Here is a 134227-nt window from a genome sequence, read left to right on the forward strand (position 1 = left end):
TGCTCAAAGGACATGTCTCTGCCATCAAAGAACTATGCTGAGGAACATGCCACCTTTTTTTAAAGGAAATTTTTCATATTCCCAGCCAAATCAAGTCCAAATCCATGACCCAATCCAGAACCCTAAAGGGCCCTACAACTGGGAAACATCCTCCACCCCACCTAGGACTTCAGATGTTTCCAAAGTCTTTGGCAGGCATCCCATGTTCAGACAAAAAGCCCGGAGGCCAGGGGTTCGGATGCCTCCAAGTTTTCCTTGTCCTTGGCCATATGGCCGCAGGAGCAAGCTAGGGAGGAGGCTGCCATTTCCATAAAGCCCCAATACTTCGGCAGGTACTAAACCATGCCAGAAGAGCAGTTATCCCCAGGCACACTTAAGGAAAACTGCCTTCATGGACCCAGATACACGGTGTTTTCCCCTGCCAGGTAAGTATAAGGAACATGTCACACCTGCTCCTTCCACACAGCACCCTGACGTGGACGTAATGCAGCGCCCGTGCTGTCGGGCCAGGCACATGACAATAAGCTCCCACTCAGGAGAGATATGGCTGCTTCACTGTGGCAGTCCCTGGCATATACTTTTGAAAGCACAGACTAGCTTGGTGGAAAGAAACAACTGCCCAGCTCAGTCTATTACATTTCATTGCTTCTACAAAAGGTTGAATTAGTCGTAACACAAAGACACATTTGTTCCATCTAAATTAACCTACCAGAGCCTCTTCTCTCACCTCTCTCCCTACTGGGGACATGGAAAGAAGCATGGGCAGTCTGTACTGTCACAGTTCATTTACTGAACTCCCTCGGTTAGGAACAACTGAACAATCCCAATGCTTTGTGATTTTATTTCCAGGCAACATTGCAGAATTAAAACAGACATATTTCTGCATCTTAACCAACCGATTAAGAAATTATTAGAAAAAAGGAACAGTACAATTTCCTATAGCACATGTAGGTACCCAGTGGCCCTTTTTGTCTTTTGTGCTCAAGCTGATTTATTTGAAGATGAAATTCAGGAAAATATGTTGCTCTACATTGCTGAAGCAGGGAAGAAATAAGGGGGTCTGGAGCCTCTACATGTTACCATGATATAAATAGTTACAATTTTTGCTGTCTATTTTCCAAGGAAGATGGAAGCAACACTGCAGGTATTTTATACAAGTAGGCTTGGGCCAAGTCTCACTTACATCAGTGCCCAGAAAAAGCAGACATGTAGCAAAAGCTGTATCCTTGCAGCGAATACCAGAGATGAGGAAGACTCCAGCCCAAGAGACCTGGAAAAAACTGGAAGCCTTGGTGGGAAAGTGAATGTGAAATGTGCAACTTAAGGCAGGAAAAGCAATTAAAATAATAGGAGAATTGGCAAAAGACACCTAAATAATCACAGGCTGAATGGCATGGAGGGCTGATACTGAGCATAAATGTAAAACCATCAGCTAAACCTCTGGGAGGCAGTTAGAAAGGGACAGGGTCCAGCAAGCTTCTTAAGGACAAGTTTCACTTCAAGCATTAGATGAGTCTTGCTGAAGTCCATAGCATGAATGACTGGTGACTCCCGAGACTGGAGGGGCACCATGGTGGCAAGCGGGGACCACCTGCAGCCACTGACATTGGTGGCGGTGAGCTGGGACTGCCCACAGCCGCCAAGGTTGGCAGCGGCAAGCAGAGATCGCTTGCAGCCACCGGTGGTGGCGTCTGTGGCGGGGGGTGGCAAGCGGCGACCACCTGCAGATGCCACCGGCTGCATCGACAGCGAGAGGGGGCAGATGTGAGCGGCGACCACCTGCAGAAGTCGGCAGCAGCTTCGGTGGGAGCCAATCTCAAGGGGGGCATGTGCCCCCGTGCCCCTCCTACGCGTCGCCTATGGTCCATAGGATAATCTATGTACCTGAAGTTAGGCATGTGCTTAAGTATCTTGCTTTTGTCACCAACCTATTCTCTCTCTCCAAACTAGTTTCTTGCAAAGGGTGGGTGCTGTTCTCTAGAGGAAGCTCATTCTCTTGTATTTATATTATATCAATGGACAAATGCAGCAAAGAGCACGCTAGTATTGCACAAGGTACAAGTTAAGTGACTGCAGTGGACATTGCAGAGCTGGAAAAGGATATCTGGGGGAAGAGACTTCAGCTCTGGAGGAGAGTCAGGGAACTGATGCTGATAAAAGAAAAGGCATAACCAATATGGATGATTTCTAACATTTCGGGGACGGTGGATTTTGCAAAACTATCCAAGCAGGTTACAGACTGAAACCCTAGAAGGGTCAACTTGATGCTAGGAAAGGCTCTGGTATATGGAACTTCAACTTACATGGAGTGTAATTAAGATGTATTATAAACTCTGCCCAAAGCCCCAAATGACAGGGCCACTGTGAGCACATAAACAAGGAATGAGAAGGGCCCAGAATACAAGTGGTAGCATGAGCGGAGCTGATTTAGCTCCTTGCGTTCCCACGTCACCATGTCCTTTACCCACTGGATCACCACCCCTTTCATGACAACCCATAACCTAGAGGTCTGGGTTACAGATCAGCTCTCCTAAGACTGCCAACGTGTGGCAGCAGAATGACCCAAATAGCTGGAAGTAACTGTTCCCTGCATTTCAGATCTCACAACAGCAAGCACTGCAAAACAAGCAGCAGATGCTGGAGTGCTACAGCTCAGTGTCTCCTGCTGACCCAAGATATTGTACGCCCTCAAAATGTCAAAGAGACCAAGTCAAGTTATTTCAAGACCTGCAGCATGCAAGCTATTCTGCTGGTTGACAATAAAAGGCTGCCTTTTCTTTCACTCCCATTCTCTGACAGCCTGACGCCTTCACCAACACTCTTCTGTTCCCGCTGCTCAGATAAAAGCTAATTATTTCTCAATTCATTCTTCCTTTGTGGCCACCCTTCCGCTTTTTCCCCTGAGAGCTCTTTAGAGGATATATACTGACACAATAGCTCTTGAAGCTGGTTGCAGTCACTCACTATCAGCCTTGGAAAGTGCCATACCTAGATAACTGGGAAGGGTAAGCAACTCCTATCTTAAGAACCAAGTGACACTGTTGAGATGAATGAGCTGCTTTGCAATCACTCTGTCTGATGGCATCAGTCACTGGCTGTGGAAAAAATAGCCTGTCCCAAATAAGAAAAATGACAGAAAAAGGGAAGATGTGCTCCACTCCATTCACAACAAGGTGATAGGCCACATCTTGCCAGCCCTGCTCTAGGGAAGCCCTTTCTGAGCAGTCCCTAAGCATAAGGGTGAGCTTCACTTTAAGGCAGTGTTTCTCAACCCATGGGTGGGTTGCAAGAATATATGAAAGGGCGGCAAACACGTTTGAAAAATGGATTCTCTTTTAAAGGAGAAAAACATGGGAAACCGTGGGTTTTCCCTTGCACGCTTACAGAGCTCCAGCCTGCAAGGGGCTGCACAGAGCCCTCCATGCCCCACACACCAACCCACTGCCCCGTGTACTGGGGGCCTGGTGGCAGGGGGCAGTGGGTTAGGAGTGAGGGGCACTGGGTGGGGACTGACCACTGATGTTTACAAATGGGTCCTGGTCCAAGAAAGGTTGAGAACCGCTGCTTTAAGGAGTTTCCAGCTAATGGAGCTGAAGGATCCAAACCTTCAGATCCAAGGAAGCCGCAGACAATAAGGTGCAAATAGCTGCAAAGCATCTTGGTCTCTTCCTTTTCTCTAGCACCACAATGTGCTGAGGAAAGGGAAGCTAATACTTCTAATAACTTCTGGGGCTACATCAGCTTCAATAGCACAGGGTGCCCAAGCCTCACACCCTTACCCACTTCCAGACCTCCCAAAGATCCCCTACCCTGGCACTGAGAGACCTTGAAGGGTAGGGTAACACACACTGAATTGCCTCCTCTTGTTCCCCGCCAGCCAAAGTACTGGGGACTCATCCACCCACTTACTTTATGGGTACTTGCTCCCAATCACACTGCACAGCCGCCTAGGAGTCTCAGACTTCGGTCAGGTAAATCATGGACTGCGATGGGATTTTAACTTGCGTAACAACAGAAGGTCAAATCTGAAGCACTTGGACATCAAGAAGATGACCCACTTTGGATCAGGTGAGGACTAGGGGACTTGGTCCCATATTCTTATTCAGTATTTTTTATTCTCATGATGAAACCCTTCCAAAGTCAGTAGCTCTGGCTAGGGAACATGTTCCTCTCTGCTCCCTGGGCTCAAAGACCTGAGGGGTGCTACAAGCTGAGAGCACACTCAGCTCCTCAGGGATGCTCAGCACCTGAAGCCTAAGCCCTCTGTACCCAAGCTGAATGCAAATGTGCACGTAATTATTAACCAGGGCTATTGCAGACACAGGCCTTTTAAGCATGGGGAGCTTCCGCAGCAATCTAGTAATTTTGGAGTGGTCGTGGTGAACTCTTCACCTCTTGCAGTGTGAAAGCAAAAGGGACAGGCTGAAATCGTCATCTGTCTGGGCAGGCAGGGCCATTTGCCTTTCTGCATTAATTGTTGTGGGCATCTGTTGTGCACTGACTTGAAATTTCCATCAGGGCTCCTTAGGCTTCTCTGAAATGTCATGAGAAATTGTCCCCTTGTTAGGAACAGCTGAAACGAAGTCATCAGACCAAAGCATTCATCCTTTTGATATTCTATACCATTTTCCCACTAGGTATCATTAATTTGATTAGCTTCAGTGAGCAAGAGGTGCCTGGAGGAATTTAGGGTTAAATACACCAGAAAAGAGAACCAGGGTAGGTCAAGGCTTAATTAGCATCTTTTCTGTTAGGTCACTGTAGGAAGTCTTTGCATTCTCTTTATTATTCTTAAATTCACAGGCAAGAACAAAGGAGATCACCTCTTTTATTCTATGCTACTTTGTGCTATTTTTATTTCAAAAGCCATAGGAAATATTTTGCGTATGGTGATTACATTCACTTCTCAGAGAGTAAACTTCATAATCTGATCCACCGGATAACAATGGTATTTGCACTGAAGGAAAACAAAGGGAGTGTCATCAGGTCAGTCATATCAAGTCTTTGTGTTTTAAATGATGTCGGCAGCACACTGCTCCAACCACGTCACCTGAAAAGAAGGGTCATCTTTGATTAAGATTCTGGGTTTGCACTTAGATGAATGGGGGCCAATCCCTGCCTCTTTGTGGAAGTCCTTGTCAAATCATTCATTCTCTCTAGGGCTCAGATCCCCAGCTGTAAAATGAGGATGATAATCCACCTTTTGTCCATCTTATCTATTGCGATTGTAAACTCTCCAGAACAATCTTTTTTTTTATTCTAGGTATAGGTAGCATCTAGCACAGGGAGTTCCCAGCCAGGGTTGAAACTTTTTGGGGCCAGAGGGCAGATGACTGGCTGGAAAAACAAGACCTCTTGTTCAAGAACTGAGGTTTGGGCATTGGGTTGCGTTTCACATAGGAACAAAACTGAGACCTTTTGCGATTTTTCACAGCAAAACTAGAGGTAGCCACTCCAGACTTGCCAAAATCCCAGGGATGAAGGCTTTCACTTGGGACAAGCCGATTCAAATCAGCAATTCAAAATGATTCAGAGCAGGGATTCAAATCTCAGCCGCACATGCCGTAAGTACCCAATCTTTTAGTTGTTCTGGGATCTCTTTTTGATTCTCCCAACACCAAGACGTTCCAGCCTGAGAATGTTTCCTGACAAAATTTGATCTAAATTGAAGTGTTGCATTTTTGCCAGCAGCACATTTTCCAACAAAAAATAAGTCTTATTGAAAAGAGATGCCCCATCAGGTCCCATACTAACAAGAAGCCAGTGAAAAAAGCGACAAAATAACAACTGGCTGAGCCCTGGTTAAGTCCCTTTTCATGATGTCAAACTTAGGCTGGGCTATTTCTATGCCAGAAGTGAGTAATTTTGAGAAGTGTGGAGCTAGGGCAGGACTGGCGAGAGCCATCCATTCCAGGAGCATTCCTGGCACAGGATACTTCAAAGCATTCTCACAGCATCTTTTCAGCAGCAGATATTATCAGCTTGGTGCTGGAAACAGAAGACATTCTTGAGGGCAAGCATTAAGGGGCTTGGTTTCATCATGGGCTGTGAATTTATCAGTAGAAGCCTAAACTAAGTCAGCCACGAGAGAAAGATTTAGTAATTGCAAAGAGAACGGTCAGCTACAGGGAGGCTGGCGAATAGCAGAACGGGTTTTGTGGCTTTCAGACATTCAAAGGGACTCACCGCACCATGATTCACTGAAAACAGCATATCTAGCTGCTGTACATATAGTTTAATGATGCTTTAGGAGTGCAGAACCTCTACAGCTCCACTGCACTTGCTGGGTGCCCCTCAACCCTCTAGAGGCACTGAGCAGCTCACAGGATGAGGCCCCGAGAGAAAACCAAATAAGAAAAGATTACCTTTATATGGAACAATCAATAGGTTATTTCCTGGTTTGGAAAGTAATCCCAGACCTCTGCTGGGAAAAGCTGTCTGCATGTATGTTTTCACTCTTACTTGTATATGCAATGATGTTAAGATCAAGAGAAGAACAAATTTCACGGAAAAATAATGTGAATTCCTTTTTTCCCCTCTCTAATTGAATCTTTTAATCATTTTATTTAGCTCACAACTTGCCTTTGGCTACAGGAGTGCCTGTAAACATAACACCAGAGCACAGACGGCACAGACACTCACTTCCCTGTGCCTCTTCATTGCCACGTGCTCTGTGTGTATGTACCTGCGAATGGTGAATCCTGGCCCACTTAAGTCAAGGGGAGATTTATCAGCAGTTTCAGTGCGGGGACACTGTGCATAAAAAAGTAGAAAATTTAAATGTAAAATGTAAAGCTATTCAGTGTAGAGAAATCAAGTAGAAGATCTCAATCCCACAACCTTTACTACCTGCCCTGTTTGCAATGTGGCCACTCCCAGGACAGAGATATGAAGAACAGTGTCCCAAAGCTTTTAGGCTGTGAGTCAGGCACATATTTCCAACATCCAGTAACATATCAGGCATCTACTAACGCACTCTGATCTATAGTCCAGAAAGGATCTGAGGCATGCCTGCATCACATAATGGTACAGTGGAGCTTGTTAAGCAGTATCACAGCAAATGGAAAGTGCGAGTCTGCAAGGAACGGGACATGCTCCACAAGCCCCATATAACAAGTAGACATTGACAGCAGGCCTGTGTGAAGCAGCAAGTATTTGCTTCGGATGGACAGTGATTCAAATCACTATCCGGATTCGATTCAGCCGATTCAGATCTAGAGATTCAGCCAAAGACTATACAGGCAGCAGTACTCGATGATGCTAGACACTGCTGCCTCCAGCTGGTAAGTCAGTTGTGGTGGATGGAGGGGGGAGAGAAGGGGTGTGGGGGTGGGGGGCAGATCAACACCCCCCCAGCAAGGGAAGGATTGGGACTGGGACTGGGGCTGGGACAAGCTGTCCAGCCAGGGTTGGGGGGTGCGGGACTCAGGGAGGGGGGCTCCCACCACTGTGCGCCACCGGTCCGGGAGGGCATGAGAGCGAGCGTGTTCCCCTGGATCTGCACAGGGCAGGCTGAGCCGAGCTGTACTCCAGATGGGCGGCAGAAGGCACTGGGAGTGGGGGCTATGCCCTCCCGCTGTTCACCCAGCCGGGGTGGGAAGGCGCGAGATGGTGCTGTGCTGCCTTTGACAAGTGGTGCTCAGCAGCAGAAGCCGCTGAAGCCTCCCCGCGCCTCCCAAACAAGCCATGGCTTCACCTCTCCCCACCCCGGCTGGGGCAGGGCATGGTGGCAGGCGCATGCACCTGAATCACGGCTGGGCCGGCAGCAGGGGCAATGAGGAAGTTTAGGACGGCTGCAGCTCCACCCATAGCCCCTGCTCCACTGCACCCCGTAGGGCGGGTGGAGCTAGAGCTGTGCTCAGGGCTGGGGCTGGGGCTCGCCACCCAGAGCGCAGCCCTAGCTCTGCCCAGCCCATGGAGCGCAGCCTGGCAGCGGGTGACTTGGGCTAGCTGCCCAGAGCACAGCCCCGACTCCACCCGCCCCATGAAGTGCAGCCGGAGTGGGTGGCTGGGACTAGCCTCCCGGAGCGCCGCCCAGCCCACCCCATGCAGATCCAGGGGCCCACACCCACTCCCACGCCCTCCCAAACTGGCAGCGCACAGTGGCAGGAGCCCCGCTCCCCGAGTCCTGCACCCCACCGCCCTGGCTGTGCAGCTTGTCCCAGCCAGCCCCAATCCCTCCCTCGTTGTGGGGTGTTGATCTGCCTCCCCCCGTGCCCCTTCGCTCCCCCCTCCACCCACCACAACAGACTTACCAGCCGGAGGCAGCTGCGTCCAGTATCGCTAAGGACTGCTGCCTCTGCAGTCGATGGCCAAATCTCTGAATTGATTCAGAGGCTTCCAATTCGATTCCTGATTCGATTCACATTTGGAGATTCGGCTGCTGAATCGGGCTGAATCTCCTCCAAATCGAATCGGCTACTGAAGCTTTTCATAGCCCTTATTGATAGCACTTTCTGCAGAAGAAGCCTGACAAGCAGCGGTACAAAGTGCCATCCTAGAAAGGAGCAATAACGCCTCACGAGAGCAACTTTACATCCCTCCTGAAGTCACTTCACCCTACACAATCCATTTACCTGGCTTAAAGTGAACAATGTGCATTGCCAAGCAACAAGCATCACAATCTACTCTTCTGGTGAGTAGAGTCTTGCGGACTGGAGTAAGCCATTGGCTTTTGGTATCACTAACACATTTTCCGTAAATAAGAGCTGTAGGAGCAGGCCCTTCAATATGCAGACCAATGTTATACAAAGAGGCTTTGATGTATTTAGTATCTTGCAAAATACGAAAGGTGTATGGCTGAGGGGAGGGGAGTCCCTTCCCTAATGTGTCAAAAGTGTTGGCATTTAAAGGCTGCATTCAAACAAGCAGGTCCTAGCAGGATTTTCAAACTTCATTTATCCTGTGTGTTGTGCGTGTACATACGCAACACATAGGGGGGTCACAGGGAGGCATGTGCCCCCCCCACCCCGACAGCGAGTGCTCTGGCTGGTAGGGGGACACGGAGAGAGCTGATGCCCCCAAAATTGGCACCACTGTACTGCATGCAGAAGTGCCAGCACTTCCGCTGCTGCCATGCCGCTGGCGTGCTCGGCAAACGGCCGCTGGCACCCCCCGTAGTTGCTGGCTGGCTGCTGGGGCAAGGGCCCCCCCTCAGGTCGTGCCCCACTGGTGCCCTCCCTGACTCGGAAGGCACCAGTCACCCTTGTGTGCATGTGTGTGTGGGCTGTGTCTTTGAGAACAGCTCTGGTCCTTCCCTGTAGTATATGAGGGTAAAGTTGGAAGGGAGCGGTTTCTAATGCTGCGAGTGGAAATCCTATAAAAGATAGAGCAGTGGAATGAAACTTTAACAGCGTTGTAAAAATGTCACAGTCTGAGATGCACAGCATTGTAATGTAATACATCGTACCAAATAAAGCTAGTTTTACAAAATAAAATCCTATGCTATCTATATTTAAAAACACAGACACTAGTCAGTTTCTGTAGACATTCTACAATCCAGAAATACTAGACATCTCATTGCAACCAGAGAGCGGGTATCTTACATTTTTCTCTCCTTAACTACTTTCGTGGAAACTCCCATTGATTAGTTGTCTGGCACTAAAGCTAAGCTTGTAGTAATTATTTCTCATGCTAATGCACTGAACAATACCTAATGAGTCAGATTCTGCTCGCAGTCCCAAACTAATCTAATAAAGTTCAATGAAATGCAGCGTACTCCAGATTTAGTGGCATACATCAGAAAATAATCTGGCTTATCCCATCCAGGTAAAAATGTACATCCAGACTGAGTCATACAGTGAAATTAAAGCCACGCACAGTGGATTCTTAAAAGTACTTCTCTCCACCCAAAATACTATCGACAAGTTCTGAAGCTCAGGGATATGTGATATGCGCTCTGCTATTCTACAGTTTTTACATATATATTCACCTCATTTCACAAATTAGTTGGAATAAAAGAAACTGAAAACTACTTACCCTTCTGCACTGAACACAAGGGGTAACATCCAAAGCCAAAATCTTTTGAAACTTGTACTTGCTAATGTTTGTGATTATTACTGCCTGGTAATACAGATGTCTGACTAGAATCATTTTAAGGAAACTCATTCAGCTGACAAATATGCCATAAAAGTTTTCACAACTTGGAACAGGACTGCACTGTTTATAGGGGTAAACTGATCATGTCTGCAAAAAAGAGGAATAAAGCCAGCAAAGAGAATGCTTGAACATAAAGCAATGGAAAATATCAGGATTACTTTGTTGAATGTCAAGAGAGCCTTGGACTGTACAGAAAGTTTGGGCTGTACATTTCAAGATGCATTCTTGCTGAGCCATGAGTAACAAAGAAGTTTGCATTTACCTTTACGTAAACCAGAATCAATGATCTGCACTCACCTTGGCTGATTTTAATATTTGTCTGTGGGAAGGCCTGGGTGCTGAACAAAACCATGGAGAAGAGCACACAGAAATCCCCCCTGGCCACCATCACTGACTGAGGACAGTATCTCATTCCCAGGTCTGCAGGCAGCCAGTTGCACGTAGCTCTTTTCCTCAGCTTGGGATCGCCTTGCTATGCCACTGAGATTCTTGGAGCAGATGTGGATATACTTTGTGTGCTGCACCCTCCCCCGAAACTACAGACTTTCACAGTGTCATGCAAGGAAGGCTGGCCAAGCTGCCTTCAGCGTAACACCACACTCCACAGAACAACGGAGAGGTTCAGAGCCGAGATACAGCTGAGCAGAGGCTGCAGACCATTTCACTGCCAGAAGTCGCTCTTAAATCACCTTCTTAAGTTCCTGGAGGGTATGAGAACCTGCACACGGCCCAGCAGGCAGCCTTTCAAACGTTAAGCTCTTTATCCAAGCAAACCACATCCCTTGTCTGCTTTCCTGATCGCTGGATCAGAAGTTTTAAAGTAAAATAGTGTGTCTACTGACTTTCCTTCATCCTGGCCCCCGATGAGCACAGCTGTAGTACAAGGGGTCCTTGACAGCAATAGGGCACTGCACCTAAAGCAACGCTGGGGGGTGAGAATGGGGTTAAACCAAGTGCTTCGATAGTGGAAAAAATTATACCTTTCCCATGATACTACAACTTCAAGCAAGCAGTGCCTGAGTGAGAGGGATGTCTATGATCACATCAGCAAAAGATGGCAGCCAAGGAGAAGCAGGCATTAATTTAAATCCCAGTGCTGGAAGTCTCTTCATTTCCCCTAAGCTCAGATGAATCCCCATTGCAGTCCAGGGACACTGGAGTCATTGGAACAGTTGGCTGGATTGGGTCTGATTTGTCATAATTAGTTTAATTTCATTTTTAATCTGTTACTCTGAACTTTATGCAGCCAAGCTACATTTATGAAACCAGGGCTGGATTGAATAAATGAACATAGCAAAACCTTCAATATTTTATTTATTTGCCAAACAATACATAAGGGGAAACCACCAACCCTGCCTAAAGGAATAGGTTTTTTCCAACTCACTGTCTTCAGGTGTTATGCTGCTGCTCATCAATGAGTATCTGAGCACCTTCTACACGCAACCGATAACAACCCCAAAGTCTCTGGTCAACTTCTTGGAACCTCTGAGACGTCTCTCTTTTTACGTTCAAAACTTTGCTTGGGGAAAAGTTTCTTGTTTCCTCTTTTCATGGTTCTGCTGGTAGGGGTGAAGAAGGAATAGGAAGTGGTAGCAGAGCTGTGTCGTTCTTTCAGGCCTGGTCCTGTCCCCACTGGAAACCCGAGGCCAGCTCCATAGACCTCACACTGCTGTATGTCACCTTCTCACCTACAGATTAAGTTTAAGATTCTCCACAATTTTCTGGAACCTAAAGCCACTCTGGTCCCCAATTTTCACAGAAAAGAGAAGAAAGAAGTGATTTCAGACAGGGACATGCAACATCTGGCCTGTGGAGCCACTTGATCTGGCCTGTGAAGTTGGAGCACTCTGCATATGCCCGTAGCCACACCGGCGCTGGGCAGCAAAGAGCCGAGCCAGGGCTGCGCAGCTGGAAGTAGTGGGTGTAGGGACAGCTCTCCATCGCTGATGTGCTGCTGAAACCCCCAGCCCACAGCAGACCGGAGCGAGGCTTTTCCAGCCCATGGCTTGTAAAAGCTGCTGGCCACTCATTTACAGAAACACAAAGAGCAGTCAGCAATCAAACATACTAGGACTGTTCCAGCAGCAGCAATGGCCAATTCATTCACCTGTCTCAGAATTCATTTATTGAATTTCATTTGCATTTAGCAACATCTTAAGAAGGGCTTTTTCCCCCCCTTTTCACTGAAATTGCACAGAAAACAAAGCAATATGGCTCAAGGAGAAATCTACTGATGTTTCAAGCCACTTAATGAAATGGTACGCAAGTTGCAAGAACACACAACTAAAGGCTTCTTTGCACGTCCTAATAAAACTCATTAATATGCTACTCCCAAATAAACTAACACTAAGGTTGCAAGTGATTATCAATCATATGTGGAGAAAAAGTCTTGAAAGCATTCGTTTCTGAAAAAAAAAAAAAAAAAAAATCCACAAATACACAATTATGGATACCCTTAAAAATACAGGAAAGAACAGAAAGTACGGAAGGCATAGAGATTTCCCAAATAACCTACAGGGCTGGATCCCAGACATCTCGCACCACAGAAAGGATATATAGCTATATGTGACTATGTCCTGTTATAGCGATTCAAGATATTGCAGAGCATCCGTGCATTGGGCTGGGTTTGCACAAGCAACATGTTTAAATGCAGTTTAGTTATTAATTTGCATACTTGCAGCTCATAAAGTGCATGGGCATTAATTACAGATGGATGTGTCCACAATCCATCCTACCCAAGGCCACCCCTTCTGCTTTTGTCAAACTTTTGGCAGTATCATTTGGCTTGTGTTAGAAATACCCATTCTTCATAGACCACTTGATCTGGCCTGTGGGCTTTTGCCACCCAGGCCATGGCTGCTTTGTCTTACCAGTGATGTGCACAGAACTTTTCATGCTTTCTGCTCTCTGCTTTCCTCAGGCCCATTTCCATGTTGCCTACTAAGTTTTGAACTCCATATTCAGTGTGCTAAGTGCCTGCCCTCGGGTTCATATGCCATGCCTCTGGTAGTCTGGTGTGGTTTGGGTCTGATTTGTGTTCCCATTTATCTTAGAATCATAGAAAATTAGAGTTGGAAGGGACCTCAAGAGGTCATCCAGTCCAGCCCCCTGCTCAAAGCAGGACAATCTTATGCTACTCCAACACCACATTGGCCATTTGACTGCAAAGCAAGGAGAGGATGTGGCTCTAAATACGGCCTTATGACAATTCACTGCATTTGGTATGATCTTTTCTTCTGCACCTCAGCAAACCATGGTACAAGCCTCACAAGTTTTGTATTTGATAATCTAGTTGGCCTCAACAGATGTGTGCAGTTTGTATTGTAGCCTGGAAACCATATAGATGTCAAACTGTCAGAGCCAGTGATCACTAAAGCCACTTCCATTGGTACAAGGATCTTAAACACCAATGATAGAGACAGCTTGATTCTCTGCAGAGTACATTTGTATAGGACTCCTCCATATTTCCCTCTAAATGACTCTGATGAACCACAAACTCACAGCTGCTCACAGGAGGATCCAGGAGCACTGGGGATACCAGGAAGAAGTCCAGAGTTTTGCCATGGACTTCCTTGGGCCAGTGTTTCATGTGCTAACAACTACCTTTGGACAGGTATATTGACTGGAAGGTAAAAGTTAGGGGGGGGAACCACACTCCAAGGTCTCATGTCAGAGGGAAAGAAAGAAGGGGACCCCCATCCTGCCTCTGTGGCAGTCAGTGGAAGACTGCCACCGGAACACTAATGGGTGCAGACAAGACCCAAAGGGTTTACAGTTTTTGTTCCAAACTTGTTACCTTTCCCCAGATCAGCCACCAGCACTGCCAGAAAGCAGCTACCAGTTGGAAGGGCCTTAGTACAAGAAATGAGTTCACCACTGTGCTCTACCATACCTTCATCCGGAGCTACAACACAAGGTATCTTAGAGAAGGGCAACACCAGGACTGCTAGGCTACAGTCCTCTGCCAGCCACAGAGCCACTGCTTTGGAGTAGGGATGCTGTGCAGAAGACAGAATATTTCCCATTGCAGGCAGTGGATTTCTCATACACTCCTTCCCTAATAGGAATATTCTTCAGAGCTGGTCCTCTCCAAGTTGCTTCTCAGGAATCAAACCCATTGAAGTCAGCTGAAAGAGTACAGAATATGCAGCACAGATGGTGATGCCCATCAGATAGGATTTTGCCAGCCTTTGCATTATGCCCATGTGTTCAGAATTGGTAGGTACTGCTTAATTTCCTGTTCTAATAGTTTATAGCAAGGCCTCCCAATTGTGTGATTGCAGTTACTGCCCTGCAATCATTTTTGATGCTCTGTTTTGCATAGTCGCATTTGGAAGTGTCTAGCTATTACACTATTCTTTTTCCTCCAGCTCCTTCCTATGTGATCAAGTTTAATTGGCTTATGAATTAAGGAACAGCCAAATCCTGAAGCTGTGCAAGATGATCTAGGTTCACAAACTCTGTGGGGAGATTCTGGTTTGCTGTGCAATGCAATGCAAAGCAAAGGGCCCTAAACATGCCCTAAACCTGAAACCAAGGAGTCCTGCAAAGCGATCCCAGCTTCAGCACTGAAATTCCAGGCTCAGTTCACTACAGTTCACTTCATAGCCTTCTGCTCCCCAGGCACAGACACCCTGTCTCTGTGCCACCTCCGAATGTTTTTGGCTCTGGCTATCACAAGGACTCAAACTCTCAAGCCCATGAGTGCTCATGGTGGTGCATAGTGCTATGCTACCCACTGAGCCATGGCAATGCCCTGTGGGCTTCCACCTGTGACATCTGCAGACATGTTTCAGAAGAAAAGATGGAGTAAGTACCTTGGGTCCTGCTTCTGACCACTTAATTGGTTTATAACACTGTTATACAGCATAGCCCACCCATGCTTACAAGCCTAGGGCTTCTTCCCACAACCTAGGTAAATACTTCTGAAAATAAGATGGATACTTCTTCCTCTAGAAAGGAGATAAAGAAAGAAAAAGTCAAGACTCAGATTCAGCTTTGCTGATGCCAAGAGTCCATTTAGAGTCCTTTTTGAAAAAAAAAATAGACTCAGTACAAAGCAGTAAGATCTACGGATTTTACATGCTGACAAATGACAATCTGTGTGGGCCCGGTCTAGATCCTAGTAATCTCACCCAAAGCCTTTTGGAATGAGACTTGTAAAGCGTTCAGCACATCCCAGATCAGAACTATGCATAGTAAGAACACCGAGCCTGATTTTCCTCCTGTAGCATATTAGCATGAACATAGCCACAATAGATTTGACTGCAGTTACTCTGATTTATCCATGAGTAGAAAAAGGATCATTGTCAACATTTTGGCTTTACTTCTTTGGTGCAATGAACACAACTGATCAAGTCAGATGCACAACTGAGTTGTTCTAATAAGTAACACCTCAGATTACATGGCACAAATAAATAGATCTTTATTTTCAATAAATATACAATCTCCATCATACCAGACAATATGCCGTGAAAAAAATGTACAGAAGCATCCAACAGAATAAACGAACAGTTTGACTGTAGCAAAGTTCACTCAACTGACTTGAAAAACTACCTTGTTTAAGACACAGAACACAGAAAGACCTACCGCAGCCTGTTAAGAGAATTAAAATCGTGTATCATCTCTGGTGTTTACTGTGAAAGCTCCCAAAGCAAGTTCTTTTACACAACGTAAGAAAGGCTTTTAAAAGCCTCATCTGGCTTTCCCAGTATGGACTCTATTGAAAATATTTACTTTGCTGTATCATACTCTACCTACTTCATGTATACAGACTGTTATAACGCGGAAGGTCTCATTATTGACATAACATTAGATCCATTTGGTATATGGTCGCATGTGTGTAATAACACACAAACACACCCATACTCCAACACAAGGGCACACATACATATTAACAGGAATTTAATTTTATTAAACGAGTACAAAGACAAAACTGGATTGATTTCAGAATTAGTTTCACCACATGTTCTATCAATTTAAAAAAAAAGATTCTAGCCTATTTACCACATTCACCAAAGAGAGCACATGGGTACTTACATCTCCAATGAAATGAGTCATGGATTTGTACTGGAAGGGTAGTGGAAGGAACTCAAAAAGTTTCCAGTTAACTCAAAATGTAGATGTTGAATCCATGTGCAACCTACACTATGCACTACAGGAGAAAGTAAAGCACTCTACTGTGTTAACACTGACCTTCTGAATAGTCCTCCACTGTACTGAACGGGGGATTAAAAACAGAGGTGTGGATCCAGCAGCAGATGCAAGTAGTAATAGGTCCAATGGGCCACACAGGTAGTGACCCTGGGAAAACAGTCGGCGTTTGAACATGTGATATGTGGTTTAGGAAGGTTCACTGAGGCACAGAGGCTAATGCAGCCATTGTGTTACCAGCAGTGGCAACAGTTACTTTCAATTCCACGGCTGACTGCAGGTGAGTATGTGTGTGAATGAGCATGGAGGGGTTTTCTGTGTGTTTTCATTTGCTTGCTTGGCTTTGTTGTTGCCAATTGACTGCTCTCACGTCACCTCAAGAGATGCTGGAGACACTCGGTCGCACTCTGCCCTGGACCGGAGGCTGTGCCATTGCTCCACAGCTGTCCGATGGGAATTGAGCATGCGACGCCAGTGGTTCGATTCAGGGGAGCCTGTTGAGTACTGACCAATCACAATCCTCCCAATAAAATCATTGCTGCTCTTCATGTTGTGGCCGTACACTGGAGAAACACAGGAGTAAGCAGGTCAAAGTTAAAAACAAAGTTAAAAGATAAAATCCCCCAAGCCCTGAGTCCAGAAAGCCCACTTCCTTGCACTACCAACACCACCCTCCGTGAGTGCAGTAGACACCAGGCCACAAAGTTCATCAGGCAGCGGTGAGTGCGAGGCGTCTAAGAACACTTCGAATTCCAGGATCAGATCTGCACAAGGATGAATTTAGCTAATTGCAGAATTTCCATATAAACTATTAGAGCCCCACAACAGCAAAAAGCAGGGTGACGAGACAGTTGGAGTGAATGATTCATAACAGCGCTGCAAAAAGCAGCAGGATAACAGTCCTGCAGGGTGAAATTTTTGCCTGGAGAAATCAAAGGGAGTTTTGCTCTTGATTTCAATGCATAGAGACCACCAAAGGACCAGTGGAAAGAAGCACCCACTGACACTGACGGGTACTGGATCAGGTCTTAAGCCTAGCTATAAATCTGGCAGCAGGTAGACAGGAATCTTTTGCATTAGATGTCTGCAGAGATCAAATGCATTTTGACCTTAGATGCGTAAGTCACACTGAGGACATTAGGAATATATCACTGGTCACCATATTAACAGAAACAACTTTGCAGAACCTAATGCAGTCAAAATGCCTGAGGATTCTTGCATATGATGTACTGCTTAGATCAGGGGTTGGCAATCCTGGGCACGCATGCCAGAGTATGGAACATGAGGCCATTTTGCTTGGCACACCACAGCCAGCCTGGGCTACAAGAGGGGAAGGAGGAAAAGAAGAGCGGAGGGAGAGCCCCCATTCCCAAACCACCAAACCTAGCCATGAAAGGCTGCATGTGCCAGGCCTGAGTCACTGCTCCTTCCCCCATGCCCAAGAGTCAGCAGGCCAGGCACAGGTAGAGTAAACACGGGCCAACTGGGCCAGGTCTACAGGCTTACCCTGAATGCCAGGCTGAGACTGTGTTACCAGGTATACAATAGTTTGTCTTCCATTTTGACCCAGTTCTCATTCACTCACTGGACAGCCACAGTGAACAAGCAAACAAGACGACTCATTTCTGTATCCATTTTGCATATACTGGAATATAGCCACCCCCTCACTTATTCCACATTGCTCACTAACTCCCAGTGAGCGAGTGAGAACCAGGTCACATACCTCCGCAGTAGCGTCAGCACCGAAAAGGGAAGATGTTCCTTCCCCCTGCTGGAGCCCAGCTCCCTTAGGGCTCCCCCGCCCCCATTCTCTTCTTGCCTCAGGGCCCCAAAACATCTTAATCCACCTCTGGGGGTAGACCAAGCCATACTGCCAGCCCCAGCCCCTGCTAACACAGCACTGAGCTGGGCTGCTGCTGCAGGGTGTACAGACTTTAGCCATGGCCCTTGTCCCCGTCATGGCCTGGGTGATCCCAGTGTGGTCTGTGTTGCCTCTGCACATGCAGCCAGTGCCCAGCTTGGAGCAGGTAAGGGGCCACCCTGCCATCCTCATGGTCTGTGCCCCAGCCCCTTCCCTGACATGCTCCTGGAGGTGCACCTAGAGCCACCACTGGCAATGAGTGGGGCCAGGGCTCTGTTGCAGCTGCTTGCAGGCTTGCACCTGTCTGCTGTGAGCAGCCCAGGCTCCCTGGCAGGTGGCACAGGCCTGCAAGTGGCCGCAAACCACAATGTCCATGGGATGGAAGGGGTTGGGGCTGCACTGCCATGACAAGGATCAGGCCCCTCCATGGTTCCCTGCCATCTGCCCCGGGCACACCAACATTTTCAAAGTCTAGGCTGCTGGGTTTTTTGGCACTAGATCCAAAAACACTGTCAACCCCTGGCCTAGATAAAGGTTGTAGAGACTTGAACAGTAGTTTGGAAATAATCCATCATGTTATTTTATAGGTTAGAATTGTATGTATATTTTTAGGAGGCAGATACAGGGGCACCTGTGGCTGAGAAAAACAGCAGAGCCATGTCCACAGAAGCATGGATGTTTGTTTCCTTGGGGACAAGCAGCAGTGGCACACAGTGGCAACTGTGCTGGCCCCACCAGCCTTACCTGAGGTCCTGGGGGCCCCAGGGAGCTGCAGTGATCCTGCCACTCGGAGTCTGGCCAGCAGCTGGAGCATGGCTCTGGCCAGACAGGCTCCAGTTTTGGGCGGCACACACTGCCCCCACATGCATAGCCCTGGTTTTTTTTCCACATAGGTTTTTTTTTTTGACCCTGGGATTTCCCGGGGTCAAAAGAAACCCCTGTGCTGCTACCTAGCAGCATGAAGAACACCTGAATGTGTGCTGTGTAGCCCCGCAGATGGGTCTGCAGCGCCACATACTGCATGGCTGCATTCATCTGGACACAGCCCAGAAGTGCAGGCAAACCAACTACCCCAGAAGCAATGCTGGTGAAACGTCTTTATGTAAAAAGACAGTGAAATACTGGTCCAAGCACTGATAAGGATGACAAAGTTAAACATAGTGCAACTTTATAAATAAACAAGTGGCATTTCCAATTCTTCATTTTCTAATTGGAAGTATATAAATGAATCAGTGTAATGATAATTACTGGTATTCTTAACATATAGAAAATAATCAGATATGTACCAAGCTCTTCAGCTTGATGCCTAGAAAGGGCAAATTTTCTGTAATTATCACTACAGCTACTCGTTAAAGAGTCCAGATAAGAGAACAAGAAGGAGGAATAAGCCTAACATCCTGTACGTTGTATGAACCTCACCTAATCCAACCATTTGCCACAGCAGGAACAGAAAATAATTATGCCATATAAGGGCATGATCCTGGGAAGTACTGAGCACTTGAAAGAGATGGGAGGTGACGGTGCTTAGCCCCTGGCAAGATAAAGTCCTCCATCAGTAGGAAGCAGCACAGATCATTAGCAAAAGCCAAAGTAAGGGGGCTTGCGTTGGCAAAAGGATAAAAAGCCTGGTGGGATTTCTAAGGGTGAGTTAGTGTATAGCTTGCTGGGGAAGGTGACTCTTGCCTGCCAGTGCTGAGGCAAGTTACTGAGCTAGATGCTGTACTGCCATTCCCTGCACGTGTCCTTCTCAAGGCTCCATAATTTCCTCTTATGCTAATACCACGCCGTAAGACAGTGCTACCACCGACACTGTTCTCAGTAGGCAACAACAGCAGTGGCCCTTGGAGCAAACAGTTTACAGGCAGAAATGCCAGGTTCCACCTTCTACACCTCTTGGGCTGATGTGTCACACTGCCACAGGCTGTTAATTCAGAGCTGGTCTGGCACCTATCACAGTCAGTAGGAACGCTCCCCCTGACTTCAGGACAGGTAGCAGTTCCTATTCTTTTTGGGGTCACCCATCTTTGTACCACTGGCACTACTAATTTCTTGCAGCAGCAGGTGTTGCTCCAGTTGCAAGGTGGGGCCTATGAAAATACTGCAGAAGGGGAAGTTCGCCCAAGGACCTCACAGCAGAGGTCCTGACTCACCATCACCTCAGGAGCCGGGTTTGCAAAGGCAGGAATATCCATATGGATGGCCAAACTCTGGTGATGCATCAGACCTGTCCTTCTGCACTGCTCCTTGGGGCCCTTGCTGCTGACAGAACAGGTACGCAGTGAGCTACAGTCACACAGAAACAGGAGTTCCTGCTCCCTGCCAGCAGTAGCACTGGCATTTCCAGTGGAGTTCTGTCCCGTCTGGCTAAGCCTTGCCCTCCAAACTTGCACAATCTTCCCGTGCACAAGTGACTGGTAGTGGGGGCATGTGCCCCCCCCTCCAGCAGGGCCATCCCCACTGCTGGCAGCTTCTGCGGGTGCTTGCCAGCCCTGTCCCCGCTGCCGCTGCCCCCCGGCAGCTTCTGCAGGTGCTCACCATCCCTGTCCCCAACACCCATTTCTGTGGGTGCCCACCCAGACTCAGGAGGCACCAGTTCCCACGGGGAGATAATGTCTTCTGGAATAGCTCTATTTCTCCATGCTCACCAGCGAGACTTGGCCTGCCTTTGTGGGAAACACCTACTCGTCGATGCATATAAGGCTTGGCAGGATTCAACTTCTATTGGTAAACATTGATTTCACCTTGCACTCACAGACCAACAGAAAGATATTTCTATCATTAATAATCAAAATTTACAGAAAGGGGATATAAGAAAAAAAACGATGGCTGATGAAGAACCAGGCTGACTGTAGTTTGCACTGCAACCCCCAGAAACCCTTCTTCTGGGAGCAAAAGAAGAAGTGACAAAATGGATGAGGGAGCTATCCATGCACTAGCGGAGCCCGGACCTGATGGCAGCTCTGCCACTCAACTGGCGGCAGTCCTACAGTAGTCACATTGTCATTAATAAATTGTCTGCCCCCACACCTCTAATTTCATGCAATCCTGAACATGTGAATCAATAAAAAAAAATTGAATAAATGCTTAAAAATAAACATTAATTTTTTCTGTCAAAATTATTTAAAAAAAATAAAAATTGAATTCTGCCAAGCCCATGCATAATGAAGGGTAATGTAATTACTATCCATGCAACCAGGCATGCTGTAAATCACTAGGGGAAGGGTACAGTTGACCCAGGCCACTTGGGCAACCTTCAGTCTCATTAGAAGAAAGGCTTCCTTATCCCTTTAAACAGAAAAGACAGGCTCAAATCTACACACAAGACATTCAGGAAAGTCAGAGATCCAAGACTGGTGCTTATTTACGCCATTCAAACCTGGGGAAATGAATATAGTAGTAAGGGGTGTAAAGTTAGTGCAGAATTTGCCTCCATGCTGCAGTTCGAACCTTGTGCGTACACCACTCAGCTGCTGAGGCAGAACCAAGAGCTGACACGGCCCCTCATACACTTGCCTATTTTAGATGTAGGGGAAACGTTTGGAAGGAAGCAGAGGTTGCCACCCTCAAACCCCTGCTCTGTTTTAGTCTATGCCTGCCTGAGGGAGGGCGCATTTGTCATAGCTGACAGAACTGCGGGCCCATAGGAAAGAACCTGCTGCTGCAGCACTACACCTTGAAAAGTCTGTTGCGATGTTAAATTTCTATGGGAAGGTACAGTACTAAGGCCAGAGAGTGACACCACATGTCTGCTGCTGGAGGAGAGAAAGTCTGAAAATTCACGAAGGCAAAACTGTGACACAGACACTCCACGAGTTATTACTTCAAAATAGAATCAAATCTGCCACATCAAGAAAAGCTCTAACAATGCTGTGTTCAGCTAATCCAATCCTATCTGTATTAGAAGTAGCAACGTGGGTACCTGGTGGACCAGGCACTGTACAAACCAGAGTGAAAGGCATGAGGAAGCTCACACGCTAAGCTTGCTCAGATGTTTGTACATGCACCTATGTCATACAACCCTTGTAAATAATAATGTATACTGTATTGGAAAATACCTGCCATATCCATATTTATGTATTTATCAACTAATGTGGCACCTACGGTTGGGTTTTCTGACCGTTTTTCCAGCATCTTTGATGCCCAATCTAGATGCAAAGGAAATGAGTGTTCTAGCAAACATTTTTAAAACATTTTGAGTGGAAACTATTAAAACGCAATCACGTTTGTTCTATCTGGAATCCTTGATATCTCTAGTTTAGAAACATGTAAAAGGGCACATTTAGGCTTCAGGCTGCAGTGAGATGGAACAATACCAATTTAGTGTCGAAGAAGCAAGCTCAGGGGCCAGCACCAATCTAGCTGCGGCTGTGGAGAGCTCTGCATAGACCGATCCACCTTGCTTCTCATGGTTTCATAGTTTCTAGGGTCGGAAGGGACCCGACCCGGGTAGATCATCTAGTCCGACCCCCTGCCATGGCAGGAAACAGTACCGGGGTCAAATGACCCCAGCAAGGTGTTCATGTAACCTCCTCTTAAACACCCCCAGGGTAGGGGCCAGCACCACTTCTCTTGGAAGTTGCTTCCAGTTCCTAGCTGCCCTGACCGTGAAGTAGCGCCTCCTGATGTCTAGCCTAAATCTACCCTCTGCCAGCTTGTGACCGTTATTCCTGGTCACTCCTGGTAGTGCTCGGGGGAACAGTGACTCCCCCAATGCCTGCTGGTCCCCCCCGACTAGTTTGTAACAGGCCACTAGATCCCCCCTCAGCCTTCTCTTGTGGAGGCTGAACAGGTTCAGGTCCCGGAGCCTCTCCTCATAGGGCCTGCCGTGCTGCCCCCTGATCATGCGAGTGGCCTCCTCTGGACCCTCTCCATGCTGCCCACATCCCTCCTGAAGTGCGGTGCCCAGAACTGGACGCAGTACTCCAGCTGCGGCCTGACCAGTGCCACATAGAGGGGGAGGATCACCTCCCTGGACCTGCTTGAGATGCAGCTGTGCATGCATGACAAGGTGCGGTTGGCCTTCCTGACCGTCCCCACACTGCCGGCCCATGTTCATCTTGGCATCAGTGATGACTCCAAGATCCTTTTCTGCCTCTGTACTGACAAGCAGCGAGGCTGCTCCCAGCATCTGAGCTGGGTCTTTAAAGCCGGCTCATGTCTCTTCACACTGTACTGCAAGTTGCAGTATTGACATAGTTGTATAAATTCTCTCACTTCTGAGGGCTGCATTTAAATATTCAACTTTAGGTTTGCATCTTTAAAATGACAATATATATTTTAATTTGATTGAGGACCCCAAACCAGGGGGTCAGATCCTGATCTCATTTGCACCAGGCTTGATTTAGGGTAACTCCATCAGCTCTGATGAAGCAACCCCCAATGATGGCACAACGGGTATCGCGTCTGTTTGGAAGGGCCAGTCTTCAAGGTGCGACACAGGCGTTTAGACTATCCATCTCTTTAACTAGTACACAGCCTGTCAGAGTTATTAACGAGTTCTCATAGAAGGCAATATATCATAAATGTATCCAGCATGGCTATGGCAAATGCCTGAGAGATTCCCCAAGGGGATTTATTATCTGTTAGAAAACAAACGTTATGCAGACAAAAGAAAAAGCATCCTTAAATGAAACACCTCTCCAGACTCTGATTCAAGTACAATTTCTCTCACAGCATGTTTCAAGCATGAAAGAAAGTGCAGCACAGTCCTGAGAGACACCATCATGTAATTTAACCCACAAGTGGCAGAGGCAGCTTCTGTGGCACTCGGCAGACAGGAACATGAAGCAAAGCCACAGATTCAGACTCGGCAGGGGAAGGAGAGCCGAGGTGCACTTAGAGAAGACGCAGGGCTTTATTTGTGGCAGGCCTGTCAAAAAAAGGTTGGACCCCACTAATTTAAACCATCCGGGATAGGAAGTTCAACATCAATTAATAACAGCACAGGCTAGCAACAGCAAAGTTCAAGCCAGAAGAAGTTTCTTAACAATTAATGTCAAGATTGAGGCTCACCTACTCAGCTTACAATGTGGAAAATACTGTTCTACTGATCCAAGTGATTTTTAAATAGGAGGGAGACTAAAAGTGTTATCATAGTTAAGTGTATACATTTTCTTTTATTCCAAGGGAACTGTTTGAGGGCACATAACTTGTCCTTTCACCCTAACTGCCCAGTCAAGAGCCCAATACTTATCTCTGTAGTGCGAGATAATTAGCATGCCGATTCTTTTAGAGTATTAGGATGTTAATTGCTTATACCTTCTACCACCACGGTTGGTACAGTTATGATATTCGTACTACCCATGGCAGCATTGGTTTAGCACAGTGACTTGTCAAGAAATAGTTAAGACATCTTCCGGAGTAAACCTGAACAATGGATACCTGACTTGATTTAATCATGTTGCATTTTAAACTGTAGAAGACATCCCTGCCCTCTGCCACAGGTTGATAAAGAGTCTCCATGAATTTGTCCTTCAAGATAATAAAGGTTGATGCTCCATAAGATAAAGCGCCTTTGTGTGCCAAAAATCCAGGTCCACTTATCAATTCCTGAGCTCATTCCAGGGCATCTCATTGTAGGGAGCTAATTGCCTCCTTCCCACTGATAAGAGTCAGCATTTGCTGAGCCATTTGTTATAGCTCAAGTGAACTGCTGTGGACAAAACCCATCATTTTCACAGATACAGCTGTGAAAATCAGTCCCTTTCTTTGACCAGAGCCAAGAGAAGTAAGAGTTTTGTTTCTTGCAAGAAGAACTCTGGAGGGAAACCTGGAAAACTCCATCTACAGGACTGAGGAAAGCTGACAACAAAATTGGGGTCTTTGTAGACTGCACCAGAGGGAGAGGAGCTTTCATCAGTGGTATGGGTCACAGGTTTCACTTGCTGTGCATCTGATATAATATGCATCAGCTCTCAACTGCAGCACAAGAAACTGCTGTTCATTACCTGATCTGCAACATTTTCCTTTCTCAAGGAGCTAATTAAACACCACCTTGTGCACTAATTAATGTGTGCTAGGCATCCAGTGTCTGGTGGTACTAGTCACTCTCCATTCATTGTACTACTTATGACTTTTAACATATAATAGACACACAGGTGTTGCTTTAAATTGTACCACAAGTGGCATGGGCCGCCTCTTAGTATAGCACACAGCAGACTGGGGAGGACACAGCCAGTACAGTGGCAGATAAGACAGGAAACAAGGCAGAGCAACAGATCAGGCAAGGCAGGGAGATAAGAGTGGCACTTAAGGAAGGTCTAATTTGCGCCATGCTTGTCAAAATTTGTGTCATGCCTGGCAAAAAGGTTACCACCTCTCACCCCCGCACTCCTTTACATTATGACTGAAGCACTAACATGCCATTCTCTCCTTGCCAAGTCCTCCTAATATGGACACTTCACTGCACACACTCAGGAGTGCTAACACGGACACAGCTGATTCAGACCCAGCCACTGTTTTGTGTACTTCATTGCACATAAGAACTGCTATTTACTGGGTCAGTCCGTCTTGCCCAGTTTCCTGTGTCACACAGGGGCAGAGAGCAGATGCTGCAAAGGACAGTGAACTGGGTATGACCAGGGTTTCCCACCTAGCCCCTCCCCTGGCCCCCAATCCTCGCTCTCTTGCAGCCTCCAGCATTTAAGGTCCAGGAAGTTCTAATTCAGAGGCCGTCTCCCTCACATCCGTGTTCAATAGCTACTGCTGCCCCTTTCCTCCACAAATCTGGCCAGTCCCTTTTTGAATCTGGCCAAACCACCAGCTTCCACTACATCTGGTGGCAATGAGTTCCACACTTTAATTACACACTGCATGAAAAATCATTTCTTTTTGTTAGTTTTAACCCCACTACCTGCTAGTTTCATTGTGTGACTCCCTTGTTCTGGTATTGAGAGAGAGTAAATAATAAATCCCTATTTGCTTATCATGTTCCCCCTTCAGCATATCGTTTCTAAACTGAATAGGCCAAGCCTCTTTAGTCTCTTCTCATATGGAAGTCACTCCATACCGCTGATCATCCCTGTTGCCATCCCTGTTACACAAATCAGCAGAGGCCTCATCTGCTTATTCACTTCCACAAAATTCTGTTTTTGCCAAGTTATAACAAGCATCGCTAAGGGCCACATCCTGCCTGAGCTGACAAAGGGGGAGACCAGAGACACTGCCTGGCCCCTGCTACAGAGAATCTTTTAGCTAGGGCAAGTTTCCATAGGGATCAGTAAACCACGCTCTATGCTAGGGACATATTGAGCTTGACTCCTTTCAGGTATAGGGAAGAGACTCCAAGCCCATTCTTTTCACCTTCCTGTGGCACGTGTCATAAACAAATGGGCACTGATAACTGGGATTTTGCCTCTGCCCAAATGCGTCTACACACAGCTTCTGCGTTTCAGACTATGGGGTTCCAAGAGGAGGCTTCGCTCAGCAAAGCCCCTATGTCCAAGTAAAGCCCAATCTTCTGCCCAACACAATAAGCCCTGTTTGTCTGACTATCAACACAGGGCTAGGAGAAACTTAAATTCAAGTTTGGCACACTTCTCCAGTGCTGCTGGCTGCCATCCAATATGTGCACATATACACTGATGTTCAGGGTCCATCACTACACCCAAGAACCTCACAGGGATGACAAACAAAACTGGGAAGAGGAGCTTGGATCACCAGGCTACTCCCACAGCCACAAGAGCTCCTAGGTCCAAATTACAAGTGGTAAAGAGATGCTATTGAGCGGTCTTTAGGAACACAGATGGTTCCCATTAGTGCAGAGATGCTGAGGATCAGCGTTTTTGCTAATTTGAGCTATTACTGGAGGTCTTGGCACCTCCAAGACAAATCCTAAGGTAGGCGCTGGGAGGAATGTGTAATGAATAAATACCCTGGGGCTTGGTAAGAGCAAGTGACCCCTCACTATACCAGCCTGCTTCCCTGCAGCCAAAGGGCACACAGCTCAATGCTCTTCACAGTGAAGGTTAAGGGCTCAGTTTGCCATGATGATTATAGTGCCTGCAGTCAAATATGCTCCTCAGAGTCCATTACAAGTGCACTGAGCGACAGGCTCAGACAACCTATGTACCTTTTTCAATATTCAACTTAAAAGTTTGGTGAGTTCTGACCACCCCTGTCCACGCACAGCAGATTCTAGATGTTGTGTCAATTCAGCTTGTTCTGGGAATGCAAACTCTGGAGGGGTTTTGAAAAACATAAAGCAAAGTAGTTATCTCATCATCTAGATTCCCCCCAACCTGCCCTGTTTATGACAAGGTCAGCACTTACCTTCCATTCTAGTAACCTGTCTTTGTAACAGAAATTACACAGCCTTAATCTCATCCAGTATTTCTGCATTTATATAACAGCAGCATCCATTTCCAAGCCAAGACAGAGCAAAACAGCAATTAAAGATGCAGAGGTCGAGTGCCTGGACATACTGAACTGGTCAAACCAATTCCTTCTGCCCCGACATATACCACAGTCTGCCACTGAGATCCATTTTAAACTAAAAAGATATTTTTTTATCCCCTTTTAATGGAAAAATTGATATATCAAGGAAACTTCATTTCTATGCATTAAAAAGGCTGCATTTTTCGAAAATGAGCAATACAGTGCAAATAAAAATGTGGAGGTTATGTACTTATTTATGTGGTTTGCCTGAATGCTTCTTTTCCAGCTACATTAGAATTAGACTTGCTCCCAATTCAGTTATGAAGGTTGGAGACCAAAGACTCCAGACACATGGCTGCTTGCTCCCACGATCGGATATGTAGCATGCTTGAGGACACAGCACAAGGAATGGATGGCTGAACTGTACCCTTAGACCCAACTTCTGGGTCCAGTGTCCAGGCCATGTAACAATACCAGGTGCTGGCAAGACATAAGGCTGTGAGTAATGAATTGCAATGTTTGCACTCCTAAGATGATGCCCCTGCAGTATTGGGCCCAGAGAGCCAACTAGCACTACGTTCCCCATCAGGTTCCTCCTAGTCACTAGGGCTGTGCGAGGCTTTGGACAGAGTTTCGGATCCGGAGAAGCTTCGGCCGCTTCGGGGTGGGAAGCAGTACGTCCAGGTCAAAGTGCTGCCTCGTTCGGCTTCCCGAAGCGCTTCGGAGCCGCCCCGGAGATCCAGCCATATAGTATAATGGGGAAACAATAAAATATCTATAACATCGTTGTTTTTTGTCCGATTTGGATGAAACGTCCAGGAGTGGTAGACTCTGCAGAGAGGATGAAGCCTGCCAAGTTTCAAGAGGATCAGTGCAGGCATTTGGGGGGACGGCACCCCCCAGATTCTTGAAAGTAAAACTCATGTCATGTCTAGGCGTTACAACACAAGGGGGTGAAAATGCAGGAGTGGTAGCCCTTACTGAGGCCACAAAGCCTGCCAAGTTTCAAGAAGATCAGTGCAGGGGTTTGGGGGCAACTGTACCCCAAATTCTTGAAAGCACAACTCCTGTCATGTCTATGTGTTACACCACAGGGGGGGTCAAAACTGCAGGGCTGGTAGCTCTTACTGAGGCCACAAAGCCTGCCAAGTTTCAAGAAGTTCAGTGCAGGGGTTTGGGGGGAACTGCCCCAGAAGCTGCGGACAAGCAGAACCCGCGCCATGGGTGCTGGGGGACTGACTGTGTCTGGCTTGGGGCGCAGAAGGGAGACACGGCTGCAGGCCTGGCTGCTAAGCTGCTGTGTGCCCAGTTACCAATCCATCATGATTCGCTCAGGACCAGCTCAATACACCCGACCTAGCTACTACATAATGACTTAATGAGCATCAATTAGCACCTACACAACCAGGCCAAGGAGGGGAAAGGCTCAATACAGAGAATCAATTGCCCCAGGAGGACACCGTCTTGGCACCAGTTTTGTCCGTCAGCAGCTAGGGATGCAGGGCCCCAGGACCCCCTGCACCCATCTCCTCGACAGCTGGCAGGCATCACAGCAGGGGCCACTGTCCCTGCAGCTGTCACCCCGCTGCGCCTTAACACACGCAGGGTCACCCATGGCACGAGTTCTGCTTGTCCGCAGCTTCAGGGGCAGTTCCCCCCAAACCCCTGAGCCAATCTCCTTGAAACTTGGCAGGCTTTGCGACCTCAGTAAGAGCTACCAGCCCTGCGGTTTTGACCCTCCTGTGTTGTAACACACAGCCATGACATGAGTTTGGTTTTCAAGAATTTGGGGTTCGGTTCCCCCCAAACCCCTGCATCGACCTTCTTGGAGCTTGGCAGGTCTCATGCTCTCAGTAGAAGCTACCATCCCTGCAAGTTTCAGCTGAATCAGCCAAAAACAACAAAGATACAGATATTTCATTGATTCCCCATTATACCCTATGGCTGGATCTACAAGGCAGCTCCGAAGCTTCGGAGACACTTCGGCTGGATCAAGGCGGAAACCCAGCCCAGAGCTCTGGATCAGATCGTGGCCATCTGAAGCGGCCAGATCCAAAGCCAGATCAGATTGCTGCCAACTCGCACAGGCCTACTAGTCAGACCTTGCCCTGCTCCCACGCACCCTTACATGCCATGACAGTGTCTCCTGTAGAGATGTGTGCTACAGAGCACTCACTGACCTCTCCCGGTCGCCGTGCACTGGAAGCATACCAGTTTCACTGCTCACAGGACAGGGGCAGCATCTCTCAGGGAACAGGAAGCAACATCTCAAGCACCGATCAAAAGCCCTGTTGTCACTGAACATTTATAGCAGGGAACTGTACATCTGGGATTGCAAGAAAGGTCTTCTGCGGCATTTTCAGATCCTTCATGCCAGATTCTCAGATAAGTTCAGCTTATGCAGTTACTAACATAAACGGCCAGGTTCTCCAAGGAGCTTGGTTTGGCGGTGCAGCCTGGGCAATGATCTGTACTGACCAATCTGGACACACATGCCACAGAGGCAGGTATTAGATGACCTCCTGATTATATGGAACTGCTTCTAATTTGGTCCACACTGCTAGCAGCTTTAGGGAAGCTTGTTACAAGGTTACATAAGCAATGGACAACTGAGCCTATTTTTTCACTTTCACCGGTATAACTCAATTTGTGCAATACACAGGCTATGCCAGAGTAAAAGATGACTTGCAAGAGTGCTACAGATGTAGACAAGGCCAAAATGAACAATACTCCACAAAAGGAAGCAGTAAAACAGCTTTAAAGAGAAAACCCAGAAGACATTTTCATAATAAATTGTCCTGAAGCCAGCTGCATGTAATGCCTTCAGGTACAATACAATTAACACAAACAATTGTTTAAAAACACTACAGTAATTTGCTTCCCTGCATGAGAGAGAGCTCTTTTTTGGCTCACTTCTCTAGAAAAAAGATACCTCATTGATGTGGGCACAATGAAAAAAGCAAATGAACAAGGGAGAGGGTTGGAGGCAAAGGCTTAGTGAATTAACTGTCTGTACAGTTCATGCTCCCTAAAAAAAAAAAATGGAAATGGTACATAGCCCAACAGACACTTCTCCAGTATTCATTAACAGTAACACTCAAATCCCACGGGTTTAGCTTGCTTGTCACTATGTAGCATTAAGCTCACCTTATTATGCTGAATATTTCACCCATATAGCATAGAGGCAGAAGCCAGATTTAACCACTCCAGTATAATCAAAATTTCCTTTAACCTTCACGGGTTATAGCTATGTTTATACAGCAAGATTCATTTTAAGCAAATGTTGTTGAAAAGCATTAGAAATCACAGATTCAATTGCAATGATAATATTTAGTACTGAAAACATTATTTGTTCCTTGAATATATGTTGTAACCATCATGAATTAACCTGTACAAAGGTCCTAGTTTCACCAAGGTATTTGAATATATATGACTAGTTGCGCTGAAGTTGATGGGACTGCTCTCCTACTCAAAGTTAGGCATATGTTTAAGTAACTTGCTGCAATGGGTCCCTAAAGCACTTGCATTTCCTCTTAGTTACTCAGCAATTATTGCATCAATGTGTAGTATTACTGAGGACAAACAAGCAGGAACTCTGCTGCCGCCTGCAGGCTGACAAACTCAATACCCACCACAATTTAAAACCCAAAAAGAGAATTACTGGTTGTTCAAGGGCCTGATCCCAAACAGTGCTGAGACCCTACACATCTCACTGAGGACACAGGGAACCGGTAAAGGAGAGCGGAGGGCAGGTATGGGAACAGCCAGTCATAGTCTCAAACATGGGCACTACAGCAGTGAAAAGCAGGGCTATCCTATTAAGCTGTTCGACTTGAAAACGAAAAGAGAATGCAACAAAAAGAACAAGTCCACCAGGTTTTCATTCTGGTCATCATAGGCTTGCGACTCCCTAGTTTGTTTAATATGGAACACTTTCTCTTGGTGCATCTAATTCTCCATTAACTTAATCACCCACAGAACAAAACACAATCCATTTCCTAACAAACTTCCCACAAGTTTTGCTTTCATAATGCATATTTTAAAGCCTTTTTAAATAATTAACCATTGTTTTGTGTTCACCACTTGCACACACCTGCCAGTGGAAATGACACCACAACCCTGACAGTACATCCAGTGTAACAGTCCTTTGCAGTCCTGCGGCCATTACCTAGCTATCCAAACTAAAAGATGCAAGAAAAGGAGAATAAGCAAACCCTTTTTCTGAGTACAACGTAAACCTCGTTTGCCTACATCATAGCTAGCAAAATCCCAGCTTAAGTTTTATTTAATTCCCAATTCCAGATCAAGGCTCTTGCTAGTTGCACAGACCATGTAACTTTAAAGCTATATAATGCCTTATTAATTATTGCATTTGTGTAACCACTATTAAGTAGGCCCTACAGACCCCAACTTAACAGGCTCTGTGTTAGGTGCTGTACAAACATATATAAAGAGATGGTTTCTACCCCAAAAACTTTCTACACTGTTATCCAGTTTGACACTAGCTAGCTCAGGTCATGGCAACAGTGCAGCAAGGCGCAGTGTGGGCTGCAAAGGCTGAGTAAAGTTCAGCTCTGTGCTGCTACCACCACTACCCCTCTAAGCTTCAGTGCCGATATAGCCACGAACTAACAACCCCTGAGGAAGGGAACAAACAGGCTTAGACATTAGGCTAAACAGAGCTGAAAAGTACTTCCGAGCTGTTCACATCAACACAAAAAAAGCTGTTTAGTGTAAATAGCACCCAGTTAGGAACAGAAGCCATGGGATACTAGTGTTACGTGGTTACAGAACAAATTCCACTCTCAGCTGTGCAAGAGCAAGCTAATGACTTCAGTGTAACCAAAATCCAGTCCATAATATTTATGAGAGAAGAAAATCAGTGATAAGCAGCAGCAGTTCGGTGTTTATAAATCCCATCCTTGTCTATGATCTGAATGCAGAATTCATTTCTCAGAATTTCCTTCATTAAGCTGCTCTCCACAGCACCTGCCGATGCTAACTGCAGATAGTATTCTGGTCACAAAAGCTAGCTATTCAATCCTCATGGTGGGACCGATCGGATGCCCTGCCTCACACTCCAGCTGCCGCCTCCCACAGGAAAACACTAGCACCCAAGTTCAGAAAATTACTTCCCCTGCTGCAAAGGCATCCCTGTGCATTGGTCTGCACAGCACTCTGACAAAGCCTACCCAAAATATGCAACCACTCCTCTAAAAATGTAGCTGATGGCCCTGGAAATTCCCGTAGCAATCCCAGATTGCAGATGCAATGTAGACAATGGCATTACACCTCCGACAGCCAGTCTCTGCCAATGCAGACTATTACAGTGTTTCTGTCTCCATGTCACCATGGACCTCATTTACTTATGAGAATATTAGTACTACCTACCTCTGCCCCAAAAGCTTCTCCCTACACAACTTATTGCTGAAGTTGTATATTCTGGGGAGAGAGAATAAGGCAGCCTAAGGCACAGTGATGACACCCTGTAAGAAGAAAGATGCATAAGAACAGATGCATGCAAAGGAAGTCTTGATTACAGCCTCAAACGAGATATCCTAGGGCAGTGGTTCCCAACCTTTTTAGAACACTGATAGACTCAAGGCACCTCTCAGGCAGTGTCAGTTCTTAGTTTTCACTTGATCATTGACTACAGAAAATAACAGAGCAATTCTTTTGCTGCAAAGAACTCGGAAAACCTGCAGCAAGTCAGAATGCTTTTACCACTTTGAATTCCTATTTGACATTTCTGGGTTTATCTTGTGAATCATGTTTGCCCACCTAACAGTGCTGACATTGTGTGGCATTCCACAGCACCCCTGAAGCGATCGCGAGGCACCCTAGGACACCTTGTTGCAGAATCTTTGTCTTTGGTACTGTGATCACTGCAATGATCCAAGCTTAATCGGAACAAAATGCACAGCTGTATCATCATTCCAGCTTTACAACAGATTTTGGAAAAAAGAATGCAGGCAACTTCACACGTACATGGCTCTGTCCGATCCAGCTTCTCGCCAAGTTTTCCCTGCCCTGTTAGGCCCCAATCCAACAAAGGTATTCATGCACACGAATGACTGCATACCTCAATGGGACTGTTCATGCACTTCAAGTCATTCGTGCCTATCAGAGCTCTCCTGGGTCAGAACCTTATTTCATAGTGATTCCATCTGCCTCAGCCCCATGCAACCTTGGCACGTTTCCTTTTGAAAGAGTAAGTTAAGAGAATATTGTATGGTGAAGTTACCATTTGTGTGAGCCTTGACTGAATAAAAACAGAATAAATCCATGTTAAATGCTGGGGCAGGGAAGGGGAATTATATTACCACAGCAGCTAGGGGCTCCAGACATAAATGTGAGGGGCCATGTGTGTGTGGATGCTGCATAAAGCCAGAACACGAAGGTGCCCCCTGCCATAGAGACAGCTAAGCAACAGAAACACCAATGTTCATCACATGGAAAAGGACAAAATTAAAATTGAAAAAAATACTTTAATTATTGCAATTGCTTCTATGTGCATTACAAATGACAGCGGGGAGAAAACCCTATAAAATACTATTTAACATTCTCCTGTCAAGTGGCACTTCATAGTTTCTAGGGTTGGAAGGGACCTGAGTAGATCATCTAGTCCGACCCCTGCCATGGCAGGAAACAGTACTGGGGTCAAATGACCCCAGCAAGGTGTTCATCTAGCCTCCTCTTAAACACCCCCAGGGTAGGAGCCAGCACCACTTCTCTTGGAAGTTGGTTCCAGATCCTAGCCACCCTGACCGTGAAGTAGTGCTTCCTGATATCTAGCCTAAACCTCCCCTCTGCCACCTTGTGACCGTTATTCCTGGTCACTCCTGGCAGTGCTCGGGGGAACAGTGACTTCCCCAGTGCCCGCTGATCCCCCCTGACTAGTTTATAACAGGCCACTAGATCTCCCCCTCAGCCTTCTTTTGTGGAGGCTGAACAGGTTCATGTCCCGTCGCCTCTCCTCGTAGGGTCTGCCCTGCTGCCCCCTGACCATGCGAGTGGCCTCCTCTGGACCCTCTCCATGCTGTCCACATCCCTCCTGAAGTGCAGTGCCCAGAACTGGACACAGTACTCCAGCTGCGGCCTGACCAGTGCCGCATCGAGGGGGAGGATCACCTCCCTGGACCTGCTTGAGATGCATCTGTGGATGCACGACAACGTGCGGTTGGCCTTCCTGACTGCCTCTCCACACTGCCGGCCCATGTTCATCTTGGAGTCAATGATGACTCCAGGATCCTTTTCTGGACTGGACGAGAAGGGAGTTCCCCAACCTGTAGGTATGCTGCTGGGTCTTCCCCCCCAGGTGCAGCACCTTGCACTTGTCAGTACTGAAACCCATCCTGTTCTCATCCGCCCACCCCTGTAACCTGTCTAGGTCCAATTGCAGCCTATTCCTCCCTTCTAGCGTGCCCACTTCCCCCCACATCTTAATGCCATCTGTGAATTTGAACAGGGTGCTTTTTATGCCCCCATCCAAATCACTGATGAAGATGTTAATAATATTCACAACTGCAAATCAATTATACAAGAGGCATTTTTTTTCTCTGGGCTCTATTGTGTGTTTTTAATTAAACAGACGCTATAAAACTAGAATGGTCACAAGCAAGAGTCAAGATGCAAGCGAGAATTCACAGAATGACCAAAAATACCATATTTACTCGATTCCAAATGAGGTGTTTTTCCCCATTCACCACGGAGAAAATAAAACCTTATCTCAGAATCAAGGATCGGGCTGCTCCAGCCGGGAGAGGTGGGGAGCGGCTGTGTAGGCAGCCTGGCAGGGCCAGGGACAACTTCAGTGGTGCACAGGTTTACGCTGCCAGTGTCTCCTCCCTGCCCCTGTACCCCACGTCCCTTGCTGGCAGGGGGCGGGCAGGCAAGGAGGAATCCGCACACTACTGCCACGGTTCCCAGATGAGCCAGGATTCCTACAGAGCTGCTCCCTGCAGGTCCAAGCTGAAGCAGTCCAAATGCCAAAGGATGCAGACACAGGGGAGCCCCAGACCTGCCTGCACCCCACACTGCAGGGAGCAGCTATAGCAGCAGGCAGGGTCCTCCTTCCAGCTCCCAGCTGGTAGGACCATGAAGGAGGGGAGAGGATAAAGAAGAACCTGTGCACTGTCCCCAGCCCCAGGCTCTGTGGCCCTGTTCCCTTCAGCGTGAAGCAGGAGCAGGTCAAGAGTGGCTCTGGAGCTCCCCTGTGCCCAGATCAGCCAGGGAAAGCAGAGGAAGTGGGGAAGCAGGTTAGGGCGACCCAAATGAGGATAAGAGGAGGGGCAGGCACCAGGGGGCAAGGGGCTGGACTCAGGCTGCCTGCTCCCCATGCCGATTGCCTCCCCACTGCCAGGGCCAGATTAATGTACATGCAAACTAGGCAATGCCTAGGGCCCTGAGCTGCTGGGGGGCCCAATCCTCCCCTCCACAGTGGCAGCATAAATGGTCCCACCCTTCACTTTCCCTCCCCTCTGCCAGCCTCCCTGCTTCAGTGACTGCTTCGTAGCAGCAGCTCTGAGTCCTGCTTCCCACGGGTGGCAGCACTGGGTTGGAGAGGGGGGGTCTTGACTGACCCAGGGCCCATGACTTTGTTTGCTTGGGGCCCACTAAAGGGTTAATCCAGCTCTGCCCACTACCTGCCCTTCCCCTACTTCCCTCACCTCTTGCCCCCCATTCCTGCTTTCCCCATCTCTTGCCCCCCCCCCCCGCCCCCGCCACTGCTTTTCTGCTAAAGCAGTGGATGGGACAAATTTAAGACAATCCTCCAATAATTAGTTTTAGACAGAAAATTACAACAAATTTATAATTGCCCATGTCTACAGTCTAATTAGTGGGGTTGTCTTAAATTCAAATACATCTTGAATTCATGTAAATATGGTAAACTAAATACAGATTGGAAGCAGGAGATCTGTTTCACAGACATACATCTAAAGGAACTAAAAGGCTTTGTATGATTTGTCCTGTAAGTATAGATCAAGAGGATACACTGTAAACCAAAGGATGCTTCTCAGAAAAATTTGGAGACTACCCCATGGCAACTGAAAGGAATTCAGCTCCTATCTCAGCTCTCTGCATTTTCTTTCCCCTCCAATTCCAAAGACATTTAGCTGAAAACCAGATTTGTAGCAGCTGTATCACACTTGAGTACAATTCTCTACTTGCTGCACTAGCTTTCTCCTGGGGCAAATCCACTGATTTCAACAGACCTGCTCCACACTTAAACTGGTGGAACCAAAAGGAGAATCAGGGCACTCAAGTCCCAGCTGCACACAGCTCTTGCCTGTAGCTGAGCCAGCAGCGCTCAAAGCCACCTTTCTCTTTCCCATATGCTGGGGCTGGTTGGGGCCATTTACCCCCGGGTGGAACACCAGCCCCAGCAAACACCCCAGCACCGTGCCGTCTGGCTTCTGGGACACTTCTTCTCAGCCCTGCCTGCTCACTACACAGCAGAGTGGAAGCATCGTGAAGGTCCAGAAAGGGGTAAATGGTCTCAGATTTAAGCTAGCAGCTAATTCCCCATTAGACAAATCCTAGCTGCCCATTTCCCCATTTTAGACAAAACTCCCAATGAAATCCTGTAAATGATTTCAGGGCCGTACACGCCCTGGGGTCCTTTATGCACCTCTGCACTGTCTCCAATGCCACTGCAGACCTGACAGGTGGAATCCAGCTCTAAGGAGCCAACAGCAGGGTTGTCCATGGCAAACCAACCCCCTCGCCATCTCCATTCATCGCAGAAAAAGTTCAACTTAAAAACCATTTATCAAGGCAATTACAAGGCCTGAGCTGTCTGCCTGCGTGGAAGACACCATGCAGACATAAATCTCAGTAGTTATTCCACTAGCCATCAGATTTACAACCTCCCTTTGGGGTGCAGCTCAACCGGAAGTGCATAATTCTACAAGTGCAAATGATCTCATCAGGGAAGCCCACATTTCTGGATATCTAAAATCTTACCGGGCACCAGTAAACACCAGAAATGACATTTAAACTAAATCCTCAACAGAATATTTCACACTTGATGGGGAATATCTCTGCTGATTTGAAAACCATCACAGGAAAGGTAACTGCATTATCCATTTCACTTTGGACAGTTTTATTAGAAGAGCGGCAACAGTGGAAACGAATTAAGGAGATAAAAGAATCTGATGGGAAGGAGAAATATAAAAGCTGTATTTACACACAGACCGCCTTGAATGTAATCCATTATTTCATAACTTTACTTCAGAGACAAACCGGATAATAGAGTGAATCCTCCAGCACATTACTGCCAGTGCTATACAGCATCTTTATAAAATAATGTCCCTCTTGTCCGTGTTAGAGACAGACATTGCCATCACATTCAGGTATATTCTGTGACAACTATGGAAACAAGAGCAAATATCACATTGAGAGTGAAGGCTACTGACAGAGAGGAGAGCTTTTGGCTTGCACAATATGTGTAAAAGCTGCTGCCAGTGCCTAGTAACAAATTTCAACAAATCCTTTCATTCTAGCAAAAACAACCAACCAAACAGAAACTAATCCACAGATGTAGATACAGACATGATACTGTTCAAATAAATACTATAAATCAGCTTATAAATACGAGTTTTCTTAATTTCTTTAGGCCAGATTCAAGAAAGGAAAATGAGAAGTACAGGGGGAAAAAAAAGAACAGCTGACATTACAGATACAATGCTGCATATAGCCTGGCATCACAGACTTTCTTATTAGCAAACTCAATCAAATCTCAGAGTTTAATTTGGCCTTATAATAAGATAATGACAGACTGGCTAAGGAATAGCACCCAGGCTGCTCCACAAGTGCGCATTGTGTTTGCATGATATTAATATTCTTCTTCAGTCTCATCATTAAGCCATTCAGCACAATGTAAGGAGCCAAATTCATTTCTGAGCTAACTACGCTTACTTCAGTGGAGTTATACAAGACATGGATTTGGTCAAGATGCCCATGCCTTGACTGAATGCTTTATATGGCCCTATTTTCACCTCATGGGAAGTCTTTATTGAAGAGTCCTGTGTTTTGAAGACTTCCAGTGCTGCTAACTTGCAGAACAACTAGATTAAACAACCCATCATTAGAGGGCTGGTTGGCAGGTAACAAGATACAGAATCTCCCTCCCCTAGGGAACAGTTTCCAAATCAGTACAGAACAGTAAAATCATTAGCAGCTGAGAGCAGTTTGGGGGCCTGCAGTATCTGAACAGCAAAGGAGTCAGGAGAATCAGCCAGAGCGAATGCCTTGCTGCCACACACACCCTATGCATGGAGGTCTTGGCTTTCCAATGATGACAACCTGCCTTTTTTCACAGTAAGGCTTTAGTACTATAACAAAGACGACAAATGAACACCCCTAGCTACAATGCCGGTCATCTTGCCTGCTGGCCTTCACTGCATCTAAGATGTGGTTACTGATAGCAATTATGCAGTACTTTGGTCAAATCTCCAGCTCTGAACCCATGAGTGGGCAGACTATGACGACTTCTCAAAATACACTTTATAGATTGACCCATCCTAGGAATAAGCCTGCAATTATTACAGAGTTCAAGCAGAAGGCAACTGCATTTTTTTTATATGCAAAACACTTTATGCTAAAACTTGAGGTTTGATAAGAATATGCATTAGGTTCAGATTCCCCCAGTCATTTCCAAGGAGTCAGCAAGGGACATTTGTTAAAGAACACAGAAGAAAGAGCTGACGTTACATCCCAGTTCATTAACACACTTGTTTTTCACTAAAGGCTTTCATGGAGGCACCATTTACAAGCAAACTATCCACTGTTTATAAAGACTCATTACATCGTTTTTTCCTCTGTCCACAAGTGGCCATACTAGATTGAGTGCCTGAGCAAAAGGGGGGCAGAGGGAAGGGAAAAGAGATGAGATAGTGTCACATTTTGGCTGGTATTAGCGTAAAGCACCAGATGCATCTTCAAAATCAGATTCTGCTAATAGAATCATAGAAAATTGTGGTTGGAAGGGATCTCAGGAGGTCATCTAGTCGGATCCCCTGCTCAAAGCAGGGCCATCCCAACTAGGTCATCCCAGTCAAGGCTTTGTCTAGCTGGGTCTTAAAACCTCCAAGGATGGAGACTCCACCACCTCTCTGGGTAACCTGTCCCAGCATTTTACCACCCTCCTAGTGAGAAAATTCGTCCTAATATCTAACCTAAACTTCCCTTGCTGCAACTTGGAGCAAGTTCCCTTGCTACAACTTCCCTTGTTCCATCATCTGCCACCACTGAGAACAGTATACTGTCATCCTCTTTCAGACCTCCCTTCAGGTAGTTGAAGGCTGATATTAAATGCTCTCTGTCTTCTCTTCCCTAGACTAAATAATCCCAGTTCCCTCCATCTTTTCTCATAAGTCATGTCCCCCAACCCCCTCACCATTTTTGTTGCCCTCCACTGAACTGTCTCCAATTTGTCCACATCCTTTCTGTAGTGGGGGGCCCAAAACTGAACATGGTACTCCAGATGTGGCCTCACCAGTGCTGAATAGAAGGGAATAATCACTTCCTTTGACCTGCTGGTAACATGCCTACCAATGCAGCCCAGTATGCCATTAGCCTTCTTCGCAACAAGGACATATTGCTGGCTCAAATACAGTTTCTAATCCACGGTAACCCCCAGGTCCTTTTCTGCAGAGCTGCTGCCCAGCCAGTCAGCCTGTACTGGTGCATGGGATTGTTCCATTGTAAGTTCACGACTTTGCACTTGTCCTTGTTAAACCTCATGAGATTTCTTTTGGCCCAATCATCCAATTTATATAGGTCACTCTGAATCCTAGCCCTACCCTCCAGCATATCTACTACTCCCCCCAGCTTGGCGTCACCTGCAAACTTGCCAAGGGCGCACTCTGCCATCTTCCAGGTCCTTGATGAAGACATTGAACAAAACCAGCCCCAGGACCAACTCCTGGGGCACTCCACTTGATACTGGACTCGATGATCTGCTCAGGTCCCTTCCAACCCCAGAAACTATGAAACTAGACAGAGAGCCATTGATTACTACTCTCTGACCCCAATGCTCCAGCCAGTTTTCTGCATCCACAGAGCCAGGCATCTCATCAGAGAAGGCAATCGGGTACGTCAGGCATACCTTGCCCTTGGTGAATCCACGCTGACTGTTCCTAATCACCTTCTTCTCCAAGTGCTTAGAGATGGATTCCACGAGGATCTGCTCCATGATTTTCCCAGGGACTGAGGTGAGGCACACTGATCTGTAGTTTCCTTGATCCTTTTTCCCTTTCTTAAATTGGGGTACTATGTTTGCCCTTTTCCAATCATCTGGGACCTCTCCTGATCACCATGAGTTTTCAAAGATAACAGCCAGTGGCTCTGCAATCTCATCTGCCAGCTCCCTCAGCACCCTTGGGCGCATCCCATCTGGCCCCATGAACTTGTTTATGTCCAATTTTTCTTAATAGTCCCTAACCTGTTCTTTCACTACTGTTGGCTGCTCACCTCCTCCCCAAACTGTGCTGCTCAGTGCAGCAGTCTGGGAGCTGACCTTGTCTGTGAAGACTGAGGTGAAAACGGCATTGAGGACTTCAGCCTTTTCTGCATCCTCTGTCACAAGACTGCCTCCCCCATTCAGTAAGGGACCCACACTTTCCCTGACAAGAGACATGCTTGGGTGGGATGGGCTCCACCTCTCCCCCAAAGGTAAGGTTGCGTTCTCTTTCAGGTTGGCCGATCTCCTCCGGCAGGCTTTAAACTAGGCTCACTGGGGGAAGGGGAAGTTGAGGACGGAGGGAGCCATGGAAAACCGAACAAAGAGCCACCCACAAGAACAGCCCAGCCAAGACAGGCAACAAGCACAAGAAATACCCAGGTAAGAGACAGGGGCCCAGATAGCCCTGGGATTAGCGAGGCAGTGCATGCACCTTCAGGAGGCCTTAAATGCCTCTACACTAATGCTTGTAGTATGGGGAACAAGCAGGAGGAACTTGCCCTCCTGCTAGCTAACACTAACCCGGACACTTAGTGGGTTTAGTGGGGCTCACTGAAACGTAGCGGGATCCAACGCATGGCTGGGCAGTAAACATCAAGGGCTACAGGCTGTATAGGTGAGATAGAACAGGGAGGAACGGCAGGGGTGTGACACTCTACGTCAAAGAGCAATACACAGATATTAAATCAGGCAACATCCTAGCCTCCATGGGGAAAGTGCCACCAACAAATAGTGCTGCTGCCTATGCCTCTTGTGAAGTTGCAGAAATCACCGGGCTTCTGAGGCATCCAGTTTTAATTTACTGAACTATTTCTGTCCTTTAAACTACAGGATCATTCCATTCTGCCCAAAGTCTGAGTTGAATTACCATGGCATTTGTGCCATACTCATCTCAGCATCAAAAGCTTCTACCTTTTCCCCTGCTTCCCCATGCAAAATGGGTTTGGGCCAGAAAACCTCCCTCTCTACACTCGGCAGGAACAGTTCAGTTTTATTACCTGCATCTTCATGATGTGCTTATGCTAATTTATTGTTATTATTCTTCAATGGTGTTTTTCTACAAAGCTCTCAACATGCAGCTTCTGTTTTCTATGAATTCCTATTACAGTTAAAGACTGTCACTGAGCTTCAAGAACAGCAGGGCTCCCAAAATTGTTAGCAGTGCCTACCTACTCCAGAGCCTCAGAGACTGAGAGAATGACCAGCTAGAAATACGGGAGAAACTGAGAGCACAGTGTATTCTTGTTGGACTTCCTGATCAAGGACCATATGGTGTACAATGCATAAAGACATGAACGGCGAGTTAGATGTATTTCAGAAATACAGGCACAAGAGGCCACATTCTGATCTGCGGCTATAAAATCCAGGCAAGTCCACTAACATCCAAGGTGTTTTCTTTGCCTACGACGGAACTACATGGATTTAAGAGAGATAAGATGCAACCTTTGTGAATCAGACATATGGAAGGTACAGATACAGGGAAATAAGATAGCTGGGCGTGCCAACCTCTAGTAGATAACAAAATACAATTTTCTAGCAGCAAAATAGCTTTTCATCTATCCAAGAAGACCCCATCAACATAGCATCAGAGTACCCCACAATAAGTTAAACTACTAAAAAAAGAGAACTACCTCCCCTTTTTAAACTTTGTTTCCAACCTGGACATTTTCTGCCTTACAGAAGGCATTTTGTTGGTAGATATAAGCAAGAGGCTTTGCTGCAAGTAATTTCTTGAGGGAAAGCCAAGTCAAAGGAGTAAAATATACACTTTTGGGTCACATCCTCACCCCAAATAGTTTTCAGCCCCTGCAAACTGGCAGGCAAAGGGACTGCTGACATTTTTAGGCTTGGGAAGGTCAAGTTTTCATACAAAATCCAGGTATGGTGCTGGAGAGAAGCTGAGTCTGACACAGCATTTCAAATATGTTGAACTAACTGCAATATTAAAAAATTTTGCTTCTTAACACAAAACTGCCATAGAGAAGCCAAGGCACTTGAGAGCCCACTGCACTTCACTTATTTTCTTGCAGTCCCAACAGAGACCAAAATCATTGCTCTAATAAGGCACGAGACTGAACACAAGAGTACTCATCCTGTTCTCCCTGACCAAGGGGTACAAAACAGAAGGTGGTTTTAAGTTTTGAAAACCCTTTTAGGAGATGTTAGTTCCCCAAAAGTGAAAAAAAGTGATGGGGCTCAGGCAACCTAAAGCAAGAGCTGAGATTTGTTGATCCTGTTTATTGAAGAGGTAGGGAAGTGCAGGAAGATGAGCTTTGGTTTACAAAAGCTTAGTGATACAGTAGTTTTGTTCTCAAAATGAAAAGCCAGCAAAATTCAGATTCATTCTCCAAGGTGCTGGAGGACAGTTTGGATAGAGGGGTCCAGTTTGGGGCTCTGTCTATCTGGAGTCTTTCTTTTTTGAGAAGGGGTGTGTTCACTCTTGCCTCTGCAGGCACAACTCTGCTGAGGTCAGTGACTTCCTCCTGCTCACATGAGCAGGGACTTTGATCCAACATCTGTTACCTGGATCAGCAGGATCCTCTTCACCTTTTCACTCAAACAGCATTTAAAAATGCCCTAAAATTAATGTGCCCAGCATAGAGGGGGTTTTCACCTCTTTCCACAGTTCTTTTGGGTAACGTGTAGAGTACAACACATGCAGAGTAAGGCTTCTCTAAGATGAAGGATAGTGACAGGTTACACGAGCTTAAGACTTATGCTTGACCAGCCTTTAGTCACTACTTATTCTGTGTCGTAATGATACCTAAAATAAATGTCTGTCCCTAAGAAGAATACAGATTAATGGAAGATCCAGCTCTTCCCTTCATAAGGTATAATAGAAAATAAATAAATGCCCTTAAACAAAAATAGGATGTATTTTTATAGTTCTATGTAAAGTTCAAAACCAAAATGCAATACACCAAACTATCAACAGTAAAATCATGGAACCAGGAATATTTTGCAGAAACTCAGATTTAATTAAATACTCTTTAAATTTCCCAGAAAGACGGGGCAGCAGAAATCTGATTGTTGTTTTAGCCAAAGCAGGCCTTATTAAATAGAAGTTCATTAAAGCTCTAGGGTAAAAAGTCATCAAAAGTACTGATACGACCTAGTGGCACAAAGGCCAGATTTCAGAAGTACTTCTAAAAAACTACCTGAGTACTTCTAAAAAACTGTCACTAATAACTAATGAAATGAGACTTAAACCCTTGAAAATGTCACCCCCTGACTATGATGGTACAATGGCAGATGGAGGTAGCCAAACTAAATCTTATGGACAATTAAGAATGAACATGTCTCAGACTAGAGTAACGTGGTAGCTGTGTTGATCCAAGATCGTCTCTGACTCATGGGAGCTTTATTCACTGTTTATGTCAAGAATTTCATCCTTTGTCCCACTGGCTTGCCAATGATGACAGGCCAAAACTAGCAGGCTTCAAAAACACCATGTGCCCACTGTTGTCCCCTTTGCAGGCCACTCTTCTTCAGTAGTTCTCAGCTGTAGAGCACAGCAAGAGGACGCCAGCTTCTCCCTCCCCATCTGTTAGTTACAGTCACTTGCTATGCTTTGTTTCAGGTGAAAATGTAAAGTCTCTGCAGCAGGGACCACATTGCTATTTCTTCATGTGTTTCTATGATGTCTAGCTCAGTGCCATCATTATTCTCATCTATACTTCACATTACAGTGGCATTCAAATGCCCCAGTGAGGATCAAGACCCCGTTGTGCTGGGAGTTACACCACCATAAAAGAAAATACAGTACTGCTCTAAAGAGTTTACAATAAAATAGGCACAAGAAGGATGTGTGCAGAGGACAGTGGCCATGAGACACACGTAGGGCATCAAGGGCTGCATATCCCCTTATTGCAAGCTTTACAGGAAAGTGCTATATATAAGGAAGGTGAACAAGAGACATTTATGATTCACCTTGGAGTAGTGTTTCTCAGCATGTGGGCCACAACCCAAAAGTGGGTCAACAAGAACATATGAAAGGCTCACAAATAAACTTTAAAAACTGATCGACAAACTTTAAAATGGATTCTCCTTTAAAGGAAAAAATGTGGGAAACCATGGCTTTTCCCTTGCAGACTGGCAGAGTTCCAGCCTGCAAGGGGCTGCTTGGGGGCCCCATGCTCCCCACACTGGGGGGCTGGGGCCTGGGGGCACTGGAGAGCAGGTTGGTAGTGAGGGGCACTGAGTCGAGACTGGCCCTTGATGTTTACAAATGGGTCCCTGTACAAAAAGGTTGAGAAGCACTGCCTTGGAGGGTTGGAGATTTTTTGGCCATCTGGGCAATACTGCAATGCAAACATTACCATTGATTGTCATTAACCACATTATAATCATTAACTAGCTTACAGACACAAAATGCTGCTTTTCTCAGATTTTTAGAATGATCTTCCTTTCCAATGTACAAGAAAGCCTTCCCCAGAATGATCAAAAAGATTAAAAAGCATAGCCCACCAAGGCCCAGGAAGATGGAGGTTACTTTACATCCCAAACACTGATCTCTAGGAGTGGGTGCCCTGCACCTGGAGATGTTATTCTCCAGAGCTTAAAGGTCTCTTTCTGCTTACCTATTTGCTTGGCAGGCAATGATCCGTGGCACCATTTGAAATTAACTGCTGATAACCTTGGTGTCCTGGCCAAACTCCATCTTTCACTTAGTAAGAAACATAGGACAATTAACACTTGTGTTCACAGGTAGAAGCAGAGTGTTTAGGAGAACACACTGTACCAGCAGCAGTGTTGGTCTGCACAGAGCCAATCCATGATCAGTGTGCAATTAGCCAGCTGACAGCAGTGGGAGATGTTTATTGAGGGCACAGAAGGCCAGGGTAACAAAACCACCATACATTTCCACTGCACTTTATATACAGATGCACACTGGCAATGTTTGAGATAGCAAATTAAAATAAACATTTTTTCCCCACTAGCTGTTACCTCACCACCTATCTTTCAGCTGCAAGGATATTACAATCTGCTATCAGGAGTCACTGTTTATATGCAGACACAGCCTCTTTTAATCCAAAACTGACAAGCTACAGTCATCTATTTTCAGAGGTTCCCCCTGACTCTGGGTGCCAAAACCCTGAATGCCTTATTACTGCAGAGAATCTATCACCAAAGGGCTACATTTTAAGGGTATTTAAGTACCAGCACCATAGATTTCATAGACATCAGGGCTGGAAGGGACCTCGGGAGATCATCGAGTCCAGCCCCCCGCCCAAAGGGCAGGAAGTCAGCTGGGGTCATAGGATCCCAGCAAGATAAGCATCCAATTTGCTCTTGAAGGTGTTCAATGTAGGTGCTTGAACCACCTCCGCTGGCAGACTGTTCCAGACCTTGGGGGCTCGGACAGTAAAGAAGTTCTTCCTTATGTCCAGCCTGAAACGGTCTTGCAGGAGTTTATGACCGTTCGACCTCGTCATCCCTTGGGGCGCTCTGGTGAACAGACGTTCCCCCAGATCCTGGTGGTCACCCTTGATAAATTTATAGGTGGCCATCAGATCACCCCTGAGCCTACGCTTTTCCAGGCTAAAGAGTCCCGTGGCTCTCAGCCTGTCATCGTAAGATCTGTTTTCCTGACCTCTGATCATGCGCGTGACACTCCTCTGGACTCTCTCAAGCTTCTTCACATCCTTCTTGAATTGTGGAGCCCAAAACTGGACACAGTACTCCAGCTGTGGCCTCACCAAGGCCAAGTACAAGGGGAGAATGACGTCCCGGGATTTGCTCGAGAAGCAGCTATGGATGCAAGCCAGCGTTTTGGTTGCTTTATTAGCCGCAGCATCACATTGCAGGCTCATGTTCATCTTGTGGTCAATGATGACCCCCAAGTCTCTTTCTTCTGTAGCGCTATCCAACGTAGCACTGCCGAGCCTACACTCACCTGTGGCCAAGCAGCACCTCTGGAAGAGGACAGGACACTCAAGAGACAGCCAGAGGCCTGTCCAGGGGAGCATATGGGGCCTGCTGGGCTCCTGGGGAGTGAACAGGCTCCGGGCTCCTGTGCAGTGTGCCCCAGGGCATAAAATAGCTGCAGGCTTTCATAGCCTTCAGCTAGGGGCTGCCAGAGAGCAGCCCAGCCCTGGGGGAGGAAGCAGCAGGTGAGTGTTGGAAAGGGCTGCAGCTTGCTACACCCCTTGCCCAGTCCTGAGATCCCCCCAGGGCTGCTGCCTGGCTGTCTCTGCCTGGCTGTCCATGCTCCTGCTCACCCCCACTGTGCTTGCAGGTCCTGCAGTGAAGTGCCTCTGCCATCCGGGTCTTGGCCCTTGGCCAGCGCTGGGCGCTGTTGGCAACCATCCAGAGTAGGCCACACAGGGACAGCCACGTGGAGGCCCAGAGAGCTGGCAGGGGACGACCATGTCATCGTTCTCCTTCCTGTAGAGCCTGAGCCCCGCCCCCACGCGCACACCCATGCCAACTACCAGGAACTCCAACTGGACCTGGGAGGAGGTATACAACCTCACGGTGCTCTGGGTCTGTGCTGATGTGCAAAGACAGTTCACGTGGGGTGGGAGCTCGAAAGCCCACATGTACGAGACCCTTTCAGGCAGGATGCAGGAGCGAGGGTGCTCTCAGTTGGTGTGGCAGTGCTATGTAAAGTTCAAGGTCGTGCAGTGGATGGTCATGACTGACTTCAATCGTTGGTCCAGTCATACCCAAAAGTCCATGCTCTTTATGTGGGAGCTGACCCATGTTTTGGTGCCCCAGGAGACCGGCTGCACCTCTGTGAGTACCACTAGCAGGGGCAGCCTGCCCAAGTTCCTGCCCTGCCCCAAAGACTCTAGTGACATGTGACCAGAGGCCTCAGGCCTTGAGCACCCTGCCCCATCCTTCCCAGCTGCTGCATCCATTGGCAGCTCATGGAGCCTTGCCCAACGGCTGCCTCACCCTCAGTGCAGCCACAGACCCTGCCACAAGGAGCAGCCAGCCACACCACTGCCAGCCACCAGCACTACCAGTTCCCCCCTGGGGGGGAGTCCCTGGCCAGGCTTCAGCCTACCACACAACAGGGAGCATGGACAGCGGGCACAGCCTGACACCATTGCTGAAGGGGAGGCCCATGCCAAGCCATCAGCCTCGCCAGCCCCAGATACATGGTAAAGTCCTGCACTGGGAAGAGCCCTCCCAGTCCCTGCCCCCACTACCAGCCTGACTCACCCACAGTCCCCTGGACCTGGGTCCCCCCTCGCCCAGCACACAGGCAGGACACAGTTCAGAACTTTACTGAGCATCCTGTATCCCCACAGCTGGGTTGGCACAGGCCTGTCATGCCAAGGAAGGCAGTGATGCTGGTAGTGATATCCTCCTCGGCAGCAGGGGGCAGGGATGTGTAGTCCTGCAAAAGGTAGCCCTCCAGCTGGCAGCGAAAATTGCAGGACAGCACAGGCTTGCCCCTCGTGTCATCCTCACTCAGGGTCCTGAACCAGGAGTGCAGGTGTTCCCGGGGCACCAGAAGGATTAGCAGCAGTAGGGAGTAGTGGCTTGGGCACCTCTCAGTCTGCACAAACAGCTCATCATGCATCCATGGGGCACACTTGGGATACAGCAGCAATGGCAGACCCCAGGGCACCTCCCTGGAGAGGCCCCCTATGGGGAGAACAAGGTTGCAGCCACACCCTTTCCCTAATTGTCTGGGAGCCCCATGTGCCCTGAGCCCAGATGCCATGAGCTGGGCAGCAGCACAACATAGCAATTGGCCTGCGGGGGTGAAGAGGGAGCAGGGTCTAGAACCACAGCAGCAGGTGCTGCTAGCAGCCTTGCCTGGCCCACTCTGAGAAAGGGGTGGGAGAGGCAGGCTGCCTGCAGCCAGCACCCAGCAGGCCACCAGTCCCAGGGCAGCAAGGGGGGATAGGGGGCTCAGCTGGCAGCTGCCAGGGCCCAAGCCTGCCCAGCAAACTTATCATAGTCCCTGGGCACCTGTGCATGGCCAGCCCCTGATCTGAGGCTGGGCAGCACGCGGTCCCTAATGCAGAGCATCTTATCTCTGAAATGCTGCAAACTGTCACAAAAGGCTTCAGTCTCTTGCTTCTGCAGGTCCAACATCTGGAGTGGGGGAGAGCCCACCAGCCCCAAAAGGGATGCTGCCTCAGAGTCACTGATACCCACTGCTGGAGCGGTCCGGATGAGCCAGCAGCGCACAAGGGACTGGACCCTGCTGTTCCAGCAGCTGGTGGCAGGGGCAGAGGAGTGAGAGGCATGGGATGTGCAGGAGCAGGCACAGGAGCTGGCCTGGCAGGTGGGGGTATGGGACTGGGCGTAAAGGGACCAATGGACCTGCATGGAGGCCCTGGAGTGAGAATTCCTGGAGCAGCTCCAGCAGCAAGGGGGACACCAACCACCAAGCCATGGAGACCCTCCTGGCCCTAGCAGCCACATACATGTCCCCTGCTACCTGGCCCCTGCCCATGACCCCACAGGGCCCCTGAGTTCTTCCTGCCCCACAGCAGGCCCCCAGCCCACCTGGCCCCAGGAGGAGGTCCTTTGGTGCCTCCAGCCCACCAGACCCCCTGGCCTGGTCCCCACCCGGGACCTGCCATTATCCACCTGGGCCTGGACCCACTGCTCTCCCCTGCACCACACAGCCAAAGACCCAGCCCCACATGAGAAAACCAGTTGCTGGGCTCGCCAAGGCCCCCAGACCCATGGGGGAACATCAAGGGGCTGGTGTGCTGGGCACCTGCTCCAGGGCTCTGCCCCATAGGACTCCCCCACAACCTGTCCCCTGAGGCTTGACTAGCCAAAATATTGCAAGTAGTTTTCAATATGTATATAGTTTGTCTCATACATATATTTTAGAGGTGCACTGATATATTGATTCAATAACAGTATAAAATAACAATATAAAGAAATAACAAGATAAAGAAAATTAACTGAATCAGAAATTGGCCTGATGTGGCCTATAATTTAGCAAATTTTGGGGTGGCTGAAGCCCCCCCCCCCCCCACCCTCATAGCCCTCTCCCAGTGCCGCCGCCACCCACCCTGAGCACAGCCTGGCCCAATGCCCACTAGGAAGAGCCCTGCATAGCCCCGGCCCCAGCCTGCAGTCGTAGCCTGCCCCACACAGATCCGGTGGGCACATGGCCCCCATGTCTCCCGGGGTACGAGCAGCAGCAGGAGCCACTCCTCATGCCTCCTGGATGCGCTGCAGCTCTGTCCCGTGCCCACCCTGCCCTGGCTGTGCAGTGCCTGTCCCAGGTCCACTCCCTCCCTCACTATGGGGGCCTCAATCTTCCCTGCCCATGCCCTTTCCTTTCCCCCTCCCCTTCCACCACAACAGACTTACCAGCTGGACACTGCCCTTCAAGCTGCCAGGCTAGTATCGAATATCAGATCAGTATCGGATCAGTATGTCTCCTTAAAAATTGGCTATCAGTATCAGCCCCCAAAATTTTTATCAGTGCACCCCTAAAATAGTTTGTCTCCTGTATATAGTTTGCCTTATGTAAGTGGGTTTTTTATTGTTGGTGGGTGGGAAGGGTGGCGGAGGGGCATTGTTTGTTGAGGGGGAAGGAAGGGGCTGAGGGTTGTGAGGGCAATGAAGTTTTTTGTTTCACCCACGTGCATGTCCTGAGAGTAGTGCTAGGGGTGAGTAGTGGGTAAGGGGTGTGTGGACGGAGAGGGAGATGGGCTGGAGCAGGAAGTACAGGGTGGGTTAGGCAGGGCCTCCTGCAGCCAGTTCCCTGGCTCCTGCTGGCAGGTGGACAGCTGTTCTGGGTGGGGAGAGAAGGGGCCTGCTGGGGCCAGCAGGGCCAGCAGCAGCACAGGGCACTGGTCATTGCTGACAGGCGCTGGGCTAAATCAGCAGGGCACGTGGCACCACTAGCAGGGGCATGAGCAGGCACAGTAGGCAGGAAGGGAACTGGTGCATGCTACCCCTGAACTGGGTATGCGGCTCAAGGCAGGGAAGGCGACGTCTAGTGATCAACTTCCAAGATGGCTGCTAGGTGCTGACAGCTGGCTCTGGCTTCAACATGTCTGCAAAGTGCTGACAACCATGTGGCTGAAGGCTGGAGCTTCTCCAGAGGCCACAGGAGGATATGGCAGCACCAAAGGGATTTGGGACTAACTTTACTGCCAAATCTCTGCACGTGTGGACACCTGCCAAAAATCACTTAATGCACATTAAATTTAGTTACACTTATTTTACATGTAGACACGCCCTAAGAGTCTAAAGAAAGAGACAGAAACAGCAGACTGTCTACATTTGCATAGAGTCCTTTCTCTGCTATTTAGTTCAACCCTGGGCACATTTACACAAGACATGAAAGGCGCAGTACACTAATTCTACTGCACATTAGTGCAGCAGAAAAAACCTGTGTCAATGTGCAGAAAAATTAGTCCAGTGCACATTAGCGTCACAAAAAAGCGTGTGCTGGCACTAATTACAGGTACTAAACTTAATGCTCCAGAATTACAGCACATCAATGAACTTGTAAATGCACCCCCTGTGTCTGATTTTCTTATATCTAAGGAAGAGTACCATATGCCCAAAATCTTCTCTAGCAGCTCTCTGAACTAAACAGTTGGTCCAATAAAAGATACCACAGAAACTCTTGCCTGTAGTCTATTCTTATGAATCTGAGTAACTTGCTTTACGAAGTCTTTATCTGTGATAAAGATGAGACATCCAACCACCTGACACCAGTTTCATTTTCACCTATTGCCCCTGATCACAGGGAGCTGATATTCTGTAGGTAAAAAGAGTCATTCACCTCTGCAGAGAGATCACCAGAAGTTCTTCCTGAAATCTTCAATCATCATTTTGAATGCACTCTTTCATGTGTAAAGGTGTACATGCAAAGCAGTGATTAATTATAGACTTTCTACTGAGGAAATTTCTGTGCATGAAGGGCAAGATTTAAATTGCTGATCAGCATCACTTTTGTTATGATATGTTTGGAAACAAGCTAATGGATTGAATTTCAGCATCCTGTACAGACTCTAACATCTGTTTCTGCCATGTAAGAAATGAAAACCTCTAGAATATTTTCTTTCAGGTGCTGGCTTTAAAGGCTGAGAGCTGTTGCTGGACTGTTGCAAAAAACAAAACAAACAAACAGACAAAATCACCCTCTGTCTTTCCATCAGGGAAGCATAAGCTCCACCATGAGCCTGGCTTGCCAAAAAGGCTCATGAAACCTCTTTGCCTCTGCAAGGCTGCACAAAAGCACACCACAGCTGTAGCCTCTGGGCTTTTTCCGAGGTACACCCCTCACTGCTGATTGGTCAAGGGGCTCTAGGGACCCCACCCCATGCCACTGATTGGTCAAGAGTTCAGTCGCTCACCTTCAGACTGCAGCATTACATCTGGCTTCTTGAAAAATGGCACTGAAACCCTTTTGCTTTGCTGACTGGCGCCTTGCCTGAGTCACTGGCACTAGCTTAGCCTCTCAGCAGCTCTTTCTAAAACCACGTGCTCTGTGGCCGCAGGGATTGCCATCCTTTCTCCATATTCCAGTAACATTTTATTTTATGGAGAGGGAGATTCCACACAAAATCGTGGCCAATGCCATTTTTCACAGTGATTGTGGAAGCCACCTTTTTTCACAGTTTCTGTTAAAATTGTGAAATTGCGCTTGAAGTAGGCCCCAAGTATAGAGATTGTGCCTGCTCCTCAAGGGAAATAAGATGTCAAAAAGGGCAGGGAGGGAGAAGAGATTATAGTGTCGGCTCTAAAGAAAGCAATCCACTGTACGCAGCAATTCCTATATATGTGGAGCTACGATGAGAGAGACTATGCTTGTGTGAGTTAGGGCTAAATGGACTCTATTTCTATTAAGGGAATGAAAGCATGCACTGCAGTGACGCACAAAAAGATCTCTCTGCAACCTGAGGTAACTCTGGCTTGCGCGCAAAAATATTGTTCAAAATTCAGAGCCCCACTTGCAAGAATGGGGAGGTTAGCCTACTCAGTGTGGTGCTGAGAAGCTAGCAGCCTTTCACTTTTAGGTCACCAGCTGCAAGCCAGGTTAGGCCAGCAAAAGTCCTGCCGTCCTCTATCACATCAGTGACACAGCTGCCTTTAGCAAATAGAAACCCATATTGCAAAGGCACCACAAGAGACTTTTTAGTTGGCCATCTCAGCCAACAAGCAAAGTATGAAATACCATGAAAACCCCAGTTTAACATTCATCTTTTTTACTACAATAGAAAACAAAGGCAGATGCTCCAGTTAAAAGCAGTACTATTACACATGTACTGCCACTACCAATGCCGCATGGTGTGATGCAACTAAAAGAAACTTGCAGCCTCCGGCTATGCAGGTGCACTTCCTAAATGCTTATCAGCAATAACAAATCTGCACCAGTGCTACTACCCATGTGAGCTACAGAGTAGACTAGGCATCTTCATTTTAAATGCTAGATTATCCCATCCAGCTCCAAGAAATCTTTCTGCAGTGTTGCTGCCTGTTGAATGTTTTCATACCCCACATAAGAAAATAGCAGATTCAGGAATGCAAAGAAACACCCACCACCCTCACCATTCACTCATTTTCTCTTCTTCATGCTGCTATTTCTTCTCAAAAATACTAGAAGGTTCACACCTGGATCCAAACACCTGAACAGTTCCAGAAGCTCTTATGGGTGTTCAGAGCAGGGGTTTTGCTCTAGGCCCATCATAACTTTTCAGGAAACAAGAAAGAGCAAAGACTAAACTATAAACCTCAGCAGTTCTGTTCGCACGTCAGTAACTAATACCAGCCCTCTGAAGCACGTAGGCATGAGCAAACCGAACAGAACAGTGGTGCCATGGACTAGCACAAGAACATGGACTAACACAAGATATATGTATAATTCCCCAAGTAAAAATTTGGTGGGGTACCACAGCAAGCATTTTTCTAAGGTCTGGGTGTGGGAATCATCAGATGCTCCTTCCTTTATGCCTTTCTTGCACAGAGCTTTGACTTCAAACTAGGCCAGTGGGTATGGAAGAGTTCAGCACTACTTCCCTCCACACATGTGCCTTCCAAGTGACACCAATTAAGAGTCAATCTGACAAGGTGTGTCACTAAACAACGCCATTCTGCAGGTAGCAACTCTAGGAGAGTGTTTTGAGCTGATGAGTGCAATGCTAATTAAAGTTCATCTAAAGATGCCAGAGTTGGTTGTGCCCTAAATGACAGCTTCTGAGAAAGAGGTCACCCTGTGTGGGATACACGGCATACCTAGGATGGCTGATGTGATCACTTCTGGCACAGCCAACATAATGTCACACTAATAGCAAGGAAACATTTTACCTGTGAATACTAGGCTGGCGCTTTCCAATTCTTCTTGTGGCACCTTGAAACTGAAGGATTCATTGTAGAAGGGATCTATTGTACCCTTCATGCAAGAAGTTTTCTTGGTTTTTGCTAACTTTAATCCATGGACCAGCTGAATTTTCACAAAGGGATCTGACAGAAACACAAACACAGTTCCAGCTTTACAAGTGCAGTTGGTCAATACTCCTATCTCATACAATTCTGACCAGTCAGAGTCAAAGATATGGGGAGCTGCATCATGCAAAAAAATGGCATTAGTGAGTAATTTAGGCTGTTGTTATGCTAGGCACCAGGTAACTTGCAGTGGAGATATATGAGTCTCAAACAGCAGGTTTCAAAATGTTCCCCACTGATGTGGCCTGGAGCACAAATAAAGGAGGCCCTCACAGAGGCCAAGTATGTCGCTCTCAACAACAGATGCCAATATTCTGGTTACAGCGGCAGCTGGAGACAAGGAGATATTTTGCAGGGGTGGGGAGTAATTACCAGCTGCCAGAATGATTGAACTGGCTTTATCCATATTGACAAAAAAGCAAGGGATGGGTGAGTGGTCACTGCCAAATATCATACAGCACAGCCTTTGCAAAATTAAATAACTTTTATATTTAACATTCATGTAGTACTTTGCATCTAAAGGGCAGGCAAACATTAATAAAGAGTCCTAGGCCACAAAAGCTGGTACAGGATCTATGATTTAGAAAAACCTGGTTCCCAATTCCCTGTTCAGGCCCACAGATTTTGATATATATGCCTGTGAAAGAAAAAAAAACTCCCATACTCAGAACTTTCCAAAGCCACTGTATTAATGAGTTAGGTGTCCAAATCTATAAGGGAGCATAAAAAAACTGGAGCCCAAGTATATGGGATAATTTCTCTCTCTCACACACACACACACACACACAAATTTGAGAAATACACTGCTCTTTACCTGAACCTTGGCTCATATCTGTCTGAAGAAGCTGTTTTGCTCTAATAATGTCTACGTTCAGTCTTCCTGCACTGGGTAGGTAGTTTAATGATAGCAGCAGCTCCCCCAATTCAACTTCATTCTACAGGAAGAAGGAAATAGAAATACACACAACTGGAAACTGAGAGGGAAAGACAGGCAAAGACAGACAAAGTAGCTGCTAAATGTCTCAAAAATATTTTAAATCACATTGGGTGCCTGTACACATGCAAGGAGCCAGCTCTGACATGCTGTAATTACAGTATGTCAGAGCAAACTCAATTAATTGAGTCTGCTGAAGCAGGCTAATTAGCATGCTCCAGCCAGTCTCCATGTCTCATGTATCAGTGTCCCCATGCTTCGAAATGGTGGCGGGGGTGCTTTAACTAAAATTTGAACGAGCTTTAGTTAAGGCACCCCCGCTGCCATTTTGAAGCACAGGGGCGCTGACACATGAAGCACTGTGGGGGCTTTAATTCGAGCAGCTCTTGGAGCTGCTCTAATTAAGGCACCCCTCTCTCCCTCTGCCCCCCGCCCCACCACCACCTCCAGAGCACGTGTAAAAACGCCTATTCGGGTTTGATCCTTCCCCATAGCTGTTTGGTGCCTTGCATTGAGTAGGAGAAAGGCACAGATACCATCCCTTTGGTCTGACCTGAATCAGACCTGAATCAATGAACTCTCTTGTTTTAAAACTGCCATCATGTCCCAACACCAAACTGTTGCAAAATCAGGCACACAAGAACTGCAGTTTCTCCTTCTTACATTTGAAACTTGTCCACACAATTTTGATCCTAATTTCAATGTCTTTGATTCACCATTCCCACAAATGTAGGCTCAAATATGCAACAGAGCCACTTCCAGACCTGCCACTGACAATCATAGGGAAGGCAGGCATGGGGTGCTTAAAGAGCAAGGCCTTACATCATAACATTTCCTTTGCAGCACGAGCCTACAAAGGGAAAAATTCAGAGGTGGCGTTCATTTAAGAACCTACCCAGTTACATCCAAATACTGCAGTGTCAGGCTTAACTGTGTCCTTGCTTTTCAACAGACTGTCGTGAACTTCATTTTGCGAAAACATACCTGCTGGTCCATTATTTCCTTCCCCTTTTCTAAATAGTATTTGAAACAGGAATTTAAAAAAAAATCTGAGAGCTGGTATTACTAACCAGTCCACAAACAGGACTACTTTAAATATAAAATGATATGAGCTGCTTTTGAAACTCGATGTTGTTATTCTACTTGTGTTATATGACAAGACATATCCAGTGAACATTATTATAGATTTCACCACCACAGCTCAGATACCTGAAATAACCAAAGTACTATCCTATGCTCACAACCAGACATGAGCTTGTGCTTGTGCCCAAATTCCCACACAGAGATGCTGGAAAAGCTCAGACTCAGACCCAGATCTGATGTTTGTAGCTTGTTTTAGCAAGGAATGAGACATATGAGGTTGTTACAATCACTACATAACAGGAAATGTCTGTAATGGCAGCCACAGCACCAGGACTACATAAGAAACAGATGAAAGGCTTCGATAGATGCAAAAGTAGTTAGAGTTTTGTGAAAAAAAACCTGTAAAAAACCTAGAATTATGGCTAAGTCAACCAAAGTACAAGAATCAGGGTAAAATTCAAGGTAAACTTGGGCAGAGCCCTGAATGAATTAGAAATAGGATTCAAAAGAAACTGGGGGCAATTTCTAAACTGTCATGTACAAACATGATCTTTTTTGCTCTGGGATGTAGCTCTGAGTCTTGAGCTAGAGTGAACTGCAGTATTAGAACAAAATGAGAAGGTTTTCACACCTGGAAACCACATCAGCTGCTCAGATATATCTGAATTAACTGCAGCATCAATGCGACTCTCTTGCCCCTCTGTTCTCAACTAGGTGACTATGATCTCACGCAACCTGGAGCAAGGTATGCCAGAGATGGTTCAAATAAAGGTGCTTTTTGACTCCCTCCTCCCCCCCCTTAAAATAAATGGGTGTTAATTCTGCTGTCAAGTCATTTTTCTCCTGCCCCTCAGCATCTCCTCTTCTACATTATTCCTACTAACTTCTCAGAACTACAGGACAAGGATGCAGTTAGTACACAAGGGAAGAGGTGACAGGGTAAGGAAAGCTCTGCACTTCAGATGTAATATAACGCTGTAGTTTCAACTGGACAAGGCACTCTTTTCCACTTTCTGCAGTTTTCAGTCAACTATCTGGTTCCATCCAGAGATAGCTAGAGCGAAGCTACAAAAATGGCCAGGCAGCAAGATATTCCTCTGCAGCTACCCTCGCACACTTCTCCAATCTGTTAGTGCAAACAAAGAGAGAGTGAAAGACAGTGGAAATGAGTCAGGGGTAGCAGTGTCCATCAATAATGGTCATAACATCTTTGCCTCAGTCCCCTGACCACACATAAACCACAATGGGACAAGGCTCCACCACCCAAGAACCGGGGTGGCTGGTCTGGAGTTGGGAAGTAGCTTAATGGCATATTTCCTCTCAAATCAGTGGGAGTTTATTCATGGAAAATAAAAAGCTGAACGTTTCTCTCCAGACATCTCATTAATCCCGATGGGTATTTGGAGCAGCAACCCATAGGATCACAGAAAAGCTGCTATGAAGGAAGGAAAGTCCACTCTCAAACTTTATGCATAGAGTGAAAGGTAAAAGGTTTATCTGTAAAAGGGATACAGCCTTCAAGGTTTTTTTGTTTTGTTTTTTAATAGGAGTTAAAATGGGGGATTGGATATAAAGCCAGGTTCCATCCACAGCCTATTCAAGAAGATTCACCGCACCTCTACACAGACCTAACCAGCCACCTGGAGTGGTACTTTAGTTCAAGTACTGCCACCACCATTTCTAAGGAACCATCTTTTTGGGAAGACCCTGACCTGTTTTCAATGGGGCTTGCCCAGGAGACAAACTCCTTGCTGGAGTACATCAGGTCAGTGGAATCAAGTAGAAACTAAATCAAATTGAAAATGCAAGAATATGGAAGGCAAATTATTCTTTTACCATGACCATAACCATCACAGCCTGTTACAACTTTAATTTCCAAGTTATTAGAGATCATTCTTATTTTACCTAAATAGGACGAAAACAGAAAACTCCTTCTCCTCTTGTTTTTAACCTTAAGGAATTCAGACAAAACGCTGGCACTCTAACACAAATCACACAAATCTAACACAAAGTGCACTGATAGAGATTTTCTTGGCTGATGCCAACAGCCAATTATTCACCATGCATATTGGCCAATACCAATCTGATAAAATGATTTACAAGAATGCAGCCAGGTAGCATAGAGTGCAGTGCCTTGCAAGCCAGCTTGTGGAAGGGAAGGGGCATGGAGGAGGGCAGACACATGCAAGGAGGGCAGACTGAGGGCCCCCATGGTGAGGGATGGAGTGGGGCAGGGGCTGGGGCTGAGGGTGCTGCCCAGCCAGGGCTGTGAATGGGACCCTGGGACTGAGGCAGGGAGTGGGACGGAGCCACAGACAGCTCGTTCAGGGGATGAACATCACCACACTTAAAAATGTTGGTGGGGACGCTTGACTAACTCATCAAATGAGCTTTAGTTCAAGTACTGCCACCGCCATTTCTAAACACGGGAACACTTTTAGGAGTGGAGCAGAGCCAAGCAGGGTGAGGGTGGAGGTGGGCTGCTCGCTGTGGGCTCAGGGCTCTCTGCCCTGCTGCCCTTCCCCAGGAGCCATGCAATAGCCATGCGTCCCCTGCCCACCTGGCAGCAGGAGGCACAACTCACCACCCCCACTGCAGCCAGGCAGGCAGGAGATGCACGGCCAGTGCAGGGCTCCTGAGGCAAAGGCAGCAGAGCAGAGAACCCCATGCCCATAGCAAGCAGTCCACCTCCACCCCACGCACAAATCTGGGTGGGGGCACATGCCCCCCCATGCCTCCCTTCCCCACTCCCGCACCTCCAGCTTGAGCTGTCCACAGCTCCCTCCCACTCCCCACCCCAACCCTGGGGTCCCATTCACTGTTCTGGCTGGGCAGCACTCCCAGTCCCAGCTCCTTCCCCATTCCCTCCCTCACCATGGGAGCTTCAATCTGCCCCCCACCCCTTCCCCACAGACTTATCTGCAGGGCACTGCTCTCCCCACTGCCCGGCTGCACTCCTGCCCATGTACATGCTGCAGCTGTATGCATGCACAGGGCATCTTAGGGCCCTGGCCCAAAGGCATATTATACTTATTGGTACATTATCAGCTACACCGGTCAAAAAAGCCAATAGCCAGCAATGTTAATTTTTCTTTTATCAGTACCAATCCTTTCTGGCACCGATATATTGGTGCACCTCTATAAATCATTATTACTGAGGTAACTCTCTTCCATCAAATAGCCAGAATCCCACTCTTGACTAGATACACAATGCTCAGCCCCGTGGTAATTCCAGCTCCTCATGAAGCACACCACCATGCCTAATTTCAACCCAAAACTGGCATTTCAAAGAGCGCTTTCAGTGAGGTGTTTAAAACAGTCAGCAGAAATGTATTCTCTTTACCAGGTGCTATGTTTTCTGCACAGTTTCTCTTACTTGGATTGTGTGTGTGCTTGAGGAGTTGCTACCAGCCACCCCTGAGATTATTTTGTGCCCTTCATGGCTGGTTAAAGCCAGCAGAGAAACCTTGGGCATATTATTTAGAATAACTAGAGTCTTCTTTAGCAAAGCAACACACTAAACATACTTAAAAAAAAAAAAAAGCTATGTCCTGGCTCAAAAAAAAAAAAAAAAAATCATCCGTGGATGTGGAGTGCCTCAGCAATTATTATAACATCCTGTGCTCCTGACCCCTCACAGTGCATCATGCCAGCCCTCAAGGCAGATATCTGCTTGCCTACATGTTGCTGATACAGAGATTAGTTTGGCCTTGGGTTGATTCCAGCATGTGTTTTTGGAGTCAGCACTGAATTAGAAAGGAAACCACTCCAGATGACACAGCACTTCATTTCACTCACTGATAGAGAAGGAGACGAGGCCTACCAGAGCTGGCATTTCATAGTCCTGAAGGGTCAGTCACAGGCATGGCATACCTGGTATAAATGCTGATGTGATCAGTGCAATCCTGAATCCTTTCACTGCCTGACACAGATTCTGAATCAGGTATTCTCCCATCCCTAGTCATCATTTTATTACATACCAAGGTAATAATACCAGTTATATACTATTTTATGCATCTTCTTTGTCACCTACATACCCTGTTCAGCTGCTTCACTGCACAGTTTAACTCCTGCAATTTCCAGCACATTTGGAAAACGCAGGTTAGGGAACTGTAACTTTTATACTTCTACACAATGAATTGCCTATGACTTCTTTTAGGAGCATAGCTAAATATCAGTAACAAATTTAACATCAAGGATTCATCCTGTACATATCAATCAAACCATAGATATAAAAGTGTGTGGTTTGTGACCAACTCTTTGCATGGAAAAGCAGGGCTCTGCAAGTCACCCTAGGCTCAAGTGCTAAAAAATATGCATTTAAATTCAGAATAATTACTTCCCAGTTATGCTGGCCAGTAAACCCAATTAGTTCCAAACAGAATCTACAAGAGTTTGAAGCATCCCCTTGACCCCAAAGAAACTGCCAGGATGGCCATGCTTGCCTAAGGTTTTAGGTAAGTACAGACAGTCAAAAGCCCAACGCTAAATTAATTCAATCGTCACAGTTTGGTCTAAGCTATGTAGACTGAACAGACATTCACTTTTGATTCCAGAAATGCAGGCACATGCCTGCAGTGGCCAAGACCAGAAGCCAGGGGGCACTAGAGCACACCTCCCTGCTCAGCTGCAAGGGACAGTTTGGGCCAAGGCTGGGCTGCCGGAGGCGGGGGCAAGGTTTGCAGGGTAGGTACAAGGCATCCTGGAATACTGGAAGACTGTCAGTTAACTTCAATCTGGAAGGGATATGGGACAGAAGTTTAATAAAAATTTTTTACCTAAGTCAGTTAAGTCTGATACTGCATCCATCCAGGTTTATTTTAAACTGGCTTCGGCCATTTTGAATGTGGTTTATGTGCACTGAACTTCTGTTGTAGGTTTCCAGTCTCTTACACTAGTTTATGTATAATTTTTCTCCCTAATCCTTGAGTAATCACAGGCAAAATCCAAGAAAGTGTAGGGTGAGATTCAGGGCATCAGGCCCTGCTATGTCAGGGATAAGACAAAAACTGCATGTTTTTGTAATAAACTTGAAATATAATTACTTTCATAACTGGTATTTTTGAATGGTGCCTCATTTTGCACGCACAGAGCTCAGATTTGCAAATACAGATTAGGCACTTACTTGCACGCGTTTAGACTCATAGGACACTTACACACATATTGGGATCCTGCTCCAACACCCTGGAAATCCAGTGTGTCAGAGCTGACTCGATTTATTGAGTCCGCTAGAGCACCTTCATAGACATGCTCTGGCAGCCTCGTGTGTCAAGTGCATCAACAGCGCAGCACGTCTCCATGCCTTGAAAATGTGCTTTAAAATAAAACATGTTTGATGTGCTTTAAACTTCCAAACACCTCAGCGCCATTTTCTCAGCATGGGGACACATTGCGCTATTGATACAAATGATGTGCGGGTGCTTTTAATTAGCGTGAGTCACTAATTAAAAGTGCTCAGCACCACGTTGGGAACACATGTAAAAATGCCCATAGAAATAAGCATCATAAGCGTTAAATGGATGTGGCTGACCAAAAAACATTTTTTTAAGAAAGTTTATCTGCAATATAATAATACCCATAATGTTACCTAGTAATCGATCCTCCTGAAGGGCTTGTCTACATTACAGAATTGCTGCTGCTACAGTTACACTGGCATAGATTTGTCAGCAAAGTCCCCAAAGGTGACACAATACATATTAGCAAAAGTGTCTTTTCTGCCAGCCCAGGGATACCAGTTCTCTGAACAATACCCATTAAGCCCACCGAAGCCGCCTTCTATCAACAGCTATATCCACACTAGGGCTTTTACCATATGTGAGCTTCTCTGTGGGCCTGGCCCACAGACTTATGCTGCCAAAACTTTGTTGTGTAGACCATACCTAGTACAAAGATAATTTACAGTTCTGATCTTAGTAGGATGCTTTTACTTATCCCTGACTTATGTATGGGTAACTCTAGAAGAGACCTTCTGAATCTATAGAAAATTAGGGCTGGAAGGGGCCTCAGGAGGTCATCTGGTCCAAAAACCTGCTCAAAGCAGGACCAGACCCAACTATCTCATCCCATCTTTGTCTATCTGAGGCTTTAAAACCTCCAAGGATAAAGCTTCCACCACCTCTCTGGGTAACCTGTTCCAGTGCTTTACTACCCTCCTACTGAGAAAGCATTTTCCTGGTATCTAACCTAAACTTCCCTTGCTGCAACTTGAGACCATTGTTCCTTGTTCTGTCAACTGCCTCCACTGAGGACAGTCTAGCTCCATCTTCTTTCAAACCCTCTTCAGGTAGTTGAAGGCTGCTATTAAATCCCCTCTCAGACTTTTCTTCTCTAGATTAAATAAGCCCAGTTCCCTCAGCCCCTCCTCACATGAGTCATGTGCCCCAGCCTCATCACCATTTTCATTGCCCTCTGCTGGACTCTCTCCAATTTATCCACATCCTTTTTGGGGGGTAGGGGAAGCAAAGCTGGACACAGTACCCCAGATGTGGCCTCACCAATGCCAAATACAAGGGAAGAATTACTTCCCTTGATCTGCTGGCCACACTCCTACTAATGCAGCTCAGCATGCCGTTAATATTCGCAACAAGGGCACACTGTTGGCTCATATGTGGTTTGTTGTCCACTAACCCCCAGGCGCTTTTCTGCAGAGCTGCTGCTTAGCCAGTCAGTCCCCAAGCTGTACTGGTGCAGGGGATTGTTCCATCTTCAGTGCAGGACTCTGTACTTGTCCTAACCGAACCTCATGAGATTTATTTTGGTACAATCCTCCAGTTTGTTAAGGTCTCTCTAAATCCTATCCCTGCCCTCCAGTGTATCTACTACTACCCCCAGCTTGGTATCATCCACAGACTTGTTGCGGGTGCACTCCATCCCCTCTTCCAGGTTGCTGATGCAAATATTGAACAAAACCAGCCACAGCACCAACCCCTGGGGCACTTCACTTGATCCTGGCTGCTAACTAGACCTCAAGCCATTGATTAGAGACCTCTGAGCCCAACAATCCAGCCAGTTTTTTTATCCAGATTTGGTCTACATTTTCTTAACAGGATATTACAAACTATTGTGCATTATGGAATTGATCCAAAACCCACCAAAGTAAATAGAAGAGAATTCCTGGCTTCAACAGGCTTTAGAGCTGTCCCTGTCTGCTAAAATTTCCATTAATACCTTTTCTGTATAAAACTGCTCTCCGACTTATTGCCAGCAATGTCCAAATGCTGCATGTTTTGATTAATTGTCTTTTAGGAAATAATGTGCAATCCAAGCCACACAGACCACATCAGAATAGGCTTGCTGGAAAATGGTAAAAAGCAATCATCTCAACGGTCTCATTCTGGAGCAGAGCTTCAAGTGTGCTTTCAGAAATGACAAACAGCATTTTCAGAAAAAAAAAACAGTTCACTGAACAGCTTACCATACAAATGACTCAGTGACTTGCACAGGCATTTAACTTAAGAAGTGAACTGTATCTGATCTTATGCATACATATTTCCACCTCAGTTGTAGGAATTTGAAAGCTGGATTGTTTAAAACCTGCCATGGTGCAAGCAGTTGAAGCAGATGAGACTACAATTCTCAACAAAAATATTTCTTCTAATTACTATGCAACCTTACATTTCTTTCCTGTTGGGTTGAACAGGAACTGCACCCATTGTTTATTAATAGGTTTATATGCTGCCCCTTTTCATTGACTTTGCTCTGTACTTTTATCATATCACTTTCACATAGGAACCAATTAACAAACAAGTTACTAATAAACCGGTTGCTTCAAGGAAACCTTAGGCACAAGTTGGAACTTACTACTTTGAGTTCACTGCTATTTGCAAGACAAAGTTCATGCTGTTGAGGATCAGCAGTGATATTTGACTGTTTAAGGACAGACTTGGGTTGAAGCATTTGTATTGGAGGTGAACAGCCTGCTCTAGCAAAATTGGTGCTAAATGGACATTTGTCTACACAAATAGACAAATGTCTAGCAAAATGGAGAAAACTGGAAGAAAAGCTGTAGAGTACACTGTAGTTGGTATAAAATGGCTATTTTTATTATAGCAGGTTATCTGAGAGGTGACCCAGTGAGAGGAGGCTGACAGCGTTTTCTTTCCTTATTTGAAAGAAGTTAGAAGTCTAGAACAAACAAGTCAGGCAGGCTTGGGTGGGAATGCTTCTGATTTATGGGAGCCTGTCAGATTATGAATTCAGGCCATATTTACTCTCTATAAATACAGCCTAACTTCATAATTATCAGCTCTTCATTTCTTCACTTGCGTATCTGTATCAATAGGAAAAAATGTCAAAAAAAAGTTCTCTCCAAATGGCTTTGTACATTGAAGCGCATTTTTGTTACAAAATGGGAGGCTTCTCAAGACAGCTGAGGGAGTTAACGAAGAAATACTAGGGTCTGACAGGTATAGGGATTGAGAAAAGGAGTATGAAGTGTCATTTTTACTTCATCCACAGTACAGGAAAGAAAGTACCTGAATTTCTCTTTTCCAAGGCATTTTTACTGAACAACAACAACAGAAAGCTGCTGGTTTTGCTATTATTGGTCCATTGTATATTTTGCTCACCTGCTTCCTTTAGGTACCACCATTCAAAAGCATAAATTTAGTTACCATTGTTATCTGGATGACACACAGCTTTGTGTTTTGAACTCAGGTGACCCTAGAAAAGCAATTTCCTGTTTGATTAGGTACCTAAGTGACACCAAGTCTTGGATGTCTGAGATTGTCCTGAAGTTCTGATTAATGTTTCATCCTTAGCAGTTTCTTTTCACGGGTAAGTAATGCAGCCAATTATTTGGGCTGGTAACCTTAAAGTTATTTTGGTCTCACACTTTCTGCAATTAGGATGTGGGCTGAAACACACCCACGCACCTATGCCCATGCTCCTCACCCCAAAGCTTTTCTGCCGTTCCTCAAACAGGGCAAGGTGGTCTCAAGGGAAGCAAATCCCTTAATTTATGCCGTTAGAGCATCTCATTTGGATCGGTGCAGAACAGTGTTCACAGGCCTTCCAGACTATTTATTTTTCATCATTAAGACAAGTGCAGCACCCTGCAACTAAAAAGCTCCCCAGCTCCTGGCATCTTACATCAGCATGGAGATCTACAGAGTGCTTCTAATGACGTTTCAAATTGATTTTCCTACTCAAGGTTATCCATGCCATTCACCCCCCTTAGAAAAGTTATGGTTTAGTGCACTCTGCTCCTATTGGCTTCCTACAGTATCCTATGGCATATGACTAAATGTTGCTGGATGTGTGAATTACAAGTAAGCAGGAACGGGAACAGCAAATGGATTGATACACTAGGTGTACTAGCCCAGGTAAAGCAGTCTTCAGACCCAGCTTACAACATTCCCTCTAGTTTTGCCGGTGAATTCTTGTATGACTTTGGGCAAGATACTTTTTCCTTCTAGCATTGGCTGGGGATAAGCTTCCCATGTTCCGTGGCTGTTGCTAGGCTAAATTCTTTAAAATCTGTCAAGCCTTTCTAACTTGAAATAGAGGGAGCTAGTGAACTACACAGTGGGTGTGCTGACACATGCAATTAATGCACTTGAATCTTCTATGCAAAAAATTCAGGTGCATTAGGGCACGTGTCTGAATACGCACCCACAAAAGGAACAAACTTGAGCCCAACAGAAGCAGCCTAGACCAAGTCTGCTCCTACCCTGCTCTGCCCCATTGCAGCAGCCAGGGGAGCTCCAGGTCCCGTGGCTACAGGCCCGGGGCTGGCAGATGATACCAGGGTCAGGCCAGGTCTGTGGGGGAGAGCTGTCCAACCTCTGGGGGCAGCTCCCAGCTGCATGGAGCTCAGGATCACAGCCTGGCTCAGCAGCGCTGGATTGGCATGATGCCCTGTGCCTTATTGGCAGCAGCGGTACCCTGATCTCTCCCCTCGCTTTGCTTGCAAGCAGTGGAAAAGCCTGGGGTGAACTTGTTGGATCAGTTTTGTTGTCATCAACAAAAGTAAGGAGGTGTCAGCCTGCTTGGCAGCCTTGGACCCTGGTCCAGTCTCTGGGGCCAGCTTTTGGCAAGCACTGTGCTCTGCAGCTCAGGGTTGCTTTACCTCCCAAGGCATTCGGCCAGAGGGAAGGCAGCGGTGAGTTGGGATCCCTAGCCCATGCCCCGGTCTCCTGGTAGGGGGAAGTGGGAGCTGAACAGTGCTGGGACCAGGGGGACTCGCATCTCCCTGGCACTGGACAGGAGCTGGGACATGGGCTGGGGACAGCTCCTCCCTGCTCCCCCGAGCCCGGGGCTTAGCCAGGCAGCTGTTGTGGCCCCCTGCTGCCTGGGCTGACAGAGCAATTTGCTCCCAGTCAGTGTCTACACATGCGGTCTGGTGCAGTAGTTCAAAGCGCTATTTTCTAGTGTCTGCCTCTGTGAGTACTAGAAAACGGTGCTTTAAAATTAATCTACTGCATCCCCAGTATTCTTAGTACTAGTGTATCACCAATAAACATGCAGGAATTTAACTGCAGAAATCCCACCCTTATTTAATAAGAGTTAAATCCCATGCCTAGAGGGACTCATCCACTAACACCAGCCTACTCTGCCTCTTGTGACAGTCTCCTGGTCCCAGGTTGGGAGGAGGCACCCTTATCTGCATAAGATCACTACTATATGAAAGGAAAAGTCTGAGTAGAAAAAGGACCCCTCACTAGTTGACAGAACCAATCCACCATAATGCACTTGAACTCCAAGCTATAACACACCAAGGTCTGTGCTCAGTTCCTGCAACTAAAAGGCAGGAACTCTCCTGCCCCTCCTGTAATCGGGTCTTAAGTTATGCTTTGTTGCAATATTTCAGCATGAATCACTATTCAGCAATGTGACACTTTTGCCTCCCTGGTTTTACCCTATTTTCTCTGTCACCTACCTGTTCTGTTGATCACTAGGGTGGAGACAGAAGTGCAGCTCCCCACTGTAACCGAGAATGCTTTGTGGGAAGCATTCTGAGTTACAACAATCCCCCCGACCAAACAGAAGTTCACTGTTGGTTCCAGGAGGGGAGGGGAATCTAGCCGCTGGCTGGGAGCCTGCAGGTTTCCTCCAGCAACAACCCCTCCTCTCTCCCAGCCTGTCCCTGTTTCAGAATGGGAAGGAGGAAAGGGAAGAGAGGGAGCTTGTTCTAGGTGTTCCTCAGCCAGCACTGGAGGGTGGTGTAGGTGAATTGAGCTCCTTCACCTTGGGGTGGGGGAGAGTGGGGAACTCTAACACTCATCCCACCCTCCAGTGGGGGCTGAAAAAACCCCAGACTCTCTGTCCCCACTCCTGTTCTGAAAACAGCTTGAGGGCAGGAAACAGTGTGGACAGAAGTTACAGAAAACACCCTGTTTTGAAGTGTCTTCATGTGACCCCTAGTGAGGGTTCAGATTTTCACCTGATCTGCCATTTTTGAAGCAGTCTGCAGCCATGCACTTGCATGTGTTTGGTCATGGCTATAGACCACTTTCTGTGGTTAGATCAGCCAAAAATTGTCATGTCTGTCTGCACCCTAAAGGACTCCGCATTCACTTAGGAGTTTATGCCCATACCTTTCACATTGTAGGTAAAAGGTGTTAACCTGGTAAGATACTCAGCACTTTGGCCTCAATTCAGCAATAACCTTAAGAAGATTCTTAACTTTAGGGGGAGTGGGAAACTCAATTATTTCAAGTTAGAAATTCCTTTTGCCCCTCTGGACATTAAGCCATATCTACATGCTTGCTACAACAGGAAGGAGTTGCTTGCTGTGTTTTACTTTTAACTTTGAGAGGTGCTCATTTTTGGTACTCAGGGTGCTTATGTCTTAGGGCTCGCTGGGAGTCTAATGGGCTTCTTGCCCTGAATTTTGCACTCTGCTCTGATTGGATGTTTTACAAGAGATTCAGTCTTTCAGCAGCACTCTGAAATGCTAATTTTGACGTCTAGCTCAGAAGTCAACACAAACTATTGCTTATATTTGATCTCATTGGTGGGAAATTGAAACTGGTGATGTAACTTATGAGCTAGTTCTGGGATTTTTACCTGTACCACTTCCAGCACGCCTTTTGGAAGACTTGTGAATACTACTACATTCATTCTTAACTGCGCGATTCCCCAGCTTTTGAATTTGGGGTCTAGGGACCAGCCAACATCACCCCTTGAAAATGTAAATTACTCCCCTGTATTTGGCTGTGAAGCGTAAAACTGTAAAACTATGTAAATAAAAGCACACTTCTGTAATATCTTTCAGAGAGAATCCTGAAATGTTGGACAGAAATGAGCACACAGAAAAATCCATCAGAAAGACTTCTTTAGGAAGGCTATTGAAACCGCAGTTTGATCCAGTGTTTTGTGCGTCAGCATGAAAGTAGATTCCACATTCCTGGCTCCAAGTCACTGAGAACTGAACATGTAAGAGACTTTGTCAGTATTTTGAACATGCCCCAAAACCTAGCAGCTGCTGAAATAAATGAGTGACTCAGAATCATCAGTTTAGGAGAGAAACCAGGGCTCCATTGCTGAGACTTTGCCATGCCATTAATAACACTTAAAAATCAATATGGCAATTTTCGTATGTCCATTGGAGTGTTTTGAGAGCAATATGCTAGGAAGGGAGTGGAATGAGGCTGGATTCAAGTTGCTGCCATTTGAATTGACAGAGATGGGGAGCTTTAATTAAATTACTCCTGCCATGTATTCATCTCTTTCTGCTGGAACCATAGCAGGCTCTCCTATTTGGTAGCACACAAGGGTCTGATGTAAAATAGGTCTCTCTGGGCACATCTGCACGAAACACTGACTGCGCAACAGCCAAATATTCCTGCACAGGAGCACATCACAGCACTAACAGTGCTAATACGCTACTGCACAGCAGCATCACCTAAAAGACGTTTGCTGGTGCTATTGTACAGTAACTCTGGTTACTGTACATTTATTTAGTACTTATACAAGGTAGGTGAGTATCACAATGCCCCAGTTCCTAACCAAAGACACAGCTCCTAAGGACTGAAGGGAAAAGTACAGTTCCAATGCAAGTTCACTCCTGGATACCTCTGACAGCAAAGGTCTTAGCTGTAACAGTGTTTTTTGTGATGCAGACTCCTGTCTACTCACCTGGGAACTGAGCTAAGGAAATTTCACGTGCTTCTGGCTAACGAACAGCCATCACCATTATAGATCTGGACTGGATTTGAACCAACACCCTTAAAATTAAAAGCTGTACATGCCTTTGCACAGCTTGCCCCACTGTTTATTCCAGGACCCAGATTTAACAACACCGTCCATAGGCTTGCTTCACCTTATACCACCTCAGAGCCTTTGTGCCCAGCGTAGTACAGGGTAATAGTCATGTGCATCTGAGCCAAATAAGGGCAAAGCAGGTGCCATTCTGGTCTGATAGCATTTTACACCCACGTTCTTTGCTCATTTACAACTCTCATCATCTCTGCCCACTCACCGCTACTCAGGAGAAAACCTTCTCTCTTCTGCAGCTCCTGCCATCTGGACCAACTTTCCATTTCTCTGCAGCTCATCAAGTTCCTGCCTATTTTTAAATTACACTTCTTGCTTCCTATCTTTACATATCTTGTCTCTGGCCTGATCATTTGTTTCTCTCTCTGCTAAGGGGACTGACCACTTTAGTATTTTCTCACCACAGAGTTTTTTGGTTGGTTTATCACCTGGAAAAGATGCCAGCAGCTACGAGTTCTCAGAGATCTACTGAAGTCAATGGTGCTATGAAAACTTATCTCGGTTAAGGATCTGCACCATAGTACTGCTGTTTTGCATTGTTATCCTGAAAAGAAGTCTTAGGATACCTTATTCTGGGCTTCAGATTCAAAGATATTAAAGTGAAGGTGGGTGGAAGATATAAGCAAACTCATGTTTTTTAAAATAGCAATTTTTGTCATCCTGAGGATGGAGCTTCTAAAAAAATCCATACAACTGCATTTTTTTACTATAAAATATTAATACTTAGTTTTTAAAAATTAATAGGGTTTACTCATTTAGGGATCTTCTCACTGAGAAAAATCAAAGACAAGATACCACATACCTTCCTGTACTTTCTACTTAGACTGCAGATGTTTCACAACAATTTTCTACACACCTCAGTCTGTCATTGTACTGTGGCCCAGGGAGAAAGGGTGAAGAAGAAAAGAGGGACTCAGAATCAGAACACCAATTCTTTCCTTCCTCCTTTTAAAGCAATCTACAAAGGATTTAATTGATACATGCCTTTTCTGTTTTTTCTATGGGTATAAAAAGGCCTGTAAAATTTGGTTTAGTTTAGGAGGGAGATTTACTCTGCTTTTTTTTTTTAAATATCAGAAATGTCAATGTGTGCCGCTATCAGTGCTGTATGCAAGAACCCTATCTGGGACTGAATAAGACCTGGCAAAAAGACCCAATGACATTCAGAACAGCAGCAGCCCTGCATGGCAGTGCCCAACACAGACAGCAGCTGTTCCTAGTCTCACTCCCAACCCCAGGCACAACACTGGTAGGCCACATGTACTCCGACAGCAGTGTCTTTCTTCCCCAAAGACTAAGACCACAAAGACTTGCTGAATGTAATGAGCAAAAATTGCAGTGTAGTCTTAATTCCCCTGACAGCTGCTCTCTATTTAACCCTCCATTTAGTTAGGACCAGGCAATGTCTCTTATTTAACTCCATGTCACACTTTCAACTGTCATTACTTAAAAGAAAAAAGGGTCTCCACTGAGACAGACTGATGCAGTAAAACTCAGGCAGCCCTAGGCTCTGAAGGACTCAAGGTGCATCCAATCTGAGGACATGAAGACATTTGCTGGGACAAGCTAACTATGAAAAGCCTCTCCAAAACTCCATCGGAAGGATGCACAGGGTACTTAACCAGCACAAGTGTTACAGAATTAAAACATATCCTGTACTGAACAGATGACCTGCCTCTTACACCCTGAATGGTCTTTTCCACAGTAGAAGACTTTGAAATGTGCACACAAACCAGACAGTTACTGAATAAGGACACTGAGATGGGTTCTGTGCTGCCTCTCCAAAGGACTGTGGCGCAGCCTGGTGAAAGGTGGAAGAAAATAGGGTAAAGCAGATTCTGGACTGATGCAGAAGTTGAAATGTCCCCAAAGTACGCCTGATCTGCCTGGACAATGATCCAACTTTTATAGGCTCGGCAGTGCTACGCTGGCTAGCACTACGGAAGAAAGAGACTTGGGGGTCATCAGTGACCACAAGATGAACATGAGCCTGCAATGCGATGCTACAGCTACTAAAGCGACCAAAACGCTGGCTTGCATCCATAGATGCTTCTCAAGCAAATCCCGGGACGTCATTCACCCCTTGTACTCGGCCTCGATGAGGCCGCAGCTGGAGTACTGCATCCAGTTTTGGGCTCCACAATTCAAAAGGATGTGGAGCAGCTTGAGAGAGTCCAGAGAAAAGCCACGAGCATGATCAGGAAAGCAGACCTTACAACGACAGGCTGAGAGCCACGGGGCTCTTTAGCCTGGAAAAGCGCAGGCTCAGGGGTGATCTGATGGCCACCTATAAGTTTATCAGGGGTGACCACCAGGATCTGGGGGAACGTTTGTTCACCAGAGCACCCCAAGGGATGACAAGGTCGAACGGTCATAAACTACTGCGAGACCATTTCAGGCTGGACATAAGGAAGAATTTCTTTACTGTCCAAGCCCCCAAGGTCTGGAACAGCCTGCCACCGGAGGTGGTTCAAGCACCTACATTGAACACCTTCAAGAGCAAATTGGATGCTTATCTTGCTGGGAACCTATGACCCCAGTTGAGTTCCTGCCCTTTGGGCGGGGGGCTGGACTCGATGATCTCCCGAGGTCCCTTCCAGCCCTAATGCCTATGAAATCTATTAAATCTATGACTTAACAGAAGCTACAGAACTTGGAATCACCACAGTGCCACTTTCCCTCCCTTACCAACACATAGAGGCCTGGAGAAATTTCAGATGCCCAGCACTGCTGTGGTTTAATCCAGATTTTTTAACGCAAATATCCAAGTGCATGCCCCTAAATAGAAGTAACCTTAATTGCTGATAACAGATATTTTCCAACACTAATTCTGTTCCTCGCCCCAGTAGCCTCATTGGTATCAATGGCCTTGGTGAGAGCAGTACATACCCTGCTTGCTCATAATATAACACATGTGAAAGCACTGCTCTATAGTCAGGGATGTGCATGGTCCAGGCCACAGAAGACTGATTTACAGTTGCCCTCTACTCTGTTCTCCTACATACATCTGGGCAGAGTGGGAGGAAAACACGGCAGAGGCAGAGTGTTGGCAGTCAACACCAGGTGGGCGTAAGGGCCTCCAGAAACAGTAAGAGCATGGGTCAGAGCAGACTTTCCTACACCCTTCAAAGAACAGAGAGGACACAATCCTACCCATACCTGTACCTACTTCACTTCAGTGGAGGCCATTATGTTGAGAACTTGGCTGATCAATTCAAAAACAAAACTCAGCCATTGCACTGAGATTCATGGGCGGGGGAAGTTCCTTAAATCCAGCCCCACATGGGACAAACTTAGCCCATGTGTATCAACAGGACCACATTCTAATATAAGTAACAGGAGTCTGTGGTAGACTTCTAACCAACGCTGAAGTACAACAGACCCCAGGATGCAGGATATTTTCTTCACTAATGAGAGATAGCTTGAGACACTACAGCCTCCAGGCCAGACTCTCAGCGGCTGTGAGTTGTAAGTGAACGAATGCCAAAGGAGCTAAACCGAGTTATATCAGCAGCATATCTGACTGAGTAGTTTGCAGACCAGCTAGAAGTTACATCCTTATCACCAGACATGTTAGAGCCATATCTGCAAGGCACGGAGAAACTCCAGTCAAAGGCTGAACTCAGTTTGACCCAAAGCCAATTTTGTACATTTGGGCCTCTAATAGCTTTAGAAGGCGCCAAAGTGAACATGAGCCCATGCTACTAATACATATAATGATAATATAACAACAAAACATTACTCATGCCAAAGGCAAGCTGGAAAAAAAATGTTGGGTCACAGAGGGGTTGTGTGGCTATAAATAACAAGTGCATCTTTTGGCCTGCTGCCCTCAGATATGCCAACTCACTCCAGTGAGAACTTACACAAATGTAATTGAGGACAGGATGTGGCTGTAGGCATTTGTTAATAAAGACGAGGGAGAAAAAGGCAAAGGTTATAAGATGAGCCTAGTAATGTCTGGTCTCATTCACTTATATGCACAGCCTTTTTGGAATCTGGCTGCTTTTGTCCCCAATCCCATAATGCTATTTTTATTCCAAAAAGAAAACGTTGCCATTTCTATTGCAATCAAATACTTGGGGAAAACAAAAAACAAAGAGCCCCTTGCATAATCACCTACAGACATATACATTCATGGCGAAGACAGCAGCAGACACTTTCCAACCCCTATGCTCAGATGCCTACATGGGGTGGGACACGAGGGAGAATCAGCAGCTTTGGAGTTCTGTATACAGACATGGCAGCTTCCTGAACTCAAGCACCAGCTTCCTGACCTTACCTGCAACAGTGTAAGTCAGGAGCAATCCCTACAAGTCAACAGAATTGACTCAGATGTGCACCAGTGCAAGAGAGCTCAGCAAATGACTGATTTCTTCACCAGGGCTAACCTGGCTTTCTGGTAAGAAGCAGTTAGCCACCAGAGAAAGATCAGACAGAGCTGTATGAAAAACTGAAAGAAGCTGTATGAAGACTGCCTAATTGCAGTCCCACAACTGGTGAGGTCTAAAAGTATCACACTGATTCTGAACAGTACAGTGTCTTTTACTCAAGGCAAACTCCTGTCCTTACCACGTGGAGCTAAGCAATGCAGATGGGAACAGAGCAATGCAAGACAGTTAGGTCCAAAAAGAGTTCTAGTAATATATTATTTCCTTCCCTTTTTTATCAGGGTACCATGAACCTTGCCTAGCATGTGCTGGTGGCCACAGCATATTTGCTAACTGGGATACTGGAGAATACTATTACATCCTACTGCCATACTTGGGTTGTTGCACTGGCCAGGTGTTTTTCCCCAACACTCTTGTGAGGAATGGGAAGAAAGAGACCCTGCCCTGCACTGCTGCTCACAAGGGGATATGGAAAGAGCCTACCTGCCCTTTCCACTCAGTACATCACAAAGCATGACCTAGCCCTTTGTCAAGATCTAAACATATACACATGCAAAATATCCTTGCTATCAGATTCCCTATACTGCATGTTTAACGTCTCTCAAAAATGCAATGAAAATAAATCCCATGCCTCCTATTAATTTGGGGCATATATTTCTCTATCAATCTTTCCAGAAACACACCAAGAATAACTCTATAACAGGTAGGATATCCAACATTTCTTAAAGGGGGCTGGTCTTCTGGGTATCAGCTCATAACAAAGAGGTATCAATGGCCAAAGACTCCCTGCAAAAGCAGGGGTCTGTTGATAGTCAAAAGAGTGTTCATCTTCCAGGAAGGAAAGCTTCTCTACAGTCACTGGCAGTGAGCACAACCCACTGCAGAGAAGGATTTATCCTCACACAAATATAAGGATTTGCACACCCACTAGCTATATCTATAGAAAAGGTCTTCCTGGAAGCTGCCAATTCACGAAGCAACTTGTGGCAGTTTCTATTATATATGCTGACAGGTTTTTCTGTTCTCCTCTCCATTGGCTGCAGATCTTCCTTGGCAGCCCAAATGGCCAGCCTGATAAAAAAAGGGGGGGGGGGAGAGTGAGAGTGAGAGTGTGTGTGCGCGCGCGTGTGCGGGGGGGGAGGGGGTGCCTCCCGAATGTGTACCAGAGTAACACAGGTATGAATGATACCCAAAACATGGCCAGTGTCTTTTCAGTCCAAGAGATACTGTGCTTCTTGGGTGACAACAGCTCTATTTAGCACTTTAGTTAACTCCTTAAAGGAAAACGAATCATACAGAGTAAGAACATAGTGGCAACAAACCTCTGATAAATTCCATTACCTGAGAACTGGGAACAAGGGCCTTCCACCAGTGTCCACCCTTCACAAGGTCTACTTCACTTAACGGCATCGACACTTTGCCAATGACACAATGGCGTGAGAATTTGTCAAAATCCACTATGGTTAAAAGCAGAGTTCTTCTCTGGGCTTCTAAAAATGGGATTTCAAATGTGTATCTCTCCTCGAACACCGGGTTCTGCGTTTTGCGTTTTACTCCTGTCTGCTTGGAGTTCTTCTGATCAGGAAGGAGACATATCTTGACATAAGGGTTAGAATGAGCCATATCTTGTCTTGAGCCATCATAGGAAATTGGAGGAGGCAGATCTCTAGCCTCAATTACCCTCACTATTAGATAATTATGCAACAGATCATACTGTGTGCTAAAATGCAGCATGCCCAGTTGATACTTTGATAAGATTTCCTCGTCTGTCAAGGAGTCCATGTCATCGCTGTTAGAATCAAGGGAATAAAGTCTTGGTTCAAATTTTCTAAAGTAGTCATCTGGGGCATAGGTTTTTCTCAGGATAGTTGGCTGAACTATTTCCTTTTTAGCTCCTATAATTCCAAACTCAATAGGTTTAATGTCAATTAGTGGAGAACTTGGCCTTCTCGATTCTAGACCTAAACAAGAGAAATAAACAAATAGCAATGTCAGTAGCTGGAAAGATGTCATCATGGCCTCTTGTCGATGGTCAGCTCTCTGGAGCATGGGCTGTTCTTGTTCTGTGGTTGCCCAACTGCACAATAAAACTGTGGCCCATGACTGGAGCTCTTTTTACTGAAATGTAAGTATGAACATCAAATAGATTTTCACCTCTGCCCATTTTTTGGTGTGTGATTGCCACAGTCATCCTTTGCATTTTGTTAAAACATAAGCCTGGCTCCTTTTACCCTTTTCCACTTATGGAATAACACAGGATTTTAATCAATCAAATCAATGAACTGTTAAATTGTAGTCAAATGCAAATCAAACCTTAGGCATGACCAGAATTTCTATGTAAAAGGCAGAAGACCAGTCACTAACCCAAGCTTTGATTTACACAAAAAAATTACATTGACACTGCATTCATAATAATCTTACTTGAAATCCGCCTTGTAAGACTATAAGTGGACCGTGAAGTATCTGATGATGACCGCCTCCTGTCAGGGGAAGTATCCTGTGGAGTTGGAGGTGGCTCGCTGGTGGTGTTATCAGAGTCTCCATCTTTTTCCTCATTCTGATTGCTTATCCTGTTACAAGGACAGGCCATGGGATGTACGAGTCCAGTAAGAGTACTAGATACATCACAAATAGAATAACAAACCCCATTTCCAATCGTCTAAACAGAAACCTGGGTGCTACAACTCATTCTTTAGTTCCCATTGGAAAACAGAAGACTAGATATCAGACTTCAGTCCTCTACAGAGTCCACTGTTCTCTCTTTTGGACAGAAGCATACAAGCAAAAAAATTGACTTGTATTAGCAATGCAATTTAACACACATCTACACAGGTATACTTATATATTTCAAACATGAATGCCCTGAGCCCTTAGCACTCTGGTCATCTATCTGGTGAAAATGTGTAAGGTTAACTAGTAGTGTATATTTATAGTTATGTTCTGAAACTATGGCTCATTAGGAATAAACCTACATGGAAAATAACTGTGAGTGATCTTTTCACATCCATCAAAAACTTCGCGCTCATTAAAAAATATTGTTGTAAATTCATCATTAAGGTTTGGGTATTTGAGACAATAAAATATGATTTATGGACATAAAACTCCTTCCTTTAAAACTCCCTGTCTGTTTCATTATCCACTTTCCTACAGCTAAGTGTCCCTGGGAGGACAACAATTCAGCTACATTTTTTTGATAGAATTTAAATAAGGCGGCATCAGTGAGGTGCACAGCCTGCAAGAAGGCTCAAAATGCCCAAAGGTTCGTAAGAGTACAATAAAAAATCCATGCACAATTTACATTGCAATTTAATACTTCTACATAAAATAGTTCAATGAAAACCATGAACCTCCCACTAGCTGCAAGGGCTCACATGAAGCAACAAATCAAATCTCAGTGGTTCAGCTCAGAGAAGAGCAAGAGCCCACAGTAATGAAGACACCGACTGCAAAGTAAAGATTCTGATTTCAGATACACCAGTGAAGGCCTGGTGTCACCCCGCTCAAGTCAGGGAACTAAACAGTACTGTATGACATACAGAAAACACCAAAGATTAAATGCATGTTTTGGTTAAGCCACAAGACAATGAGAACTCAGAAAAATTGCAACAGATAGCAGCCAAAGTTCAGCAAACAAACAGATATGATCATTACACTTGCTCCCAATTCCTTCTTCCTGTATTTCTGGCTATGGTAGATAGAAACTGAATATGTGGAGTCATTTGCCTCAAAACTGTGACTGTATTAGAGTGATAAGAAGCAGGCAACACCAAATCGAATGCCAGCCACAGAAGGAATTCCAGATCTGAAGCTATCCCTGGCCCTAAATCTGGAATAAAGAAATCAGGAAATATGTAGCAGTGCTTACAAATCTGAACAGTCTCAAGCTTCACAACCCCTGGGAAAAAAAACATATCAAATTTAAAGCATATGTTAAGGGAGCAAGGGACTAGTTTTCAAAAATAGGTGCAAACTGTTAAAGTTGTTCAAATCTTGCAAGTGGATATAAGCTTAGAGACATAAAAATAACTCGTTCAGGTCTCAGTGCAGGTTAGAGTGTCCAAATGTAGCATTGGGGTCATAGTGCTTATACTTCTGTCTGAGAAGCAAGCACGCAGAACGGGGAGAAAGCAAGAGCAAGAAAAAAAAAATCAGGAGGGGATAAAAAAGCATTAAGGATGTTCTACAACAGACAAACATAATAGTGAGTTAATAACATACAGATGACCTTTAGTAAGGAAATTGCTACTGAGCCACTATCATTTTTACTCAAATAAACTTTGGCTCCATTTAGAATAGCTCGGTTCTTGTTTAATCAGAACCTCTGAGAAGAAGAATTGAGTTCTAATTTCAAATTAATCTCACAGAACACACAGCATTTATCTTGGAGTTTTTATGTTGGGTATTTCACAACATGCATAGCTGACAAGTACCCCAGTTCCCTGCCAATTTTTTGCCAAGGCTAGGAAGCAAACAATCATTATGGAATGACAATAAGGACTTACCATGTGTGCAGGTCAATATAATTAGATTTGTTTCAGCAAGGCAATTTTTTTTTAAAGCTGCCATGATTCAGGGAGCAAGAAAAATCAAGCGTCTCCAGAAAAGAACTTAAATTGGCAACCCTGGCGCCCAATCTTGCATTCCCAGCATACTTGGATTCTCACAGATGTTAGCAGGTGCAATGCAGAGATGGACTAATACTGTGGTTTCCAAACCGTATCCCATGCAACCTTGGGGTTTCACAGTAGGTCATCAGGGGTTCTCTAACAAGACTGAGGTAATGACAGAGCAAGCCTTCGGCAGTGAGCACTGCCAAGCCAGGTCACCAGGCTCCATGTCAGTCCTCAGGATAGGGGTAGGAGTTCCACAGCAGCAGAAGTGATATGAAAGGGTCCCGTGACTTTAGGAAGTTTGAAAACCACTGGACTAATAAATGTAGACATTAACAAGTTTGTTAACTGGCACGTGGAGTCCATGAAAAGGTTCAGGGAGAAAAAAAAAACCCAAAAACCAATCACACCCTAAATGGCATCGATGGGATTACTGGGCGCACAGAAGAATTAGGAGTCCTGATTTATTTTTAATTACTCTCAGTAACGGAGAAGGAATCCAGTACATTGAACTGCTCCCCAAATTCAGTGCATGTATCTAAAGGCAGCATGAGGATCTTTTTAAATTCATCTTCCATCATAAGTTTTTTTTATTATGGTCCACCACAGTGTCTGAACAGCTCCCAGGCACAATCAATTAGTGTTAACTGGCCCTCTGAGTGATTTAAAAATAACTTACCCATTAAAATACCTCATTTTGAGCCTCATCCCCAACTCTTACTCACATGCCTCCCTAAGCAGTACAGTGCTGCTAGTTCCAAGCATTCAAATATCAGGTATTCTCCTTCCCTTCTCAACATACTCACCCTGATATTATGCTAATGAAAACAGTTGTTTTCTGTTCTCAGTGTTGAGTCACTACTTGTCTGCGTGAACATTTCTACCTTAACTGCATGCACAAAAGTGTGGCCTTCCCATTAGCTACTAGGGAAGGAACTCGTCTTCCCATGTCTATCCTTTCCATCCTTCCAACGTTCTCCCTCAGCACATTTTCTGTCTCATACCCTAGTCATCTATGTATTCACATTCCCCCAGAATATCCCCATTTTCTTCCAGTCACATCTGTCCTCCCTACCAGCATATTCCTCAGATTCCTCTGTTTCCCTCTTTGTCCCCACAGCCACCACTAAACATTGCTCTGCTCTATCACTGTCTCCTGCCCTGGCTACAAGTACAGAGTGGCCACAAGAGCTGCCATCTTAGCTGTAGGTGTCTTGGATTTGGCCCCGTTTAAAATAATAGGAGACAGCAGCCAATTTGAGCAAGTGCAGAAGTTTGCTGCCCCGCTTCTTGAAATGGCATACTTTAAATTATGGGATTAGCAAAAATACTCATGAATGTTTCCCAATAGGACTGCTGGCATGAGCAAATGCACCACAGCATCAGAAAGGTTTGCAAAATTTGACCCATTAGGTTGTTTCACACAACTTTTTTTCATTGTTAACTCATTCGAAAAAATTAGCTCCAAAGAATTGTATGGGGAGCAGAACTGGTGCGGATCAACAACACAGACTGGAGGCAGCACTTCAGGAGTCCATAAGAGGTAACACTCGCTGTATGCTGCAGAGTCCGGGGCTTCAGACAGTCCTAGAATTATAGGACAACCTTGCCTAGCTTCTTGCCTGTGTTTGAGTGCCCAGAAAGAAATAGAGGCAGAGGAAGTAGTTTAAGCACTGCACAAAAACTATGGCCAGATCAGGCAGTGTCAATTACTGCCAGACCAGCCACTTGTAGTCTCCAGTGGATATATCCCCGCTACGTGCCCTCTACCAGAACCCCTCTATGTCCTCCTGATGACGAGCATGGCTGCTTGGGGATAAGTATTCAATTGCTTCTGCAGCATAGCTTTCTGTGTCCAATAAAACGCCCGCATCATGGTGTTCTCTTGCACAAACCGTTTCCTTATTTAGCAGTGATTTTATTTCCAATTTCCATTAGCAGCAGGTAAATCAGTTTCTAGGCATACAGCAGGCCCTTAAAAAACTGCGCTTAAAAACCATTACATAGGTCATCTAACCCTGCTGTACCATAATGCTATCCCAGTGCAAAACAGCCAATAAAGCAAGAAGAGGCTGCACTTAAAACATAAAAGAATTCATTTTATGTAGCATCTGCATGCAAACTGTAGAGATGTGACAGACAAGAAATAAAAGCAAGGAAACGGTCAGGACTGGATGGGAGTGATCATGTGTCTAACCATCTGTCCCCCTGCCTCTCAGCACAGTGTGATGCATTAAGGAAGCAATTAATGGGCACCCCACATGTTGCAGTCCCTGAACATATTGCAGGTTTAACTCTTCATTGTCAAGTAACATGCTTTCATGGGAGGCCCTACAACCTTGCAGAGAACACATCAAACTAGGACTCGGAGCTCTACTCCCGGCTCTGCCAACAGGCTGCTGAGTGACTCTGGCCAAGTCATTTCAGCTCTCTCTGCTTCAATAATGATGCCGACTTTTCTATAAATGGATGCCAATCAAAGCACACCATAAAAGCTAAATAGCATTATTGTTAACTATTTACTGGTTAAGAGGACATTTTCAAAAAACACCTGAATGACTTAGGAGCTCATGCCTCATTGAAATGAAGATATCCCAGAGTGAACCTCTCACCCAGGAGCTTAGGAAAATTTCTCCCTTACTTTGGCTACATCACAATAATTCCAAGACCCCTTTTTCACTCTTAAAAGAAGCCTAGTCAATATTTTGGTCAAGTTTTCCTGAGTAGCAGATATTCAATTTTGCTTAAGGCAGCCAAGCTAGGTCCTCATATGACTAGAGATTTGTCTTGTAAATAGCTAAAGGTAAAAGCTATTTCAGTCATTTTCTAAAAGGGTCTGCACAGATGCAGGTGACAAGCTTATACAGAACAAATGAGTGGCTTAGGTCCTGTCTTCACCCTTTTTCATCCAGACAGTTATCTGGTGTTTAGAGTATGGTAATCTGTAGAATAGACCATAACTCCCCATTGCCAAAAAAGCTAGCATCCCATGTACCCAAAACAGCCAGTTTACTAAGTTAACATACAAATTAATTTAAATCTCCTTAAACATTTGTTTTCATATCAAACTAAGGAAGAACTTGCTTACTGTCTGAGCCCCCATGGTTTGGAATAGACTGCCGCTAGAGGTGGTTCAAGCACCACTTTGAACGCCTTCAAGACACACCTGGATGCTTATCTTGCTGGGATCCTATGATCCCTGCTGACTTCCTGCCCCTGGGGCAGGGGGCTGGACTCAATGATCCTCCAGGGTCCCTTCCAGCCTGAATGTGTATGAAATGAAACTAGAAAGATATAGCACTCAAAGACTTAAAAGGGCTCAAAACAATACAGTCTGCTTTAAAGATGATATAAGGTTTAAATGAAATGTCTTGCGCTCTGCAAGACAAAATGTTGGACCAATTACCAACTTACTGTTCTGGTTTGCAAGAAAATGTCTGCCTTTAAGGACTAACGCAGCTCTATTTCAAAGACTACCTGTATTAAAAGGATCTGTGGGATCCTAGCTACACATACCATTTTCCCTCCTAAAACACATTCCTTCCATTTAACTCTTATTTTAGGGTACCATTAAGCAGGTGTATGGCATCTTCTGTATCTGGAAAGTATTAAAGTTTATGCTATGGCAAGTTTATGTCCCCACATTGCTAAAATACTTTTACTTCTGTCACACTGTTATCAACTGAAGATAATTTTTCCTTAAAATGCACATCTAAACTTACAGCCAGGCTGGTGTCTGAGCCGGAAAAGGTCCCAGGATTTCAACTTCATCCTCACTCGACTGACAACAGCTACAGTCGAAACACTTCTGACAACAATTTCTACAAGTCCATCTGCACAGCAAGAGATCCGAGATTCTAGCGAGCAGACCCTGAGGCCATTGGAAACCAAAGAACAAGATTACAACCAGTTGATCACTAGCAAGAAATAATACTCAGCTGTATTTACATTTTTGTGTCTACAACAGAACATTAGGAACTACATTTAGTCCATTTATATAAACAGACAAGTGCCACACAGTTATTGGCCCAATCTCACTGAAGCCATAAATAGGCAGGGAAATAAACATTCACTGCAGGTATTTGCTTTTGTACGATATCTTATTATGTATGTTAGCAAGTGAGTGATTTACAGAACATGAACGCAGAACAATATGCTGGAGTGGAAACAGACGTATTCACCTGCATCAACAAATAAACAAATACAAAAGCAAATGTACAGCAGGGAGAAGTAAAAACAGGAGGTTAGCAAAAAATCCCAATTTTATTCCGCAAAGCATTTTAAAGTTGAATAAAACTAGCACAACAGTCTGGATACACTTTAATACTGATGATATGTCAGCAGGTGATGTCATACACTCCACATAAATGCACAGTATTGCAGCCTTATAGATTGGTCATAAAGATGCATCAGCCTAGGCACAAATCTGCGTGCCTGCTCCTTACCACAGTGATTAATTTGCAGGGGAAAAAGACACCCTACTGCTTTTAGTAACAAGCAAGTTACTTGCCCTGGGCAGAAATGACCTGGATAGCCTAATTTGGCATGGTAACAGCAATAACCATCAGCGGTGCTGGTGGTTCGCTACATACAGACTATATTATAGATACATAACCCTCCACACAGCAAACGTAAGGGGTGTTGCACTGTTGCATTACACCAATAACATCCCAATGGAAATGTTTAAAGGAGTTACAATTTCTTTCCTCTTCTCCCTTCCTTGCTCCAGGACAGCAGAGACTTGCTGCTGGCCAGTACAAGCAAAAGGAAGCAACCCCCTTCTGTCCATAGCAGGCAAGGTCTGATTGGAGTGAGAGGAGAGGGAATAAGTACCAGGGCTCCATCCCTTTTCCACCCATCCCTGTCCCCTTCTTGGGGTCTGTGGGAAGGCTCACAGAACAGTGCATAGGACTGACAGTCTCTCAATCTGGCTCCCTTCTCAGGTGAATCCCATAATCCATAATGCAAGGATGCCAAACATACAGCCTGCAGAGAGCTCCATCAGGCCTGCCGGGCTACCATTAGACCAGGAGGCATGGTTAGTAGCGGGCATGGCCTACCGCATGCCAGCAGAAAGGCAAGCAAGGGCTGCGTGATGCAGCCCTTGGTCACCCTGGCATTGCCTGGCCAAGCACTGCTTGCACAGCTACGTACTACTACAAATGCCCTGCATAGCTTGCAGCCACTTGCCCCAATGCCACCATCCTGTGCCCTGGAAGAAATCTGGCCTGCTAGGAGCCCTATGGCCCCAATCAGGCCCAGGGCACAAGGTGAGCTTGATGCCCCTGCCGGAATACAACGAACCCTAATAAACCACAAATTGGAGGGGGTTTTTTAGTTCACTAAAAATTCTTGAAATGTGTCAGGTCTGCAGTACTGTATCACCAGGCAGAAACTTGGGCAGGTTCCCTCCTAGGAACACAGGGCTGCAAAGACAGACACAAAGGGCTACATACTTACTACATCAAGGAGATGTTTTTCCACATCCATTTTAAACAGATGAAATTTACTCCTTCCCCCTCGCCATGGTTTTTCTATAAACAAACCCAGGAATCTGGTAATCCATATCTATCTAGGACATTAGAAAAGATTCAGAACATTCAAGACCATCTTCTCTGGACAGAAAGAAAACAGGGAATGAATCATCAGATTAACTCACCTCATTTATTGGTTCCAACTGTCCTTTTAGATATCCGTGATGAAGCAAAGGGGAATAAAATGAAAAAGACAAAACCAGTTTAGCAATGTTCAAATAACTCTAAGTGACCTGCCTGACACCTGCCAGCCTGAGGACGGGCTTTAATTTTAAGCAACGTAATGCTATTTCCAGAGTTTGCCCTAAATAATTTCAGGTAAGGCAAAAAGCTGTCCAAACAGGGCACTGATTTTCTCCCTGCCCCTTTCTCCCCTCCAGACTCCTGTTACTCACCTTTCCCTGGAAGAGTCTCAGCAGACTTGCTCACTGTGTAAGAAAAGAGAAGCTACCAATTAAGGGGACAGGATGTGTGACCATATCTCTCATGGAGACCTGGGAACAGCATCAATTCAACCGCAATTTCCTGTGACAGTTATAAATCACATCCAAGTCCTAGAGTTACATCTTGGTCAAGATTCAACTGTAATTAAAATAATATTTAAAAATCCATTAACAATCTGGCTAAAGTGATTTTCCGAAGGTCACACAGGAAGTCAATGAGAGAGCTAGGAAGAGTCCCCAAAGTGCTGCACTGGTGTTTTAATTGCAAGACCATCCTCCCACTCTTAAGTGACTATGATCAGCTTGTGCTGTTCTTGTTAAAACTAAAGCTATCAGCACTTTTACTTTCATGGGTACAAAATTCACCAACATTTTATTTTAAAAAGACAAGATTTGGGATGTCTGCTGTATTTCCTCTGCTGTCTCTACCACATACATAAAAGGGACATCTTCAGTAGACTGCTCCTCCCTCCTGCTAAATATAAATTCAAATTCTAATGTCTGTGTTTTTTACAGAAGTGGTTCTCAACCTTTTTTGTACCAGGACCCATTTGTAAACAGCAATGACCGGTCCTGACCTAGTGCCCCTCATTCCTGACCCGCAGACCCCTCACTGTGTAGGGCGGGGAGGAAGAAGCCCCAAGCAGCCCCTTGCAGGCTAGACCTCTTCCAGCCTGCAAAGGAAAAGCCACAGTTTCCCACATTTTTCTCCTTTAAAGAAGAATCCATTTTTGAAGTGCGCTGATCCATTTTTAAACTTTGTTTGCAACTTTTCATATATTCTTACAACCAACAGGTTGAGAAACACTGATATACAAGGTGCAGACTGTGGCAGACTTTCTTAAAAGGTACTTGTGTATATCACATGTAACAAAAAACTTTCTACAGAAAACTCTGGAGCATCATGTCCATCTTCAATTTTTCTGAAACCGTCTCTTAGTGAAAATAACAGTTTCTGTTTGAAGCCAGGGCTAAGAGACAGGAAAACTTTGTGTTTTGATATGGCTATACCCAAGATAAATCATTTAAAAAGCCACGGGGCCTGATCTGTGCAGTAAACTGTGGTAATAATGGTTATGGATTATGTCAAGGCTGCACCCAAAATACTTAAAGTGCCTTTGAACTAGCCCACTGGATTCATGTCATGTCATGCGGTCAACTCCATGGATGTACCATGAGAAGCAGGAGGTGCAGCCGAGGGAAACAGTAATGGGCAGACATGCACCCAACAGCCCTACTGGCTGCATGTGCCCAGTAAATGGAGAAAACCACCGGTATCCCCTTCAAAATACTGCATGTCCCTGGGCAACCCCAGCAGCATGAGCAAAGCTACCTACATTCACCATAATGAAGTAACAGGAGTCCACTGCCCACCTAAATTCCCTCAGAAGCCCTGGCTAGAAATATGGGATTGATGACCCAAAAAAGAAGGGCCAAACATCACAGTCAAAAGGAAGAAAATAAACAGCCAGTGCTATGTAATATGTGAATGCACAGATCCATGAAAACAAACTGAACGGGAACAGCTGTCTTTGTCCGTGTCACTCAGAGGACAGGGGGAGAGGCTGGAAAACGACATAAGATAAGACTAGTGTGATGGGCAGAAGGTGCTGGTCAAGCCCAGCTGGAAATGAAGAACACCGATGCCCCAGCACACGTGGGCAGCCTGGACCTGCCACATCTCCTGGGAGAAAGGGCGAGGCTCCAGGGACTGCAAAAGGAATGCCACATCAGACACTGCTGAACTTAAGTTTATTGTACTAGATCTGCTGAGGAAACACAGGCAGGACCATCTGCTCAGCCCATGTGCGCATCCATTTGCGAGTCACTCTGCCACAAATGAAGTCCTGTCATAAAACAACTCCTTGTAAACGAGCGGTAGCTGAGATTGCTGCCTGCTGTTCATTGCTACCATGGCTTCCAGAACCTGCCATAGTTCAGGGTGTTACTGTCATCATGACCTTTGCAACCTCGTTAGGACACTGGTGTGCTCAGCTGCTCTGACTCCCACAAATCACACGGGATCCAGAGGGTTTTTGGGAGGACTAACAGCATCCCATCACTACTCCCTTGATATCAGAGATAGACAGCAAAGAACAGCAGAGGTGAATTTTTCAGAAGCACCTTGTTAACATGCAAGTCCTACTGGAGGTCAGTGGAACTGATGCTCCTAAACCAGGTACACACCTTTGAAACAGGAGATGATAATATACCGTATTCACCCAAAGCCTGATTTTAGTCTAGCAAAATCAGTGGAAAAATCTTCTTACGGTCCTCACTGGGCATTGGACACCCACAAAACCTGTCATCTCAGGATCTCAACCAACTCAGCTGACAAAATGGCTCACTCTGAGGCCAGGCCTGTGAGGCAGGTCAGTGCACTGTGGTCAGCAACTGAGAAAGGGTGACCTACACACTTAGCAAGGCAAAATAATTCAACTACACAAGGCACAAACTGGAGAGGCAGTGGGAGCACCAGGGTAAGAATCCAGACTCCCGACTGACATCTCCCACAAGCATTTAACTGGAAAACCACAGGCATCCAAACCCATCCTCTGCACCAGATCAAATGACTAGTCCAAGGGCCTGGTCTACAATGTTAGCATTTCAAACGGCAGTGAGCCCACAAGAGCCCCCTCTGCTCCCAAACCATGTCCACACAGCAAAGTTAGCAGACAGTAAGCTGGAGCACACAGCAGTCAGTCTGCACCAGCCCCCCCAACACTTCACGGAGTCCTCCACTTCCACAGGCAGTCAATACGAGGTAACCATCGCACTGCGAATGCATGCCGGCATCTTCCTGCACAGAAACCTGCCCACGCAGACAAGCCCTCACTCCGCCGTGGCACATCCAGCCACTGCCAGGTCCGGCTGCGAGTTGTGGTATCCCTCGGGGGCTCCAGGCCACTCGCCAGGGAGGGTCCCACGGATCCTTCAGAGGACATTTCTGTGTCTGGCTTTCGGGGGCTTGTGCACCCCAGCTGTTTCCCACCCAGTGGGAAAGAGGGTGGGATCCTGGCACAGAGGGCTCATGGGCCAGTCCCCTTTGCCAGTGTTTGGGTGCCCATTTCATCCGCATGATCCTATCCACCCGGGGAGCCGGAGAGAAGGGGGCGCCCCGGTGCTGTCCCTCGCTCGCTGCCTGTCCCCACCGCCTTGGCAACGAGCAGGAGTGGCTCTGAGGGCAACAGCCCCCTCCCCAGCGGCTCGCTCGGGCCGGGGCAGGACGCGGCGCACGCCCTGCCCCGTCCCCGCGGCCACCCCCGCCCCGGGGTCCCGCGGCCGGCCCCCGCCCTACCCGGACGTAGGCCATCTCGGCGGGGCGCGGGGCCCCCGTGAGTGTCCCGTGCGCCCGGCGCTGCCCGCGGGGACGAGCCGGGAAGGGGGCGGCGGGCGCCCCAGCCCCGACGGGGATCCCGCGCCCCCTACCTGGATGTACGCCATGGTGCGGGGGCTCAGCGGCGCCGGGCGCGCATGGCGCCGCTCCCCGGCCCCCGGCCCCACGCGCGGACGTGACCGGGGCGCGGATGAGCGCGGCTCGGCGCCCCCGCCCCGCGCGCCGCTTGCCCAAACTTGCGGCGGCGGCGGCGGCGGCGGCGCGGGGAGGGTCCTCGTCGGCCGCCCGGCGTCGGAGCCGCCCGGAGGATGCCCAGGCGCGGCGCGGCGCGGCGCGGCTCGGGGGCGGGCGAGCGGGCGTGCCAGTGACTGTCACTCCGCGCCGCGAGGGGGGCCGCGCCCGGGAGAGCGGCTCCCCCCCGCCCCGCGCGCAGCCGGCGGCATCCTGCAGGCGCGGGCACCGCGGCGCGGGCGGGCGGGGCGCGGCAGGTGCAACAGGTCCGCGCGGCGAAGCGAAACAGCGACACCCGGCGGGGCGGCCGCCGGCTCGCGGGCACCAGCGCTGCCCTCGGACGGCGCCACGTGCAGCTGAGGCAGGACTTGCGCCAGGCCGGGCCGGGCTCTGCGCCGCCGAGCGCCCGCCCGGCTACAATACGCTGAAAAGGCGGGTGCTGTCAGCGGGGGCAGCGACTCCAGCCCGTCCGCACCCGGCACCAGAGCGGCCCCCCAGGCCGACCCGCCGCCGCCGGGAGTCGCCCGGGGCCGTGAAGTGTTAGGGCACTCGTTCAAATGAATATTAAACGCCGGATCTGATTTATACAGTGCATCCGTGGGGTTTTAAAATGTAATAGTTGTGTGCATTTGCCTTCCCGGCGTAAAGTGTGCGCTGTAATTACAGGTCAACCCCCGGTTAACGTCATTTCGCTATAACGCTCATTTGAAATCGATACCTGGTTTCGCTTAGCGCTCAGCGAGTTTCGTTATAAGGCTCCCAGTCACCATCTCAAGTCGTTAAAAACAATTGTGGTCACCATCTTGGGTCATCAGCTACTTTTGGTTTCACTTAATGCTCATTTTTTCAGGTCCCAATTAACAGCGCTAAGCGGGGGTTGCCTGTAATATGACATCATGCATGAAACCTGCCAAAATAGATTGAAAGAGAGCTGGCAACTCTACACAGCACCTACTGCATTATCAGTGCTTTTGCCTTCTACCAAAGAGTGGTAGCGGGATATCAGCCCTCACAGACAAATGACCTGATCCCTCTTGGCAAGTCTGGTGCTTCAAACCTGGAATGACCTGAAAAGAGTAATGAAATTGGAAAATCAAGAGGTGGTCAAACAGCCCAGCGCAATGGAGGTGGAAAAGGGTGAAAACTAAGCAGAGAGTTACCATTGATAACCATCAGTCTTTAACAAATAGCTCAGGGCAGTTTCTTGAAAGATCACATCATAATCTCACCATTGTAGGAAAGTATTGACGGAAATCTAAGGTGACCCTGAATTTAAGATGACCCCCATATAATTAGATTCTATATGTGGAAAATGTATGCATTTATTATCATTTTCCATGTATAGGAGGATCATCTTAAATTCAGGCAGTAGGTGAAGAGCTGATGAGTGGGCAGTACTGGGACAGGCGGTGGGGGTCAGTAATCAGGCAGACAGTGGTGGGCAGATGGTGGGGGAGGCCGTAGGGACACATCCTCTTTTCCCCCCCTCCAAACTGCTTCTGCCCCCCCACAAACTCAAGTCCCCACCACCCCTTCCCCCCATAGTCTTTACCCCCTGCCTGCCCCTCCATCTCACCCTTCCCTTTGCTCCAGCACCAGCAGGCTCCGTCCCTGCTGCAGCCTGGGGGCACCGAGCAGGACTCCAGCCTGGCCTGTAGCAGGAGCACAGAGCTGACACCGCTGCTACGGGGCTGGGCTGGGCTCTGTGCTCCAGGCTGAGCTAGCAGAGCCAGCCAGTGCGGAGAAGGGGCATGGCAGGGAGCTGTTGCAGAGAAGGCCCGAGGCTGCAGAGGGGTGCAGAGACAGCAGGGGGCAGGCAGCAGCTGTCACTCTGACCCTGACCCTGGGTTGGGGTCAGAGCTGGGGCCAGAGTCACAGCAGCTGCCTGCCCCCCTTCCCCTCCCCATGCTCAATTCTGAGATGAGGGGCTTTCTCCCACTCCCTAATGTTCAATGGGGAAAAAAATCCTTGTACAGTTTCTTTGAAGTGAAGAAATCTCAGACATCATTGACTCCCTCTTAATCCCTGGCAAGTGCAACGTTGCCAAAATGAAGTTACGCTTATCTCACTTGTAACCCCACCAAGCAAAAGCCCAGAGGTCAAAACCAGGCTTCCTCCCACCACATTGCTGATTTACTAATCAGACAATTACAAAGGTGGAAAAATACAATTTGAAATACATCCTAATATTTGAGGCCTGATTCTTCACTCTCTGGCATGTGGCTGGCTCATTTAACCCATTCTGGCCCAGTAGTATTTTATACTGCATGCTGGCTGTGACCATCTACAGAGAAACCCCTTACAGATTGTAAGTGTTCTGCTAAACAGAGATAAGGATGTAGATGTGGAATAATCTATAAGCAGGAGCCTGTAAGCTGCGTTTATTCTTAAAACTCCTCTCTTGTTTCATGGCTTGGAAGGCACCGAGTATGCTGCCGCCTGCAAGGGCCAAACAAAGCATTGGAAACATTGCTCTCCACAACAACGGAGGTTGGAAGCCTTGCAAACTGCGTTTGGGGCTTGGTCCTGAGGCCATCAAAGTCAATTGTACTTCAGTGGGAGTTTGGTCTAGCAGCGGCATGACTATTTTGGGCTCAATTCTGCACTGTTTTCTGAACACCACCTTTGCACCTGCCAAATTACGGACTTGTTGGAGGAATGCTCTAATAAAGGCTCCAGGCCAGTGTTTCCCTATGAAACTATGTAGACACACCCTGCTACACAACAAGGGAATTTGGGCTGGACTCCAGCCAGACCCTTAGCATGGGAGCTACAATTGCAGGTGGCAAGAATAGGCTGCTATTGTTTGTGTACCCAGCAATAGAGGAGGACGCATAACACTGAAACAGTAGGTTGCACATCTATGAATAGCCAGGCAGCTTATTCTACAGACTCATTCGGAGAGACATGTGCCTAATGGGATGAGACTGGGGCTGGTCATCTTTGTACCTGGGCTCTATTCTCAGTGAGAACATAAGGCCCTAGTCAACAATAAGGGATCTGAAGGAGACAGGATTATTGTCCTCATTCATCAGAAACAGCAACTTTAAATCATAATTTCCTGATTCCTTGCACCTTCCCTTACAAAGAGTATTTCGATGGAAGTGAAAAGGATGATAAATCCATTTTACTTGGATCTTATCTACAATTTCAGCCACATGAGTCACTTGGGCTGAGCTGATAGAGCACTGAGGAGCTTTAACAGGCCCTACTGAGCAAAGGATATGGGGAGTAGCCCAGTTTGAACAGATTTTCACAGTAAGAGGCACTTTCCTGACCCCACAAAATTTCAATTTCCAGCTGCAAATTATGGAGGCATAATGCTTAAAATTTAAAGCAACCTAAGTATAGCGGTCTTTGCTCTCTGCATTACAGTGCTACTGTAGAAGAATTCAGCAGTATAGTTAACATTTAACCCTGTTCCACCATGCACAACATGTGCCTCCAGAGGCTGGGGGTCACGGCAGAGGCGGTGGTGGTGTGGTGTTGGCAAGCATGCAACCCCTACACGTCGCCAGTGGTTCCCACTGAATGCCATGACTTCAACAGGCCTTACATTTCTTTCATTAGTTCCACTTTCCCCCTGCTTGAGGGTAATGCCTGCTTTTAAAGCTTAATTGCAACAGAAAATGATTACAGTGAAACTTTCATAACTTTGTTTCAGGCAGTATTAAGCATATGACTATGTACTTAAGTGATGTCATTTTACCATTTTTCCTGTTTGCTGAAATAATTTTTTATTCCACAACGAGCATAAATGAAGTACCAGCTTTTATTCTGAATATCCTCACTCTTTTCATCTTGACTTACAGCCGCCTTACTGTTGGTTGCAATAGAAGATTACACAGATTTTTCCATATTACAAGACAGAGAACAAAGGCTTAAGTTAGCTAACTCATGAAAACCAAAATGCAGTGAGTCACATTCAGCTAGAACATGTCATAAACTTTGCATTATGTGTATAGGTACCGTGATTTGCTGCATTTCTAGAAATACAGAAATGAGGGGGGAAAAGGAAACTGCATACTAGTGAGTGCATCTACACACACACTTTAATATACAGTAGCCTATTTTACTGCACATTAAAGCATCACATAAAAAAGCATGCTATTACTCTAATGCACTGTAAAATAGGCACCTGCACATTAAGTGCCACTTAAAAACGGTGCGTATTCATTACTGCGCATTAAACCAGCCTAATGCACATTTGTTTAATACCTCACATTGGAGGTACAAAATTTAATGCACATTAGGAAAAACACCTTAATGCACATGTAGGCATGCCCACTGTAGGGTAAAAAAGAAAAATGAAGTGGACAGGTCATTTGAAAAGACTGTGGTACGTTTCATAAATTTGTGGGACCAGACCTTTGGTTTCAACATGGGACACATTTTGCAAGTGCTATCTAAATATTTTGACCCAAGAAAAAGATGACAAAGATACTATCTAGCTATCTAGTCCACTTTGACCTTCAATATTCCTATTCATTTTACACTGAGTTTACTCTATTTTGTTAGATAGTAAAATCCTATGCTCAATATACTTCTATTTAAAAATACACATGCTATTTGATTCAGATTGAGAAACTTCTAAAAATGTTGACTGACTGCTTAAAGATTTCTAGATTACATTTTATCACCAAATATGTGACAGGTGAATTATAGGTGCACACAGAGTGCTAACCTGAAGAATATGATGGATTCGAAACAAAGTCAACAGGTGGTTATTGCAAAATCTAATTACAAATTCACTTTTGGCTAATTAAGTTCAGCTCCTCCAGTATTCAGCGTAAACCACTCTATTTGATGGGATGACAAGTTAACTTTTACAACACCCCATGCAGTGTGAAATGTGTCAGACTGTGTATTTTACAGTATACATACTGTGTGTCACCATGTGCAGGACATGCCAACGCTATATAGAGTCAGACTTGAAAAAATGAAATATTTTTGTCTTAAATAGAAAATGTATTTGGCATCACTAGGTCTACACAACTGGTAGTCATCTCCTTTTGTTTATCGTAGGTCACATCAGGAAGAACTCCAGTTTACGTCAGAGTTGTTGCACCAGCATGAAACTGGTATGCATGGAAAATCAAGCCCATAATAAACCAAGCTAAAACATCTGAGGATATACTGGAGTCAGAACGCCTGGCCTAGTAAGGTAGTAAAACATGCTTTTGGTAAGTCCTCCAACCACATCTGGCTCAGTAATAGATGTGTTCAAATCATGTAGTACCAACATTTGGAGCTAGGCCCTTCTCAGTGGTGGCAGTTGACAGAACAAGGAGCAATGGTCTCAAGTTGCAGCAAGGGAGGTTTAGGTTAGATACCTGGAAAAACTAGGTAGGTAGAAAGGCACTGGACAGGCTACTCAGGGAAGTGGTGGAATCTCCATCCTTGGAGGTTTTTAAGACCCAACTAGACAAAGCCTTGGCTGAGATGATCTAGTTGAGGATGGCCCTGCTTTGAGCAGAGGGTTGGACTAGATGACCTTCTGAGATCCCTTCCAACCTTAATTTTCTATGACTGTGAAAACCCACGCTCAAACTGACCTTGATGCTGTGCTGTTTTCCTGCAGCAGGCAAAAACTAACTCCAAAAAGCAAGCAACACACTGAAGTAGGGAAAAATGAAAATCAGCCCACTACTTCAAAGGATTTTAATTTCATCCAAACATTCGCTGCCCCACAAGAGCAGAGGGAGGGGATGAAGTGGCTGTGTGAGATAAGATGGGATGCATAACTCCGCATTTCCCATGCTGAGATCTTATCACAGTTACTCAAAACCATTGAAATAGTCCGTCAGCTACCACTATGTATAAAAATAAGCCTCCTATCTCTGAATACTGTTTTACTTGGTAGCCCATTCTTGGCAGTGCTTCCCTGCTGCTCTTGGCACCCCTTTCAAGTTTTCCACTTTGCCGTAGCAAGGGGGTTAGCTTAATTCCAGAGCCTCCCATTGTTCAGTATGCTCTTTTCAGGGGCTGCCTGAGGATCATGATCTGCTCTGACAGGATTTCACTGAAAGTTAGTTCTCCTTGAGTTGCTTATGAGGCTTTTCTGTGCCTAGGTGTCCGTATCTTATATTTGAAGTCACTGCTAGGGTCATTATCCAATCTAGCTATGGTTCTGATGTGGTTTTCCATGACTGTAGTATCATAATCTTGAATGCATTTACCCTCACAGCACATCCCGGGAAGATACAGATAGAGAAAGATTATTATCCCAAACTTACGTATGGGGAGCTGAAATAGAAAGAGAGAGTGACTTGTCTTGAGTTCTCCAGGATATATGTGGGGGAAGAGGGCATTGAAGTGGGCCTTCCAAGCCCCAGGACAGTGTCCTAGCTGCAAGATAATCTTTGGTTCCCATATGAGGTGGCCACCACATTGCTCCATTTGGGGCAGGGAGAGGCTGATTATGCTCCTGCCTCTCTCTCTTTCTCCGAATGGCCAAGGCTTTCTGTCTTCCAGTGTCACCAGGCTCCAGGGATTTGCAGAATCCGAGGGAAACCATCTCCCCTCTCTGTCCCCGCAGTATATTTTATTCTACACTCTCGCTGCAGAAGCCAGGGAACGGAACACCGTTTCACGCTCACTATGATGGTGACTTCAGTGAGGTCTACTGGGAATTGGCTTGAAGTCAGACGGCCTAGAGCTGGAAGCCAAGATTTCCCAGATCCATTTGTCACCCAGCCTTCTGTCTTAACTCCCTCTAAATTCCTCCAGTGAACCTCTCTCTGCCTGTGAACACAGACACTTGTAGATCCGGGATCCTATTTCCCTGGTTCCTTTGCTTTCACACTGAAGATAATGGCTAACCGCTCTTTATTCCTGCTCCTTTCTCTCTATTGTCCTCTGTAATTTTCTTCAGCATTATCCCTTTCTGGTTTAACATGATCTGCCTCCAGGTTTTCTTCTTTTTGTTGTATCCCTCATATCCCTCACACTCCACTTGCCTCTCTACAAACGTAATAAAGAATTAGCCATCAGGCTCTCTGCTCTCCTCCTGTGCATTTATTATGCCCTCTAAAGCACTATTCTGCTTTACTTCAGAAACAGCCGCTGCTGATTCCACATCTTCTGTAGTGCATCTGGATTATTATCAGGCCACCTGGAAACTCCCTAATTGGCAGTATCAGGAAAAGCACATTTCTCTCTTTTCTGTAAGTCTCCAGATAAAGTATCTAAATTTGATCTAAAAACCTCAGACCCCTGTTGCCTTATATCATTTATAATGTATTTAGTGCGCTGAATAATCACAGTGACTTTCTTCTTCTCACACATGCATTCTATTCTGTCCATAGCATATGTTCTGTCAAGAACTGTGATTGAATGATGCAATCTACTCTGCTAAAGCTCTTCCTATGAAAAGCAGAGAGAAAAAAATACAGCCTCTCCTACCCCATCCCCCATCAGGAAGTCATTATTGTATATTACTTTATCAAGAATATAAATACCACTTCTCGATATACGGGAACAAGTTCTCACAGCCTGATCTTCACAGAAAATTAGGCTGTGTTAGAACCTGACCTCGCAGAATAGTGTTAACGAACACAATGCTGACCATGACTTGCCTTGTTGTAGACTCAGCGTAGATGGGGCTCATGGTGCATTTAACAGTCAAGTATTGGAAGCCTAGGGTGACGGACGACAGGGCTATGCGAAATTTCGCCAGCTGTTTTGTTTCTACACTGTTTCAATTCATTCTGAGCTTGAAACAGTGAAATCAAAATGAAACAAAGGGCTTTGAAACAGCCTTGAAACAAAATGAGGGCAGTCGAAATGTTTCAAAAGTTTTGAAATGTTTCGAGTTTCAAATTAGCCCAGCTGAGCTCCCCTCCCCAGCGCTAGGATCAGGCTGGGGAAGGAAACTCAGCCCAATTGAGTTCCCTTCCCCAGCCCGAAGGATCGCCGCACTGGGGAGGGGAACTAAGCAATGGGGCTTACTTCCCTTCCACAGCTCGATCAGGCTGGGGAAGGGAACTGAGCCCGACTGCACAGCCTCCGCAGCCCTCCCGGGGTTGTGGCGCCTGATCTGCCTGCCAGAGGAGAGAAGCCGGGCGCTGCTGCCTGGGACTAGTGGCCTGCTGGTGCTGGGCCCAGGCAGTAGCACCCGGCTTCCCTCCCTCATCTGGCAGGCAGATCGGGAGCCCGCAACACCTGGAGGATTGGTGCAGGCCCCACAGTCCTCCTGGGATTGCAGGCCTCCATCTGACTGCCGGATGAGAGAGGCTGTTTCAAGCTTCCCCATTATAGCCTATGGGCGAAACATTAAGACAGCATCGAAATGGCTTCACTGTTTCGACCAAACAAAATGGAACAGCAGTTTCAAATCGAAACAAAATTCGAAACAAAACACTGTTCCATCAAAACGTCGAAACACAAGTCAAAACAGAACAGTGCTGTTTCGCACAGCCCTAATGTATAATCAGCTGACAATGGTAAACACAAGTTTTCCCTGCCTGAACCAACTACTAAGCTTTGTTTAACACAATTCTTCAAGGTCCTCCTGCTATGACCTACATTTTGTATAAAAGACTGGACATTAGTGGCTTGCACCTTGCTTAATCATGAAATGTCCTCTCTCTCCTCGTGTCACATTGCTTCAGCTGCCTCAAAAGAAGAGTCTTTTGAGAACCGGTGCCTGCTGATGCTTTAGTCACGGGGTTTGTTGAGATCTGGAAGTTATTCCCACTTTTGACCGCCAAATACTCTGCATGTGTTAACCTTTAGGTAATGCTGCAAAACCCCAAGCACTCTCACAATAAATCCTCTGAGGAGAGGATTTATAAGGAAGTAGGGACATTTTTGTTCATTTGACTTTGTGATTCATTGTGTTTATGGTTGGCTTATTTGAGTTATAAGGGTTGAGGATTTGGCTGCTGTATTTGTGAATTTATTTTTAAAGATTGTATTTCTAGTTGTTGGCAGATGCTGGACAAGAATTTTTGTATAAGAGTTTTTTGCAGACACTACCAAAAGCATCTGCAAATCCCATACTTGCTACCCAGGCAAAATTTCTGTAGAAGTAAGCCTCATTCTTATTCTACTTACATAACACCTCAAAACACTTTACCAACGGTAGTCTGTGAGACAAATAAGTCTTATCCCCATTTTAAAGATAGGAAAAGAGGCACCACATGATTAAGTGATCATTCTTGTCAAGTAGAGTTGATCTTTGAGCACAAGAACGTGACTTACCCGGGGTCTAACGGAAATTTCTGCGAAAGAATAAGGAACAGAATTCAGAGCTCTGAGCCCCAGTCTTGTACTTCAGCCATAAGGCAGATAATCCTCAGAGAATTTGTCTTGGTTTCCAAAATGGTTGTGCCTCTTCTTCCCATCCCTCTTCTACATGTGAAGAAGAAAACCAATCTGAGCCCAAAAGTTTACTCAGAATCATCAATTTAAGACTTTGTAGATGAACGGTGAAGTAAATGTGCAAATTTTTAGGTTTTATTCTATAGATTTGCTGCAGACTTATACTAATACAATGCACACATCTTCCCTAAACAGTAGAAAAAAATAATTATTGTACTAAAAAATATATTCTGTTCTCTCAATTCAAAGTCATTTTCAAATATTCTTTCCCTCTTCAAAAGAGCATTTAAAATCACTTAATATTATTAAATCAGATTAAAAAAAGAGGTGAGAATATTGGTTAATTCGCTTCTAACTATTTCCACTCTGACATTGACTAGAAAGTCCTCATTATCGGGATAATAATGCAAAAATGTTTTAAAAATAACTTACATTTAACCAACTGTAATCCTAGACTGAATGGCTGTGAAATACAGCAAAATTTGTCAAAGGGGATTTTAAGCTGCAGGATATGAAAAGGAAAGTTGCATTGGAACAGTCATTAAACATGACCTAAAGTCAGATAATTTAACTACAGTTGACTTGGGGGGTCTCAGAAAAAAAAATACCCCAGATACTTAAACAGCATGGAGCAGTTTGGATTATTCAGATGCAGTTGCTAAATCATTCTTCCCACTGACACATTTTTTCTAAATATTAAGTAACAGGCAAAAGTATTTTTATTATAAGACCTGCTTTTTAATGTTACTTCAAAGTCTGCTAGCTAATTATGTTACAGCTGTCTTCCTCTTAATCCTGCAAGCAGATGTGGAAAATAGTGTATCACACAATACCATGAAATTCAGTAGTTTAAAGACATACTGGCATGGTAAAGTGCTATTCTTTCCTGTGTCTACAACCCAAACAAATACACTTCCTCAATCCAAACTTTCAGAAAGTCCAGGGTTTAGACTGGAAGTTTGCAGCCAACTGCACCTTCATCATAGACTGAAACAAAACCCCATATCCAAAAGCCTCCAAGGTTTGCCAGCGTTTAGACTTGGAATTGAACTTGTTATCAAGTTGTAACTTCTTGTTCTAAGAAAAGCAACCTTAATTCCTAGATCTTAAGGCCAGAAGAGCCCATGGGATCATAGAGTCTGACCGCTTGTATAAAGCATCCTCTCCCGGTCTGACTAAACATAGTAAGAAGGACAGTAGTCAAATGCCTGTATTCCATTGGTATGCACCAATTTCACCCTAAAGGTTGTCCTGGTTTTTCAGATGAGACAAAAGCAATGGCTATTCACTGGCTTCAGGCTTCCCTCCCCACAAAGGCCTTATTCCTGCTGTACCCTCTGCAGGTTGGCACCAATTCCTAGAAAAAGAAAACACACAACCTAGAAATGCACACACTAATCAAAGTAAAGCAGCAATAACCCAGTGCACCCTTCACACTACTAAGCTTTGGAGCAGCACATATGACATACTTCCTGGTTGCTCCTCTGCTTCACAAGCTGCACTCCACGTTCTCTTTATGCATGGCAACCATAATGACCCCTGCAGATAAGTAGACTGGGACCAGAGATGGGACAGAGCATGAGAAAGTGATGGGAAGTCTTGTTCACAACCAATGATAACAAGGACTTGCAACTAAAAGAAATCCTCTCTCAGCACTTCACAACTAGCTACTCAAAGGATAGCCAAGTACTACATTCACATGACCCTTTGACTTTAAGAAAAGCCCTGAACTTGTAGCAAGGACCCTTTCTCTAAAAATATCCCATCTCCAACCACTGAAATGTAGCTGTGTAGGAGAGCACAATAGTTAGGGACTGGAAGAAAACAATGTTTATTCATATGAAATTGCAAGGGACGTTTCAGCAGATGGAATGCAAAATCTGAACTGTGACCTCTGCTTCCACGAAAGTTACAGAGAAAATATTTTGGAAAATTGTGAGGAGTCTGAAAGAATTTTCTTCTGATCTTAAACTACTCAAAGCCAGCTGCTAATGTCTATGTGCAGGGCCAGGTGTGATCCCAGCTGCACAAATGTAAGCATGGACCAATTCCATCAACGAGTCATTCTTGATTTGCCTGAAAATAACAAGGATCTGACTTCTTCACACTTTGTCTAACGAACTTCAGAGATGACCTGTATTCATTGAATGAAGCATATGTACAAAATTATTGCAGGTTCAAAGCTTAAAACATGGGAGGGACGAGATTATAGCCATGTCCCTAAAACAGTAATGTGTTTTCATTTATCATTATCATTTCATTAATGTGTTAAAGCTTTACTTCATAAAAAGAGGAAAAAAATAAGAACTAGGGACTTTGGGAAATGTTTTACTCTTTTGGGGGGGAGTATACCATGCAGTGACTTTGCCCTAAGCCTTATTCATTCTTAATCAAGTTAGGCTGCAGTAATATTTGGAAGCGTGTGGAGATTATGTTCAATTTTATCCTCTCACAGATTCATATACAGAAGCTGAGTTTGTATGAGCAGTCCTTCAAGCCAAGTTCATCATCACATCCTAGTCTGCTTTATTTAATTATCTCTGAGGTAAGGGAAAGGGCTGCCCTCTGCTTTATATGGCAGTATCCTACCTCAAAAAAAATCCAAATTATAGCACCAGTTCTAGAATATGCTTGTTTAAAATGTACTTGCTACAAGAAGGGCAGGCAAAATACAGCCCACGACCTGGATCAGGCCCACCAGGGCCATTCTGTCTGGCCAGTGGGGCCCCTAAAAAATTCAGAAAAATTAATATTCATCTACCCTGGCTGTCTGTCAAAGATGGCAAGGCACCAGGGGCAGCAAGTCCCAGGAGGAGCCAGCAGCAGGACCCTGCAGCTGCAGCAAGGCTGACCCAGCCCCAGCCAGAAGCCACTCCCAAGCCTCTAGCCTGGGACCCTGGGCTGTTCCCGCCTCCCTCCACTGAAGTTGGAAGTTCAGATAAGAAGGGGTAGTGGGCACACGGGTGGGAACACAGGGCCCGCCTGGTGTCCCAGGGCCAGGGCCCAGAGGGGGACAGTGGGAGCGCAGGCCAGCAGGGGCTCTGTGGATCCACCGTGGGCACTGCTGGCTGCACACCCACTTGCTGCTACTCCCCCACTTGCCACTGCCATTTCCCCACTTTCCTGCCTGCTGTCATTCCCCACCCCTTGCCCGCTGCTCTGGCACCACGTAGCTCCCGGCTATAGTGCCAGGCTGCAAGACTCAGTAGGAGCTGGCCTGGCCCCTGCAATTCTTGGCTGGATCCATGCGGTGCTGGCAGGGCTGGTCCGGCTCCTGCTGTCTGGTAGTCTTGGCCGTGCATCTGGGACATGGTGCCAGAGCGGTGAGTGGGGTGGGGGGGATGGGGAAGTGGCAAGAGAAGGGTAGTGGTGGCAGATGGAGGGGGGAGTGGCGGCAGGTGGGACACAGGGCCCACACCAGTGCCCTGGGGCCAGGAGCACAGATCCCAGGTTTGGAGAAGTGCTGGTAGGGGCTCTGCCTGCCCTGAGGGGAGCTGTGGGCAAACCCGCCCCCTCCACACGTCACAGCCGTCCCCAGCCACCCCCTACACACCCGCAGCATCCCCAAATCCCACATCCCCACAGCCCCTCCCATTATACCAGAGTAAGACTTCATTTTAAGCTTTTATACAATCACCTCTACATATACTACACAACCACATGTAAATCAGGACAAAAATATTTTTTTGAAATCAAATTAATGAATGCTGTAGATGATTGATTTTTAGAATATAATTTGGTATTTTTCTAAGATGACAAAACCCCTTGCTGAAAGGAGTACTTCCAGGGGGCAAGGGGACAGACTTCTGCTGGCAAGGGTTAGGGGGCAGGACTTCCAGTTCCAAGACGGCAACCGGGGGCAGGGCACCAGTTAAGGGGTGGGGCTACCCTTGCGGCCCTTAATAGCCTGCCAAAACTTGGTAAGCAGTCCTCCAGACAAAATAATTGCCCACCCCGTGCTACAACCATTTGGGTGACTGGAATAGACAGAATCATGCATGCAGCTATGATACCCACAGCATCCTTCTGTGTAGGGTGGCCATTTGTCCAGTTTTATAGAGGACAGTCTGGTTTTCTGGTCCTCTGTCCTCTTGATATGAAACCAGATGCCTTTATGTCCTCTATTTTTCACTGCTTGGCACCCTCCCCCGCCCCACACCACCAACACCACTGTGGCTGCCTGCAGGTGCTCCCTGATCAATCCGCCCCCGCTGCCAATACTGCCACAGCTGCCTGCGGGAGCTCCCCGCTCGCCACCACCACGGCCCCTCCACTGACACTGCCGCCACCGCCTGCAGGAGCTTGCCATGCCCCCCCAGCCCTGGGAGGCACGCAATGCTCATGGTGTTGGGCACAGTTGCACTAAACGCAACTGTCCTCTCCTCTATTCTTGAGGTACCTCGTTGGCCACCCAACTTCTGTGGCATTCCCACACTCCACCTATTACATACACAAAGTGGAAATACAGCTCCATGTAGCACATCTTCCTCTTCTCTAAGATCATAATGAGGACAGGAAACACAATCGTGATTGCCAAGCCGGTAACACAGGACTTCCATGTGCTACCTGTAATTTCACAAAAAAGTAGACAAATGGACTCAAGAGATCTGTGTTCTAGTCCTCTGCTGGGAACAGACTCTCTGCAAGACCTCAGGCAAGTTAAGGATTAAAGCTGTGGCCGGTTCCCACACGTACAAGATAGCTGTAATGAAGTTTACCTCAAACAGGCATCATGTCTCATGGGTCACATCTTTCATACAGGTTGAACTGCAAAAGACTTTGAAAAACTATGCATTAATTGAACTCTCCAATGAAAGACCCTGTTTTAAAAGGAGAATGCTGAACAGATATTTTGATTTGGCATTTATATTGTTTTTGCCCTTCTGTATCTCTTTGCATTTAAGGCTAAGTCCTTCATAAATATTAAGCTTTATTACAATGCTCTATGACAGTATTATAGCCACTATACAGAAAGGGAAACTGATGCCCAGAAATGCATTGCCCAAGGTCACACATCAGTCACTTGTAGAACTAGGGACAGAAGCCAGAAACTCTGCTTTCAGCAAAAAACCTAATTAACATCTATTACCTCCTCAAATAGAATATGATACCAGGTTATGTGGGTTCTGATACTAAGTCGATGGTGGAGTTTTTTGTCTCATGGCAAAATCTAGGTGCCCCAGTCACAAACCTGTGTTAAAAGCTGTACAAACACAGAACAAAAATGAGAGCCCCTGCCTTAAAGAGCTTACATGATATACATGCCCAGGAGCCACTCTTCAATGCAAAATTTGAGAGAATGGGGATTGAAGAAACACATCTGTGCTGCTCATTTCCACAGCATTATGGAAACAATGATAAAATATTTAAAAAGAAGAGAAGAAACAAGGATTGATGTTGGCCAAGTCAGGATTCACCCACCTCTTATTTAGAACACTTCATCAGCTTTTGTCAAGTTTGGACAACCAGGAAGCTAACACAGCTCCTGGGAAAGTATTTACAGTCTCCACATAGAAAGATTAAGTGGAGAGGTGTTCATATTTTAGAATCATTATGACTAGTCTGAACTTCCTCTTTTCATATCTGGTTAAACAAATAAGTCTCCAAGAGTACATTAGGTGCTCAGAGTAATGGACTTTGATTTATGCTCAAAAAACACGTACCGCAGCATGTCCCTCCACAATTGTATTGTGTAGCAGTCCACCCACCATCTGAGAGGCGAGCAGGAAACTGCAGGGAGCAACAGTTCTCTCCAGGGAACACTCCAGGAATTGCCTCATGACAGAAACCAAGTCCACGCAACTTACTTAAACCAGCCCGATTAACAGGCATGGTACAGACTTTTGCTTCTTTTATATGTATCACACATTGGTAGAATCCTAGCGTAGGACGAAATCTAAAGAAATACAATAAAATGCTATTCATAATCCACCATTCAGTTCACAGAAGCCTTTTGCAACAGAAATAGAGGAATGATTCATTTCCTCTGTATCTGTTGCTCCAATGCTTACTTATACAGGGAGTGGAATTTCTGTATCTGTCATGCCAACAAGAATTGGACAACTCAACTGCAACTGATATGTGCACAGGCTTTGTTGAAAGGCACAGACTTTGTCTTTTACAGCTCACACCAATTTAAAGTCAGCAGACTGTACTCTTGTACTGGATAGCATACGTCATTCAAAAAGCAATTCTCTTTCTTCCTCCCCAAAGATTGTTCCCAAGATAAAATACTTAATTTCAGGGTTTTCGTTCTGCAGGAGCCAAGGGTTGGAAGGAGCAAAAACTCAAGGCTGTCCTTCCTTGCCTATCTCCAGCATTGTGTTTGGCAGCACAATCTTTTTTTTTTAATTTTGTTTCAAGGGCCAAATCCATTCTGAATTCTATTGGGCAAAGCCCGATGGTCGAGTTTCAAATTTTGACTGAGCAGAGCTCAATTGTTCAAGTCTGTGTGGCTCTACTACGGGGCCATCAGTGTGGGGCTTCGGGTGCTCCCCAAATCCATGGCAAGCATCCTGCGTGCAAGCCCCAAGCCTGGAGGCCTTGGAGTTCAGATGTCCCTTAATCTTGCTTGCTCTCAGCCAAAAGGCCAAGAGAAGCAAGCCAGGGGGGAAAGTAGAACACAGTCCCCCACTGCTACAAAACTGTGTAGTCAAGTTGACCGCGCTGCTGAAACGCACGATGTGGATAAAATTGAGCTTTGCACAAAAAATTACCATTTTCTCCCCTATCTGAATTTAAGAAATGGTTCAAAGAGCTGTCACCCTTATTTCAGTGTGAATTGTTACTACTGTTCCTCCTTTAACTGTTTTCTAACTCTTTACAACAGAATTTTTAATCCAAGCAAAGTATGTATTCCTATTTCTCTGAAAGGAATACACAAGAGAGATTATTTGTCCCTCTTCCCCCCACCTTCCATTTCTTAAGTGCTGGCCACCAGCTTTCACAAGGTAACCATCTAAGCTTAGTGAAGCTGCTCCTGTCTTCCTGCTACCTATGCACTGCCATGTTCTACCATGCCCTAACATTATTTTATAAATCCTTGCGACAGGAAAGCTGTCTTTTTCCTTTGGGTTTGGAGGTAGTTGGCATATATTGGGGCATCATTAAAGTCGTACTTGAACTGATCCCTTTTGCAAAGGTTTGCTCGTTTTATTTTTACAGAGAAAGTTTGGAGATGTCAAGTGATATGCACTCAGTTGCCAGGTCTACAGTAGGCTCTTTGTGAGACGTCGGGGAAGTTACCTTACATACCTTCCAGTATGGGTTTCAGAGCTTTTTAAAACACGAGTCCTCTCCTCTCCCCTCTTCCAAAATAATGCTTTCCTACCCCAAGGTAATGGGGTTGAATGAGGTTTGCACTGCACTTAGGGGTCTAACAGAAAGTGCAAGGCCTTAAGTGGATACCAAGGGGCCTCCAATTCAGATGCTGAGCTAAAGACAAGCTATGTCTTATCAGTAAGTTTCAGGAAATGTTGTTGGTTTAATAATGCTTATTACAGTTCGTGTAAGTAACTTAAGGGAAAAAAGATATTAACAAGTCAGCTCTATGTTGCATAGCTAAAACAAAGCATAAACATGCTTTATTCAAATAAATATGCATTTTTCTGGTTTAAATATTACCCTGTCCTACTGCCCCTTCCCTCTCATTGTTCCACCTCTAATTCATCTACAGTACTTGTGTGGCACATTATACTCTGTGGATTAAAATACTAACCATATGGTTACAAGAAATGTGGGGCTGGAAACCCCATTTATAGCCAGATCCATATAGAGATTCAACTCTCCATGACCATGGGTATTACAAATCTTGCCATAGTCATCAAAAGAGGTAGAGGGGCTGAACTCTAGAAACTGTTCACTAGGGCACCCCTGGGGCAGACCGGGACCGATGGATACAAACTCCTGGAAGGCTGCTTCAGGCTTAATACCAGGAAAAACTCCTTCACAGTCAGGGTGTCTAGACTGTGGAATAAACTCCCCCCAGAGGTGGTGCAGTCATCTACCCTGGTGGTTTTCAAGAGGAGACTGGACAGTCACCTCGCTGGGACCCATTGTTCTCCTGCCTAGAGTGGGGTAGCTGGACCTGTTGATCTGCAAGGTCCCTTCCAGCCTCTAACAATCTATGAATATCAATAAATGCTATAGTGGACACATATTATGATCAAACATTGGGAGTTCCTTGAACTCACTTTTCATGACCTACGTAGCTCAAATATTTACATAGTCTGAATAGAACCAGAGCATTTTCCTCACTCACCTGCTAACTGTTCAAATTCAGTACCCTCCTTTGTAGAGGAAAAGGCTTGACAGGTATGTGTTTGAAGATGAAATGAAAAAACAGAGAGCAAAATTCTCATGTTTGAATTTCTTGGAGTCTTATGAATTGGAAGGCATAAAAAGTCCTTTCCCTTCCAGGCAGCTCTGATTTGCTTTACCAGTACTTAATCAGCAGCTCGCTACTGACCTTGAGTGCATTACAAGGATTGCATTTGCACATAGGTGAAGATGTTTTAAACGATTTATTTGATGGGTCAGACACAAATGTGCTTTTCTTTAATACCAATTGTGCAAGCCTTAGATTTAAGAAAAGAGGGGGGAGGCAGCTAAACTAATTAAATCAGAGAAGGGAAAATTCTCATACTTTACTCGTTTTCTGCTCAAAAGAAACCTAGGACTCAGTATGAGATATATTGCTGAAGGGCTTTCACTTGAACCAATAAAGTATTTTGAAATTAAGGAGTCAATCCCACCAGCAACCACCATGGGTGCTGATCACTGCAATGGCATGTGAGTCAGTTTTGGAAGTGAGTTTATCATCTGAACAATTCAGCTGGCTGATTATTCTTCAGACAGTTGTAAAACTTTTGAGTCCTCTCCAAAAGCTTTTAATTTATGTGGATGTGAGGGGCAAGAAAGACTTCAGATGAATTACCCTGTATTTATTAGGCAAACGGAAGGTGGAGATCTTGCTGTTTCCCCATTCTCTAAATCAGTAATTCTCAACCAAGGTGATGTGACACCCTAGGGTGCCGCAAGATCCTTGTTATATCAACACTGTGGGGTGTACAAACACAAACATATCATCATCATAACTCACAAGCTAAACCTAGAAATTTCATATAGAAATCCACATCAAAAACATTCTGACCGGGTGTGATCTTTCTTAGGTCTTTACAGAAGAATTGCTCTATTATTTTTCCATAGACAAGAAATGAATGAAAGCTAAGAGCTGGTATTTTCCAAGAGGCACCCCAAGTCTGACAAGGGGTGCATTGAGTCTACAAAGTTGAGAATCACTGCTCTAAATGGAGTGTGCAATGGTACCAGCAACAAGAATATGGGTTTAGCATCTTACTCAAGGCTTATAAAGGCAGGATATCCTTCCAACTCCCTCCGCCTTCAACAGAGCTCTCCGTGTGAAACAGAGTATGGGCCATGTTGTACGACACTGAAACAGTCACGCATTTATACAGGCTGAGTCTGCACAAGATGTTGTGCCCTAAATCTGTGTGCAAGCATTCTTAGTGTACAACCCCAAAGCTGGGACCAGCAAAATAGAACTGACCTGTCCCACCTTGACAATATTGCAGCCAGTGCCCTGGCTGCACCGCCTCCTACAAACTCGATGGCTTCATTTTCAAGCTTGTGTTGAGCAACTCGGCCAGCTTCCCTCCTCTTTTATGGTTCTCGCTCTTTCTTGTTCCAAGCAGTGAATAACATTGGCTTGAGCCTGCACAGCTTTTATGCAGGAAGACTCCACAATACACGCAAGGGACCAGGGAGGTTTTGTTACTGGATATCTTCTACAGATCCCAGGATTGTGCCCTTGGACAGTCTACAGTGCTAGGCTCACTTTTGAGAAAACTGTCACTGAGCAATCACCTGTAGCCAAAAGTTTAAGTTCTCCGTAAAAATCACTTAAGCACAGCTATTTCAAAACAGCGGTTTATTAATAATGAAATATTAAAAACAGGTAACAAATACTCCAACTTGGTCAGAAACAATAAAAGTGCAAATGTATTTTGTTATTAAATAGAAAATGAATTTATAACATTTGTTTAGAAATGGGCTAACATTTTAAGAATATAAAACACTTTCTTAAAACAATAGCAGCTGAACACTTATTCAGTTAAATCTTTGGTCAAAATAACTGTACCACGAATGTCTAATCCAGACAGACATATAGCACTATTTGTATTACACTGCAAAAAGATTCAAAACATAAGGAGGAATACTTAAGTGTCTTAAGAAATGAGGATGTCTTTGTAAAGATACTGATTTCAAATACAGAGCAAAGTCAGAAACTTATATGAATTAACTGTGGCTTCCACCTCCCCAATAAAAAGACAACCTCATAACTCTTACACCTTACAAAATTGGCTTTGTAGTTAAAATACACGTGTCTAAGTAATATGTGGTTCTTTATTGCATTCAGTTTAAATATACATTACACCGTAACTGTTCATGGTCTCAATCCTGCAAATACTTGTACAGAACTTCACTTATATGAACAAACCCAGGGAGGGAGGGGATCAATGGATAATCACAAGAGTCAAGTTCTACACATGCATATTTACTGGATAAAGCCCTAAAATAGCACCAGGAAACTAACAGTCACACCAGAGTAGTTTGCGTGTTGTAGAAAATGACTATACTAAACTGAACCCAAAGGTCACTTGTCACTTTGGTCAAATATGAACATACCTATGAGCATGCATTATCTGCATTATAGCAGATAAACTATTAAAGTAAATACCAACCCATGCCTCAATAACAGAGGTGCAGTTTAGTGATTGCAGTCTCCGATTCTACAACCAATTGTGTGCGTACACTTACCTTCATTCACTTGACCAGTCCCACTGACTTCAGTTGTGCCTACGTTTATCTTAGTCATATGAGCAGCCCAAAGGCATGTCCAGGATCAGAACCTAAGCTGGCTTTGGTTGTTTACGTCACCAAGAATCCCCCCTCCCACATATTGTTCTGTATCCAACAAGGACTCCCAGTCAGGACTAGTTGGATTCAATTATGTTAACAAGCTGAAAAGCAACAAGTTTTGCCTGTAACATGCAAGACTGAGGCCTTCATGAAGTCATAAAGGCTTATCTGTATTTAACTTACAGCTTGGAGACACTGTTTAATGTAGTGCATGATTAAAACCCTCATTCCCAACCTTCTGTCTTGAGCCACCTAAAGATTTTTCACCACTCCCACCCCTTTTCTTTTGGATTATCCATAGGGCTACCCCGCTGAGAGAGTTACAGGTCCTCCTCATTTGTCTTTCACCCCAACATTTGAAATTACCTTTCAAAGCTATTGATAACCCTGCACCATACCTTATTATGCATTTCTTCATGTAACTTCCCTTCTGTGGCATCACTACTGAATAGTAATACAATATTTATACATCTATAATACATTTCCATGCATTATAACAACGAATATTGAACACACACCAAATTATTGCCTCTCCAAGACAACGTTACACAAACAGGTATTTCATTAAGGTAGCCCTGGTGTCAGAATACATGTTTAGTAAATGCTCCAAGCAACAGGCAACCAGAATACCTTGGTCCAATTCTACAGTCTTTCCTCAGGCAAAGACTCCAGTGACTAGGGAAAGCAGACTAGCTCCCCTTGTTTGCATGCCAGATGATACACACACATTATAGCCTTCCAAAAAGCCAACCAAGGGAACGTTCATAGGTTTAGATTACCACAAACAAATAACATTTAAATATAAATATACCCTTTGTATTTGCAAAAGAGAAGCACAATGCCCATATAGAAATAATCTAACTTGAGAAAGTATCACACCAATTGACATTACCTGAACATAAAAGATGTAAAAAGTTTTAAAACACCTATAAAACTGGCATGTATGTAGGGATGTTTTTAACTGAAAAAGCTGAAGATTAAAAAGTTTGCTAATTTCTATTGCAGAGAACTGTTAGGGAAGAGTATGGGAACATGCCAACATACTACAATTATGGCCTGATTTTGGCATTTCAAAATTTTCCAGCTGCTCCAAATTCATTTACCAATTTATAATTAAAGACTGCTTACAGTTCACATTAGACCTACTCCTAAAAACATTTAAGGCACGTGCTTAACTTTATGCAGGGTTTGGATCTTAATACATTTTATATTTCAAGATATGAGCTAAGTATGTACAAGGGTAGTATGCTGTATTACAACAACAACAACAAAACCTGGGACCGCTTTGCTGCAGTTCTGCAGGCCCCCTGTGATGCATTTAGTTCCACACACTTCAATTGCTTTTAGCAGAAGCCAAGAACATTTTACAGAGTAAGTCGCTCTGAAACTTTCTGAGCCTTATCTACAAACTATAATTTAATGCAACCTTGGCCCCATAAGGCCTACCATAGTTTTGGGTTTTAGCTGAAAAAAAGATGAGATAAGTGTACAATGCACAGCAAACAGAGTAAGTGCTAACTTCCAAGTAAATTGAAATGTTGTTGTCTGAGGTATTCAGATAAAAGTCTTTCCACAACATGTGGAAACTACCTTGCTACTGTTTCTACTAAGGGAACAAACACTAGAGATGCTAAGTCTAAAAACTGCTTGCTGTACCATGGCGTTGTTCCAAGTCCCAGAAAATTGTAAATGGTACCCCAAAATACTTCACCAAAATAAATACAGACATATTTTGCTGCAGTATAGCATTATAAAGCCACCCCACCCATGGTACCTGCTGGTCTCTTGTAGAAGAGTGTGTTAGGGTCCTTCAACCAGGACCCCATTATTGGAGATGTAGCTGCTACAAATACTTAAAAACAACACATTTTGGAGTGGATTATTTTAAACTTCTGCACTATAGCAAAGAAGCAGTTCTTTGGTAATCCTTAAATATAAGGCTACTTCTAAGGAAGACTAATGCTTTATGCCTAAAGTGTGCTTATTGAAACAAAAAGGCTTATTGAAAACAACTTGCCTATCAACCACTTTTAATAATAAACAAAATAATGCCTCTTTTATATTCAAACACTTAGTGCAGCCAATTTCCACAACATGAAGGCCTTTATGAAAATAAAGTGCTATTATTTTTCTTTCCTCTACAAGCTGTATTATCCTATTCTAATCCTTCAGAACGACCTTCACTTTAATACAAACGTACAGCTCGATTCTTCCCACAGTTGTCAGGTTTCTTTTTTACACCTCATAATTTAATGTTATATTAATTTGCATATTATTCGTCTACATTTAGCACAGTAGATTAGATTAGACAGATCACCCTGAGGGTCTCACTGGGCAATGACTTAGAAATTCTAATTTAGGAGGAAGAAACCCTCACAGCCGGATCTCTCGCCCTTCTCACCAAATGAAGTACCCAAGTGTGCTGACATCTTTTGCATCCCAGGGACCTTGACCCGGGCGCTCTTTTGCATAGAGGAGGAGAAAGCTCTGGATGGGGTCACTTTTGTGACTAGAATTTAAAGACAGGATTCCACATGTGTCAGTCCGAACACATCCAATGCATCCAATTACTGAACTGGGTTTACAAGTCCCAGAAAAGGGACTGAAGGAAAAGAAAAATCCACCAGCGACAGTGTCTTCCTGCAAACTTCACAAGACTTCTGTGAAAAATCACAAATACCTGGAGAGTGGTAAAGCTTTGGTCATCTCAGTCTTGGCTTCCTAGGTGTACCAGGCTAGGGGAATGGCTGCGATTTCTGCTGTCAGGCTGGCACAAGTCCCCCTAGGAAGCTCAGGCACTTTTCCAGGTGGCTCTGGCCTCGAGCACCCACTCCTCAGGCAGCGTGGTGCTGGCCAGCAGCACTCAGTCGCTCTGGGCCTCCTGGCTGGCCTCGGGGACGTGCCGACACAGCGCTGGGCTCCTCCTCAAGTGCCGGGGGCCGCTGTACATCCTGATGATCTTGGGAGCCTGGCTCCAGGCCGCGAGCAGCTGGGTGGCGGCCGCGTCCAGCGTGGCGGCGTCGAAGGCGGCCAGCAGGTTGAGGGGGGCGGCCTCCCTGAGGAACCTGGGCACGGGCACCGCCTCGGGCACGTGGGGGTTGCCCAGGAAGAAGTGCATGAGCACCCGCTTGCGCAGGCAGTCCCACAGGTACAGCACCAGCTCCTCCAGCCGCTCCACCAGGAACTGCTCCTGCCAGGCCTGCCAGGGCCCGCGCAGCAGCACGGAGAACAGGGCCGTCTTGAGGGCGTAGGAGGAGAGCACGCGGCCCCACTGGGCGCCCAGAGGCCCCTCCAGCCCGCGCCCGCTCAGGTCCCGCAGCCCCTTGAGGATCTGCAGGCACTTGAGGTGGCAGGAGTCGGGCGGGGCCTGCTGGCGGAGCCAGGCCAGCAGCCGCTGCTCGGGCTTGGAGGCGTCGAGCGCCCACAGGGCCTGGCGGGCGGGCACGAGGTAGAGCGCGTCGCCCAGCGGCAGGGCGGGCACGAGGCGCACGGCCAGCGCCAGGTGGCAGCACACGTAGTCGGAGCGCGGGCGCACCAGCAGGGTGGGCGGCCCGGCGCCGGCGGCCAGGCTGAGGCGGCAGCGCTCCTGCAGGCGGTAGCGCACCGCGCCCAGGCACCGCGCCACGTGGCCCTGGAACCAGCGCAGCACCCGCGCCGACGACACCGCGCCGCGCTCCGCGGCCTCGGCCCGCGCCCCGCCCAGCGCGCAGGCGAAGGCGCCGGGCCCCGCGCCCCGCGGCTCCAGCGCGCGGCGGGGCGGCGGCCGCAGCGGCACCAGCACGTCGAAGGCGTCGGCGCCGCGCACCTGGTGCTGCTCGTAGGCGCTGCCCACGCCCACGAAGTCCCCGCGCAGCGCGAGCGCCAGCGGCCCGGGCTGCAGCCCCTGCGCCTTGGCCGCCCGCACCAGCTCGCCCACGATGCGGCTCACGTGCGCCTTGCTGTGGCCCAGCACGTGCGGCGACGGCCGCAGCTGCCGCTCGTAGAAGCGCTCCAGCAGGCTCCGCCGCGCCGAGCGGCTCCGCGGGGCCGGGGCCGGGGCCGGGGCGTGGGGGCCGGGCCTGGCGGCGGCGGCGGCCCCGCGGTAGCGCAGCACCAGGTAGCCCAGCAGCAGCAGCAGCAGCGCAGAGCCCTTGAGCAGCGGCCCGCAGCCCGCGCCGTCCTCGGCCCCGCGGCCGCGCAGCGCCGGGCACAGGCAGAGCAGAGCGGTGCAGGCGCAGGGCGCGAGCGGCCACAGGGCGCGCAGGTTGCGCGGGGAGACGGTCATGGCGCGGCTCCCGGGACCCAGCTTCCTCTTCCGAGGGAAAGGGGCCGCGTCACGGAGGCGGGGAGCCGAGAGGAAATGCCGGCGGGATGGGGCCGCCGGGCGAGCCCCGAGGTGGCGCTGGCAGGGCCCGGGCTCCTCCCGCCCCCGGCATCTCCTCCTCCCTCGGCGGGACTCGCCGCTTCCTAACGGCACCCTGCGGTGGGGGAAGCAGGCCCCAGGCTCCCTTGGGCGGGGGGCAGACGAGCCGCCAGAGCGGGGCTGAGCACAAATCAAGGCAGGCGCCGAAAATCAGTGCCCGCTTGCCCCAGCCGCAAATGCCGTCCGGGTGAGGCACAGGAAAGAGAAAAGGGAGTTGGGGGGCACTTCAGATCTTTGCAAGCTCTGGAAATCCTAGTTTCATGGTAGCTCTGGAGCACACTGAGCAATTGCATTTCATTAACAAAATGTATTCACACTCAAACTTGGCCATTTGTCATGTAATTACAGCGGTGGGAACTGCGCGCCTTGGGGCTGCTGCCTAGGGACTCACCTTTCACTGTACAGCCCAGGACTGCTCTGCTAATTGATTCCCCTCAGCTTCACCTCCTAATTGAGACTGAGCTTTTGCTAGTGGGGAAGGAAGGGAGTTCAGTTTTGTTGGAGCTGTGCAGGCCCGAGTGAGTGATGTACGGATGTCACGGCTGCCGCTTCCATGTAGCCCCAAGGTCTGTTACAGTATTAATGGCTGGGAAAACAGACATTGTCAGGCACGTTCCCATAGGAGACGCGTATTGCCTTCTCTTGCAATTCCTTTATTGGGCCCAAATTGCTCACGTACCGACATCCTAAAGGGAAAAGATGACAGTGGAGCAGTTACTGGCATATTGAGAAATTCATAATTTATACCGGTGCCTCCCCTGCTGTAGGCCTGATGTCATGAGACTGGTCATTTGCTGCAGAGACCGTTAGGACATTTGTGTCTGCCGGGCAGAAATCAAGGACTGGCTGAAGGAACTTTCTGAACTGATCCCATGAGTAACAGGCAATCGGGGCTACAAACAAAAAGCAGAATAAGAAGCCATCACCAACTGGGATGTTTCTCTTGGTTAGTTCGGGGCTAGGGTGTCTGAACTCAAAAAGCCATGCAGAAAGGGATGATTTACTAGGAAATGTGTCCAACCAGACAGTGAGACAGGGGCATATATCAGCCACAATCCTAGCACACATCCCCAGCCACCTCGGCCAGACTGTAGTGATGGAAAAAACCCAAGACACAGTTATGTGGGGAAGGTTAAGGATTGTCAGAAATCTAGCACCTCACGTGCACGAGCCCTGGGCGCCACACGGCACAGTGAGTAATTGGCTTCTTGTCCCAAACTTTGCAGCAAGGTCAGTACGTTACAAGTACGAGAAGGAAACCTGGGCAGGTACGTCCTGACAAAAAAGACCCTGCTAGCGCGTAGCAAACACCATGTGTGCCGCTCTCACAAGCTTTGAGCTTCTTCCGCAATACCTGAACCTTCCCCCTACCCTCTTCCGTATAGTCTAGGGCCAGGACTGACTTTTAAAATCCTATTTGCTTCAAGTTCTCCTTGTCTTGCGGACAGCATTGTGTGCCCACTCTTCAGCAATGGCAGAACTGGAAAATGGGTTCGGAGAACAGGGAGTCTTCTGCAGAAGAAACATGTCCCTGTAAATAACCAAAGCACAGCAGGGAAGTGCAAGCCACAGTGCTGATGTAACAGGCCTGGTTACTGGAAGAGCCGCACGCATGCATGCCTGGACACTAGGCCTGTGCAAAGTGGCTAGTATTCGCTTGGGATTCGGCCGATTCAGGGGACAGCGATTCGATTCGGTGATTGGAATCACTGTCCTGATTTGATTCGGCTGAATCTGATTCAGAGCTTCAGCCAGGTCAGGCCCATCCCCAGCCCTGCTCCCAGCACTTGAGGGGAAAAAAAAGCCCCAGTTCAGCAGGTGCTGCTGGGCAGGAGCCGAACCCCACTGCCCCCCAACTGCATGGGGGGCTCTGCAAACCCCCCCTTCCCCAGCCCCCCACGGGTGCCCTGCATGGGCCAGCTCCAGCCCTTTCAGGAAAAAAAAACCTGAAGAAACCCCAGGACTCGCTGCTTGTGTCAGAGGGGGCGATCCCCACTGCCCATGTAGTGGGGGGCTCTGCACGAGCCCCCGAAGCCCCGAGGCTGCACCACGAGCAGTGAGTCCTGGGGCTTTTCTCTGCTTTTTTTTTTTTCCTTAAAGGGCCGGAGGCAGGCATCGAGGGGGCTCATGCAGAGCCCCCCATGCAGTTGGGGGGCAGCGGGATCACCCCCTGCCTGGCAGCATCCAGTTAATTCCCAGGTTTTTTGTTAAAGTACTGAGCTGGGGCAGGCAGGGCAGCCATAGGGGGGCTGAGGGGGCAGGCAGGGGTCCCTCCGTGGTCCCCTCCCCCAGCGCCCCCCTCCCGCCCCTAGCACTTAACAGCTTGGTGTGGCTGTATCTCCCTGCTGCAGCTACCAGGAACTGTCCGAATCATCAAACCTCTCTGATTCAGAGAGCTTTGAATCGATTTGGACCTTTAAATTGGTCCCTGATGTGATTCGGATTCGGAGATTCAGCCACCAAATCGGACCAAATCTCCTCCAAATTGAATCACCACCCGAAGCTTTGCACAGCCCTATAGGACACTGTAATTGAGAAACCGGGAATACATGTCAATGGCGGAACAGGATTCATACTTGCACATGCAAATGACAAACCCACCAGTCAGAGACATGTGGAGCCACCTTTGACATTGCTCCTTGATGGGTGACGGCCCCAGGATAGTTGGAGCTGTTTTCCTCTCAGCTCACATTTTTCAGTGTAATTTGCAAAAACCTAAATAAACCTGAAAAAACTAAAACTTACCAAGTTCCCTGCCCTGGAGTCACATGACAGTTTGGACTGAGACATAGCTGTCAATTGACTACCGTGGGTTATTAAGCAATCTGGGCTCGTGGTAAAGGTGATACCTTTTATTAGACCAGCCAGAGAACTTTTACAATCTTTTCTCCAATGTCTGATGAAAGGTTTTTGTGCTCGAAAGCTTGTAAATAAAGATTTTTTTTTTTGTTGCAAAAATATTGTTGGTCTAATAAAAGATATCACTTCTACCATGAGCCCAAATCGCTTTTTCCTCTAGACCAATACAGCCTGGATACGTGATGCACAGATTATTAGCTCACCCATAGATTTTACTCCTTGGTCCCTAGATGTTTGCGACATTGCGACTGCATGTACTGGCTGATTTTCTCTGCCACCTGCACTTTTTTCTCCTGCCAGCTCTGGAAATAGATGCCTGAATCGTAAATAAGAGATCTTTACAGATGTTAGTTGGCTTGCCCATATGTCACTGAGCCCAACATCTGAACAAACTGTGAAGCAAGGAGATTTCAGACAAAGGCTGGGACTTGCCTGCAGTATAACCAATTTTTTTAAAACTGAATTCCAGTATTTTAAACTGTAATTATATGTTTGATGACCTAAGGGGCATTTTTACCATCTTTTAAAAAACAAAAAATGCTGAGAAGTGGGCTGTAACATAAGCTACCTGGAGTGGGGCATGGGGCTACTGAGGTTGTGGGTCTTTGGAGAGTGCCAAGTACCTAAAGAGCAGATTAGTTTCTGGATTATAGTCAAGTAAATCTCTGCCAAATAGTTACTAGGTTGATCATTTACTAAGCTGGTTTGGCCTGCTCCCCAGGCAGAACCATATTGCTCATGCGCACAGTAGTTTCTGTTGTTCTCTGGCCACAGGGCCGTATCTTCTGTGACTCTTATTTTCTCTGGATATTTTGGCCCCATATTGCACTGAGATTTGAAAACCCACAAGCATCTTTTTAAACATGTTTTTTGCTGAAACTGCTAATTCACTCTTGGATGTTGGTGCAGACAAGGATTTTCATCCCTTGCCTTGATCTGAGCTGTCCATCTGCTTAATTTTCAGACCACTTCTTGTGCTTTAAGGAGCCTTTATTTATGGCTTTGCTTTGTGGTTCAGTTCCATGGGGTGAAATTCTTACTGTGTCATTGTGATTTAGCTGCAATGACCCTGAGGTCTTCAGCTGCATGGGCAGAGAAAAAAAGGGCCAGTGATTAAATCTGAGCTGGCATACTAAAATTCAAAACAGGCCGAGAACGCCTCAGATTAAGGAACCAGAAGCGAGGAAAAGACCACTTTTTTTTACTATATAAAATACAAAATTTAATTTCTAATAGGTTCAAAATGTCTCTTTCACCAGAAAAGGCTAACATTTCTTAGCTGGGATGTAGCCAGAAGAGATCAAAGGTCCATCCCAAGTTGGGTGGCTGTAACAGGGTGGCTTGACCCTTTAGGAGAGGACAGCTGGCCCAGTTGTAGCATGTCAGCTGCTAGTGCAGTGGTCACCACCCCGGGGCTCACGATCAACTGGTCAATCCCTGAGCCTCTTTAGGTCGATTCTGGGCCAGGAGGACAGCTGGGCACGCGTGCATGCGCACACCCACCGCCCCTAGGCTCAGCCGGTCAGTCTGTGTGGAGAGCAGGGGTGGGGGCCAGATCAAGGCCCCTGCAGTGAGGGACTGAACTGCAGCTAAGTTAGGAGCAGGGGAAGGTAAGTAGGGCCCCAGCCCCATTGGGTGGTAGGAGGATTGGAAGGAACCCCAGGGGAGCTCTTCCAGGGGCACGGGGTGCTCTCTCCCCATCTCTGCAGGGGCAGAGGCAGCACAGTGGATGTGGATCTGCCAGGACCACAAACCTGGTTTCCCTCCTTCCCGGAGGAGCTCCTGGCTGCATGGGTGCATTTTTGGTGCAAAACTTCAATACTATCCATAGGTGCTTCAGGGTTACTTGTCTCATACAATCCAGATTCCAGGTGCTAGTGCTCTCTTGAGCACTATTTGAGAGCTCTGCCTAATTTAGCCCTAACTATAGGGGTCAGCTGACCTGGGAATACAGCTGGGCCTTTCATCTTCCAGGTGATCACACCAGCAGTAACAAGCACTGGAGGGAGTTCTCACTGCTCCTTTCAGAGTAACATTTTATGTACTGGGGCACAGATCCTCAGGTGAGTCCCTCAGCCATTACATCCACTCGGGTCATATCACTTTTCTCACTCCAAAAACCATATTGTGGTTACAAAATCTTTCACTAGTTCTGGACAGACCTGTATTAAAGTTAACAAGGAGAGAATAAAATATACTGCTATAAACTGTTATTTCTCCATTTTCTTTCAGCTAAGCCTCGCCCCCTTGCCTGCCCAGCAATGGGACGCATGTCCGGGTGGGGTAGGGGGTGGGGTGGGGGCAGGGCAGGTGGGGAGGCACAGTAGGTTCTGGGGTGCCCTTTACTTCCAAAAAGTGATCTTCACCATAAAAAGGTTGGAAACCACTGTGCTAGTGGGTTGCTGGATCAGGGAGTTTTCCTCCAGCAGCTAAAAGCCCAGAGAGGAGAGCAGGGAATGATGAGGTGGGGGAAGGAGCAATTTGTGGCCAGGAGGCAGACTGGAACCCACATAACTTCACTGCTAGGAAGGGACCAGAGCTAAAGGGCCTGTCCTCTGGCCCAAAGAAAGACTGGCTCATTTACTTTCATAGATTTCATAGACATCAGGGCTGGAAGGGACCTCGGGAGATCACCGAGTCCAGCCCCCTGCCCAAAGGGCAGGAAGTCAGCTGGGGTCATAGGAGCCCAGCAAGATAAGCATCCAATTTACTCTTGAAGGTGTTCAATGTAGGTGCTTGAACCACCTCCGCTGGCAGACTGTTCCAGACCTTGGGGGCTCGGACAGTAAAGAAATTCTTCCTTATGTCCAGCCTGAAACGGTCTTGCAGGAGTTTGTGACCCTTCGACCTCGTCATCCCTTGGGGCGCTCTGGTGAACAGACGTTCCCCCAGATCCTGGTGGTCACCCTTGATAAATTTATAGGTGGCCATCAGATCACCCCTGAGCCTGCGCTTTTCCAGGCTAAAGAGTCCCGTGGCTCTCATCCTGTCATCGTAAGATCTGTTTTCCTGACCTCTGATCATGCGCGTGGCTCTCCTCTGGACTCTCTCAAGCTTCTTCACATCCTTTTTGAATTGTGGAGCCCAAAACTGGACGCAGTACTCCAGCTGCGGCCTCACCAAGGCCGAGTACAAGGGGAGAATGACGTCCCGGGATTTGCTCGAGAAGCATCTATGGATGCAAGCCAGCTTTTTGATCGCTTTACTAGCCGCAGCATCGCATTGGAGGCTCGTGTTCATCTTGTGGTCAATGATGACCCCCAAGTCTCTTTCTTCTGTAGTGCTAACCAACGTAGCACTGCTGAGCCTATAAGGGTGCTGCAGGTTTTTCCTCCCAAGGTGGAGAACCTTGCATTTTTCGGTGTTAAACACCATCAGGTTCTCGTCTGCCCATTTGCTGAGCTTGTCCAGGTCAGCCTGGATCACCCGCCTGTCCTCTGGCGTGGATGCTTTGCCCCAAAGTTTGGTGTCATCGGCAAACTTGGCCAGTCCACTCCTGACTCCAATGTCCACATCATTAATGAAGATGTTGAACAGTATGGGTCCCAGGACAGAGCCTTGAGGGACCCCACTGGTCACAGGGCACCACAATGAGTGACTGCCATCAATCACAACCCTCTGGGTCCGACCACGAAGCCAATTTCCCAGCCAGCGGATCGTGGTGGAGCCAAGGCCACAACTGGCCAGTTTGGCCAAGAGGTGATCATGGGATACCAAATCAAAAGCTTTTTTGAAGTCAAGATATATGACATCAATCTCTTCTCCCTCGTCCAGGTGATAGGTCACCTGGTCATAGAAGGAAATGAGATTGGTCAAACAAGACCTACCCGCAACAAACCCGTGCTGGCTATCCCTTAGGATGTTAGCCTGGGCCAGTCCCTCAAGGATGGCCTCCTTAATAAACTTTTCTAAGATCTTCCCCAGGATAGAAGTCAGGCTAATGGGCCTGTAGTTAGCCGGATCCACTCTCCTCCCTTTTTTGAAGATCGGCACCACATTGGCCTTCTTCCAGTCTTCAGGCACTACACCAGAGCGCCAGGAGCTTTCAAAGATCCGTGCCAGGGGCTGGGCTATGACGCTTGCCAGCTCCTTGAGTACCCTGGGGTGCAGATTGTCAGGGCCGGCTGACCTGAAGGTATCCAGCTTCTCAAGGTGTTCCTTCACGAGGTCAGCATTTATGGAGGGTAGGGGATCCCCCTCACCCAGATTTCCCTGTCCCATAGCAGGCATGGGCGTCCCGTGGGACTGATGAAAGACTGACGCAAAGTACCTATTTAATAGGTTGGCTTTTTCCTGGGCGTCAGTTGTCAGTTGCCCCATCTGGTTTAGCAGGGGTCCAACATTGCCCTTGCTTTTCCTCCGGCTCCCCACATATCTGAAAAAGGACTTTTTGTTGTCCTTGATGCCTGAAGCTAGTTGGAGTTCAGTTGCAGCCTTGGCTTTCCTGGTTTGGTCCCTGCAGGACCGGACCAGCGCGGAGTAATCCTCCTTGGAGGTGAATCCCGTCCTCCATCCTTTGTAGGCTTTCCTTTTTAGCCACAGGAGGTCCGCTATGTCCCTGGAGAGCCAGGGGGGCTGCTGTGCCTTCTTGCTGCCTTTCCTCCGTGTTGGGATAGATTTAGCTTGTGCACTGAGGATCGCTTCCTTGAGAAGCAACCACTCTTCTTGAACTCCCATCTCCCTGGGGTCATGGTCCCTGAGGGCCTGACTGACTAGCCTCTTGAGCTTGTCAAAGTCGGCTTTTCTGAAGTCAAGGACTTCTGTGTTGCTGACTGACTTGCCAGCTTTACGGTGGATGGTGAAGGTGATCAGCTCGTGGTCGCTGTCACCCAGCTTCCCATCGATCACTAGGTCGCCGATTAGGTCGTCCCCCGTAGCCAGTACCAGGTCGAGCAGCACTTTGCCTCTCGTTGGCCCATAGACTTCTTGAGTCAGGTAGAGGTCATCCACGCACGAGAGAAAGCTTTGCGACCGCTCGGATTTTGCTGAGTGATCTTCCCAGGAGATGCCCGGGTAATTGAAGTCACCCATGACAACCAAGGTCCTGGAGCAAGCGGCCTCAGTCAGTTCCCGGGCGAACTCCTGGTCGAGCTCGGGACTTTGAGTGGGAGGTCTGTAGTAGACTCCCACCGTTGTGTCCCCTGTGCCGTATTCCCCACGAATTTTTACCCAGAGGGTCTCTAGCTGTCCATGCCGGTCGCCAACATCAGCTTGCAGGGACATGTAGCTTTCCTTGACATAGAGAGCTACACCCCCGCCCCTTTTGTCAACACGATCCCTCCTGTATAGGGTATAGCCCTCTATACCCGTGGTCCAGTCATGGGTGGAGTCCCACCAGGTCTCCGTTATCCCAATGACATCATATTTCTTTGCACTGAGCAGGAGGATGAGCTCGTCCTGCTTGTTGCCCAGGCTCCTGGCATTAGTGTATAGGCAGGCAAGTGTGCCCTTGGGGGCTCTTGCCTTGCCCACAGATTGTGCCAGGGCTGGGGCAGGGGTGGGCTCCCTTAAGTGCCTTGGTCTGCTGGCTTTGCAAGGGTCGCTCTGCAGGCCAGCAGTGGCAGTCGTCCCCCCATCCCCCAGCGGGCTTAGTTTAAAGCCTGGTGGAGCAGGTCAGCCAGCCTGGCTGAGAAGAGCCTCCTCCCCAGGGAGGAGAGGTGGAGGCCATCTCTTCCCAGCAGCTCGCTGCCTCTCTCGCCAAAGAGCGGGCTGTGGTCATGGAAGCCAAAGCCTTCCCGATAACACCAGCGCCGCAGTCTTTGGTTGACTGTGTGGATCCTCCTCTCCCTCCTCAGCCCATAGCCCGAGACTGGGAGGATGGACGAAAACACCACCTGAGCTCTCAGACCCCTAAGCCCCGCTCCCAACTTGTTTGTTTGGTGCAAGGACTGTGTTGGGAAGACTGGCTGAGGGGCTCCAAAGCAGGAAAAAGTCAGCCGGCATGTCAGACACATCAACCTGCTTACAGGGGCCCATCAGATTACTGTGCCACTATGTGGCTGGAACATCTGGCCACTTTTGACACCTTCCTAAATGACCAATTACCACGTGCAGATGGGTCAGCTAGAGCAGCGTTTCCCAACCAGTGTGCCCATGGGACACTGGTGGGCTGTCAAGCATGTCCAGGTGTGCCGCAGCATTTGGGGCTGGAGCCATGCCCCCTGCCTGCTGCTGTTGCAGACACAGACGGGGAGCATGGCTCCAACCCAAAATGCCGTCTAGCTGGCCACGCACCACCCCTTCCTGTAGGCATCCAGCTGACCACACACCACCCTCCCCCCCGCTCCACGTCCAGTGTGCCATGGAGCAAAAAAGGTTGGGAAGTGTTGGGCTAGAAGAGACCTGCCACACTAATCCAGAGAGAGACTCAAACTCCTACTGGTGGAGCTGTAGCAAGAGGCCTTAACTCCATTGCCAGCCCCTAATAATGTAGCTATAAGCTATGATTTTTTTTTAAGCCAAGCAATTTTACAGTGCTTTAGAATCAGTCAAATCACCATAGTGCTCGGGTCGGGTCCCAGAGGATTGCAAGACGGCCAATGTTGTCCCAGTCTTAAGAAGGGGAGGAAGGAGGATCCAGGGAACTATAGACCGGTCAGCCTTACCTCTATCCCAGGGAAAATCCTAGAAAAAATTATCAAGGAACACATCTATCAGGAACACATCTATCAGTGGAAGCCCGCTAGCTAATGTGATGCGGAGAGGTAACCAACTTGGGTTTATAGCAGGCAGATCCTGCCTGACTAACCTAGTTTCTTTTTACGACAAGGCCACCAAATGTTTACACGCAGGAGTCAAGGTGGATATTATCTATCTGGACGTCAAGAAGGTCTTTGACACGGTATCCCATACCATCCTTATTAATAAACTGAGGGGATTTGCCTTGGATGATTACATGGCAGACTGGGTAGCGAACTGGCTCAAGGGTCACACTCAGAGGGTGGTAGTGGACGGGTCGGTGTCAACCTGGAAAGATGTGGGCAGTGAAGTCCCTCAGGGCTCAGTTCTGGGGTTGGTGCCATTCAACATCTTCATCAGTGATCTGGACGAGGGGTGGGAAGCACCCTTTCCAAATTCACAGATGACACAAAATTATGGGGTGCAGCTAACACCCTGGAGAGGAGGAATCAGATCCAGGCCAACCTAGACAGGTTGGAGAAGTGGGCAGAAAGCAACAGGATGCAATTCAATAAGGACAAGTGCAAGGTGCTGCACCTAGGGAGGAAAAACTGCCATCATACCTACAGGCTGGGGGGCGAGCTTCTCAGCACCACTGAGGCAGAAAGATCTTGGAGTCCCTGTTGACTCCAGGATGAACATGAGTTGTCAACATGATGAAGCAGTTGGCAGAGCCAATCGCACCTTGTCGTGCATCCGTAGGTGCTTCACAAACAGGTCCAGAGAAGTGATTCTCCCTTTCTATGCACCACTGGTCAGACAGCGGCTGGAGTACTGTGTCTGGTTCTGGACGCCTCAGTTCAAGTGGGATGCGGACAACCTGGAAAGGGTCGAAAGAAGAGCCACTCATCTGATTGGAGGCCTGCAGGGAAGGCCCTACGAGGAAAGGCTAAGGGACCCTAAACTCTTCAGCCTCTCCAAGACAAGGCTAAGAGGCGACCTTGTGGTGGCATACAAATTCATAAGGGGAGAGCAACACAAAGTAGGCAATGATCTATTTACCAGGGCACCCCCTGGAATAACAAGGAACAATGGCCATAAGCTGTTGGAGAGAAGGTTTAGACGGACATTAGAAAAAAGTTCTTCACGGTCAGAGTTGCCAGGATCTGGAATGGACTCCTGAAGGAGGTGGTGCTTGCCCCATCCTTGGGGGTCTTCAAGAGGAGCCTGGGCAGGCACCTGGCTGGGATCACATAATCCCAGGTCTGGTGACCCTTTTCTTGCCTGCCAGGGGCAGAGGGTTGGACTAGATGGCCCACTGAGGTCCCCTCCAGCCCTGGAATCCATGAGTCTATGGATCTATGAATCGCTGTAGTAGTCCAGTGGAATACATTCAAGAGTATGGTGTCCAGCGCTCATGGTACCTGCAATGTCACAATCGTATCCCCAGATATGAGCAGTCCAACAATAGTCATTGGATCTAAAAATGAAAAAGCATCTTTGTTTCACCTTCTCCTGCCTTTCTCTGGAAAGCAGGACCACACAACAGCTGCCAAGCAGGAAAGCAAATGGAGTATTTTGTATGCCTTTGCAGAACAATGTGCATTTCATGTTAAATCTCATGATAGGCAGCAAAATTACAAAACACAAGATGGGAAAACTTGTGAATCCGACCGTCTGCCCCTCTCAGAGGGTTTCATTGTTCTGACAACAACTTCAGATCCTTTTCATTCAAAGTTTGCACAATGAATTTTCTCTCTGCAGGAGTCCAATGCAAGAAGCTGATGAGATGACAGGGCTCCCTGAACACAAAAGGCAACGTGCAAATATGATGCATAAGGGCAAATTCTGCTTTCTCTGTGCCACTTTGAGAATGAAAATGCAATATGAAAGAGTAAGCAAGCACATAGCTTCTAACTCAGGAGTGACATTGGGCACCTGCCAACTTTGTAGCCTTAGAAAACACTGTCATTTTAAAACCCTGTGTGGTCACATCCCTTCCCAGCACACAACAAAGGCTTAGCTGCCAGTCACAGCTTGCCTGCAACCTTGAACTAATATTTCTATAGGGGCACCCACCTCTTAGTTACCACAACCCTCCCTTTGACTTCTCACCTCTCCCCCCACAGACATTTTTGGTAGATGTATCAACTATTAACATTAACATTAATCACAAGGTAAGCTGATGACTCTCTCAGAGACCCTAGTAACAATAATCAAACTGTTTATTGCCTTCTGTGCAAGCAATTCCTGTGCTTGCATCTTCTCCCAGGAGAGGTAGCAAAGCTAAAACAGCCCTAGAATAGCAAATAAAATACGTACAATTGTTAGGAACAGTTCCCTTGTCGGAGACTGATCTGCTTGGAAGCTTTCTGAAGTGATTCTATTTGATTAACGAGCTATTAAGTAACTGGCTTGCTACAAGTCTAGACCTTCAGTAGCCTTCTCTGTCAAATGGTACACAGCTGTATAAAAGTTGCATCCTGAAATCCCTCTGCTTCAGCTTTTGCTTCAAGCCTAAAACCTGGGCAAAGATTTATTAAAAGATGTGCAAACAAGAGCTCCCAGACAGCCTGGACACTTTTCAAGAGAGGCTAGTCCAATTTGCCATGCTTCTCCCCTCGAAAGACAGACAGCAGCCTCTGCACTAGCTGAATTTTCTTGCTGAGCTTTATGGGAAGTCTTCAGTGAAAATTGCGTCTGTCTAACTGAGAGCTGAGCAGTGGGCTAATTGTCACTGTTGCAGCTGCAGTGAAGAGAAAGACAGCAACCTTTAGCCCTGCCTTTTCAATCCTGAAGTCTTAGGTTTCATCCTATTGCTGGCACGGTGGTATTAATAATGTTCTTCAGTTTTTCTTAAACAACCCCTAGTTTGCTCCACTCTAAAATTATTAAGGGAAATCAGAAACCGGTTTAGTCAGGCCTTCACTGGCAAACAGCATACTCCAGAAATATCACTGGCGGTTTAATAATAACCATGACTTCAGGTCCAGAATCACAAAGAACCCAAAATAACAAAATCACCCACTGTTTAAGTAGATTTAAGGTAAACACTTCATTCAGAATATTCCATTTCCAGGACATCCTGTTCCTTAAAATAAGCAATGTTATATGGTACTTATATATAATTCTGGGCTAAAAATACCTCTTGCAACTCTTGGCCTATACATGTACAATTTCTAGTCAAGGGGAACAGCAGAGCTGGGCATATTACACACTTTGAAATGTTCTCCCTAAGTCACAATTCTTTTTATTAGTAGTACAGTATCATCTAAAAGCATCAATGAAGTTGGCACCAATGAAGCTGGTATATGTAAACATAGCAAGAGAGCCCCTGCTCCGATCAGATTATAGTTTGATAGACCAGGCAGGACAAGGGGAACAGAGGCACAGAGATGTGAAGCCTCTTGCCTAAGGTTTGACACAGCAAGTTCCTGACAAAGCTGGGACCAGAACCCAGCTCTTCTGACTTCTAGTCCAGCACACTCCATCTTTTATCAGTCATTCTCCATGCCATCACCCACAAGGAGCCCTAACTGTTCTCACTGACGGTAGGTGTGTACCCTTGCTTCTCTGTTGACATTGTGGCATTACTCCTGAGAGAATGACAGAAGACACTCAGGTCCACTATACTTTGCACTTCCCCACCGAGCTTAAAAACATTATATGCCCTCCAAAACAGGGAAGAGATGCAAGTGCCTTCAGCCACGGTCGAAACACAGACACCATTAGGGTAACAGAGCAGCTGTACATACATAACTGCAATGGAGCAGAAAGTTAAGAAAAGCAACAACCAATTTCAAGTGAAGGATGATTTGGATGAACTCTTACTTGAGTTGAAGCTTATAATTTTCATAGATTTCATAGATTTCATAGACATTAGGGCTGGAAGGGACCTCAGGAGATCATCGAGTCCAGCCCCCTGCCCAAAGGGCAGGAAGTCAGCTGGGTTCATAGGATCTTATCTTTCTTTTCTGTCCCATCTGAAGGTCCAGACTCTTCAGTAGCACATCACCCAACAACAGCACACACAGGTACTGGATCAATAGTGGACTCCCAGGAAAAACGCCACTGACCAAGTCACCACTATGACAAAGCCCCAGAATGTCAGGGTACTCCCTAAGATAACCCCTGTGTAAACTTATTGGTCCCCTACATTCCCAAATGGGTATGCCCAGTACAACTTTGTCCCCTGTTCCAGAGGGCAGATGTAAGCAAATCTACCTAGACATGGAGCCAGCCACCCATACCTGCTGGGAGGGGCAGCAGGGATTCAGCTGGGGAAGGGAGGCGAGTCCCCGATGCATGTGGTAGCATGCACCAGCAGCCAGCTCTGACTGGCCCATGGACCCAGAAGGCCAGGAGAAAAGCCAGGCAGTTCACATCCCCCAGGAGTGGGAGCATGCAGGCAGGAGAAGGCTACACCACAGTCTGTGTGGAAGCATGGAACATAAAAAGAACCAAAAGCCCAGGCCGGGACTAAGAGTGAGAAGCCTGGAAGAGAGCTGGCATGGTGAGTTCAGGTGATGTGCTAGCTAAGGGTGGCTGCACCGGAAGTTGAAGCAGAGACTGGTGAAGTGAGTCAGACAGAGAAAATCAGGAAAGGGGGGATCACGAAGGAGAGTGACCCCTTCATGTCAGGAGGTATGGCCTCCATCTGAGCCAGGTGTGGTGAGGACAGGGTGTAGGGGAAGTGGAGCCCTGTGGAAGAAGCTTTGCTGAACTTGCATCTTGGTATGGTCAAGATTGACAAGTGACCTTCTCATTTCTGGATTCTTCTTTAACATCAAGATGTGGCAGGCGAGTGAAGAGGAGGATAGGATCAGGGATGTAAAAGCGGTGAGAGCCCATCAGAAACACCAACACCCAAGTTAATAACTTGCCCAGAAATCACAATTTACCATGGCTGTTTGGTAAAGTGAGAGAAAAACAAAATGGTTTATTATGAGAAACAACAAATGGCATAAAACAGAAAAAAATGATGAAATGTTTTGACAACAGAATATGGGGGGCAAAAAACTGACACTACCCTCCTCCTACCACCCAGCCCTCATTAAAATTCTTGTGAAAATTTCCTGGGGCCAATTTCCCCTCAGTCACAGATATCTCCCTCCACTGAGGACTTCCATTCCCCCTCGTCTCACCAGGAGCCCCTCTCTCCAGTGGCCACCGCCTCCACAAATTCCACACAGCCTCCCTACAACACCTACCTTCAGGGTAGCCAGCGTGTGTTTGACGAGCATTTTTCCTGAGGGGCCGCCATTGATCCAGTACCCCCATGTGGTGTTGTAGGGTGATGTGCTACTGAAGAGGCTGTCCCTTCGGATGGGACAGAAAAGAAAGATAAGATCACCTGGAGTGTGTTTGCTTCTGGATCCATGACAACTACCACAGCCTGCAGCACTTGCAGTTCCTTGGACTGACATGGACCTAATCCCTGGGCATCCCACTGGATTTTACTGAGACAGATTCACCCAGCACAAATGCCTTTCGTTACAATGTGAACAACCAGGATCAGCTATTGGAACAGATCGGATACTGTTCGGTGTAGTGGAGCGGTTGGGCTCCACCACTGGAGCCAACAGGAAGACTCAACTCTAAAACTCAGTTAAAGATGGAGGGGAATAGCTTTTTATGTTTGCAAGAGACCTTCTGAAGACCACCCTGTAGCCCCAGAAAAGGGAGTTGGCCCCAGTGTGTTGTATGGATAGTTTTACTTAAGGGAGCTCTGAGACCAGAGCATTACTGCAAGTTTCCTTTTAAACTGATTTGCTGTTTAATAAACAGTGTTGTCTTATCACCTTTGTTTGCTCATGAGCCATCTGTGGCACTCCAGATTTCGAGGGCCTTGTACTGCATCATCAAAAGGCTCACCCTTGCCCTTGACTGGATATAGCTTCTCTAAACCACAAATAATCCAATGCAGTATTTCCTGGGTTTGGGAGCACAGAGTCACTGAGTAAATCATACTATGATCTTTTGTCCCACTATGTCCTTATTACCAACACAAACACCCTGCACAGGTGAACAGAACAAGTGCTAATTGATTCATTTCCAAGCCAGCACTTATTGTTTAAAAGAGCCTCTGGGAAACTTTACATGGACACTCTTGTGTAATAAAGGCTCATCTCCATTTACAGAAGAGAATGTAGAGTATGTAGTGGCCACTTATTGTGTTGTCTTGCAGGAGGCCTTACTCACAGTTTTTCAGCTGGCCTAAGCCATTCACTGTGTAAAGAAAACAGGAACAGATAATATTTACATAAATGAAAGGATGTGGATGCTCACTATGTAGAAACTGTTTTCCAAATTCTGGACACAATGGAATGTGATTAGTGTGGACTTTCTCAAGCCAGTATCCTGAATAAAGCCAATCCAATTACTGCATCAGGAACCCCCCTTCCTCCCCAGCCCTACTCCCCCCAAAAAGGGTTCAAATATACAGCTGTCAAATATAAAACCAAGGCCATGCACCCCTATTCCAGTTTACAAAACAAAGGCTAGGTACAGACATTAAAAAAGCCCGAGGCAGAATCAATGTAATTTGCAGAGTTTTCTGTAAGTGGTGTAAGTGTAGGTTTGTAGTGAACACATTCACCCTTTGGTGGAGGGGTGGGGGCGGGGGGTTGAGGTGGCAGCAAATTTTAGACCGGGTTCTGCCATTTTAAACCAGTCTATGTGTGCTGAACTTCTGTTCTGTTCTGGGTACAGGCCAGCTTTGTGAGCTGAACATCTGTTCTGTTACAACACTTATACCGGTAAAAGTGTAATGTCTGTACCTGGCCAAAGAGAACAAATATAAACATATGTGCTGGAAGGTCGAGGCTAATGGGACTTAGCCCCCGCAAGCGTGGGGCAGCAGCTAGGGCCACAGGGCAGCCCAGCCACAGGCTCTGGCTCCCACTGGGGTGGGAGGGGCACGCACACAACCAGCCCTGTGCATGGATCACTGCCTAGCACTGGCAGGAAATTATCAGTCTACTCAGTGAAGGGGAGGGGCGAGCAGATCGAGGCCCCAACATTGAGGCAGGGAGTGGGGCAGAGGCAGGGGCAGAGGCTGGGGTGAATGCTCCTGTCTCTGTGTGCGCCCTGGGGGAAGCCCAGGAGGCACATGCCCCCACAATGTGTGAGGGGAGAGGCGGTCTGCTGCTGCACGCTAGGCTTTGCACCCTGCAACTGCCGCCTCCAGAGCCGTGCAATGCCATGTGCCTGCCACTGCTAGACTGTGCCACGTGCCCTGCCCACCCAGCTGCAGGACACACATGGTCATGAATGCCGCATGCCCCTAGAGGCTGGGGAGGCACAGTGAGCTCCCGCTGGTGGCAGCAGCACTGTCGACGGTGAGAGCATAGCAGCAGCAAGTGGGGAGCTCCTGCAGGCAGCCACAGCACTTTCGGCAGCAGGGGGCAGTAAGCAACGACCACCTGCAGGCACCACCAGCAGTATTGATGGCACCTTTTCACAGGGGGTGCACCGCCACACTCAGGGGGTGCACATGCACCTACATGCACCCCCCACGTGCTGCCAGTGCACATGGTGTCACACAGCTGGAGGCAGCAGCAGTGGGGTGCAGAGCCCAGCACACAGCAGCAGCCTGACTCTGCCCCATGCACAGATTGGGGGCACATACCCCCCCCAGGCCTCCCCCGAGGTGCATGCAGCAGCAAGATCCACCCCCAACGCCTGCACCCCTGGATGAGCCTCCCAGACTCTGACTCTCCCACAACCTCCCTGGCCTCAGGACCCCATTCACCCCTGCCCCTGCCTCTGCCCCACTCCTTCCCTTACCACAGAGACCTCCATCTGCCCTGCCACAGGCCTTCCCTCCCTCTCACCTCTTCCCCCACAGACTTACCTGCTGGGTGTGTGTGTGGCAGGGAGAGGGCAGTGATGCACGCGTGCACACTCAGCCCCCATAAACAATTTTTTTCTCCCTCTGGCCATGCATATGAATGAGAAGAGGGATTTGACTTTGGTTTCAACTTCAGCATTATTAGTATGCTTTTAAAAAATAAATAAGAAGTCTTTGAAAAGTGGAACTGCCAAACTAATAGGACCAGAGTCTTGCCTCACGCAGGCTTTGTGCCAAGTCCCTTGGCCGCAAGGAAGTTCCGCCAGATGGTCACGGGTGTAAGGAACAGCAGAACCAGGCTCCAAGATTGCCACTGTTTCATGGTAATGTGATGCTGTTTCACTGCAGAGAGTTCATCCAGCTCCCTTGTGTACAGAGCAGCAGAATGCCCTCAGCTACAGTGATAACACATGCTCCTCTTACGCAGATGCAAAAACAGTTCTTCTCATGTCTCTTAAAATCATAGGAGTGTTTCTAAGGCCTAGTCAAATATGAAAAAGTGTGTCTGTTTAGCTAGGCCAGTATACCAGGAGAGCAAGCCCTCTTTGTATAAACAGACCTAGATTATACAGGCAAAAGCAAATTAGCTGTTTCTTCTATGCTTATTATGAGTCACTGAATGAACACAGCTATACCAGTAAAAGAACTTTTGAGCCAGTATAATTGTGCCTAAATCAAAGCTTCAGCAAGATATAGCATAGCTGTTTAAAAAAAAAAAAAATCACATCCTTAACCTATGTGTCTCTTTCTAGCAAACATATTAAGTGACCTAAAGCCTACAGCAACATTTCTCAACCTGTGGGTCACAACCCAAAAGCAGGTCACAAGAATATATGAAAGGGTCATGAACAAACTTTTAAAAATGGATCAACAAAATTTAAAAATGGATTCTCCTTAAAAAGAGAAAAACGTGGGAAACCGTGGGCTTCCCTTGCAGACTGACAGAGTTCCAGCCTGCAAGGGGCTGCTTGGGGCTGGGGGGAGCAGGAGGACGATCAGGCAGGGGGCACCACGTTCATGTGCACACACACACACGCATGTGGCAGCCAGGCAGTGTGGAGAGCAGCTCCCACAGCTCCCCACAGGTAAGGCTATGCGGCATGGACATCAGGGGCGTACAGGCAACACTGCCCACCACTCTACCTCCTCTCCAGGTGTGGCCTGAGGGGAGTGGCAGCAGGAGCTGGGATGGCAGCAGGAGAAGGTGAGGGCAGTGTGCCCCCCATCCAATACTCTTTTTGCTGCTGGCAGTGTGACTGGCACGGGGGTTCTGGCAGCAGCGGCAGCAATGAGTCTCGCTGCCCCACTCTGCCCTCCTGCACCAAGTCCCACTCTCTGGACCATGGAGGTGGCTCCTGCCCATGCCAAACCAGTCAGGCTTCATCCCTGTACCCACTGTGAGTGCACAAATCTGGGGGGCACATGCCCCCCCCATGCCCCACATGCTGGGGGGCTGGGGTCAGCGGGCTGGGAATGAGAGGCAGCAACAGGGCTGGGGAGTGGAGTGGGGGGGGCTGTGGGTTGGGATCAAGGAGCACCAGCAGGGCTTGGGGACTGTCTACTTAAACTATTTACTGGGTCAGGACTGGCCATTGATGGGGTGAGTGTAAGCAGGGCCAGAGAGCCTGGAGGTCTGTAGCCCAGAAGGGATGAGTGTCAGCAGGGTCAGAGGGCCTGGTGGTCTCACTGACCCAGGAGTGGGGCCAGGGCCCAGAGATAGGGGCCAAAGATTGGGGGTCACAGCTAGAGACCATGGGGGCCAAGGAGCCTGTAGTCCAGGAGGGGTATGTGCCAGCAGGGCCAGGGGCCCGTAGCCCAAGTGGGGTGTTGAGAACAGGAGAGAGAGAGGGAGAGAGTGGAATAAGTATCACCTGTGAGGCATGGGCATGTGTATCGGGGAAGATGGAGCCCACCTAATTAGATGGAGCCCACCTTAATGCAATGCGCATGGACACCTCTGTTTGTGAGTGTGAGACCAGGCTTGGGAAGCCCTGGGGCAGCCTCCCTTTTCCTAAAAGATAAATACATCAAGTCATGGCAGGTGAGTGGGAGGGGAGATTATCCAAAAGAAAGCAAAGTTGGTAAGGGCTGAGGGGGTCCCAGGGGCATCACAGCCAGCCCTGGAGCAGGACCCTGATTACATAAAGCCAGTGTTTATCCATGCAATCTGCACTGACCGTACCAGGGGAAACAGCGTAAGTGAGAAAAAAGATCAAGATGATGAAAGCTGCTATGTCAGGGGGGTTCACTTGAGTCTAGTTCAGTCCCACAACTAGACTGATCCATGAGCAGAAATACAAGCTCACTCCCTTCCCCTCATGAATAACACTCTCCACCTGCCCAGAGACCACAAGGGCTGCTGTCATATGAGTGCACATGAGTGTGACTGTTGATCATTCCATAGTACTTTTATGGGCATACAAATAGACTCCCTACCATGTCACGATCACAAGTTACTCTTATGCAAGAGGACAGAGGAATGACAAACTCCAATATCATTTGGGCTACAAAGACTCAGGATACCAAACACCTCTGCAATAAGCTCCCTGCTGAAAAGCAACGTAAGTTCACAGAGCACCTGTGACTATTCCAGACCTGTGCATCTGGGCTGCATTTGGTTTTCATCACCAGCATTTTGGACAATGCCAACTTCCTTTAGCTGACGATGATGCTACGGACAGACGGATTGTTCTCACATTGTCTTTTCAGGGCCAGATCTTGTGGAAAGCTGTTCAGTCATCAGTCCCAGTGGTGTGTGGAACCTAAGCAGTATTACTGAGTCTGTCAAGGATGTTCATCATTGTGCCGGGTTCATGAGATCAGTGAAATTTGAAAGCATGCGCTCTCTCACAGGATCGGGCCCTCCCACATCACAAATCTCTCATTGTCAGGAGGGATTAGAAGGATTAGAAGCCTTGCAGAACAATATGAGCAGTTGGACTGTGGTATGGAGTGGACGACACTGGTATTATTTGTATCACAGAACAGGGGTTGGTGATTTCATGCAGACTAAACCAAAAGTCAGCAAAAAGGTTTGGAATAAGAAACCTGAATACTTGATTCCACTGACCTCTGCTCTGATATATTAGATCTATTCCTCCTCAGCCCTGAACTAAATCCTACTCTATTGTTCAAGGACCACACTGAGATTAAAGTCACCAGAAGTGACTTCATTATTGTTGGTGTTTCTCAGATGTCCTCAAGAAGATTTTCACAAGCCCCATACTTCACTCCAGGCCGAAGTTCATCATTCTCACCAGCACCTGGTCATTCCTTGCACCCTCATTTGTGAATTTTCACTGGTTTCACAAATGCTGGGAGCTGCTGCTTATACCCCTCGTGCTACAGTAGCTACAACAGAAAGCAGGAGATGGTAGCAAGGAGGCCTGCCTCACCTTCCTCAGCTGAGGCTCTGCTTCAGTACTGGCAACATCTCAGTGAGTGTCATCCTTTTAACTTTACTCTTATACCAAAAGATTGGCCTCTAAAGTTGCGGTGGAGCACTGTGTCAGGCTAATGCCCTGCAGCACTGAGCTGAAAAGATGATGCTTCAACGAAAGAAAACACATACAGAACACGCACTGCAGGGAACGAGCTGTGTTAGCACCTTGTAATACTGGATAATGAAATGATCGCTACTCAGATAGCAGTAAGCGTCATAACACAGACTCAGATCACCCCTCCCCAGGAAAATAAAAATCCGAGGAGTGAGCCTGGGGCAAGGAGGGCTCCAGGATGCCAGGCTCATGAGATACCCTGCAAATTCTTCCCTCAGGGTGAAAGCAGCAGGTGCTTTGCCCGTAGATCCCAGGGTGCAAATAATCACAGTGATGGCGCTGACTTCGGGAATGTGGATATGGGGATCACTGGAGCTGTGAATGAGACAGGGAAATGTGAATTCCCTGAGCAGCTGTGCCCAGCCAGTGCAGACATCAGGCACCCCAACCAGGGGCCAGCCACAGCCAGGTTGCTCGGACAGCAGCTGCTATCCCCCCCTTTGCCCATGAAGCCATGCCAGTATATTGATATAAGACTTCTCCTAACATCACCCTTGCAGCACAGCCCTTAGCACTGGATGCAAGAGCTGTTACGGAGGGAGATTATTTGGG

At 46.8% G+C, this 134227-nt stretch overlaps 3 protein-coding genes across 6 annotated transcripts in view; all 3 read right to left on the minus strand.

Annotated features, from left to right (window-relative positions):
- CLEC19A (C-type lectin domain containing 19A) overlaps positions 1 to 10616 on the minus strand; it is a 25034-nt gene extending 14418 nt beyond the window's left edge. Inside the window, exon 1 of the mRNA XM_090024199.1 lies at positions 10396 to 10616. Coding sequence (XP_089880325.1) covers positions 10396 to 10510 — 115 coding nt within the window. The 5' untranslated portion in view covers positions 10511 to 10616. The remainder of the gene's footprint in view (positions 1 to 10395) is intronic.
- Positions 10617 to 15511: 4895 nt separating this feature from the next.
- SYT17 (synaptotagmin 17) lies at positions 15512 to 88139 on the minus strand. Of its 4 annotated transcripts, XR_016438724.1 has the most exons (10): positions 87984 to 88139; positions 84237 to 84254; positions 84038 to 84145; positions 82300 to 82448; positions 76389 to 76537; positions 75309 to 75928; positions 55156 to 55276; positions 54204 to 54359; positions 20263 to 20368; positions 16683 to 16814 (listed from the first exon to the last, which is right to left on the minus strand). XR_016438724.1 is itself a non-coding variant. In XM_090024196.1 (9 exons), the coding sequence occupies exons 1-9, from the start codon at positions 87996 to 87998 to the stop codon at positions 16618 to 16620; spliced, it is 1533 nt and encodes a 510-aa protein (XP_089880322.1). In that variant the 5' UTR covers positions 87999 to 88139; the 3' UTR covers positions 15512 to 16617. The 4 variants fall into 4 exon arrangements, 3 of the variants coding, with proteins under 3 accessions (XP_089880322.1, XP_089880323.1, XP_089880324.1); XM_090024196.1 differs by lacking the exon at positions 20263 to 20368 and having other exon boundaries at positions 15512 to 16814; XM_090024197.1 differs by lacking the exons at positions 20263 to 20368; positions 84038 to 84145 and having other exon boundaries at positions 15512 to 16814.
- Positions 88140 to 107380: 19241 nt separating this feature from the next.
- On the minus strand, positions 107381 to 112676 carry ITPRIPL2 (ITPRIP like 2). Its single transcript, XM_090024577.1, has one exon. The coding sequence runs from the start codon at positions 112649 to 112651 to the stop codon at positions 111251 to 111253; it is 1401 nt and encodes a 466-aa protein (XP_089880703.1). The 5' UTR covers positions 112652 to 112676; the 3' UTR covers positions 107381 to 111250.
- Between the last annotated feature and the right edge of the window lie 21551 nt (positions 112677 to 134227).

This window comes from Crocodylus siamensis, chromosome 12, assembly GCF_052110815.1.
Source record: "Crocodylus siamensis isolate JL-2025a chromosome 12, ASM5211081v1, whole genome shotgun sequence".
NCBI classification, from domain to species: domain Eukaryota; kingdom Metazoa; phylum Chordata; order Crocodylia; family Crocodylidae; genus Crocodylus; species Crocodylus siamensis.

What these genes read in the sequence shown, in the direction of transcription:
- SYT17 (XM_090024196.1), bottom strand. An exon ending in TCTTACAAGGCGGATTTCAA is followed by an intron (nt 75,929 to 76,388) that starts GTAAGATTATTA and finishes TCTCTTGTTTAG; the next exon opens with GTCTAGAATCGAGAAGGCCA. An exon ending in AGATATGAGCCAAGGTTCAG is followed by an intron (nt 54,360 to 55,155) that starts GTAAAGAGCAGT and finishes TGTTTCTGTCAG; the next exon opens with ATCCCTTTGTGAAAATTCAG.
- ITPRIPL2 (XM_090024577.1), bottom strand. Translation starts at nt 112,651, where the DNA reads ATGACCGTCTCCCCGCGCAACCTGCGCGCCCTGTGGCCGCTCGCGCCC.